The sequence below is a fragment of the Festucalex cinctus genome, chromosome 18 (assembly GCF_051991245.1).
Source record: "Festucalex cinctus isolate MCC-2025b chromosome 18, RoL_Fcin_1.0, whole genome shotgun sequence".
NCBI classification, from domain to species: domain Eukaryota; kingdom Metazoa; phylum Chordata; class Actinopteri; order Syngnathiformes; family Syngnathidae; genus Festucalex; species Festucalex cinctus.
In genome coordinates, this window is record NC_135428.1 from 9,041,710 (window position 1) to 9,177,459 (window position 135,750).

Genomic DNA, 135,750 nt, shown 5'->3' on the forward strand with positions numbered 1-135,750 from the left:
TTTTTTGTTAGAGAAAAAAAAGCCTTACTATACATGGTCATTTTTTTTTTTGTTAGCGAAAAAAAAAGCCTTACTATACATGGTCATTTTTTTTTTGTTAGAGAAAAAAAAAGCCTTACTATACATGGTCTTTTTTTTTTTTGTTAGAGTAAAAAAAAAAGCCTTACTATACATGGTCATTCTTTGTTAGAAAAAAAAGCCTTACTATACATGGTCATTTTTTTTTTTTTTTTTTTGTTAGGGAAAAAAAAGCCTTACTATACATGGTCATTTTTTTTTTGTCAGCGAAAAAAAAAGCCTTACTATACATGGTCATTTTTTTTTTGTTAGAGTAAAAAAAAAGCCTTACTATACATGGTCATTTTTTGTTAGAAAAAAAAGCCTTACTATACATGGTCATTTTTTTTTTTTTTTTTTGTTAGGGAAAAAAAAGCCTTACTATACATGGTCATTTTTTTTTTGTTAGAGAAAAAAAAAGCCTTACTATACATGGTCATTTTTTTTTGTTAGAGGAAAAAAAAAGCCTTACAATACATGGTCATTTTTTTTTTGTTAGAGAAAAAAAGCCTTACTATACATGGTCATTTTTTTTTTGTTAGAGAAAAAAAAAAGCCTTACTATACATGGTCATTTTTTGCTAGAAAAAAAAAAAGCCTTACTATACATGGTCTTTTTTTTTTTTTTGTTAGAGAAAAAAAAAGCCTTACTATACATGGTCATTTTTTTTTGTTAGAGGAAAATAAAAGCCTTACTATACATAGTCATTTTTTTTTGTTAGAGAAAAAAAAGCCTTACTATACATGGTCATTTTTTTTTTTTTTAGAGAAAAAAAAAAGCCTTACTATACTTGGTCATTTTTTGTTAGGGAAAAAAAAAGCCTTACTATACATGGTCATTTTTTTTTTGTCAGCGAAAAAAAAAGCCTTACTATACATGGTCATTTTTTGCTAGACAAAAAAAGCCTTACTATACATGGTCTTCTTTTTTTTTTTGTTAGAGAAAAAAAAATACTTACAATACATGGTCATTTTTTGTTAGAAAAAAAAGCCTTACTATACATGGTCATTTTTTGTTAGAAAAAAAAAGCCTTACTATACATGGTCTTTTTTTTGTAAAAAAAAAAAAAGCCTTACTATACATGGTCATTTTTTTTTTGTTAGAGAAAAAAAAAGCCTTACTATACATGGTCTTTTTTTTTTTTTGTTAGAGTAAAAAAAAACACCTTACTATACATGGTCATTTTTTGTTAGAAAAAAAAGCCTTACTATACATGGTCATTTTTTTTTTTTTTTTTTTTTAGGGAAAAAAAAGCATTCCTATACATGGTCATTTTTTTTTTGTCAGCGAAAAAAAAAGCCTTACTATACATGGTCATTTTTTTTTTGTTAGAGTAAAAAAAAAGCCTTACTATACATGGTCATTTTTTGTTAGAAAAAAAAGCCTTACTATACATGGTCATTTGTTTTTTTTTTTTTTGTTAGGGAAAAAAAAGCCTTACTATACATGGTCATTTTTTTTTTGTCAGCGAAAAAAAAAGCCTTACTATACATGGTCATTTTTTTTTTGTTAGAGTAAAAAAAAAGCCTTACTATACATGGTCATTTTTTGTTAGAAAAAAAAGCCTTACTAAACATGGTCATTTTTTTTTTTTTTTTTTTTGTTAGGGAAAAAAAGCCTTACTATACATGGTCATTTTTTTTTTGTTAGAGAAAAAAAAAAGCCTTACTATACATGGTCATTTTTTTTTGTTAGAGGAAAAAAAAAGCCTTACAATACATGGTCATTTTTTTTTTTGTTAGAGAAAAAAAAGCCTTACTATACATGGTCATTTTTTTTTTGTTATAGAAAAAAAAAAGCCTTACTATACATGGTCATTTTTTGCTAGACAAAAAAAGCCTTACTATACATGGTCATTTTTAAAAAAAAAAAATTTTGTTAGGGAAAAAAAAAGCCTTAATATACATGGTCATTTTTTTTTGTTAGAGAAAAAAAAAGCCTTACTATACATGGTCATTTTTTGTTAGAAAAAAAAAAGCCTTACTAGGTCTTTTTTTTTTTTTTTTTGTTAGAGAAAAAAAAAGCCTTACTATATACATGGTCATTTTTTTTTTGTCAGCGAAAAAAAAAGCCTTACTATACATGGTCATTTTTTGCTAGACAAAAAAAGCCTTACTATACATGGTCATTTTTTTTTTTTTTTTTTTTTAGGGAAAAAAAAGCATTCCTATACATGGTCTTTTTTTTTTTGTCAGCGAAAAAAAAAGCCTTACTATACATGGTCATTTTTTTTTTGTTAGAGAAAAAAAAAAGCCTTACTATACATGGTCATTTTTTGCTAGACAAAAAAAGCCTTACTATACATGGTCATTTTTTTTAACAAATTTTTTTGTTAGGGAAAAAAAAGCCTTAATATACATGGTCATTTTTTTTTGTTAGAGAAAAAAAAAGCCTTACTATACATGGTCATTTTTTGTTAGAAAAAAAAAAGCCTTACTAGGTCTTTTTTTTTTTTTTTTTGTTAGAGAAAAAAAATCCTTACTATACATGGTCATTTTTTGTTAGAAAAAAAAGCCTTACTATACATGGTCATTTTTTGTTAGAAAAAAAAAGCCTTACTATACATGGTCATTTTTTTTTTTTTTTTTTGTTAGGGAAAAAAAAGCCTTACTATACATGGTCATTTTTTTTTTGTCAGCGAAAAAAAAAGCCTTACTATACATGGTCATTTTTTGCTAGACAAAAAAGCCTTACTATACATGGTCTTCTTTTTTTTTTGTTAGAGAAAAAAAAATCCTTACTATACATGGTCATTTTTTGTTAGAAAAAAAAGCCTTACTATACATGGTTATTTTTTGTTAGAAAAAAAAAGCCTTACTATACATGGTCTTTTTTTTTGTTAAAAAAAAAAAGCCTTACTATACATGGTCATTTTTTTTTTGTTAGAGAAAAAAAAAGCCTTACTATACATGGTCTTTTTTTTTTTGTTAGAGTAAAAAAAAAAAGCCTTACTATACATGGTCATTTTTTGTTAGAAAAAAAAAGCCTTACTATACATGGTCATTTTTTTTTTTTTTTTTTTGTTAGGGAAAAAAAAGCCTTACTATACATGGTAATTTTTTTTTTGTCAGCGAAAAAAAAAGCCTTACTATACATGGTCATTTTTCTTTTGTTAGAGTAAAAAAAAAGCCTTACTATACATGGTAATTTTTTTTTTTTTTTTTGTTAGGGAAAAAAAAGCCTTACTATACATGGTCATTTTTTTTTTTGTCAGCGAAAAAAAAAGCCTTACTATACATGGTCATTTTTTTTTTGTTAGAGTAAAAAAAAAGCCTTACTATACATGGTCATTTTTTGTTAGAAAAAAAAGCCTTACTATACATGGTCATTTTTTTTTTTTTTTTTTGTTAGGGAAAAAAAAGCCTTACTATACATGGTCATTTTTTTTTTGTTAGAGAAAAAAAAAAGCCTTACTATACATGGTCATTTTTTGTTAGAAAAAAAAGCCTTACTATACATGGTCATTTTTTTGTTTTGTTTTTTTTAGGGAAAAAAAAGCCTTACTATACATGGTCATTTTTTTTTTGTCAGCGAAAAAAAAAGCCTTACTATACATGGTCATTTTTTGCTAGACAAAAAAAGCCTTACTATACATGGTCATTTTTTGTTAGAAAAAAAAGCCTTACTATACATGGTCATTTTTTTTTTTTTTTTTTTAGGGAAAAAAAAGCCTTACTATACATGGTCATTTTTTTTTGTCAGCGAAAAAAAAGCCTTACTATACATGGTCATTTTTTGCTAGACAAAAAAAGCCTTACTATACATGGTCTTCTTTTTTTTTTGTTAGAGAAAAAAAAATCCTTACTATACATGGTCATTTTTTGTTAGAAAAAAAAGCCTTACTATACATGGTCATTTTTTGTTAGAAAAAAAAAGCCTTACTATATATGGTCTTTTTTTTGTTAAAAAAAAAAAGCCTTACTATACATGGTCATTTTTATTTTGTTAGAGAAAAAAAAAGCCTTACTATACATGGTCTTTTTTTTTTTTGTTAGAGTAAAAAAAAAAGCATTACTATACATGGTCATTTTTTGTTAGAAAAAAAAGCCTTACTATACATGGTCTTTTTTTTTTTTTTTTTTTTTAGGGAAAAAAAAGCCTTACTATACATGGTCATTTTTTTTTTGTCAGCGAAAAAAAAAGCCTTACTATACATGGTCATTTTTTTTTTGTTAGAGTAAAAAAAAAGCCTTACTATACATGGTCATTTTTTGTTAGAAAAAAAAGCCTTACTATATACATGGTCATTTTTTTTCTTTTTTTTTTTTGTTAGGGAAAAAAAAGCCTTACTATACATGGTCATTTTTTTTTTGTCAGCGGAAAAAAAAGCCTTACTATACATGGTCATTTTTTTTTTGTTAGAGTAAAAAAAAAGCCTTACTATACATGGTCATTTTTTGTTAGAAAAAAAAGCCTTACTATACATGGTCATTTTTTTTTTTTGTTTTTTGTTAGGGAAAAAAAAGCCTTACTATACATGGTCATTTTTTTTTTGTTAGAGAAAAAAAAAAGCCTTACTATACATGGTCATTTTTTTTGTTAGAGGAAAAAAAAAGCCTTACTATACATGGTCATTTTTTTTTTGTTAGAGAAAAAAAAAAAGCCTTACTATACATGGTCATTTTTTGCTAGAAAAAAAAAAGCCTTACTATACATGGTCTTTTTTTTTTTTGTTAGAGAAAAAAAAAGCCTTACTATACATGGTCATTTTTTTTTGTTAGAGGAAAAAAAAAGCCTTACTATATATGTTTTTTTGTTTGTTTTTTTGTTAGAGAAAAAAAAAGCCTTACTATACATAGTCATTTTTTTTTGTTAGAGAAAAAAAAGCCTTACTATACATGGTCATTTTTTTTTTTTTTTAGAGAAAAAAAACCGTCTTACTATACATGGTCGTTTTTTTTTTTTTTTTTTTTTTTAAAACGCCATACTAAACATGGTCGTTTTTTGTTTTTGTTTTGTTTTGTTTTTTAAAAAACGCCTTACTATACATGGTCTTTTTTTTTTTGTTAGAGAAAAAAAAATCCTGACTATACATGGTCATTTTTTGTTAGAAAAAAAAAAGCCTTACTATACTTGGTCATTTTTTGTTAGAAAAAAAAAAGCCTTACTATACAGGGTCTTTTTTTTTTGTTAGAAAAAAAAGCCTTACTATACATGGTCCTTTTTTTTTTTTTTTTGTTTGTTAGGGAAAAAATAGCCTTACTATACATGGTCATTTTTTTTTTGTTAGAGAAAAAAAAAGCCTCACTATACATGGTCATTTTTTGTTAGAAAAAAAAAAGCCTTACAAGGTCATTTTTTTTCCCTTTTGGTAGAGAAAAAAAAAGCCTTACTATACATGGTCATTTTTTTTTAGAGAAAAAAAATGCCTTACTATACATGGTCATTTTTTTTTTGTTAGAGGGAAAAAAAAGCCTTACAATACATGGTCTTTTTTTTTTTTTGTTAGAGAAAAAAAAGCCTTACTATACATGGTTATTTTTTTTTGGTTAGAGAAAAAAAAAGCCTTACTATACATGGTCATTTTTTTTTTTGTTAGAGAAAAAAAAGCCTTACTATACATGGTCATTTTTTTTTTTTTTTTTTTTTTTTTTTTAGAGAAAAAAAAGCCTTACTATACATGGTCATTTTTTTTTTGTTAGAGAGAAAAAAAAAGCCTTACTATACATGGTCATTTTTTTTTTGTTAGAGAAAAAAAAAGCCTTACTATACATGGTCATTTTTTGTTAGAAAAAAAAAAGCCTTACTATACATGGTCTTTTTTTTTTTTGTTAGAGGAAAAAAAAAGCCTTACTATATATGTTTTTTGTTTTGTTTTTTTGTTCGAGAAAAAAAAAAAGCCTTACTATACATAGTCATTTTTTTTTGTTAGAGAAAAAAAAGCCTTACTATACATGGTCAATTTTTTTTTTTTTAGAGAAAAAAAAAAGTCTTACTATACATGTTCATTTTTTTTTTTTGTTAGAGAAAAAAAAAAGCCTTACTACACATGGTCATTTTTTTTTTGTTAGCGAAAAAAAAAGCCTTACTATACATGGTCATTTTTTGTTAGAAAAAAAAAAAGCCTTACAAGGTCTTTTTTTTTTTTGTAAGAGGGAAAAAAAGCCTTACAATACATGGTCTTTTTTTTTTTGTTAGAGAAAAAAAAAAGCCTTACTATACATGGTCATTTTGTTTTTGTTAGAGAAAAAAAATCCTTACTATACATGGTCTTTTTTTTTTTTTTTTTGTTAGAGAAAAAAAAAGCCTTACTATACAATACATGGTCATTTTTTTTTTGTTAGAGAAAAAAAAGCCTTACTATACATGGTCATTTTTTTTTTGTTAGAAAAAAAAAGCCTTACAAGGTCTTTTTTTTTTTTTTTGGTAGAGGAAAAAAAAAGCCTAACTATACATGGTCATTTTTTTTTTAGAGAAAAAAAAAGCCTTACTATATATGTTTTTTGTTTTGTTTTTTTTGTTAGAGAAAAAAAAAAGCCTTACTATACATGGTCATTTTTTGTTAGAAGAAAAAAAAGCCTTACTATACAAGGTCATTTATTTATTTTTTTGGTAGAGAAAAAAAAAGCCTTACTATACATGGTCATTTTTTTTTTTTTTTGTTAGAGAAAAAAAAAGCCTTACTATACATGGTCATTTTTTTTTTGTTAGAAAAAAAAAGCCTGACAATACATGGTCTTTTTTTTTTTTTTTGTTAGAGAAAAAAAAAAGCCTTACTATACATGGTCATTTTTTGCTAGACAAAAAAAGCCTTACTATACATGGTCTTCTTTTTTTTTTGTTAGAGAAAAAAAAATCCTTACTATACATGGTCATTTTTTGTTAGAAAAAAAAAGCCTTACTATACATGGTCATTTTTTGTTAGAAAAAAAAAGCCTTACTATATATGTTTTTTGTTTTGTTTTTTTGTTAGAGAAAAAAAAAAGCCTTACTATACATGATCTTTTTTTTTTTTTTTGTTAGAGAAAAAAAAAGCCTTACTATACATGGTCATTTTTTTTTGTTGGAGAAAAAAAAAGCCTTACTATACATGGTCTTTTTTTTTTTTTTGTTAGAGAAAAAAAGCCTTACTATACATGGTCATTTTTTTTTTGTTAGAGAAAAAAAAAAGCCTTACTATACATGGTCGTTTAAAAAAAAAAAAAAAAAAGCCTTAGTATACATGGTCATTTTAAAAAAAAAACGCCTTACTATACATGGTCGTTTTTTTTTTTTCGTTTTTAAAAAAAAAACGGCATACTAAACATGGTCGTTTTTTTTTTTTTTTTTTTTTTTTTTAAACGCCATAGTATACATGGTCGTTTAAAAAAAAAAAAAAAAACGCCTTAGTATGCATGGTCATTTTTTGTTAGAAAAAAAAAAAAGCCTTACTATACATGGTCTTTTTTTTTTTTTTTTTTTTTGTTAGAGAAAAAAAAGCCTTACAATACATGGTCATTTTATTTTTTTGTTAGAGAAAAAAAAGCCTTACTATACATGGTCATTTTTTTTTTTTAGAGAAAAAAAAAAAACCTTACTATACATGGTCTTTTTTTTTTTTTTTTTTTTAGAGTAAAAAAAAAAGCCTTACTATACATGGTCATTTTTTATTTTTTTTGTTAGAGAAAAAAAAAGCCTTACTATACATGGTAATTTTTTTTTTGTTAGAGGAAAAAAAAAGGCTTACAATACATGGTCATTTTTTTTTTTTGTTAGAGAAAAAAAAAGCCTTACTATACATGGTCATTTTTTGCTAGACAAAAAAAGCCTTACTATACATGGTCTTCTTTTTTTTTGTTAGAGAAAAAAAAATCCTTACTATACATGGTCTTTTTTTTTTAATTTTTTTTTGTTAGGGAAAAAAAAGCCTTACTATACATGGTCATTTTTTTTTTGTCAGCGAAAAAAAAAGCCTTACTATACATGGTCATTTTTTGCTAGACAAAAAAAGCCTTACTATACATGGTTATTTTTTGTTAGAAAAAAAAGCCTTACTATACATGGTCTTTTTTTTTGTTAAAAAAAAAGCCTTACTATACATGGTCATTTTTTTTTTGTTAGAGAAAAAAAAAGCCTTACTATACATGGTCTTTTTTTTTTTTTTGTTAGAGTAAAAAAAAAAGCCTTACTATACATGGTCATTTTTTGTTAGAAAAAAAAGCCTTACTATACATGGTCATTTTTTTTTTTTTTTTTTTGTTAGGGAAAAAAAAGCCTTACTATACATGGTCATTTTTTTTTGTCAGCGAAAAAAAAAAGCCTTACTATACATGGTCCTTTTTTTTTTGTTAGAGTAAAAAAAAAGCCTTACTATACATGGTCATTTTTTGTTAGAAAAAAAAGCCTTACTATACATGGTCATTTTTTTTTTTTTTTTTGTTAGGGAAAAAAAAGCCTTACTATACATGGTCATTTTTTTTTTGTTAGAGAAAAAAAAAAGCCTTACTATACATGGTCATTTTTTTTTGTTAGAGGAAAAAAAAAGCCTTACAATACATGGTCATTTTTTTTTTTTTGTTAGAGAAAAAAAAGCCTTACTATACATGGTCATTTTTTTTTTGTTAGAGAAAAAAAAAAGCCTTACTATACATGGTCATTTTTTGCTAGACAAAAAAAGCCTTACTATAAATGGTCATTTTTTTTTTTTTTTTTTTTTTGTTAGGGAAAAAAAAGCCTTAATATACATGGTCATTTTTTTTTGTTAGAGAAAAAAAAAGCCTTACTATACATGGTCATTTTTTGTTAGAAAAAAAAAAAGCCTTACTAGGTCTTTTTTTTTTTTTTTTTTTGGTAGAGAAAAAAAAAAGCCTTACTATACATGGTCATTTTTTTTTTTGTTAGAGAAAAAAAAGCCTTACTATACATGGTCATTTTTTTTTTTTTTGCTAGAGAAAAAAAAAGCCTTACTATACATGGTCATTTTTTTTTATTAGAGAAAAAAAAAGCCTTAATATATATGTTTTTTTTTGTTTTTTTTTTGTTAGAGAAAAAAAAGCCTTACTATACATGGTCATTTTTTTTTTTGTTAGAGGGAAAAAAAAGCCTTACAATACATGGTCATTTTTTTTTTGTTAGAGAAAAAAAAGCCTTACTATACATGGTCATTTTTTATTTTTATTGTTAGAGAAAAAAAAAGCCTTACTATATATGTTTTTTTTTTGTTTTTTTGTTAGAGAAAAAATAAGCCTTACCATACATGGTCATTTTTTTTTTTTAGAGAAAAAAAAAAAAGCCTTACTATACATGGTCATTTTTTTTTTTTTTAGAGGGAAAAAAAAGCCTTACAATACATGGTCATTTTTTTTTTCTTAGAGAAAAAAAAAGCCTTACTATACATGGTCATTTTTTTTTTGTTAGAGAAAAAAAAAGCCTTACTATACATGGTCTTTTTTTTTTTTGTTAGAGAAAAAAAAAAGCCTTACTATACATGGTCTTTTTTTTTTTTTGTTAGAGAAAAAAAAAGCCTTACTATATATGTTTTTGTTTTTGTTTTTTTTTGTTAGAGAAAAAAAAAGCCTTACTATACATGGTCATTCTTTTTTTGTTAGAGAAAAAAAGCCTTACTATACATCAGGGGTGTCAAACATAAGGCCCGCGGGCCGGATCAGGCCCGCAAATGGGTTTAATCCGGCCCGCGAGATGATTTTGTAAATAAAAAAAACAAAAATTGTAATGTTTAACTAATTAATCAGCCGACCACAATCAAAACATAGAGATTTGCAATTTCACAAGCAGTTCTCAGATGAGCAATGCAACTTGTACGGGGAATCGTCGTCCTGGATGTGATTATTTTACACGCAACTTAAACTATGGTTTGTTTAATTATTATTATTATTATTATTATTATTATTATCATATTTTTGTTGTCATTATACACCAACATAAACATGTTAAATCCGACACAAATTCAATTACTGGTAACACAAATAGATATAACGTCCTTATAACATCAATTAACTGCGCCACGCAATGCATTCTGGGAACAATATATATGTAAAAAAAAGGTCGATTTAACACATCCGGAATGTATACCGGCAAAGTGTTGCCTAGTTCCATTTGCATTCGTGTTACTTTTCGGAACAATACGATTACAGTTGAGCTCCGTAATTTACTGCTGGTCCACGAAAATCTGCGTTTAAATGACGGCAATTGTTTTTACGTTATATACGGTTATTTTTCCCAATGCGGCCCACTTGATAATATATTTTCCTCCATGCGGCCCCTGAGCTAACATGAGTTTGACACCCCTGCTATACATGGTCATTTTTTTTTTTTTGTTAGAGAAAAAAAAGCCTGACTATATATACATGGTCATTTTTTTTTTGTTCGAGAAAAAAAGCCTTACTATACATGGTCATTTTTTTTTTTTTTTTGTTAGAGAAAAAAAAAGCCTTACTATACATGGTCATTTTTTTTTTTGTTAGAGAAAAAAAAAAAGCCTTACTACACATGGTCATTTTTTTTTTTGTTAGCGAAAAAAAAAAAGCCTTACTATACATGGTCATTTTTTTTTTTGTTAGAGAAAAAAAAAAGCCTTACTATATATGTTTTTTGTTTTGTTTTTTTTGTTAGAGAAAAAAAAAAGCCTTACTATACATGGTCATTTTTTTTTTTTATTAGAGAAAAAAAAGCCTTCCTATACATGGTCATTTTTTTTCTTTTGTTAGAGGAAAAAAAGCCTTACTATACATGGTCATTTAAAAAAAAAAAAAAAAAAAATGCCTTAGTATACATGGTCGTTTTTAAAAAAAAAAAAAACGCCTTACTATATATGGTCGTTTTTTTTTGTTTTTTTTTTTTTAAACAGCATACTAAACATGTTTGTTTTAAAAAAAGCAACAAAAAAAAAACGCCTGAGTATACATGGTCGTTTAAAAAAAAACCCGCCTTACTATACATGGTCATTTTTTTTTGTTAGAGAAAAAAAAGCCTTACTATACATGGTCATTTTTTTTTTTGTTAGAGAAAAAAAAAACCTTACCATACATGGTCGTTTAAAAAAAACACAAAAAAACCCCCGCCTAAGTATACATGGTCGTTTTAAAAAAAAAAACGCCTTACTATACATGGTCGTTTTTGTTGTTGTTTTTTTTAAACGCCATACTATACATGGTCGTTTGAATAAAAAACAAAAAACAAAAAAACAAAACAAAAAAAAAACACTTTACATGGTCGTTTTTAAAAAAAAAAACACCTTACTATACATGGTCGTTTTTTTTGTTTTTTTTTTAAACAAAAAAAAACCGCCATACTATACATGGTCGTTTGAATAAAAAAACAAAACAAAAAAAAACGCCTTACTATACATGGTCTTTTTTTTTTTGTTAGAGAAATAAAAAGCCTTACTATACATGGTGTTATTTTTTTTTTTCTTATTTATTTATTTTTTTACATAATAAAAGCATTTCTATGCATAGTCATTTTTAATTAAAAAAAAAGCCTTGCTAACCATGCTCATTTTTTTTTTAAATTATTGATTTTATTTTTAAATATTTATTTTTCAAAATAAAAGCTTTTTTTGATAAGAAAAAAGCCTTAAAATACGTTCAACATTATAAAAGCCTTACCATACATGGTTATTTTTTGATTAAGAAGAAGAAAGAAAAAAAAAAAAAAAGACTTACTATACGTGGTCATTTCTTGAGAAAAAAAACCCTTACTAGACATGGTCTTTTTTTTAAACAGCTTTAATTAAGTGTTTTTTTTAATTATTATTTTGTTTTTGTGTTTGTATTTTGTTTGTTTTTTATTTTAAGATTGTTATTGTATGTTCTTTTTAGTAGATTTTGTAACCTATTTTCATTTATTTTTCTTCCTCTGAATGTTAACTACTGTTCTTGATGCTTATGTGTTGTCTTTCCTTGTGTAAAACACATTGAGTTGCCTTGTGTATAAAATGTGATATACAAATAAACTTGCCTTGCCTATACATGGTCTTTCATTATTTGTCAATATAATAAAAGCCTTTCTATACATTGTAATTTTTTCCATTAAAAAAAACAAAAAACTTACTATACTTGTCACACGTTTCCTCCCTCAAAGTAATTATTGGTAGTCTTTTGTGGTAGCACTTATGCCATTTTCAGAGTTCACATGTTACTTTTAGAAGCTTATTTTTCCCTAAACATGCCAGTTTATTTTTAAGCTATTTAGGGTGTTTGAATTTCTTTTTGTATCCACTGACAAATAAAACTTCTCACACAATGAATATTTATGAGCATTTTTTTTATTTATGAATACTGAATACAAATTAGCCTACATACACACAGGACAGTAATCAAACATCTTTTTATGTATTATTTCAAAGTGGAGTATTATTGAGACCTTCAATATGAAGACCACATTTCCCACCATCCTTCATAAGGAACGTTTGACACACTTGCGTCGCATCCCCAGCGCTTTGGATGAAGGCTTGTCATGGTTTAGATGAGTATAAAAAAAATATGGCACACTAAGCGCCGGTTTGATTTACACTGATTGAAGTCTTAAGTCCACTCTCTATTGATTATAGAAGTGCAGTCATAAAATGGCCGCACACTTCCTGCACCTCATTTCGACGGCTTCTAGTTAATCAGCGAGGGTTAATTGCGCCCCAATCTTCTTAAAGCCACCGAAAATGATCCCAGATGATAGAAAAGCCATTTTTAAGCTCCTGTGAGCTTACAATCTGCCCCATCAGGTACAGCGAGGAAGGTGGGGGGCGGGTTCCACACTCTGCATTACCTCACTTATCTTCAGTGGTGCAAATTAAAATCTAAAATGCCAACTAAAGAAAAAAAAAAAAAAATGATTCTGTGTCTTATGGGCCAGAGAACGAGCCACATAGTAAGAAGTGGTGCGCCTTTTCGTATCCGACATGGCTGTTTGGTAGGATGCTTTCCCCACATGCACTGCAGGGCTGTCAGCCTCCTGGGGGACGTTATGCAAACTAATTGCCGTAAATGCCAGAAAGAGCGGCTTTACCCTTTAAAAAGATGCAAAATCTTGGGAGTTAAAAAAAAAACACGAATTACAGTCTCTTCTTTACCAAGCGCTACAAGGGAGTGGGGGGTGCTAATCAAACAGCAGCTCTGTGCTGTTATTAGCATTCCATTCTGAAACCAGGGGATTCGACACACTGGGTGCATTATTTGTCATCGGAGTCTTTAAGAAGACTTTTTGTACAGCTTGAGGCTAAAACAGAAACAATTTGTGAAAAGATTAAAAAAATGTCATAAAAATACAGTTGCTGTACATTTAAATGAAGAAAAATATGATGTCATCAAGAATGGCACTGGAAGATAATGAACATGACAAAAGCAGGGACGTTTTGATGTTCAAGTTTCCATAAAATCATGCTGTCGAAAATGTTCGTCAACGGACATTAGAATTCCCTCTCAAGTGCCGTCGTTCTTTTTCCTCCTCTGCCAGACGGAGGAGGATGAGAGGAGTTATGATGACAAGCGTTTACATACACGCCACACCTGAGTAAAGAGAGGTCACGTTGAAATCAAATGAATAAAAAAAAAAAAAAGAAAGAAAAGAAAAATCCGACAGAGTTCAAGTGTTGGATTGTTGATACGAAAGCTGTGATCCAGATGGAAGCGGACGTGTGTGAGTGGTCCTTGTGTGTATTAACACAACACTGAGACCTTTTCATTGGCCTTTAGCTTCTTTGCCGCATTTGACGGGCAGCTGCTTTTCATCACCGAGTTCTTTATTCTTCTCTCCAGCTCGACACTTGAAATGGGGGGGGGGGTGTCCTTCGACACATGAGCGCGGCCCACTGCGCCATCTTTCTGCACGTGTCGTCGTCGTCTGTGATGATTGCGCTCCAGGCAACTGGCATTGATTCTCGCTTTTCCGGGTGAGTACTAATAAATTGTGCCAATGTGTCCAAAGTAGGTCACCGGAGAGGATCCGCAGCGCTCCGGGTTGAAATTTCGGACATCTTTGTTCAAGGCGAGCTAGAAGGTCACAGGTGCTGTGCTCTTGTTCTGGAAGTTCATGGTCTGGATGCTGGCGAGGATTTTCCTCTGATGGCCGGCCAAAGTCACACCCATGTGTAGTAGGTCTCTGGAAAAAAAACATGTAATTAAGCATCAAATCAGCAACTGATTGTGTTCAAGAAAAATGCTGAAAAGCTTATTAACTCATTCACTCCCAGCCATTTTCACTGAAGTATTTTCCTGGATTTTGACCGATTTTGCAAGGCCCGCGGAATATTATGTTCTATTGCTATAAAAATATGAAACCTACCAAAAGAGAGATTACAGTTTCGTCTTTTATCAGGAATTAAAAAAAAGTATGTTACTATCCGTTTCCACTCTGCAGCAATTAGCAATAGAACATAGCTAAGTTTCATCATTATTCACAAATCTGCTTAGAATTGTGGGGAAATCAGCTCGTTTTAATATGGCCTGGTTGATCTCTTATACTCTGCTGCCACTCAACCATTTTCTGCAGTAGAGACTGCATCAAAGCCTTCTCTATGCTCTGGCATAAAACAAACAATCAAAAAAATGTATAAATACGTCTTTGGTACACTTAAGACGTTTGAAATATGACGTATTTATACGTTTTTTTTTGGAGCTAATGCGTTAAATGCTGGGAGATGATGTCATCGAGACAAAATGGGCAAGGACTGTCCATCCATCCATCCATCCATCCATTTTCTTGACCGCTTATTCCTCACAAGGCTCGCGGGGGGTGCTGGCGCCTATCTCAGCTGGCTTTGGGCAGTAGGCGGGGGACACCCTGGACTGGTTGCCAGCCAATCGCAAGGCACCCAGAGACGAACAACCATCCACACGCACAAGCACACCTCGGGACAATTCGGAGTGCCCAATTAACTCATTCACTGCCAATGACGACTATAGACGTCAAAAATAAAATTAAATAAAATTAAATAAAAATTTTAATTAAAAAAAAAAGAAATTTCAATTTAGTTTTAGTTATAGTCTTCTGACTAAATATAATTAAAGCCTTAGTCATAACTTAGTCACCTGATTGTATTTGAGTTTTAATCCAACTTTAGTAAAAAAAAATAAAGAGCAATTTTAGTCGACTAAATTGACTTCTGGAGGTCGAGACCCAGTTTGTGGTCTCAGTAAGACCAAGACCAATCACTATGCACGATGGTAGCACTTAGTAATGAAATTGTTGTCATTGTTGTTATTCATAACAATTGGGATTAATAACTCTGAATGAAAACAATGTATAACTAAAACTAAATTCAAATTTCTTGTCAAAATTTGCACTGGCTGTTTGCTTGGATTTTTGACGTCTATAGTCGTCATTGGCAGTGAATGAGTTAACCTGCCATGCATGTCTTTGGAATGTGGGAGGAGACCGGAGTACCCGGAGAAGACCCACGCGGAGAACATGCAAACTCCACCCATGAAGGCCCGACTCCTTTTTTGGGGGCACGGTGACTAACCAAACGCAATAAAAAAACACTTAAATAACCAAACTGCAAAGAAGCGAGAGTCTGGTGTATAAATATGTATTGTAAATGAGAACTAACTGTGTTGTGATCTGTCCCAGTTGCTCCACAGTCGCCAGTCCGGCTTGCAGGAAGCTGTCCTCGTAGCGTTCCATTTTGATGGCCCTCAGCCATTCCCCCACCGAGGCACAGGACGAGAGGGCCAACGGCGACCGCTGGCCGAGCAGGGGGTAGGACGGCCTGGGGGAGGAAGCGGGAGAGGAAACAAAGGAAGAGTGTCACCAAACAAAAACAAGACGAAGAAGCTTACATACTTGTCCCGCAGCCGCATTCCTGTCGACATGCGGAGAAATAATGCGAGGCCGTGTGATTGACAGGGACGAACAATGAGATTTGTCAGGGGCGGAGCGTCTTTTACTGTATACGAACTCGAATGTGTACGGAGGGAAACGTGCACAGCAAGCTGCCGACAGGTCACAGCGGGATTTGAGGCCGCTACGTAAGACGAACAGCAGGATGGGGGGATGCCTGTCACGTGACTGGCACCACCGAGGAATCGGCACGAAAGGAACCGTCAGTCGACCGGGCGCACGTTCGTCCAACTCACCCCGCTCCCTCCTGAGCGACTATTTTCAGCGACGCCGGGTTTCGGATCAGCTTGTCCAAGGCGCTGACGAGTTCGGCGAAGCGGGGCCGGGCGGAGCGATCCTTCTGCCAGCAGTCCAGCATCAGCTGGTGGAGGTGGGTGGGGCAGTCGGGCGGAGGGGGCAGCCGGTAGTCCTGCTCAATAGCATTGATGACCTGGACGCAATTAATATGGAAGATAGTGGATATTCTACGGTGCAGGCTCATTATGTGAGGTTGGACTATTTCTTGACTTTAACATTTAAAAAAAAAAAAACAAAAAAACAAAAAAAAACAAAAAAAAACATACCTACAATATATACATATATATTAGGGGTGTAACAAAAACCGGTTTGAACTGAATAATCCTTTTTTGATTTAAAAGATGCAAGTGTGTTGAATTGAACCGAATCAATCTACTTAATATATATATTGATATACATATTAAAATCGTCTTTCATCGGAAAGTTATATCTTAGAAGGAAATGGCACAAAAACAGGACTAACAAAGTCATTCAGATGTATGTAAACAAAAAAAAAAGTCATTGCATGATGCCCTCTTGAAAGGAGTCACACCATATCGAATCGAATCTCAATCCCTCTGAGTCGAACGGAATCGAATGAAATCAAATCGTTTTTGGTACACACCCCTAATATACATACATCCTCTATTTGCAGAATGACCAGTAAGCTTGACTTTTACTAATCGCCACTCATTAGAGCAAAACCAAACACATGGGGTAAACATGCTCCCCCTAACAACCTGGACTAAATTTGGCTCCTCCTCAACATACAAAGATCTTATCTCTCCATCAATATGCATTGCTTCAACATACTTCCTTGACACCAATTACTATTTTACTATTAACAAGGGATTTTGTGGCATTTTAGGGCATTACAAAAAGACCACAAAAATACACAGAGCGCCGCGAATAGTCGAGCTTTCAGCAAATAGCTTGGGCTACATTCCATAGGAAGCAACAAATGTGAATATGTGAATGTTCCATTTGATTTCAGTACAAGAACTAAATCCAAAATATTATTATTGTGTTTGTGTTGTTATTAATATTATGCATAACGGAATTTAGCTAATCAATTGTGGCAAAGAATTACAGTTCAGCACTAATTAGGATTTCCTTACTCAAGGCAGACATTTTGAAACGGCTCTTGTAGCATAAGCCAGTAAGCGACTGCGCTACATCTTGGATAAGAATATCCTGACACGGATTTTGTCGTCAACTTACATCTTGGTTGCTCATGTCCCAGTAGGGCCTCTCTCCAAAGGACATGACCTCCCACATGACGATCCCGTAGCTCCACACATCTGAGGCCGATGTGAACTTTCTGAAGGCGATCGCCTCCGGCGCTGTCCAGCGGATTGGGATCTTCCCTCCCTGCGCGAGTGGAAAAGAAAAAGTGAAGCTTTCATACAGAGCTTTAGCGCTACAACATTCACCATGTGAAATATTGTTATGTATTCGGTTCAACCAAGGTTGCGTGACGCTGAATGCTACATACTGATTCGGCTGGGCGTGAGCTTACCAGGGAGCTGGTGTAGGTCGGGTCGGACGAGTTCTCCTGGAGGAAGCGTGACAAGCCAAAATCGGACACCTTGCACACCAGGTTGCTGTTGATCAGGATGTTGCGGGCCGCCAGGTCTCGGTGGACGTAGCTCATCTCCGCGAGGTATTTCATGCCTGAGGCGATGCCGCGGAGCATCCCCACCAGCTGGATGGGCGTGAACTGGCTGTCGTTAAGCTACATGGAGGACGGAGGAAAAAAAGTTGCAGTTTCATGCCAACTTACCAATCAAGCAGATTTGGATTTCAATGAAACTTGGTGAACTTGTTTATAGTGATGGCACAACACTAAATCTCAAATTTTAGGTCAATCGGAGCAGCGGTTTGGGAGCTACGGCCTGCCAAATTTGGATAGTTTTAGCAAAAAGGGGTGTGGCCTGCTTCCTTTAAACCCTTGTATCCTTGTATACTGGGTCAAGTTTCACAAAATATGTATTGTTGGGAAGGGATTATACAAGGATTGACTTTGATGTTGACCTTGTGCATCATGTGACCTGAACAAGCTAATTTGACAGGCTGTAGCTCCAAAACCCCTGCTCCGACTGACCTAAAAATTAAGAAGGTCAACTTCAAGGTCAATTAAAAGGTCAAAAGGTTACTAAGACGAATTTGGAATCCTTGTAGAATTCCCTTTCCAACAATACATATTTTGTGACGCTTCACCCAGTATTTCCTGAGATATAAGGGTTCAAAGGAAGGAGGCCACGCCCCTTTTTGCCAAAAATACACAAATTTGGCAGGCCATATCTCCCAAACCGCTGATCCGATTGACCTAAAATTTGAGATTTATTGTCGTGCCATCACTATAATCAAGTACACCAAGTTTCATTTAAATCAAAATCAGCTTAGTTAAATACAATTTCAGATTTTTTGCAGCGGCGATTTGGCATGGAACGATCCAATGCGCATGCTGCCAATTTTGCTAGCAAACTAACCCGTAGGAAAGAATCCAGGGCCCCGTTCTCCATAAACTCGGTGAGGATCATGACTGGGCAGCTGGCCGTGATGATGCCCTCCAGATGGATAATGTTGGGGTGCTGGAACTGGCCCATGATGGACGCCTCGGACAGGAAGTCGCGCCGCTGCTTGTCGGTGTAGCCGCCTTTTAGCGTCTTTATCGCGACGTAGTTTTCTTTCTTTCCGGGCACCCTCAGCCGCCCTCGGCACACCTCCCCAAACTCTCCTATCACGACACGTAAACACGTTTAGACATTTTACAAAGGAGCTTACATCATGAGGACGACGGGTTAATGTAAAGCTTGCTCGCAGCTAGCGTTGCCCTTTGCTTTGAATAGGAGCTGTTAATATAGCTAACATGTTTATCAGTTAATAGCTTTGTGCCGCAATATTGAATTCAGCTTGATAAAGACCAACAGAAATTGCTTTAAAATGTCACCGAATCCATTTAACTCAGTAAATTAGATATACTCTAAATAATGACATTTCAAAAGAAGATAATCTGCATCTAAAAAAAACATCAGCACAACGTTTTGTATGCAACGTTGGACGTATACAGCTGGCGGCTTACCGGCTCCGATAACCTCCTCAATCTTTACAAAGGAAACATCGATTTCCTTGGCAAATTCGCGCACTGCCTCATTGGGGTCCTCGTAGGTGAAGGGGTCGATATAAACCTTGACCCCTATGGGAGTAAAGCAAACAAAGTCGTGGGAAAGGAAGAGAAAACAAAAGGTTAGAGAAGTATGAGCCGTGACAAGCGGCGTCAAGATTAAAGGAGGATTTTTCATGATGTTAGCACATTGTAGTGTGAGCGCCTTACCTTGGCCTACTAAGTACTGGCTGTTTTTGTCGCTCATTTCGGGATCCTTTATGCGGCTGTGCCGGCTGCAGGTAGACAGTGACAAAATAAGATTAGAGGAGATAAGAGATGCACGTTTAGCTTTGTTGTTTTGTTTTTTTTAATGACAAAGACTGTCACGCTCCATTGGCCAAATGCGAGGCAAATTATATTGATGCAAATGATCAGATTTAGAAGATGAAGAAACAATAACAAAATCACACAATTACTGAAAAAATAATACAATGTGCAGAGGAAAAAAAACTTGATTATTTACAGTTTTAAAATAAGGCATATTACTACCTATAGCTACTCTTCACTGAAAATGACTTTTCAAGGTAAACCCGAAAATTGTCTTTACAATATCTTGTATGCACACCCACTTGTCTAAACATGGCATTCTGATTAATATTGCATTTGCAGAATGTGAATTAAGCAGCAAAATTCTCCTGTTTTTATCCATCTCAAGAGGCGGCCATTTTGTTACTCGCCTCAGTCAACTGAAAATGAGGCTCGGGTTTCGACCAATCCCGGCTCACCTGCTTTCTTAGTTTGGTCATGTAACATTTGCAAGCTGAACCATGATTGGTCGTTACCTGAGCCCTGTGAAACTGAGATGTCATTTTCAGTTGACAGTAAGTGGCAAAATGGCTGCCCCCTGAGGTGGCTAAAAACAGGTGGATTTTGTGTCTTTATTCATATTCCATAAATGCAATATTAACCAGAATACTGTGTTTAGAGTAGATTTTACGTAAATGTATTCACTAGCAGCCGGCGTATTTGTGCGAAAATTCATATAATTGGTGATTGATAAAGGCTACGTTGCACAGTAAGTTTCTAATTGCGACGAGACGGGCCTTTTTTGGAAAAAGATGCCTCGCCGTACCTGAAGTTTCCATCAAGTTTTGGAATTTGTTGAAAAGAATCACCCAGAAAAAGTGTTCACCAGTCGGGCGATCGCTCACTATGACGATGTTTGCAAACATTCTTGGATCCGTTCTTTGCAAAACACCAGGCAAAAAACACTTCTGATAGAGAACATGAACCAAAGAGGGCAAAAAACGATGAGGACAGCAGTTAAAAAGGTAAATGACCATCATTTTTATTCTTTACATTAAGCACAACTCTCATTTATTGTGCAATAATCTAAGTGTAACATGTATTTGTTACATGTTTTGATGCATTTTTATGCTTTATAAAACATTTATGTCTGAATTTTGGGAGGCTTGGAACGGATTAGGGCATTTACATAGAAAATGCATCTCTAACTTACAAAATTTTCTACTTAAAAACTTTCTTCCAGAACCAATTAATCTCGCAAGTAGAGGTCACACTGTAGTAGTAGTAGTTATTGTAAAGTAAATTTTTGGGTTGACTTACCATTTCAGCATTGTAAACAGATGTATCAAATATGATACAAATCAAAATTCATATGTGAATATTCCATTTTATCCGAATTTTCAAAAACAATAAAATTGATCGTTTATTCAAAAGCACCAATAAAGGTTCCATTTTCAAAGAATTGTTATTTTCTGCCAAGTATTTCATGCTTCACACATTATAGTGTTAAAACAACACTAGTGGAGATTAGTTCAGCAACAACCTTCTCATCAAACATATCATAATAATCATATTTCCCGCCACGTTTTGTATTTTCACCGAGACCCCTCATTTTTTAATAACAAAAATAGCACGCATTTGACACATTATTAATTACCATACAGTAAAACTGTATCAGCCAAGTAGCTGCTGGAGCCCAGCCGTCCTCCATTTCTAGTCCCTCACCCACCTCATAAGCCGAAAATAGCATTAATGCACCACCCTTCGAAGCAGATCTGGGCCTCTGCCACCAGTTTGTAAGTGTGCATGTGTGTGTGTGTCACAAGGTCACTGCTATTGTTCTCCTGTCCTGTGGAAACTGGGCTGGGACGCCTGCATCCTGTCTCTCCTTGCCTGCTACCTCTACCGTCATTGCAACCTCTCTCACCCGCATAAACGTATAGAAACACACACTTTCCCTACTTGAGATGGCATCGCACACAGCCGACTCAAACAATGAAGCCCGAGGAACGTGTCCTAATGAACAGGACAGGTTTTAGCTGCGCAAGCAAAACAGGCTTCGCAAAGGCGCAAAGCGGAGTGCAAGACAACAAATGACTCGCGTAAACAACAGAACAAAGTGGCGCTAGACAGTCAAACGTCACATTCCCCCCATTTTTCCATTTCCTGTTATTCTTGCAGCGTGCGTCTCCCCCCCCTCGCATCCTCACCGTATGCAGTAAGCAGCCACAAAGATGAAAGTGACGAGCAGAAGCATCCCGATGGCGATAAGGATGCCCGGCACCAAGAACTGGGAGGAAGAGTCAATTCCTGGCAGAGTAGAACAGAGCAGAGAATTAAAGCCGCCACAGAAGTCAAGGGCGGAGATTCACATCAACGGAGAACAAAAGTACGAGAAGAGCAGGAAATGAAGAGAAGCAGAAAAAGAACTGGAATGCATTAGAAGACAAGGACGACATTAATTTCATTTAAAGAGATTACGCAAGAACATATTTGGAACTGGCAATGTGGAGTAAACATTTTTGACTGTCAAGTACGCTCAAATTTGTGTACGTTTGAACATATACGTTTGAAAGTATACACAAATAAACATCCAAACATACTTGCAAATACGTTCAAGAGTGCTCGCTAATACGTTCGAACATACTTGTAGGCTAAATGCTACAAAATAGCATATTTTCCCATAATCTTTTTTAAGCATTTCGTTCGAAAATACGTTCGAAACTTAAATTAAAAAAACAAACAAAAAAACACTATTTATTTGATTTATTATTGTCTACAGTGCATTATTTAGGTATGCCATTTTTTTCCCCAGAATGCAATGGGATACTATGTTGTAGCATGTAGCCTACAAGTACGTTCCAACTAACCTGCGAGTATGTTCGAACGTACTTGCGAGTTTGTTCGAATGTATTTGTCTGAACGTGCTTGTGAAGCATGTTTGAACAAATGTGCGAGTATGTTCGAAAATATTTGCAAGTGTATTTGGACATATTTGCCAGTATTTGCCAACATACGAATATGTTCGAACATATTTCTGACTATGTTCAAACGTACTTGCGAGTATGTTTGAACGTATTTTGAGTATGTTCGAAAGTACTCGCGAGTATGTTTGAACATATTTGCGAGTATGTACAACATACTCGTGAGCAGGTTCAAACGCATTTACAAGTACCGTATTTTCCGCACTATAAGGCGCATCTAAAAGCCTTCAATTTTTTCAAAAGCTGACCATGCGCCTTATAATCCAGTGCGCCTTATATATGGATCAATATTGAGCCGCAACAGGTCTCGCTGTCAAGACGCTATCGGTGACCCTGCACGATCGGTGACGCGCATGCGCAGAAGATCCCGCCATCTTGGATCGCTAGCTAATACTAATACTTTACCTCAGAGAAAATAATAAATCAGCTGTCAATTCATTTTGGGAGTGAATGGAGTTGTCAGAAAGCTGATTTGTAATCTATTAATAAAGTTTGACTGACCTATCTGACTGTTTTGTTGACATTCCCTTTAGCGCAGCACCATCTAATGGATGCATAACGTAACCCCAGCCTCTACTGTAGCACCATATATATGAAAAAAGTGACAATATGTCATACATTGTAGGTGCGCCTTATAATGAGGTGCGCCTTATAGTGCGGAAAATACGGTATGTTAGAACGTGTTTGCGTGCACGTTCGACACTATTTAAATACGTTCGAACATGTTTGCGAGTACGTTCGAACATCAAAAATGTTTTCACCACATTGTTCCGTGCTTCCGTATATCGTTCAACCAAGTGAGAGAAACAAAGTTTTTCTTTATAACCTCCTTGGAGGAGGTTATGGTTTCATAACATTTAGTATTTAGTGAGTGCGAATACACACAATGTAAACTCTGGAAGGTTGGCGCACAAACCGCGGCAGAACCCATTAAATCTTGGTGCAGACTGTGGAAGGTTTTGTACTTGTGTTAACATTGCAAGATGTGAGGTTTTCACCATGAATAATGCATACATTTAATGACACAAGGAGGAGGTGAACAGGGTCGTGTTCCCCGTTCGCGGTTCCTATATATATTTTATTTGTTTTTGTATTACCGTCAGGCAGGGTGCGGAAGACTGCTGCAGGACTGAAGCTGCCATAACCGGCCATGGTACGCGCCCGGACCTGCACTTCATACTGAGTGGCCCTGCGGAGGTCCGTCAGCACGGCCTGGTTTCTGTTACTCTCCGTGTAGTGGCACGGATCCTCGCTGCGCCGCTCCTATACGTGGAATGAAAACACAGTTTGGCAGGGATGGAGGTGCGAGTGAAACAGCAACGAGTGAGGAGACGACGGACACGTCAAACAAGGGCGCCAGACGGCAACAATGCAGCATTTGTGCTTGGAAAAACACTTGCAACTCTGGTGCTTTCTGCCCAAATTTAATCAAGACTTGTTGAATTTGATTACAGAACAAATAAGTTATGGAGATAACAAAATGAATATTGCTCTTGTAGTATTACGGCTGAAGGATTATGACAAATAATTTCTCCCCCCTCTAAATATTGAGATTATTTTTTCAAAGTCCTCGTTGCATGGATTTATTTTTATTTTTTTTTAATTAACAAACAGTGTATAACTTAATCTGTATTACATTAAACAATATTAGATTTAGGCTCTGTTTATATTAAACTAAAGGCAAATGATCAATTCATATGAAAGACAATTTAATTACTTAAATTAGTTATTGACTTACTAAACACTTAAGTGTTCTAGGACAACTTCACAAAATTCTACCAAACAAGTATGGCATAAACACACAGTAATTCACAAGTCATATGACAACAATAATGCTAAAAAAAAATGTGGCTTTATAACTTGTTTCATGAAACAATAGAAAGTACTTTTTCTTCTGATATAAAAGTTGACAAAAGTAGTAGTAGGAAAGGAATACATGAAGTTGCCCTAAAGTGGTTAACTAGTTATATTAATAACTGAGCAATTTGTTTATTTGAATGGTGTTTCATGAAACAAATCTAAAATCCATCCAGTCTGGGGTACCCCAGGGGTCGATCTTGGGCCCTTTATTGTTTTTAATTTTCATTAACTCATTCACTCCCAGCCATTTTCACTGAAGTAACCCCTTTCGCTCCCGGCTGTTTTACTGGATTTTGACTGATTTTGCAAGGCCCACAGAATATTGTGGTCTATTCCTATAAAAACATTCAACCTACCAAAAGAAAGATTAGAGTCTCTTCTTTCATCAGGAAAAAAATATTTCCGTTTTACAGCAATTAGCATTAGAATATAGCTAAGTTTCTTCATTATTCCCAAATATGTATAAAACAGTGGGAAAGAGGTTGTTTCAACATGACCCTGGTTGATCTCTTATACTCTGTTGCCACCTGCTGGTCGTTTTTGTAATAACTACCATTGCTTCAAGCATTCTCTTCAGTTCTGTATGCTCTAGCATAAAAAACAAACAAACCCATAAAATAACGTATAAATACGTCTTTGGGAGCATGGTAATATTTATAAGAGAACGTACTTATATGTTTTGGGGAGTAAATGAGTTAATGACTTGCAATGATCTGCTACCTTTATTATTTGCGGATAATAGCAGATTTCTAGCTGTTGGTGATATCAAATTGCAGCCTTTGCAGTTTGAAAATTGCATTCTACTGCATTGCGATGTCGATTTGAATTCAATAATTGATCAGCTTTATGAAGTCCACTGTATTCTAATTTCTAAGATTCTATTGACACAGTTTTTGTATTGGATGTGTGCGGCGAATCTCGTGGCCGTTCGTATGCTCCTACCTTCTCACAGTAGCGCAGCTGATACTGCAGAATGGTGTAATGTGGCTGCACAGGGACGGACCAGTGAAGAGTTAAGCTGCTCTCCGTGGAGTCACTCTTCCGAATCACAGACACCAGAGACGGCACTGCGCAGAAGAGAATTAAAAACCGTCCAAATGACCGCATACTTTCCCCAGCTGCTTCTTACCGTCGTAGCTGGTGGTGATATTGACACCCTCGCTGGAGGGATCCTTGCCGCTGAGCTGAGACACCCCGTTGAGAGCCTGGACGGCGAATGTGTACGTGGTGTGAGGCAGCAGGCCCCACACCTCCACCCTGCGACTCGTCAGACCGCGCTGAGCCGGCCGGTAGCTGACGCTGTCGCCGCAGGAGACGCACGAGCCCCTCGCCGCTCTGCACATGAGGCACCTGATGCTGTAGCTCAGGTCCGCTCTGCCGCCATTGTCCAGAGGCTCGTTCCACTCCAATCGCAGCGACGTGCCGTTAATCTGCGAGGCGATGCTGCGTGGAGCTGAGGGAGGTCCTGTGGGCAAAGATTTAATAATAAACAAACTACTAGAACATTTTGGTTATTGGCCAAGTTGGAATGAATGCATATACTAAACACTTTCAAGATTCATTTTTATGCTCCTTTAGCACACTACATCTGTTCAAAATTACATATTCAACTATATACTAAGGTATTTTACATTAAAAGACACATTAGAGCACATTATTATTCAACAAACAAACCAAATTAGTTTTTGTAATAGCGAAGGGGGTAGGGGGGGTGTAATTTATGGAAATAATAATCTAACAAGCATTTTATGTACATTTTTTACCCTTCAGTGTTTCTTCTAGGTCTTCTTCTAAATTGTAGGTATCAAAAGTAGTGGTATCAGAACTCTGTATCGGTATCGACTACAAAAGAGTTGGAGTATTGGCATTTCTAATGAGTGAAAATGTAATCCCAGCTTAATTTCTGGGCATGCTTTTAAACCTGATGCAATCAAGGCATACCAATTTTTTCCCTCTGTTTTTACGCCGTGTCACCTTTCCATGACCTACACAGTATTTGTTTATCATATAGGAGTCGGACATATTATTCAGTCTTTACATGTAGCCAGGAAGCAGAACAATGATCCTCCGGAGCCCTTTACGTCACAGCGAATGTGTGGCAGAATTGAACTGGTGGCAATTAAGCCGCACCGAAACGTGGACGATAATGATCGTCGTGCGAAAATGCTGAGAAGATGGCTGTCGCCCGGAGCCAAGCAGGAGCACTCCGCCGCTGAGACGGAGAGCTTCTGCCGCTGCCAAGGAGACGCAGCTTTGTCACAGAGCCTCCAGCTGTCTTGCGTGCAAATAGTTTTCTCACTGGAAGCCCAAGTGGGCCAACATCACAGACGCAGAGAGGGTGATGTATGAATTCCGCACTCATCACCTGGGGGTAGCTAGTTTAGAGGTGATTCATTTTCCCACTTAACAATCAGATTACACTTTATCACAATAATCAAGCCTGCATACGTCTGGTAATTTTGGCCCAATTGAAAAAGCAAGTTGAGAAGAAGAGCCTGCTTGAGTCCAAAGTAAGAACAAACTAATTTACTAAGATCCCAAACAGCGGGAGTTAAAATACGTCTTTGGGCTCGGTAATGTTTTCACCATGGAAAGTTTAAGCACAAACTGAAGCTTGATGTGATGGAAGACAAACAAATATTACTGAGCTACAGAAAACTGCTGTGATAATTTTGGTGAAGCCGGCAACTGTGTAAAAGCCATGTTTTGTTTTTGCATTTAGGACTTGTCACAGAATGTAGAGCCAAAATCTGCTCTGGTGGGAGAGGCCAGCACCAGACAATTGTAGCAGTATACCGAAACGACCCAGGCGCAAGGAAGTATGGAGATAGACTGATATGGTTATTTAGGGCCGATACCGATTATTAGTATTCAAGGAACAAATAACTACATAATGCCATTTTTCTTTTCAGTGCAAAGAACAATCTTGTATAAATATTATCATTTATGGATGGCACAAAACTGCTTAACAGCAAAACAACAAGTGCAATAACTCATTTGGTGCATTTCTTTTTTTTTTCATGAAAATCAACTCAGTGAAAATTTTAATATTATAAATCTGCAAAAAAAAAAAATATTAGGCCAACTCAGGTTGTAGTGTAGGGTGTCTGCCATCTAGTGGTGAATGGCGATATTACACCATAAAACTATATCTTCTTTTTTTCCCTCAATATTTTTGTTATTTTGGGCGGGTGTGGGGGTGCAAAATGTATATTGAATATTGTATATATTTATTTTAGTTTAATTTTTAAAAACTTTTTTAATTGTACTTTTTTTTGAAAATTAATCAAAGGGCCACTCAGTGTGGGCGCGAGTTGCTCATCATTGCCTTTGATTGTTGCCTTAGAAGCTAAAAAAATTGTGTCACTGAATAGATGACACTTTTTCACAAAAAAAAAAAAAAAAGAAATTGGGGGGGGAGGGTACATTTTTTTTTTGTTTACAAACAGAATAAGATGTGCTCTCCCAATCACCTCTCATTGTGCTTGCGTCTCCTCGCCATGGTTACGCACAGCGGTGCCGTATGGCCCTGCGGTAGGTACTTAAAGATGCAAAATCAGTCATTTGCAATTGTTCTGAGATTTGATAAATCACATTGCATGTGCTCAATTAATCAATTTGCACACGCACAATGAACTGAATGACCACTTTTTGTGTTTAGCAGGTGCAATTCTGGTTTGTTCCTATTTGTGATTATTTTTTTTTAAGGCCCGTTAGCGATTAATAATCAATGTATGGCAGGATTAGAACGTCAGCCTCATAGTCGCAATGGTGCAGGTTCGAATCTCTTATGTGACTTTTCCCCAATTTTACTCTGCCTTCTCCTCCATAGCAAACATGCATGTGTGAAATGAAGTTAAAACTGTGATGAGTGATAAATGTTTCACATCCTCTTGATTGCTAATCCGACAAAGTGCAGCTAAACTTTCGAGCCAGTTCCTTTCACACCTCAAACATGAGCTTGCATGAAGGTGTCACTTAAGACCATCAATGGCTACTTGACTTTTGAGTGGAAGCCCTTCCCCCACTACAATCTGTCACTAATGACATACATCTCAATGGCCAGCTGTGGCACAAAAAGCAGATTAAAGAAGGGGGTAAAATTAGCACCAGAAGCCGTCAAGACTCGTAGTGAGCGTGTAGCTTCGCACCTTCATATTTACAAGCATAAATAAAAGCCATTTTTGTGTTCACTCACTGGTGCATGGAGTGTCAGGGGTGTCGGATTGTGCTCGGAAGTATCCGGGGCGACACGCGCATACAGATTCCCCCCTGACGGAGGCGTGGCTTGCTCCCGGACAGACTGTGCACTGTCCCTCCGCGCCGGACTTGAAGTGACCCACGGGACAAGCTGCAGAGGACAAATGAAGGAAAAGCATTATGAGCTCTTACATTGGATATGACCTGTAGCTCCTACATGCATGTTAAGTGTGCTCAGGTGCCAGATGGCTGCAGATGGGCTGAGGGAAGAATGTAATGAGAGCTAAGTAATAAATCAGATAGCCGAGTCATTTATATGGGGGTTTGAACCAAAACATGATAGTCCTTAGAGAGATAAGGAAAAAAACAAGCAGATTTCCTGTCCCTGTACAAAAAACAGGGGAATCGTCTTTAAGTGGAGCAATTTCAAGTCAAGGCTTCAGCATGTTGCTTAGATCACTCGGCTACAGGAAGTTCCTTCATCGCATTGTTTGTTTCAAAGATGAACTTGAGTTCACCAAGAGCTACAAATCAGTGTTGTCTTGAGTAAAAAAAAAAAAAAAATAGCACCTATCCGGCCTTCAGGGAAATAAACTAGTCGACTTAATGGTCAGCAAGAGCTTTGTTTCAATGTTACCGCCCAAATAATCAAGCACATCCATCAAACTGAATCAACTTGACAAGCATGCAGACGTTGTACATTTTGGTGGCTGGCCCAGTAAATATATATATTGTCTATATGCAAGATAATGGGATTAGAGCCGACTCAATTTCATTTTCCAAAGCGGTCAGCCTATGAAGCTAATTAACTGTTCAATCTTCTTATAAAGGCAATTTCCTTTAATGGTCTGGTGGCTGTTTTTTGTTTTTTTTTCTCTCTCTCTCTCGCAGCTCTCGGTAATGACAGAAAGCTGGGAATGCAAAGTGCTACTTTCCAACATGCAAAGAAGTCAGAATTGTTTTTTGTTTTGTTTTTTGGCGTTGTAACAAATCACTGGGGAACACAGTTTTTGTTGAGGTACATCTGATAGCTAATTTTGACTAATTTTGGCATGCAGGATCCAAAACTGATCTCAGTTTTTCTCCATCCCATCAAATTTTTGAAATATAGATCCCCGTTTACTTACAAAATATGTAAAATGCTGTACTTGACAAATTGACAAAATATATGGCTCTTATAAAATATTTTTCCCCCTGAGCCAACTCTCCTGACAGAGATAAAAACATCCTCTAATTATAAATGAATAAATAAATTAGAGTTTTTAAACGATTACATTTTTTAATCAGATTAATCACATCTTAAAATTTTGATTCGTCACGAGTAATCTCTTAATTAAAAGGCTTTTTACTCAACATTTTTTGCCCGCCAAATTTAAAGAGCACCTGTTAAGTACAAATTTTTTCGACAATTAATGTTATGAGGACGTCTTCAATATATTTTGATCCACTGCACACGCTCATCCTCCTCTTTTTCTAATCAGTCAACTACTTGCATAATTTAAAAAAACAAACAAAAAAAAAACAATATTTTGACATGAAGGAATATTCTGAATGTCATACGCAAACATTTATTCAACGCTTTTGGATTTATGTTTATTACTCAAACACAACCTGTGCTACCTTGAACGCAACCATCCTCTGTCAGCTAAAGGATCATCTGCGGTCAAAATTAATAGTGTGATTAATCTGCATTAATACATGATTAGTGCCATATTTTTTCATGATTAATTAATTAGTTAACGCTTTAACTTTGACAGCACTAAAATAAATAAATAAATAAATAAATAAAGATTTTTTAAATGTTTTTTTTAATTTTTTGATTTGGAGGGTGCTGGGGGAGGTGCCCTGGGGTGCTCCGGCTCAATGTTTGTTAATTGGACTCATTAGTCAGAAGTCCGACCATTTCTTCTGCCGTCTTTTTGGCGCCTTTGATATGATGTGCTCAAAGTGATATAGTCGTCATGTGCCCCCCCCCCCCCCCCCCCCCCGCCTCCCCCCTTCTATCGCACTCAACCATAAGTCGTCCCAGCAGTGAGCCTTTGACCCTTCTCTTCCCCTCTGAGATAAGTGCCGCTCTACCTGACCTCTCCCCCCGTCCTCTCTCTGTCACCGCTTCCCGTCCTCATTATATGCAACGGTCTCCCAAAGCATCCACCCACAGCTCACCATTGTTTTCCCGTTTGGCCATGCGAGTAGGCGTCGCCTGCATTTACTCGCAGTATGCAAGCGAACCTCATCTCATTCCTTACCTGTACATCTCGTGTGTCCCTCGGCGGCCTCATATCCCGGCACGCAGGCGCAGGAGGTGGTCGGTTGGCCCACCCACTGGCCGTCTTCGCCGCAGAAAAGCTTGGGAGAGCGAGCTCGGGGGCCCTGCTGCGCGGCGTGCTCCACGCACACACCCTGCGCCTCCTGCACCAGAGTGCGAGGAACGGTCTCGGGGAAGGAGGACAGCGCGCTGACGAGGGGGGGGCACTTCTTGAAGAAAACTCTGACGGAGAGCAAGGCCATGCAGGAGCCCTGAGCCTGGAAGGCCAAGTAGAAGCCTCGCTTGGATAAAGGGCCGAGTCTGATGGTCTTCACGTTGAATTTCCGCTCGCCGCCCTTCCTGAGGAGAAAGTCTGCTGCCACTGTATCCACCTTGGACGGGAAGAAACAAGTTTACGTCTTACTATGGCCAGATTCCAACACACGGGATCAACAAGCTTTTGCAGCATTCGACAGATTTAGAAAACATTAACAACACATCACATATGCTTTACATTATTGAAACTTTTCCAAACACCCTATTAGGGGTTTACGTTGATTTACTACCTTCCTGGCAACATTTTTTCCCACTACTATAAACATTTTATCGTGCAAAGATGTGAAACATGCTCTGGTATGTTGCGACTTGAGCATTTTATAACTTAAAAAACAAAACAAATCAGTCATAGTAAATTTAGAGGGGTGCACGATTTGAAAAGTCCCTCCGTGCGTTCAAGAGCAACAAAAAAAAAGAAAGAAAAAAAAGTGGAATATTTCAGAAATGACTGGGGAAAATTTTAGGAAAAATTGCATCGATAGTTTAAGTTTGGAGAATTCAACAAAGTGAACTTTTGATAAAAATTTTGATTTTTGAAATTTTGATGAACATTTTCCCAAAAACCCAATGACAGATTATTTTAAATAAGGAACTATATATTCCAGTATAGCTTTTTTCCTTAAAATTGTTAAAATTGTATGAAATTAAAGCCATTTTTCTATTCTTCTAAGTTCATTTATTTATTTATTTATTTATTAAAAAAAAATTGTAACAAGCAGGCCAATAACCAATATTTGGAGATTCATTTTCACAAATAGGAAAAATATTGTCGTTAAAATTTTAAAAATACAAACGCCGACTCTTAACTTTTATGCTTTTTTTTAAGCATATGCTTATTGGACAACTTAATATTTTCAAAATATAGATTTTTTTTTTTTTTTTTTTTTTTAGTCAATAGATCCCTTTGTTTAAAAATTCTAACAAAAAGTTCAGGGAGCTACTTGGGTCATTAACATGTCTTTAAAAGTTAAATACAACTTCAAGCTAGCTCATTGTTTTCTATAGTAAATGAAGTTTTCCAAAATTTCAAAATATCAGAAATTTTTACTCGTCTTAGTTTTAATTTCAAACAAAAACAGAAGGTGCAGAGAGTCAGCAGTATCTGTTATAAAGTTAGTTGAAAATTGAAACAAATACTTCCCTATAATTAACACAGTTTTAAATTGATTTATAATCGGTTGCATAATTTTTCAAGAAGGCCGATGCCACATTCCGACAATATTGTTATGATTCTGCATCCACACCTGAGGACAGCACTGCCTTTACCTTCGTGTACGGATTCTCCATCCACGGCGGGTACGTGTCGGTGGCCTCGTTGGAGTCGGCCTGGTAGTAGTAGAGGTTAAAGGTCTCCTTGCAGCTGCGGTGGTGGCCGTTCCCGGAGGAGCACTCCATCATGGTGAAGCGCAGCTCCACGTAAACTTGCGAGGCTCCTCGCCGCTGGATGAAGCCGCTGCGCAGCCAGTGGCTGAATGAGCTGTCAGTCTGACAGATCTGGTAGATCCTCACGCTGTTGTTCTCCTCGTCTAAACCGCTCACTTCCTCCCACTGAGAGCAAAGACACGTTTGAGAACGCCACTTGAAAAGGAATCTGACCCAGAAAGCCAAACAGTAGAACATTTCTATTTAGCCCGGCTGCTTTTAATTGTCCAGTAAAAACTGGAGTCTTTTAGAGGCCACCGCATTAAAAGTCTCCCCTACAAATAATGTTCTATTCTTTATTGGTCCCTCTCCGAGGCTTGTACTGAGAATTCGGCTCGATCGCAACTTGGATTCTGGCTTTTTAAATCATTCCACACGTTGAGCTGCAGTGCAGCTTGTGGGATTTTTTAAGTCCCACTTGTTAAGCAGAGCACATTGCAGGCAGCAAGCTAGACTGTCTTTTCGTTAGAATAAGAGACAGAAGTACAGACGTTATGGAAGAAATTGATTGACTGATTGATTTATTGACTGATTGATTGATTTTTATTCAATTATAGACAAAAAGACAATATAAAAACAATTGTGACATTAAAGTGTGCAGGAGAGATCAAGAAAACTCATATCTGGTTTATAAAAGGATCTCACCTCATACATAACCTTCATATTCAAGTCAAGTCCTCTTTATTTATATATTCGGTATACACATTCAATAATAGAAGCAAATATAAAACAGTACGTATAAAATACATTTAATAAACCACGGACATTAAAAAAGGACTCTATAAAAATTACAATAAGAAAATAAACTACAATATATCTATTACCACAACTCTATTAAGCCAATGTACATTGAAATCTGAAGAAAATAATAATAGTATTATTATTAAAGATAGCAACAACAATAACAATAACAATAATATTATTATTATTATTATTATTATTATTATTATTATTGTCGTTGAAATTTGAAGATGATGATGATAATAATAATAATAATAATAAGAAGAAGAATAATAACTGTTATTATTACTATTATTATTATTAATATTGAAATCTGAAGATAATAATATAATAATAAGAATAATAATATATATTCTTCTCCTTCTTTTTATTATTCAACTGTATATATATTATAATAATGTAATATTGATCTAATTAAAAAAAAACCTCATTTATTTATTAAATTTTTATAATTTTGTTTTATAATCTGTTTTTAATAATATATGATAGTACTATATTATTATTATTATTATTATTATTACTATACTGTATAAATAATAATATAATGTTTCGATAATTTGTTTTTAAATATTTATTTATATAATTTTTATAATTTTTAAAAATAAATTGTGTTTAATAATAATAATAATAATAATAATAATAATAATCATAATTATGATTATGATTATTATTATTACCATTATTATTATTATTACAAATATTTGAATGTACAGCAGTCATGTTTATCATCAAATGTTTTGAAGTGCAGGAAACCCCCTGGACGTGAACATAATCAAGGCTGGATCTCGCAGATGTGCTGAGGAATGTCACTTATGTAAATATGTAAATGTTTACCAAAAAAAATAAATCAGCGCGCAGATGATGTGTTGAAAGAGGCTGCGAGCGAGCACTGACGCAGGTTCATAGCCTTTTTCAGCGAGATTTTCCCTGTTAATCCTAAAATGAAACAATGTGGACTGTGGCAGCTCATATTTTCATAAACAAACACTGCTTGTGTCAAGTACGCGTGACACATTCCACAGGAGTGACAACGAGAATGCGTGCGTTCTTGACTGCACTCCTGTCAAATCATGCAGAATGTGCCAAAACATTTCATCATCTCAAAAGGAGTCATGTTAGAGGGGCTAACAAAATGTTTATCAGTTTATACTTTCACCAGTTAATATGCTGAACTGTTGATCAAGGGCCCACAGCTGAGAACATTTTACACAACTTATCAAAACAACATGTTTTTTTTTCTTGTTTAGAAGACTGTTTAAAGATGACTTTAGAACATTTTCCCATCTAAGACATGAATAGAGGAGAAAATATGGTCGCTGCCGGCAAAAATAACCCAGCAGCCACTCATTGGTTGATCAAATTACAAATCTGCCTGTTTTTGGGGCTGCTGGAATCCCAAATTGTGGGTTGCCAGTGGATTCCACTCCACGGTCGATGGGATGCATCAAAGCATCTGCTTCCAATATACTCTCAAATCGCACATTCACCCTCTCCTAGGTTACCTGCCATATAAGGAGCTCTTTCAGAGCCAATAGAACAACGAGATGGGCCCAAATCTCTCCCATCACCATGAGGTCTGGGTTAGAAATACAGATAAGATGGCGACGCCGTGCTTACATACCTCCGGTCTGGCCCGTGAGAAGATGGTCCATCTCAGATCAGACGTCTCTATCTTAGTATTCATCAGCACTTCTGTGGAAGACATTTGAATGGACGTATTAGATGCGCAAAGCAAAAATATACCAGCCACAACATTCGTTACACCTGCTGCCTCATAGTGGAACGCACCAGGGTTCATTTTCAACCACAAAGTCCACAAAAAGGGATAGGATTACATTTATTAGTGGGGCTGAGGTTTGCAGTTGCGCATCACACTTAACATTTTTAGCTGCCTTAGAAAAATGTCTGAGTATGATGAAGCTAATTTAAAAAGTCAAACTGATACAGCCAAAATACAGCCCAGGGGCCATTTGCGGCCCACTTACTACTTTCTTGAGGCCCGTGGCATAACATATCACTTGGTCACCAATAGTATTGGGTGTGGATGTTAAAATAAGTGACGTGTGTGACACACATAACAACATCTAATAAAATAAATAAATACATACATACATAAAAAAAAAAATATTTTATTTTTAAAGCAAATATGTGTTATTTAAAAAAAAGAAAATACAGTATGATCCTCAAGTAAAAACCGATCTGAAGATTGCCATCTTAAATACAGATTGCTCTTGTTTTGGTCCTCAATGTGGAGATCAGGCAGGTGCAGATTTATTTTTGGCGTGTTTCTCAAATGAGCACCAGAGGTTATTGTTTGGCGCTCATTTTTTCACCTTGACCCACTGACCTCATGGATGAATTTAAAGACTTACAGCACATCTGGGCTAGGTTTATCATTAATAATATGTCATTTTAATTTGACTTAATTTTTTTTTTAAGTTTTTATTTACCAATTACAACAATAGATTTAGACTGGGGCAACACAATGGCAGGTTATGAAAAAAAATACAATTGACGATTTTATAAAAAGGCATTAAATTCATCATATTGAACACAACTGAGTTGATCCCTTTGAAGCAATTGACGCTGGCCTGTTCTGTCCTTTACCTTATTACCTTTAATAGAAAGGTATGATTTTGTTTCTCAAAATAATTATAATACATGATTGCTTGATCGATTGTTTTTAGCGTTTTTAATTAAGCCGAAGAATGTCTGTCGGTTTTCTGTGTGCGACAATTGAAGGAAAATGTTTGGACACCCCTGGAGATCTATAATTATGTCTTGTGAGATATTGTTAATATGCAACATTAATTGAGCATGAAAGAGTTTGGCCAGTTCATTGCAGACCGGAAGATTTCCACCACTGTAAAATCCCATTCTTCCTCATATTTGTTTTCCTTCTCCCACATCTCGCCTGCTTCCTGTGACACGCCACGCTAAAGCGGTTTAACGACCACACTTACACTCAAAAACACACATGGATACTCATATTGTACATCAGGATTTAAACCCTTCCGGTCACGATCTGCACTCACAATTGATTTTTTTCCACCGTTATCTTCCATGGGGCAGGCTGCTAGCCGACAAACAAGCAATAAGGTTGTGCTGCGATTCAAGATCTCACTAAAACCTGAACAGCATGTGAAGTATTTGGTTGAAAATGACTTCTTTTCACGGGAGGACATTTCCCCGCCGGCGCTCAGCTGGATTCGCCGTTCTTCTGCAAGAATTGTGGCTCGGATGAGGTTTTAGAGGCCACCGCGTTCCCTCCAGAAATCTCATCTCCAAGGTCCGGCAGTTTTGTTCGACCAATAAACAGGATTTAATGCAACTCTCTCATGTGCCGCCATCGAGTGTATGAAAATGGATGGAGGAGGAAATTGAGTTTTCAAACTGCATTTATCATCGTGGTTATTAAATTGCTTGGTTGAATTAGGCTGATGTCCCTTAATCTATTGCCGTCCGCTAACTTTTCCCATTACAATTTACCTGCATTGTCAATTACATTTCGAGTTAAAAGCCAGCGAGGTGAAAAAAAAAGAAAAAAAAAAAAAGTTGGAAAGCGACAAAACAATCTTTCAACTGCTCACATCTACACAGGAAAGGAGTTCTATGTCAACTGCAGTTGTAAAATCAACAACCAGAGATCAAACAGTGATCTGAAGCACCACCTTTGGCTGAGCAATCCGACTTCCTCCCTCTGTCGCCATTGCTGGGATTTATGACACCATTGTTGTCGTACACAACCAACCGTTTGAGTTTTGCTGAATGGAAACATGTTTTTATTTTTATTTTTTTAGCTGCTTCTTTGTCAAATTTTTCATCACAGAATTTTTTTTCAGACAAAAATTACCGGTAAACAAAAGCTAAAATAGATGCCATTCATTGAGACGATGACGATAACTAAAATTGACTGTCAATTTTGCTAATGATTAAAACAACGCAGTGACAAAAATTCACACAATCCAATCAGAAGAAGGAATGACGCACGAGTGGGAAAAAAGAACCACTCAAACTGTTCACTTTATTTTTTATTTAGGTCAAAACTCATTTTTAAGACGGCATATTATTATTACAGTTCAACCAGTATCATTGAAATATTGTTGCATTAAGACACCGTTGTGTTAAATGTGTTTGCCTGTTAAACTATTGTTACAAATAGGTGTTATAATTTTCTGTATAAAACTTGAATGTATACTGAAAGAAAACCGAGTAAATTGTCAATTTCATCGACTAAAATTGCTCTTTTAAAATTGGATTTAAACAAATACAATCAGATGACTAAATTATGAATAAAACTTTAATTAATTTGAGTCAAAAGACTATGACAAACTCAACTAGACGTAATGCAATTTTTGGAGAAATTGTGTGGGAATGCTGAAAGCTGAATGCTAAGATTTTAATGCATGTGGAATGCTTATGAAGCAAATTGAGAGATAAATTATGAAATATGACCTCCTGGTTACTGGACAATGCACTTTACCAACTGTGCCACCGAGTAGTATTAGACACCTGGTAATGATGATAAGTTATACGTATGGAAGTGGGCGTGGAAAATGATACTTAGAAAAAGTTCAATGTTTGTCCCATTGAAAATGAATGGGGAAAAGTTGATATAACGTTAAATTGTAAGTAATGTGGAATCAGATGATATATACCCTGGGAGGCGTAAATTTTTTAAGCTAATTGAAATTTGAACAGTGTAAATTAGAAGTATTTTGTGGGAGTTGTTACGCGCAAAAAAGTGTGGAGAATAAAAATCACAATAACATATGTGGGAATGCTTCAGCATTCCCACTATTAACATTTCTTGTCAAAATGAACACTGCTGCTTGCCTATCTTAAATAAAATCAGTTTGTTTCGCACTAAGGTCACGACAAGTCTAAAGAGTGACGTTTCTCGTTTCTACCCAAGACTCGCTTCAACATGCTCAGTTGTCCAGCACAGGCTCACATTACATAGGGTGGCTGTCTCAGATTTACGGATTTCAACAGACACATCATTAGGCACACCTGTACAATCTCATGGGATCCAGTACAGCTCCTTGCTGCATGCCTTACAGTAGTTTTGAATGGCACTAGTTAGTTATTTAGCTGTGCCAGTCATAGATTCGGTTTTGAACCACCACATTAGACACACGCGCAGATTTTCTCAACACTGCATGATGCACTGTGGCAAAAATCCAAATCAGAAATATGCAATTACGTGCACAGTACATTTATCAACCACGATCTCGGGTTATGTTCATGATGACAACTTTACCCACAGCAACAACCGCTGTTCATATTCAAACTTGTCAAAAGTATGAAACAGAATATGACTGGAACCGTTCGTGGCTGCACGCGGAGTCGAAAATTCCTTCCCCAGCTCCCATCAGTTGAAAGACGACTAGCAGCAGTGAGCCAGTCAGCGCCTCCCCGGCGTTCAACACCACTGGCTGTATTTGATTTAATTACACTAAGAACTGCAGTGCCTACACTTATTCATCTCTGTGATCGCGCGTAAAGTGAGACACTTACCGCACCCCAAAGAGCAACACAGAGCCACCTTTTTTTTTCTTCTATGAAAACACAGCAAATAAAATGCACATTATTTGACATCCTCCTCGGTACAGCTGCTTTTCTTTCTTAAGATAACACGTGAACACAAAATAAATAATATCGAGTGTCAGTCGACTCCTCGTGTCCTTGTTTTGCTGCTCACACCCGCAGCCACTCACATCTCGCCTCCAGCTAATTCAATACATTTCTCAGGCAACACGCACACACATATGCACAGCTCATACCAATCCCAACCCGACTCTCGCTGTCACAAAATCAAATTGCTTAAATCTCTCTTACAGTATTCCACCTCAGTGTTGTTTTCTCATTTAGGTGACTGAACACAGCATCCAAATGTGCAACCCACAAAAAACACTTGGCAGTAGTTTTTAATTTGTTTGTTTGCAAGATTACTAAAAAACTACTAAGTACATTTTGTTGTGGATCCAGATGAAGATATACTGTTTTCAGTTTGCATTTCCTGTGGGAATCCGAATGATAAAATACTGTACAGCATATACAGTAGGTGGGTTGGGTGACACTGAATGTGTACAATTTGAATTTAAGGCAACCCAAATTAGGATTGTTTGGCTTGGCCTGAGTCTGCTCTCGCCGGGTGGCATGCTTGATTTTATCAACATTTTCACTCCTCGGAAAATAACAACATGCTTGACATCGATTTTCACTTCAAAAGCAGAGAAGCCCCGCAGCTTCTGTAGGATGTTTACGTGAGGATCTTTTAACTACAAACCCATTAAAAAAAAAAAGAAAAAAAAAAGTCTTGTTTAGGTTGTTTGTTTACGTGATGTCTGCAATTTTGGAGCCAGAAAATGCAAACATTTGGCATTTTGAACTGTAATAGCATAATAGAGAACAGTAACAGTGCTGTTAGTAGCATTTGTGATTATTATTACGTGTCCAACAGAATCACATTAAAGTCCCATTATTACCTATCAAGTGTTTTCTTTGACTGCTAAATTTGTTGTTCCTTGACAAACAATAAATCCACCATTAAAACTCGAGCAAAAATTCACATACAAACACAATAATTAGCTTAAATGAAAATAAAGACATCTTACCAACTTACACTAACTTATTGTAGACACAAAATAAACAAACCTCGTTGGTCTTTTCTTCTATTTATCGCATACAAACTTAACACCATCGTGCTACTTTCTAAGCTCTTCTTCTCCTCATCACATACATCCCACCGCTATAGCGCCCTCTCTGGCTAATGAGGGTGATGACAAACACCAAAAAGCAAAGAAAAGAATCCACACAAAATTGAATGTGGCAGTTACACCAAACTTTTTTTTTTTCACAAATCGATACTTTATATTTTACTAACAATATTTTTACTAGGTCATCACATCTTTCACGATGGTGTGGCACTGCCGTAAAATTACAAACGAGGATAATTGGACGACAAGTTCGGGACGGTATCGTCACATCATTCATCCAAGCATATCCGAGTGCCGCCTATCTTCTTTTCAAGTGCACACCTGCCACACTTTCATATGCTGATTGGATAGAGTAAAAAAAAAGAAGCAGCAACCCCGCAGCTCAAGTATAGTAATCACTGTTTATCTCTCTCTATCATTAAGGTTTATGAGACAGGATGCGTGAGCGTGAGTGTTTTCGATGAGCTGGTGAGCGTTTCTATTATGTGCATGCATGGCCATGCCTTCTCACTGAAGTCGACTCCGAATTAAGTCTCATTAGAGGAAGCCGGCGTTTCCCCTACATTCTTTCGATGTTGGCCACCCACCCGCCGAAAAATTGCCCCCCGCTACTTCACAACACCAGAAAACAGTAGAAACAATAAAGTCTCGTCATCTCGCCATATTTAACCACAAAAACAAACACTTGTACCGTCACTACAGTACAATTGTCCTTATACGCTAAGCTTGAGTGGTCAGCAATAATGGCGCTGCACATTATATATTAAAAAAGAAAGAAACCAGATAGGCTTGCCCATGCTTCTAAGTAAAGAAAATGATAGTCCCAAGTAGGTGGGTTACGTAATACAAATCCTCCGACCATTTCGGTACAACAAACACGGAATGAGAAGGTGTTAAGTTTTCTGTAAGAAAGGGAGACAACAATAGAGGGTGTTTGGATGGATCTCTTTTGAAATGTAAAACCTGACCCTGTATTTTATTTTATTTTTTAAACAAAAGGGGAGGGCAAAACCAACACCGCATCCTCATTTTGTCTGGGTCTGTCTTCAGGCTTGAGATTAACGATGTAATATTAAATTTCAGGACATTTTTGAGCTTTGACATCATTCCACGGTGCTTTCATCATTTTTGCGTTACTTGCCTTTCTGTCGCTATTTGCCGCTTTGGCTGCGGCTCGGGAAGCTAAGAGGAAAATTGCAGGTGTGCTTCCGCTACAATTAGACCTCATTGAATTCAAGCAAAAATAATGTCATGCATCCTCCACACCTGCAATACAAAATTAAGTGGCCATGGGAAAAAAAGGAGCACAATGAGCTAAGAATATGTTAATAAAGACCAATTAATGTTCAAAAGATGTATAAAGTACAGCAAAGGTAATTTGTGCATATCTTGTTTGCTGTTTCATAAATTGGCTCCATATGTTGTTGTTGTTTTTTTTGTCTGTTGTGAGATGGGAAGTAATTGCTTTTATGTGTAATTGCACCCTGGGCGTCACTTGATCCTAACGTGCATTTTTGAAGACTATCGTTAGAAAATTGCTAGTCAATAAACTATAGAATTAAAATAAGTGAACTGCTTTCTTTATATTCTACAACACAAAAAGGTTTTGGCTAAGCCAAAAATGACAGTGAAATCCGAGAAGTGGGCTAAAGGTTTTCAAGCAACATAATATGACCAAGAAGTGGTTAAATTAAAGGTCAGCCAGCATGTGAAGCAAAAAAACATTTTGATCTATGGTTCATGTCAAATTCCTTACTTCTGTTTCTTTAGTATTAGCGCCACAATGAAAAGAAAACATGCTTTAATATGAGAGTGATTAAAAAACATATTTTTCTAATTATTATTATTATTTTTTTGCCCAGTAACCAAACCAACAAATTAAGATTTTTTTTTGAAGTCTTTGCTTGACTGGCCAACTGGATGGCGGCTCTTACATATGTTTTAGATTTTGTCAACGGTATGACTGGTGCCTGAGCAAATTAGGCGCATGCTTCAAAATTACAAATGAAGCTTTTGGAAGAGATTTATTGGCCCAAAGTTAGATTAAGAGATTGATTTGCAATGGCGCTGAACAATTAGCTTAGCATACAAAAGGACAGCTGGCCTGCTTTGGTTTAAGAAAATATCTTTGTCAAAATAATACAATATCTGGACTGTTGGTTTAATTGGAGCTTTATTATCTTTGGACAGAGCCAGGTTGGCTGTTTCCACCTCATTTAATCTTCTGATAAACACACATTGCTGTATTTTTAGAAGTCTGGTTAGGGAAGCAAATGTGCATCTTTTCCAAAAAGCAGTTCACTTCTGTGAACCCCAAACCCATTTAGATTAATTCCTTCTGCCTGCTAACATAACAGTGGGCTAAATTAATGGCTCTCTTTTTTTTTTTAACATTAGTTTGACTATGAACGTCTGGGATTAATTACGGCAGTTTTGTCAGATGAGAATTTCAATAATTGCAGGGGATTATCATACTTGTATGACGGGAATTCCATTCCTCTCGGTAGTGGAGATATATAACAAACATTATTGTTAGCGGCGAGTGCAAAAGATCGGGAATTTTTCATTCCGTGTCAGCTTTCCATTTGTCAGCCTAACTGTTTGGATACAAGCTTGAGTGTGTACGCGGGGCCGTGTTTGTATGTCTTATGGTCGAGTTGTGTCTAGTCAGATTAAACTTCAGCTTCCTGCAATTCCTGTCCCCTTCCTGTGTCCGGGGTCTGGCGGAGGGGTCGCTCGCCGACGTGCAAATCATTCACATTAAGCGAGCCAGACACTGTTTAACTGCTCAACACTGAATAACAAAAGCCCCCTGTGGCCCGCGTGGATGTGCTCAGCGAGTTTGAGTACGTGCGAGCTTGTGAAATTGAGAGTGGAGCGAGTTTGAGATGAAAGAAAGGTGTTAATGTTTGACGCCTCTCCCTCTTTTCTCGTCTGTAGGGATGCATATCAATAAGAGCGAGGGATGAGCTCTGTCCCAGGACAGGATGTGACCTAGATTTGGAGTATTCTCAACACTGGACAGAAACTATAGACAGGACCAGAGAGGATCCGCGCTGCTGTCAATCAGATCCAGAGTTAAAGTACACTTCGTGCAAACATAGCCTGTGAATTTTTTGGCCGAGAGCCACACATTCATCAGAGTGGACAAACATATTACTTTAATAGGCGGTTTCGCAGCACAGGAACTCACCAGGTGGCAAGAACATTGACAGGAAAATCCCCCTAATTGTCCGTGTCTGGCTTTCTGCTTCAATAGTAGCATAAACCGATGAGTTGACAACACTGTTTTCTTATAGCAACAGAAACTATTTCTTGTGTCCTATTTCACATTTGAACAAAATCTCTGGGAACAAAACAAACTCCTGTGTAGAAATCTTCCGCTCCCTTTGCTAATATCAAGCTGTCACTGTTCTGGCAGACCTGGGTTACATTTATACGTCGAGAGTCGAGAATATTGCGACACGCAGGGGTTTTGAAAAGATTCACAAACAAACTAGCATCCATTCCAATGACATATGAACTTTGTACTGTAATTCCTCTGTTTATGTAGGCAAACACTTTCAGCTTTTGGACAGAAACACTAAAAATATATTAATGCCCTTTTACACTTCATACAAGCCTGCCCAAGCCAGGATATATCCTGTTTTCTGGGTCACTCTTCATTACAAAGGACTTGAAATGTTGTTCTGCCAATATTCTGCCTTTGAATGTAGCTAACAGATCTGGGGTGACGCCTGTGTAATAGGTGAATACTGACATTGTTGGACAGAGATGTGGCGCTGATGTTACACATCTAATTGTCTGATTTCAGGATGCCAGCTCACTGTGGGTTCTTTGTAAAATGCAAATGCGGCTTTTTCCTTTTTGGTGACTGATCTGATGTCGGATCTGCGTGTAAAAGAAACTCTAAACCTGCAGTTTGAGGCTCCAAATTGTTGTCATGGACATGAAAAGCTCGGATTACAAAGTTTTGGCTGTGAACGCGTTTTGGGTTGGGTCATTGGGTTATTGTGTTGTTATGGTTCTGTATTTCTTCTCCTGTAATGATAATGATCATGATGATGCAGTTGTCACTTGCTATGTTAGTTGTGATGATGAAGTTGTCAGTTGCTATGCAGTTATGTCCCTTGCTATGGTGAAGTTTTCAGTTGATATGTAGTTACTATGTCCCTTGTGATGATCAAGCTGTTGGTTACTTTGCAGTTACCATGTCCCTTGTGATGATGACGTTGTCAGTTGTGATGCAGTTGCTATTGTCCCTTGCTATGATGAAGTTTTCAGTTGATTTGCAGTTGCTATGTCCATTGTGATAATTAAGTTGTCAGTCACTATGCAGTTGCTATGTCCCTTGCAATGATGAAATTGCCAGTTGCTATGTCCCTTGCAATTAAATTTCCAGTTGATAAGCAGTTGCTGTCCCTTGCAATGATTACATTGCCAGTTGCTATGCAGTTGCTATGTCCCTTGTAATTGTGTACTCTAAGGTCCTATATTTAGAGTCTGTGACTCTTATTTTGTTATATACGCCTTTATTCTGCCATTGCACGAGCAAGAGTTACTGAATGACACTGTTGTCTGTACGTGGAGGTTTCCTATCACTACTCTAAAATGGTTTTGTTTAAATAGCCAACTGACACAGGACTGGAGTTGCAAGAGTCTAGTCTGCACCAATCAGCATCAAACACGACCTTGCATATTTCTAGTGTCGACCGCTTGGTCCATACATGTTTAGGCCCCAAGGTGTCTCTGGTAGATGACCTTAAGGGTCCACAGTATGCACAAGTTGCAGCAGAAACCGCTCAGTGATCTTTCTTCTAAGCCAGAGGTGAGTCTTTCCTAAATTATAGCCATGTCAGATTTTGCACAGGTCAGCGTTTTAAGTGGTAAATGGTTAAGTATTCCTTTTTTTGTCGTACAATCCTGAAATTGCTTCCATTTCTGGCCCTTTTTTCAACCTTAACTTTGTTCTCACCGCCAAGGCAACAGTCTTTGTTTGCCACGTCCTAAATTAAAAAGTTCTGAGTGGTGTGATAACAACCGAAAGCATTCAATAAAAGATTTTGTCTGGGCTGTTTCAGCTCAAAACAAATGTTCACTTCAATTCCAGCTGAATTAATAGTCATTCAGGAGGAAACAAAACATTGCATTTTTCAAAGTCGCGCAAGTTCAAATGGCTGCGTCCATCAGGGTGGTATACAAGTTTTGACCCCGTCGCGAAAAGGGGGGTTACCAGAAGGTAAAAAGGATATGAGACCTCAACTTGGTTCTGCGCCATTTAAATCACCGCCCACAAGTAATGAGTTCTGACCCATGGTGTCAAATGCTGTACTGCGCTTGTGCGTGTTGGACTCAAACAATCTCTTCCTTTGTATAAACAACATTCACACACAGCTCTCTGGACGAAAATATTCCCAAGGAGACCATTGTATGCAATGAAAAATTAACAACTATAACCTACAACTGTTGGAAAATAGATTAGAGTGCTTGTGACTTTCTTGTTTAATTACAAATATGACACAAGGACAAAATCTAAGCTTATAAATTTGACTCCTCGGGTGTACATGCCCATCATTTACAACACATTCTTTCATCGACACATTGGAGCCTTTAATGTGATGCACTCTCCCTTGTTATGATAGATGCAATTGCCTCGCTCCACAGCACATTTCAGCATCTCTGGAATATTGATCGGCCACTAAGTGAGTTCACCTCCCTCGTCTTCCAATTATGGGCACCACTCTCTCAAGCGCTCTTCAAAAATAAACCGGCCATGTGAAAAACTCAAGAGCTTCTTGAAAGCACTGTTGCAGCTCCCCGGTGGTTCGCTGATACGCAATCCTTAGTAAGGAGGAAGGGATTACAAAAGAAAAAGTTGAAAGAGAAACTTTTTTTTTTTTTTGCTCTGGGTTTTTAAATAACGTACAATTGAAATCACAAGGAGAAATCACACTTGAGTGAGAGTACATCCTCTTATCTTCCATATTTACCATCTTCAATCTTCCACCTTCAACAATCTCAACCTTATTCTGGCAAATTCCAAGCTCAGGAAGAAAAAAAAAATACTGGACTCCAAATGAATTTGCACGTCCCCAAGTCTCCAATCCTCCTTGATGCCGGATGGAAGAAAAGTGCCCCAAAAATGTAGGTCACTTGTATTGATTAACGCAGCCAAGAACATTTCTATTCATAATGTAAACTGTCACACCGCAGGAAGCCTGGAGCTGAACTGATGAAATATACCCAAAATATCCCTCCGTAGGATTTAATAGGCCAAAAAGCATGCAGCTGCTCAGAGAACGGATACATGCTGGTCTCTGATGACATCATTGCCAAGACTTTGATGTAACAGTATTTTCAAGTTGTGCGACACAGAATATGAAAGCAGAAGAGAGACAAGTCACAATATTTATATGCTTTGTGCTTACCGTATTTTAGTCAAACAACCAACACAACCAAATTCAATTTATTTAAAGCAGTAAAACTGCCAGCCTGTCTAATCGGCTGCTACTGTTAGCTGCTATTGCTAGCCCGAAAACAGCTAGCCGCATAGCCTCCGGATGCGCCGCCACTTGTTATCAAAGATAGAATTTTATTGATTTGAAATTTTAAATTACATTCGTGGCTAACAACACAGTAACGGTGAAGAACGTTTTTATTTTTTTTTAATAACCACTCCGCATTTGTCATTAAAGTTAGCAGCGCTGAATGAGTGTTCAATGTACTAATATTTACAGGGGTTAACATTATTTTGCACTTAATATTAAATTGCTACTCAGCATGTACTGTACAGTTAATCAAGATTTAATGATGCTGACAGTAGAGGGCAATCACTGTCCCACAACACACGTGTGTGTTCGACTTTTAACGTTCCGCTGTATTTAAATGCTAAAAACTGATATCGGCCTGGGGATCTTTCACGAATATCAAACTACTCTCCACAAAGCAGCTACAGTAGTTCTGAAGCTGCTATCATCTTCACGGACAACAGATTGTGTGTGCCGTCCCAACAAAAGCACCATGGGAAAAGAATTGGCGATGCGCTTTCTTTCTCTTGGAGGAGCATTTTCATCCTCTTGTCCCCTGTCCACAAAGAGGCCCAGGGTTCAGGGGTCAGTGACCTCCTGTGGCTTGGACAATTTGAAGCCATGCAGGGAGAAAATCTGGGATGATCTCCTAAACCAGCGTGAGACTCTCACACCCTCAGATTGGATGGTTCTAACAACCCGAGCTGATCATTTGTCAGTCCTCTACAACAAAGTGGCACGTTATATTTTCATATTCATCCCAACTCAACTTTATTTCCTGAAAATCCATCTTACAACTTTTCTAACTTGTAACATGTAGCCAAAATTACATGATCCTGTTCATGGCTAAGCATACATAAGCCCCAGAAATGTTTGCTGATGTACTTAAGGTTTATTTTTTATTTATTTCTTAAATCAAAGATTTTACCAAAGCAGAATGTAAAATGTATTTTGGGAGGAGAAGAAATACCGCAGTGACTAATCTTCTGTGGAGGTGGGCTGCTCCAAGCAGTGCTGTCTCTGGTGAAATAAACCATCCAAGAACTACAACACTCCCTACCAACCAAAAAAAAAAAAAAAAAAAAAAAAAAAAAAAAAAAAAAAACATCCCAGATTTTACTCGTTCAAAATCACAACAGACACACATAAAGTGAACTCTTTTAATCAGGCCGTGCATTACTCACTTATTAGCCAGCCTGCAAGTTTGTGGCTAAAGATAGACTCGGCTTTGGATGCGAAGCCATCAGAGTACAAAGAGCATTGTTTTTGTTCTTTGGCGCACCAAATTACGGTTTCCAAACTTTTTTTTTGAAACACGAAACCATGACTCTGTCCAATCTCAGAGAGTAATCATCATGATAATACAATCACCAGGCACGCCATTAAGTAAAGCCAGTTAGTAGTGGTCTCTGGAGAGGTGGGAATACTCTAAATTTTGACTTATAGCCAAAATTAAATACTAATTTTCACTTATAGCCCATTTTCTCAAGCAGTCCGGAAAAAAATCATGTACCATGTAAGAAAGATGTATCAATTTGCTCACAATAATAAAAATAAAAATAAAAATATCATGACTTGCTTAAGAGCAGTTATTACTGGTAACACAAGCAGCCCAAATTAATGTAAAATGTATTTATCATGAGGTAAATATACAGTATAAATAATCTTGTAAAACAATATTTAGTGAACTATGAACAAAAATAGTGAAAAACATTTCTTGACAATAATATCTTATATGTGACCTCACTAGTCTAAACATGACATTCTGATCAATATTACATATTTGGAATATGAGTAATGCAGCAAAATCCAGCAGTTTTGATCCATCTCAGTTGAGAGGCTGCATCAAAGCCTTCTGTATGCTCTAGCATTAAAAACAAAACAAAACAAAAAAACGTATAAATACGTCTTTGGGACACTTAGAACATTTAAAAAAAACACACGTATTTATACGTTATTGGGAGTAAATGAGTTAAGCTAGTGTGTAACCGGTAGTGACCACACCAGGGATCGAATTTACACAAGTCTCCTGTATATGAGCTCAAAGCTAAATCTCCGGGTCGCCATCAAACCTCAGAACGCTATTTGAAGGATTATTTTCCTCTGCATGACCCTCCCTAATCTGCCTCTGATTGGCTCATCAGTCATCATGGCTAAAGTTAGCGAATCTAATCAGTGAAGGCAGGTGGTACCAGCCAATTAGAGGCAGAGGAGGGTGGGCTCTGGCTTCACCATCCTTGAGCAAAAAAATGGGTAATGTAGCTCACATATATTACTGAAAGGTGCATGAGTGGTGACTGAAAAAAAGAATCAGAAAAACCTCAGTAGGATTCAAGGCAGTTCTCCACTACTGCAAACCATAACCACAATAAATAAACCCATTAAAGTGTCAGTAATAAATCTCATTTGCGCATTTCAAATAACAATCAGCAAAGACAAAATGTGATGGAACCTGTTGGGTGCAGCACTCCCTAAAAAGAGGAGTCACCCAGCTGCCAAAAAATGGCGTAAAGTGAACTCCCTGACTCGGTTTTAAAACGCGACTCCCTCGCTTAAGCTCTTAACTGCGCGCAGCTGTAGGAGGGCAGCCCGCGCGCAGGAATATCTCTGCTACGCTGCATGAAGCAGAACCCACACAGCGCCGTGCGTGAAAGACAGCCCCTTCGAGACATGCTCAGCCGGTGTGCAGACGTTCAGGGTGCGAGCAAACGTTGCACGGGGACTCTGAGTTAAAAAAAAAAGAAAAAAAAAGTGCGCATGCGACATAAGATGTAGGTCAGGGAGGGAAATATCACAGGCTTGCTTCTTGATGTTATTGTGGTTGCAGATACTGCAGATAACTATAAGCTCATTTTTGAGGAGGAACAAACAACGGTAACAAAAGTAGATTTCCATTTTAATGTACTGGAATGATAGATGAATGAGACTGATAAACAAAACCTAATGAGCAGTTTTCCCTCTAATTAAAGGCCCCTTAATCACTTCATTATGATCGCAAATATGGCCCCAGGTGTGTATCATCACAAAATGCTAATTGCTCATTATGCCGACATACTCCAACTCAGGTCAGTTTTTCCATGAAGAAAAAAAAAAAGAGAGGGGGAGAGAGCCCCCCCCGTCCTCAGGAAAAAGTGGCATTCTCCTTGGTGCTTACAGGCTGATAGGCAGTGGCCTCAATCACACTCTGCTGCAGCCCGTCCTCATTGTGTCCCACTCTCAGGGAGCAGAGTGTGGGTGGAGGACAGACGGGCTCTCCAAAGCGAATGCCTGATGTGGATGTATGAGTAGGGTTGGAGGGGTTGGGGGTTGGGGGGGGGGTCGCATCCTCTCGACTAATATCCACCTGCATTTGCACGAGGGACTACGCATCCCCGCGCCGAGGGTACTTGTGGCACTCGGATGCCTGTTTAACTCTTGAGGAAGCTAATCACGGGATTGAGGTGGCGAGGATGATGGGGCGAGCAGCTTTTGGAGAGAGGGAGCAAGGGAAGGGCGGGGGAGGGGGGGGGGGGGACTTGCTTTAAATGCAAATCCCTTTCTTATAAAAATCGGTTCCGTTTAAAAGGATTTCTGGGAAAAGATCCACATTTCTGCGGCAGGGGGAGAGAGTCAGCAAGCGAAATAAATAGCATAGCTGCAGTCGGGCATCAAGGAGACAAGAGGATGTGCAAAAAAGAGCGGCGAAAGGGAAAGGCGACATGTGCGTTGAAGGAAAGGATTGTGGCTCACGTGAGGCCTTGTGGATAGAGGGTACAAAAAAAAAATGCCTTTGAGCGATTAGTGGTTCTGAAGACGATGAGATTTTTAATTTAGCAACATTATGTAAAAGGTGAAAGAAACTATAAAGGTAAATACTATACTGTATGTTATTTATATAAAGTGTGTCATCGGGCTTCCAACCTGCAAGCAGGAATACCTAATAACATACACATTTCATAGTGAATTTGCTGTTTCCCAAGCAGGAAAAGAAATCTACACACTACTCCCACAATAAACATGGCGTCTGGAAAAGATAAAGTAGGTGACGTTTAAAAAGGAAACAGTTTAACATTGACTCAAAAGAGGAAGACAAAAAAAAGTGAAGAATCATCTGAAAGAGGAGAAAGAAGCAATATGTAAAACTATTACAGATGGACAAGTACCGATTTGTTTTGTTCCGATACCGTTTTTTGGCCCCTGATACAGATTCCGATATCCAGCTTTGCAGTATCGGCCGATACCGATACCATACCGATACCTAAGTTTGTTTTTTTTCCTCAACATGAAAAAGCTGTCCTACCATTGGTTCAGAGCATTCAAGGGCCAATAGGATCTCTTCGATCGGCATGCAGTGAGCATGTCACATATCAGTGAATGTCGTGCACGAGCAAGACACAAGATGCTGAATCCAAAATCCTATATTAGCTTTGGAATTAATGGTATCGGCATGTTACTCAACGATACCGATACAACTGTTTTAATGCAGTATCGGCGCCTCTGCCGATACCAGTATCGGTATCGGAACAACACTAGTACCAATACTAGGTATGGAAATCGGGCCGATACCAGATCTTATTTGCAGGCACTCGCAACGGCAGCCAATACATGTACCGCTTGTGGCCATTTTATGATCAGGAACTAGAAATTAAGTGAACAAAATTAATTTCATGCAATTTTGATGAAAAAATATATAGTGGGACATATACCGGTAGGTCTTTCTTAAAAAAAAAAAAAAAAAGTACATATATTTATAAGTACTGTATATACACACTGTACTGCATACTAAAAAAATACATGACAAAGTATTCGGACTGCTCAATTATGAAGAAAACATTAATCACAATTTGGTCATAATTGAAATCATGATTGGGATGATCATTTGTTTTTTTTGGTACCAAACAAGAAAATGTTTAAACGTAAAAAATATTAAGACAAATTTCTTTGAAACACTATAATTTTAAGTTTCTTTTGGACCAAACAAGATTTATTAAATTAGTTATTTTAAAATTAAAATAAAAAAAGTACAAATATATATATTTAAACTACTCTAAATGAGTATTAATTTTTTTTTTTTTTTCACGATTATGTCAATTTTGTAATTGTGGAGTGTAATAATTGAAATTGTAATTGAATTTCGAGTAGTAAGTATAATTATTTATTTGTATCATTATTCATGGCCAGTGACTCACCTGGCCATTGTATACAGTCACGATTTAAAAAAATAAATAAAAAAAATAAAAATAAAAAAAGAGAAGAAGAATGGCTGTTGTAAAAGCCATTCCTAGAGTTGCAGTTGATGAAATAAATATGTAAACAAAACTCAATGGAATGATTTCTGTGAGTGTATGTATGACCTGTGAAAACAGTAATAACTGCAAAAACTACAAATGATGCCATTCTGATTGAGACAAACACGACTGTGTTACAATTTGTGTGTTGGGTGGCGCCTCCTTTTCCCTCCCTATTAGATACCGGCTAAAAGAGTGCTGTCAACGTTTTGGGTCCGCCACAATGAGGCTGCCCCCCCGCTAAACAAACTCCACTGGTGACTTTGCTCTCTTTGCAAAAGCAAACTTTATGAAACTATCAATTGCTGAAGATGAGTGCGGGGCAGTATAAGTCAGCAACAGTCAGCCATTTTCTCAGAAATGATAACACCATAACCTCGCTTCTTTAACGCCAGTGGACAATAGTCACAATGCCCATTCACAAGCATCACTGTCGTCCACGCACCTGAATGGAGCACACTTCTTCTGCTTACCATGACAACCACCGTCGTCAAGCGAATGATTCACAAACTCAAGCTGAGGAAAATACCTTCAAGCCGTGATACCGCAACATAATAGAATACAAACGAATGCTTCAAATGAAAATGGTCACCAGGAAGCATATAAGAAGCATTTACAAATGTCCATATAAACTGCCACATCACAGGGTTTGTGATGCCCCTTAAAAATAATGGTCTGTTTACAGTAGTGTGGTGTTTCTCTTCAAATTGTGGTCATGAACAAAAGCCGCCATCTTCTAAGTGGTTTTTAACGCCACCACAGAAGCTCAGTAATGTAAAGCTTACACTCATATAATTTAATCTCCTACCGTAGTGTGTCGTCTTATAAGAACTGAAAGCTTCTCTTTGTCAATTCGTGGGCCTTGGTTTGTACTTTTGTGTACATAAAGTAATTCCGACATTCGAGCAGGCCAAAGAGCTTTTTTGTTTATTTTTTTTTCCCACTTTCCTACTTGAACCCCCAACCCTCAAAGTTTGTTATAAATTTCCAGCCAAAGTAATTATCCCATTAAGAGGTCTGGGTTTTAATCTTCACAGGGACAGAACGACGAGAGATCCGGCCCCGGAACGATCTCGTAAGTCATTTACGGCCTCGCGAAAATAAAAGAGGAAGGCTTGGCAGCTGCGAGCATCATCTGCCCTCACTTCAGTGCAGAATCAAAAACTTGGTAAAAAGACGACAGATGTGATGCCAACGCAAGGGGGAGGTACTCGGATGACAAAAAACATGATTGAAGTTATTTGACATGGCAAAATTGTACACACGTCTGAAAGAGATTAAAGCGTTGACGATTTGACATCAATCAGGATGAAATGTTGACTGATTACCGTTTCAATTTGTAATTACCGTTAACACTGTATATAGGGTTAATGTGAGTAGTACTGTAGTTGTGGTATTAGGATTGGGCGATATGGTCAAAAAAAAAAAAAACACTATTTTTTTCAGTCGTTCTGGATGATTATGATTTTAATCGAAGTAATAAATCCAACAAACATTAATTTACAGGTTTCATTCATTCAAAAATAAATCCTGTGCAAAATGTTCAGGCAATTAAATAAATATTTACATAAATTTAACATTCTTAGGTTGTGCAAAAAAAATATATTTAATAATCTATACATATATTTGCTTATTAAGATGTATTTTTCGATGTATTATTATTATTTTTATTTTTTTAATTTATAATTGATAATACAATTACAATATTTATATGCAACTCAATTTCACAATGTAGTTAATTTTTAACGATTCTATTTTTAAATCAAATTAATTTGATTTATTGCCCAGCCCTATGTGGTATGTGTTGCAAGATCAAACGAATATGTTAGAAGACAAAAATTGCCGAATAATTTGAGTTTTGTCACACAGTTTTTAGTTTGTTTTTACATGGTTTTAAGAATTTTAAATGTTACTTAAGCCATTGATTGGACTGCTACTAAAAGATTAGACCAGGGGTTCTTAACCTGGGTTCCATCGAACTAAAGTAAACTTAAAAAAAAAAGAAAAGAAAAGCAATATGAATTCACATGCATAACGGAACAACTTGTGGTGTTCCGCAGGGGTCAATTTTGGGGCCTCTGCTGTTTTCATTATATTTGCTGCTGCCCCTCCATCTTAACAAGACAGCAGCGGTTGTTTTAAAGCGCTCTATAAATTGAGTGATGGGAGTCAGCATCCTAACGGCATAATTCGTAATGCCAAGTTGAACAATTCTAGTCCAGCACAACTAGCAAAACTGGGGAAACATTTCCTTCCACAACACAGGAAATCACATTGCGTAACCACCAAACAAACAATTATTATGTATAGGAGGTCAAATAAAAAAAAAAAAAAGAAAGAAAGAAAAATCTGCATGACATTACATCATTTGCACATCTGGAAAGCATCAATAACAGCACAACTTCACTGGTCATCAAGACTTGTATCATGTAGATGCCCACATTTTAATGTTTGACTGCACACAACAAAAGCACGGCTGACCTCATCCGAGCCATATCATTGTGCTCCTATAGGTCGCTTGCACATCGTAATGCATCATGGGAGTTTTTCCTTCGGGCGCCATATTGGGTGTCCGCCGGTTCACAAGGTACACTCGCGAGTTACGGTAGAGCTTATCAACCTGATGTAATTTTCGCAGTATTTTCACGATTTACCGGAAGATCAAAAACAACGATACAGGCAGAAGGTGTCTCTGTGTGGCGGGATTGATCCTAATTACGTCCTGACCAAGGGTGATTTTTTTTTGACGGAGAAAGCTTGCTGGCCAAATGTGACATCTCTGGACATCTTTCCCTACCTCGTGTTGACAACATGCTCCATAACACGCCAACAAATCCCTGGAGGCTTACAATTATTTTGTAAGCGGGTGGATACAGAGTGTAAACTTTAACATCGCATCAGAAGAAACTGTTGCTGTTGCACGTAAGTAAACCACATGGTGTTGGTAATTCTGCACACAAAAATGTTGATTTGTTCTCAGGCTTCCTGTTATCATTGTGTTTACATGCACAGCTAGGTTTACCTGATGTGGTTTTTCTAACAATTTTATAACAGGCAAATATGGCAGAGCGTATAAGAATAAAAAGTAACTATGCACAGCCTCCCCGTGGCTTAATTAAATTTAATGCTACCCTTTCACTAGTTACATGTTACTTAATCAACTTATTCTAAATGGTTAAGGTTAACCACTCTCAGAGGACGTATTTTTAGTTTCAGTTTCCAGTACAATAAAACGTGTTCATGGTAACTACTGAGCATACTGACAGCTTTTCTTATGATCTCACGGTTAAGGAGGCTGTCACAACACCCAATTTCTGTCTGGTGCCGGATGGCAACAATTCCCATCACTTGTCACGACAACACCAATATTATTACCAGGTATGTATGGCTTTACTTTTTGTAGTTTCTTATTTAATTCTATGTTTCATATTTTCATTACAATGTTTGTAATATTTTCAGATTCAGGCACAGATTAGTTTAACTGGACGTACTTCTGCGACTTTGTGGTGTGGACAAAGTGTGATTGAGCGAGTCCACCCAGATCGCTCGTTTTGGCCAGTTGGAAAAGCCAGAGTTTTTTTTTCCCAAAATCCCCTCCTTACCTGAACTGCTCGGGAGAGCATTTACTAGATCAGCAGTGGACTTCCAGTGTTCCTGCTCAGCCGCTGTCACCTACCACTTGCTCATGTACTTCAAAGATGCGGAATAAAGTAGTTTTTTGTGCTGCAGCAGATTGTAAAATCAAATGATATCACTTGAAGTGTGCCAATCTAGACTTCCAAAAGGACAGTGGTTTTGTGACAAGTGTGAAACAAGGATTATTGGGAAAACTGTAACACAGTACTGGTACTTGTCTTACATTAAACAAATTTAAAAGAGAGCAACTTTTTCCTCTGTACATAGCATAATGAAAGTCATTGCGTACCCCATCAACATTACATCATACCGTCATCTCAGGATCGTAGGCACCTGTGCTAAAATAAATACATTAATTAACAGTTCAATTTTATCCCTGAAATTACTACATCTAATCATTATTCACTTCATTTTTTGTGCTTTTAGAAATAATAGAGATTTATGCCATTACTTTAAGAGGGACCATATTGCACATTGAGTCAAATCCTGTCATTTGTATTATGTATAGCTTTGTAAACAAACCCAACAATAGAATTTGTATAAACGCTGCCTTTATTAGCGCCAAACAAACAGTCGCATGTTGTCCTCCTCCAATGCTTTGATGCTCGCCTTCGTTTCCATCATGTCATTGGCAATCAAGTCGGTGTGGCATGAGATCCCTAAAGAAAAAAATAAAGAAAAAATCAAAAAAATACGGTACCAGTAATAGGTTTAATATAGTAAAGTAGTATAGTTTTTTTGTCAGTGTAAAAGAAATGTACACATTTTGTTGCATTTTTTAATGTATGAACATTGCTACAGGCAAATACTTATTTCTATAAACACTTCCAAATGTCTCTAAAATATAAGGTGCGTGTACACACACAAACAAAAACACATACATTCACTCATGCATACAATATATCATGTAATGAATTCTGAGTGGCATACCAGAGTCAATGATGTCAGCAGTACTTGAGGGTACAGGTTACTGGAGCCATCTGGCTGCTTAACTGCAACAATCTCTCTGCCACTTCGAGTCGTCTTTTCTTTGCTTGTCTCTCCTGTGCACGTTCATATCTTGGCACCGACTGGGCTGAGACATAGATGTTGTAACTTGGGACCCAACTTTAATGTTGGAGCCCAGTCGGGATGATTGGACAGAAAAACGGGCGCAGGGCGACCTGTTAAAATAAACAAATATATAAACAAATAAAATATGGAAAGACTGGTTATTTTACCGCAGTAGGGTGGCCGTGAATAAGTTCTTTAGCATGATGTGTAGGCTACCGGGGCTCTGTTTTCTTGCATCAGCCCCTTCTCTCTTTTTTTTCCAAGTTTACATTTTGCCACCAAAAAACATGTTATCGGCATTAAAAGCCCAAGACTAATCAATCCAATTTCAGCAGTAAACACTTTGCACTGGCACTACTTGGGTGAAAATGTTCGATGTTAGCTTTCGGCTAACGTCCGCTAGCCAGCTTGTACTACCGAACTTGCTTGCTCATGAATCCAAAACATAAGCAACTTGCCCATATATGGGCGGTCGAAACGTTATTAATCCTCATGCATTAAATAAAGGTAAACAAGCTTACCGCTCACAAAGTGATGGCTGCACACACGAGCCCAAAGTAACGACTTCCCTCCGGAGTCCGCACTCCTCTGTCTCCAGGCCCTGGTTCCTAATTATTTTCGTAATTCGGAAAAAAGACCGACCATTTTCCCCCTTGGCTTTGTTCGAACAGCCAACGATACAGCAACAATGTACCATTTTAAACGCAGAAAACAAACGTGATAGATACGTGTTAGACCGAATCGCTACGTAAATGGAGGCCACCCAGCATGGCGACTACGAGAAATCCGAGGCGGAAGTGACGACATGTGCAAGCGACCTATAGTACAACAGAAACCGTAAAGACACCCCCCCCCCCCACTCCTCCGCAGACAGATGACAGATTGGAGTTCCTGCCACAGAATAAGTCAAGTCAAGCATGTTCCGCGTGTTCCTGTTGACGAGCAGCATTGATTGAAACTTGGCTTGAGATGCATTTTTTCATGTTCAAAAGTGATGAGCAAATGCTGGAATTGGTTGGGGAATTAGCCAAAGAATTGGCGGAACACAAATGTGAACTCTTCTGTTTGGGTGAAAGTAACTTTTAATGGCACTGGGGCATCCAGCAGATATCAGGAGGGGGTTTAAGGAAGGAACATAACTGTCAGCGGTTGTGTGATGTGTGTAAATATCAATAACTAGAAAAACCTGATGGGGAATCAAAAGTCAGCACACAGTGGTATTATTTGGAATACAAACCAAAACAGCAGCTAAACTGATCATCCAAACACAACTCACTTCCCAAAAAGATTTATATCAAAATACAAAATACTGTTGAGGACTTCATGAGGATGTAGCAAACATTTGAGCGAATAGATTTTCATTTTAATTCACATCTTATAAAGTGTAACATAATTTAATGAAAACTTTAACAAACACAACAAACTGCCACTGCAATATAAACGTCTGAACATGTTGAATTGCCATTGTTGCAAATTGTGGTGAATAGTCCTTTCAAACATCAGCCAAAATAAACATTATTTTCATTATTATTATTTTATAGTTCAATTCAAACCAAAATATTCTTCAAAAAACACAAAATTCAAAAAAATTCCAAAATATGAAATGAAAGGTTTTTTGTGTGTGTTTTTTTTAAATAAATATTTACAGTTGATGAATGATATTCTCGAAAATAATTGACACACATTGAGATGCATAGAGGGTACAATTTGCATTAGACTTTTTTTTTTTTTTTTTTTTTTTTTTAAATCGGCCGATTAATCTGTAATTTTTTTTTCTGTCAAAAATCTACAACGGTCGGAATCTTGTGTTGAATAATTGAAACTGGATCCCGACCAGATTAAACAATTGATATATTTTTCTCATTATAACTGAATGTAATGTGAACCTACCTATCATAAGAAATAAAAAAAAACTTAAATGACAGGAACATTTACACACACTCCTATTAGGATTCAAAAGCATGTCTGCTCCGTGGTATCTATGGTAACTGCCATTAAATGTTACTTAAGCGATGTTTGCAGTATAGCTTCATTGAAAATTCCTTGTGGTTTGGTATCCATGCACTTTCTTACGGACTATTACAAAGGGCAACTCACCTCCCACCACAAAAAAACTAAACAAAAACAAAGTATGTGTGACTCACCTTCCTCAGCAGAAGTCAGAGGAGCCCAGTCCAGGAAGACACATCCCAGCAGGCCAATGATCCTGTATGTCAGCTCCATAGTGATGGCGATTGGTGCACAATGGACTTGTGTCCTCTGTTTAGCCTTGAATGAACAATCAGATGGCACCGGCGTCTCGGCTGTGTTCTCGCTGACCACAGACCAGTCTGCATTTAAAAGTGGACTACTGAGAGCCAAAACACTCTGGCTGGAGTGCGCTTTTAAAAAAGATAGGACGTCATACGTGTGATGATGAAAAAATAAAAATAAAATAAAATTGGGGGTTCGTCCAACTTGATAAAGTCCTGATTGCAAAATCACAAGTTTTCAGTCATGACGACAACTTGTTGTTTACGATGAGCTTTTCCAACAGTCTCCAATTTTCATAGGGACCACCCAAAAAGTCAAAATCTCCACATGAACACTTTACATTTTCACGAGTCCTTTCATGCTCATTTTTTGTCAAACAGCACAAAAAAAAGGAGCCAACGTGCTCAAGTCGTTCAGCCGCAAATGCACCACACTAGTTGGGTCGCGGGTGCAAAAGAGAGGAATCCCAAATAGGGTAACGACAGGTCTTACCTGGCGAAAATTGTCAAGATGGTGAAAAACGACTATAAACGAGACGAAGCACTTGATGAAAGTTATGTCGCCCGAAGCTGCGTGCAGTGAAACTGGCCACCCACGGGAGACTTCTCCTCATCCTCGCCGCAGCGTCCAGCGGCAGGCAGGAGGCAGCACCAGCGAGCTCCGCCCACTCCTGTCACCAGGAAAGCGGATATCACGCGTGTGACATCACGAACTACTTCCGGAAATTACCGTCAAATTAAAAGAGAGCCCACACACTATTATTTTATTTAAAATAATTTAAAATAAAACGACTGATGTCCATAAAGAAAGCATTTACGTCATAATTTAATGTATGTGTACTGATGATAATAAATCCGCAAGGCTTTCTCTGTTGGACTCAGTAGGACATATGAAACTGAATAAGTGATTAATTTTGTTTTGGATTTTATTAACTTCCATCTTTCACAATCGGCACATATTAATAAATTTAAAAATCTTAATCTCTGTTGATTGGGATATATTTCTTGTTTTTGTTTGTTTTACGTTCCAAAATTATATATGTTAAGTGCAGTAAAGGGCCTAGCATTAGCAACCACTCTTTGTAGCCAGTCTGCTAGCCGAATGGATGTATATAGATGTATATAATTATTTTGATTTTTTTTTGCACAAACCATCTACTTGTAGCAACTTCTTCTTGACAGATTTCAGAATTCCATGGTAATGACAACTTTTAATAAGGATGGCAAAAAATGAAAAAGGTGTGTACACATTTGCTGACAGAAACAGAAAGGCAACGCAAAATTATTAAAGCATTTATGTCAGTCACACAGGACAGTTTGAAACTAGCTCTTGGTATTTCACACTTTTACCTTTCACACCGATGGAGCAAGGCCTCAGTTTTATTTGACTATAATGGGAGTCAATCGTACCTAGGTGATACTCCTAAATTGCTCTTTGCATCCTTTCAATTCATGGGTGTGTCAGTGTCTACCTCATTGTGTCATTTGTTTATTCCCGCACAGAGAACGGTGCCTTGAAAGAAACCAACAGTTTTACTTTGAAGTAAAATTCTTCTCATTTCCGTTTTTAGTTTCTCTTGACAATGTAACGAGCAAGCCAGTGCATGATGTTAAATTGTGCAAGATGAAACCTGGTGGTCGACGCGGGTACTATCACTCTATCCCAATTTAGTTGGCCCGATTCTGTCCTGAATTTGGCCCTCATCTTGGTTCTGCTGCCGGTGGGGGGGTGATCTGATTTTCTAGGCCACAACACATGCTCAGGCCTGAAGAATACAGCTTTCAAGGACAATCCCTTAGGCCAGATAACCTTTAACCTGGGATTTAAATGGCGGGAGTCTGTGAAATGTAGATACTGGACTTAGTGTATTTCCATTCTGCCAAATATAGACATTGCAGCTTCTGCAATATTCACAAGCTCGAGTCTGCTGAAAAAGTCTGTTGAGATAATATTGAAGTTGCATAATTAAACCCTGCCAGCATTCGAAATTAGCTTTCATGCATTTGTACTAACTCGGTGGTTGCTTTGATACTTGTACGTCTAATGACATCTCTCTGGAATGTGCAATGTTTTTCTAACAAGCTATCTGAACATAGCATTTTTTAATGAGAATCATAACATTACACATTCATTACATCAGTGATGCAGAATAGGCTCTTTTTTTTAAATCTAATTAATGAGTCCTTTTCTCAAGGGGGAATGAATTGAATAACTTTTTTGTGGGGGGAAAAAATACAGTGAAAGACAGCTGCATTAATAATCGCAAATGCAAATTTCAAGTCTAAATGACAAAATATAAATAAGACATTAGAAATTCAGCTGACTAACAAGGCCAGGCAGGGTTTAATCTTGGCAAGGCGGGACCCGTCTTTCTTGTTTTGGGGGGTTCAACTTGTGTATGTTTTTGGCAGAAGCTGAATTAGTGAGAAACTCAATACATTTCAATGGCTCTGTCGTATTGACATCACCTCGAGCTCGTTTCTGTGAAAGAGTTCAAGCTATTGTCGATTAAAGCTGTCATATGTGGGCCAAGCAGGCCTTGTGGGGACACTGCAAACAACAAACCCAAGAAGAAAAAAAAAAGAGCACAGACTTATCTCCTGCAGTGCTTTGAAAGGACTCTACTCTCTCTCTATGGAGAACGTATCATCCCACTTCAAGATATTTTTCCATTCAAGGAGGAATTCTGAAAAGTGATCATCTGTCAGCCTCTTCTCAAAAGAAGAAGGCAGGTCAAGAGCTGACTTTGTCACCCTAAATCAGATTAAAGAAACTGTTTAAATGCGTTTCCACTTCATTGAAGCCAATCAATATGGGTGCTTGTGGGAAGACGGCATGCAGGGAGGATTTTACTTCAGGGAGAAGACAGGTAGCTTGCTGGACAGATGTCTTTTGTCTCAGTCGAAAATGAATAGGATTAGATTGCTGCATTTAGGGGGCGGTGGCTGGCTAATTCCAGCCACTTAAATATGGGGCCAGAGGGGCCAGCTAACGCTACGCTCAGAGCTGTATTCTTTACACAAGTCCAATCCTGTTATAGATAGATAGATAGATAGATAGATAGATAGATAGATAGATAGCTTTAGCTCGCTAGCTAGCTTTAGCTAGCTTTAGCTATAGCGGCACTGAAAATAAGTGAATTCCACGGATGTTATAAATTATAGAACAGCTTGTGTCAATATTTCTATTCACAATTGACATTACGGAAGAGTACGCCACCCACCCGCCGACCAAAGAGAGCCTGTTAGCTCGCGAGCTAGCCGCGAGCTAGCGCCTCGCGATGATATGCGTTATGTAGGCCTAGGCATCAACAAGTTGCTCAACAAAGTGTCATCTATTTTCCAGTAGGGCTTGGTTTAGTGCTTGAATGTAAGTGAATAGTAAGAACAATTTGATTTTTCATGATTTTGAAGCCTAATTAAACAGAGAGATAATTAATTGTGCGCGTGTGACGTATACAGTATCAGTCAGCTAGTGACAATTGCGTTCAACACAAAGTGGCAGTGGCAAGTGTTGAGTGTTAAACTTCACACATATTTAAGCATTCACTGCTCCACCTCCGATACTGCCTTTATCTTCCTATCCCGGGCCGGTCACTTTCAAAAAAACAGCTACACAAGGGGGTAAAAATGGGGGACAGGGTGGTTTAGGTGGTATTAGTGTGAAAATGGCTGAATGATCTTGACTTCTGTTAAGAAACTTTTTCTATTCACTGAGAAAATCTTTATGCCGTCATCCATTTCTGTTGGCTGACAGAAAAGCAATCCTATTGGAAAAACAATGCAAACCCGATTCGTCAGGTGTGTTCCTCATCTGCAAACAAAAAAATGGAGCCCTTCTCAAATATGATAAAGTGTCAGGTATGAATTAACTGATGTCTGTTACCTCCCCATGGTACGCAGATATAGAGCTGTACATGACAAAAACCAGATTGACCAACACGTTACAAATGAATGCACAGTTCGAAGCAGCCAGCTGGGGCCTCATGGGCCAAATAGGCCTAAAAAATGGTTGGGGGCGGTCGACGCAAAGAATGAGTGAGTAAAAGCAGCTCAGGGGCTGAAGTAAATAATAGAATATGACAATTGAAGGCAGCTGTTTGAGCCTCGACTCCCTACTGGAGCTGTCACGTTGCAATGGAGGTAACAAATGACGCTGATAGGCGCCATTTTCCGGAGACTGATGACTAGCAGCTGAATTTTTTGAATTTGTAAGCTAACCATGCAATGCTGGTTATAAAATCTGCACAGTATTAAAAAGTCACGCATCAAATATCTCATGCAATGGAAACATTGGTAATTAATTAAACCTCATTTTTGGACTGAATGCTTTGCGCCACTCAAGGAAGGAGACTGCAGAAGCGGCACATGACAACTGTCGTGCCTTTTGGTTTGGTGATGATGACACCGTCTTTGATCGTTTGTGTAACGCCGCACGGCTTCCATGGTTTCAGACAGAAGTCAACCACTTTTAAGTCGCCTCGGAAATCCTCTTTTCCAATTCTTCAGCTCGGATTTCCACTACACGGCGGGATGCTCATATATCAGCTGCAATTTCATCCAAGTTTGTCCTCTTTTCAGTGATGCACTGCAGACTTAGAGTGATGGAATCAGCCTCTTTTGAAAATAGAAAAAAAAATGAATAATTTCTCCTGGTAATGTACCAAGATGACTTGAAAAGAATTCTACCTTGATACTGCATCGTTAACCAAATCATCACGCTAATTTCACTTTGCGAGCTTCCACGCTCGCTTACGTGGGAACTGAAATTGTATCCTAATCACCGGCTTGATTTAATGATACAATTTGGAAGCATTCCTTTAGCTTCTTCTGTAAGATTTATTTGGCTTGCTGGCAGCAATAACAGGATGCTTGCACTAAATTAGCGCAGCATATCTGACTTGGAACAGCTTGAAATTTTCCAAATTAAAGAGAAAACACATGACCGCACGACCACGGGTAACTTTAAAGACATATATTACCAACATAGTTTCAGCCTTTTGTTCATATGGAAAATATGATCAGGTCAATAAGAAACAGATTGTTTGAAAAAAACAACAACAGTTAGAGTAAAGTTTTTGAACATTTTCTAATGATTTTATTTTTCTGAGGTGAGATTGTTGGGAATATGAAGATACTGATGAGAACTAGACTCAGTGCAATTTCTGGAGAAATTGTGTGGGAATGCTGAATGCTAAGATTTGAATGCATGTGGAATGCTTATGAAGTAAATTGAGAGATAAATTATGAAATTATAACCTGTGCCACAGAGCAGTATCAGACACCTGGTAATGATGATAAGTTATATGTATGGAAGTGGGCGTGGAAACAGTGATACTTAGAAAAAGTTCAATGTCTGTCCCATTGAAAATGAATGGGGAAAAGTTGATATTAAAATGTTAAATTGTGCAAATACTGTAAGTAATGTGGAATCACACGATATATATACCCCGGGAGGTGTGAATTTTTGAAGCTAGTTGAAATTTGAACAATGTAAATAGGAAGTATTAAGTGGGAGTTGTTACGCGGCAAAAAAAAAAAAAAAAAAAAATGTGGAAAAAAAAAAATCACAATAACATATGTGGGAATGGTTCAGCATTCCCACAATTAAACCCACAAACTCCCATTTGGGAGACCACCACTCTACCCTTGAGCCGTGCCGCCTCCGTTACAGTAATTTAGAGAAGAACCAGAAGCAGAATTTTATTCCGATTGGCCACCACCTGTATTTGTAATAATATTTGATCACACACAGCAAAATATCAATCTCTTATATAGCCATGAGTGGCTTCAATTGAGGACATCTTAAAATGAGAACTCATTTAGACGATTTTCTAGTCATCCATCTGTCTTGCAAAGAACAGAAGTGTGCATGTCAAAGCAGCCGGCACGATGCATTCCGTGGCGGTCTGTTTGCTGTGGACACCTGCTCATGGCTGATAGGAGGATATCAGCCATACTTGTTCTTGACCTTTGATGGACACTCAACCATCTTTCTGCCTTATCGGCTGTTAGCAAGTAATTGATGCTTCTTTTTGCAAGAGAAGACTTCCTCCCAGAATAAATAAAGGAGAAAGTGGATGAATGGCTTTGCTTTACGTTGTTTACAATGTCTGCTCGTCATTTCAGATTTCAATTGTGCGTTTTTCTTCTTTTTCACATATCTTACATCATTTTCAAATTAGAGGCTCGCCACCCTCAGTTCAAATTTACTGTCAAACTAAACAAAGAATTATGTGTTGTGTATTTAAAACAACCACAAACACCTTGGCTTTTACTCTGCTAGCATATAATGGGAAATGCCTAGACCAGGGGTGTCCAAACTACGGCCAGGGGGCCAATTGCGACCAGCCGGCCATTTTTCAGAGGCCCGCGACATATGCTAAAAATGGCATTTGACTCAGTTCAAATAAAACAAAAATGTTTGCAGATGGTCAAAGTAAGAAGGGCGGGTATCGAAAAACAGATGCCATTAAAGGTTATTTTAGTTAACTAAAACTAATGAAAAAAATAAAATTCAAAAAACAATTTTGTTACCAAAATAAAATAAAAACGAAAATGCCTTTAAAAAAAAATGAAACTAACTGAAACTACATTTTATGTTTACAAAACTAACTAAAACTAACTATAATTATAGCAAACATGCCCTTCATTTTAGTCTTTGGTAATTTATTTCATGCATAAGCTTTGCGGATGATTTGAAATCTGATTTTTAGTAGATTCATTTTGATATAAACTGGAATAATGACGTTTGAAAGTACGTCACACAGAAGTGACGTCATCTAGGAGCAGCCAATAGAAAAGCACCTTCAGATGACGTTGGTGGTTTTTAAATATTGCGCACAAGTAATACACATTAAAAAAGAACAAAAAACCAAAACAAAAATACTAACAATGAAACTAACAAACTAAACTAAAACTAAGCATTTTTTAAAGAATTAAACTAATAAAAACTAATTAAAATGAAAATTTCCAAAACTATAATAACCCAACTGCCATATTATAAATAAATTGGTCAATATACTGTAGCAGTTTTCTAAATATGCAAAAGCACAAATAAATTATTTGTACAATTTTTAGTACTAAAAACACAATTTCACTTCATAACATTTTGTGGCCCTTGCACCTTGATTTTCTGTATTGTGGCCCTCAAATGAAAAAGTTTGGACACCCCTGGCATAGACGGTATAATGAAAAGCATCTATAGTATGTAACTCTGAGCAACGCATATTTGAACTCAAATATAACAATATTTTGGCATAATGCTCCAGAAGGATGTTTTAAGTCTGTAAATTATATATCACATTTTCATATACATTTTTTAGAATTTTAGAAAGACTAGATAGAAAAGCCAAATATTAATATATTACAAAATGTAATTGAGTATGCGAGAGCAGTGCAAATGTTCTCTCTCACAAACGCACGCTGTTGTTTTACGCATTCAAAACGGTCCTTTGCTGTGTGCTTTTGTCAGGATAAAAATGGTTGCTGAGATGAGGAGGTGGGAGGCAAGAGATCAGCGTGAGTTTACAAACGGAGAAGGAGCGCCCTCCACTGGTCGCAGCGACAAACCACCAACACAGATTACGCAACACATTTCTATCAGACGTCCATCAAATAAACAAGGCTCCGGAGTCCATTTTCAAAAGCATTTTAAATTAATTTTATTATTTCATAGCTAATTTACAACAAGCGCTTCACTGAACTGGAACATTTTAATTTGCTCGATATTGTCATTGTTAAATATAGTTTTCTGCATCAGTCAACTTTGTTATAATCAAGTCTTTTCTGTAAAAATTAATATACTTTCTTTTAATAAGGAATATCACACTATGATATGGATGGCTGAGAGAGATATTAAGAAATACACGGAACCCTCAAATAAACAAACTGAAAACATTCTATTTATGGATGTGACTGGATGCTTGCTTTATGTATTTGTGTGTGTGCGTGTGTGCAGATGTGTGTCTGTTAAAGTGGGCTCTAGTTCTGTTGGATCCGATAATCTGCATCATTCCTGCAGTGTCCACAGCTAAATCTAAAGCCAGACGGCGTCATATTTACAGCAAAAACTCTCTCCGTGTGGAAAATAATATAAAAATATACAGACAATTATAAATAAATAAACAAAACATAAATTGATATCCGTCAACAAGCTTCAGCTATCTCACCGTGAGCTGAAGGAAATCAGTGTGCAAAAAAAATATTAATAAAATAAATCAACAATAAATAATGTCAATACTTTACCTGCACTCTTAGAATTCAGTAAAATGAAAAAACAACTCAACACAAACACATGCTCGTAAAATCTTAAAATCCTTTTGCTTTTTCACCTTTGTACCTGTGGCATAAAATGCTGTCAGTGCAATAAATAATTTGAAATCTGGACACACATATATAACCTTCTTCTTTGCATAACATCATAACCATATTGCACTACAGTCTCCCTGGCACACGTACGCACACCACCCATTTATCTATAATACATTAGAAGCCATTTTGGGTGTTATAAAAGAGATCAATTCTCTTATAGTATCATTTATATTTCATATTTGATAGACTTGCGCACTCACACGTATTTGCATTGTATACAAGTTTCCATTGGTTTCGAACATAAGACTAACATGTCAAATATACTCGTGAGGTCTCCTTTACATCAACATGGAACTTTTTTGCCGAGTGAGCAAATTCCACAAACCAAACTGCAAATTTAAACAAAGAAATCAATGAAACATGTTTTGTGATTTTTTTTTTTTTTTTACAGACTATAGCCTTGTTAGAAATTGTCATAAAAAAGATATATGTGTATATATATATTTATATTTGTATTTATATATATGTATAGACCATTTATTTGTGACTTAGCTTTAATGTGTATGGTCACAAGAGGGAGAAAGCAGAGTAGAACTGGAAGCAAGAGAGTAAAAGAAGACGTGTACCTCCCACGCAAACGCACGCACACGCACACGATGGCTTTTAGTACGGCCACCGGAAAAATCAGCGTCAACGTCTTGTGGCCGAGGGATTGGCTCGTAAGAGTGATGGGTGCGTTCAAGCTCTGCTGTTTTGTGCCCAGAGAGTTGATAACATTCATCCAGGTTTGTGACCAGACAAAGGTCAGAACAGACAGCCCCCCTCAAAACCCCACCCCCCCTCCCATGAGGGGGCGTGCTTAAGTTACAATTAAACATGTTTTCGGTGCACGAGTGTGTGGACGGGCGTGTGTGCATAAGAGGCTAACATGTATGTCAAGAGTTTCTGCTCTGCTTACAAGTTACCGTGTCGCTCTTCTTCATCATGAGACGTGCTTAACTCATTTGCTCCCAATAACGTATAAATACGTTTTTTTTTAAAATGTTTTAAGTGTCCCAAAGACGTATTTATACGTTTTTTATTTTTTATTTTTTTATTTTTATGCTAGAGCATACAGAAGGCTTTGATACAGCAACTGGAAAGAACGGTTGCAGAAATGGTAGTTATTACACAAACTGCCAGCAGGTGGCAGCAGAGCAAAGGAGATGAACCAGGGCCATGTAGAAAAAAAGCTAAATTACTGACAATTTAAACAGATTTTTGAAAACTGATGAAACTTAGTTCTCTTCTAATGCCTAATTGCTGCAAAACAGAATCAGATAGAAAGATACTTTTTTTTTTTTTTCCTGATGAAAGAAGAAACTTTAATCTTTCTTTTGAAAGGTTCCATGCTTTTATAGCAATAGAGCATAATATTCTGTGGGCCTTGCAAAATCAGTCAAAATCCAGTAAAGCAGCCGGGAGCGAACGGGATTGCTTCTGTGAAAATGGCTGGGAGCGAATGAATTAAAGACTCGCCCACGCTCTACTTAAAGCGGAAGTCAAACCAAACATTTTCTTTAAGATATGTACTATGCAGCCCCACTAGTCGGGACATGGTATTGTGATTAATATTGCATTTGTTGATTATGAGTTAAGCAGCAAAATCCACCTGTTTTTATACATCTTAGGGGGCGGCCATTTTGCCATTTGCTGTTGACTGGAAATGACATCACTGCTCAGGGCTCAGGTAATGACACAGAGGATTAAACACGGCTGGCGGCCATCTTATGTTGCCAATTATAAGCTCACCTAACGTAAATACAAACTTCTCCGCTGCGTTTTCACATTCAACACCTGTTTTTATACATCTCACGGAGCGGCCATTTTATCACTTGTTGTTGAATAAAAATGACAACACAGTTGTTCATGTAACGACACGGACTAACAATGGCGCTTACTCACCATTGGGAAATAAGTGACGACGCTGGCGGCCATCTTACATTGCCACTCACTAAGCTCACCTCACGGTGTTTTCACATTATTCACCACCTGTTTTTATACATATTAGTGGGCAGCCATTTTGTCACTTGCTGTCAACTGAAAATTACATCACAGTTGCTCAGATAATGACACAGACTTATATATGAATGGACTAACCATTGGGAGATTTGAAGCCACGAGCAGCCATCTTACATTGCCACTCACTTAGCTAAACTAACTTGAATAAATTGATTTCTCCGCAGCGTTTTCACGCTATTTTCTCCCTCTATGATGAAAATGCCACCACATATGACGTATGGTTGTACCAATAAATCTGGGAGAAGCGCTACATGTACATTTCATCGCTAATCTTATATCTCCGGGCGCTAACGATTCGGCTGCATCATGTTGTCATAACCATCAACAATCAAGTGACAGTAAAGCAAATTAGGAAAAAAAAAAAAGGTCTTTGAGACACTCTCATTACTCCATTACTTACAGTGATCCTAGCATAAAACATGCACTGATAACAGTGTTTTCAACAACAACAACAAAATTACAGAATACGTCTGTAACGGTGGGAACATAAGATGGCTACCTTTTGGCTTCCACCATAAGGGGCTGATTGATCATTCATTCATATATAAATCCGTAAGTCCGTAGGTAACGACCAATCACGGGCCGGCCCACCAGTTTTCTGAAGCTGCGCGTATTGGTTTTAAGCCCTGTGCATCTGTGATGTCATTTTTAGTCATCAGTAAGTGGCAAAATGGCCGCTGCCAGAGATGAATAAAAACAAGTAAATTTTGCTGCCTAATTTATAATCTACAAACGCAAGATAAATCAGAATGTTTAGACTAGTGGGGGCACCGAAATTTTTTTGGGTTGATTTCCCTTTTAATTTTGAGTGTCTTTCTTTTGTGCCCTGCCCTTCCGTTGTCTTTGAGGATGCATGCACAATGCATATTCATTTTTTCCACATTCTAATCAATCTTACCGCCTTTAAATAATAGTGCCTCGCAATAGACAGGTGATCTCGGGCACTGAGGTTGTATTTTCCGAGTTCACCGCACAACCCAGAAAGAAAGAAAGAAAAAAAAAAAAAAAAAAAAAACACTGATTAGCCCGTAGAAGACTTCTTCCGGTCTTGAGGTCTCAGCAGCACCCACACTCTTTTTCTGTCCTGAAACAAGGCAGAGAGGACAGATAGCCAGCAGATGGTATACAAAAAAATGGGGTGACCAAAGTCTTTTAGTGCACCTTCATCTCAGGTGTAGGCTTCATACTACCTTGGTGGTCCACCCATGTCACCCTGTTCTACCTTTTAATCTCTGCTCAGACGAGATATGCATCAGTTCACACTTGACACCAAAATGAATCTGGAATGAGTCACATTGATTCGACTCCAGTGTATGTGAGGAAAATTCTCGCTCTGCTAGATAACCGAGGAACCAAAAACTGAGGTGGTTCCCGTCATATTCGCATAAAGGCGTCTGACACCAACTCGTTTAAAGACATCTGTGTCCCCAGTTTGGGGCGAAATGGCTTTTTAGTGCCAAGTGTGAACATGGCCTCAGAACTCATGAAAGTGGAATACTAATTAAGTCTTTTTCAGCCTAATTACACATCAGTGTCTGTCAGTCTTTTTCTCACTGTGTCACTTCCTGTGTTTTTGTCTGTCTTCTTCAGTGAAGCACTGACTTTTCTGGAGGACGGCCCAGGAGGCGAGGCTGGCTTGGCGGCGAAGGGTGGCGTGAGTCGGTAGATGATTCGCAGGGTGGAGGGGGGGGGGCATCACAGCCTCTCCCTGGTGGGAATCCAAATGTAAGGCCCTGATTGCTCCTCGATCACTGTCTTTACTTTGTGGTAGACTTCTTCAAAGCTATCCCCTTCCACAACAGCTGCACGACAAGGAAAGAGAAAGGAATCAAAAAAATATGTTCAAGATTTGAAACCAAGTGCAGACACTGTTAGGTTCTTGTAGGTGTGCAGCCTCATTTATATTCCTCCAACTGCTGGTATTTGCCCTGAAAATGTCTCTTAAATGTTAAACCATGCTGATGCCTGTCAAAAGTCGAGCGGCAAAAATGTAAATGCAACATTCATTGTTGCAAAAGGTGCATGTTTTCACATTTGTTGGTAGAGTTTAAAAAACACACATTCCAGCCATCTGGAGTGATCAAATAAGCTTGTGCAATGAACTGGAAATGTGTACTAAAATCTGTATTGAAAATCTCTCTTGCATTAAATGGAACAATTTTATGACTAAAAGTGCAGTGGGGTGCAAATGCAGATGCTTTAGCTCACGTTTACCATCTGGTGTTGCCAGAACCCAAATTCACTGGTAAGCATGAAAGTCATGCACAGAGAGACAACTTTGCACCTTCCTTTCTGTTTTGACAGCGCACACATTATTACCTTGACCAAAGAATTTGTTCAAGGTAAAAACAAAAAAAAACTGTTTGAATCAAATTCCTGACCACAGTTTTTGACATACGTATGAATGTGGATGGGTAGCCATTTTGCCAAGAATGATTTCAATTTGTTTAATGATTATTTATCACAAAAATCCCAAACTTTTATAGTGGACTCAGTTCATCCCACAATGCCTGTAATAATTCTGAAATACATGAAGTTACCACGCCATGCTATATATACCGAATGCATACATAGTTGGGAACATTGATGGTATTATATATATTCGTGTCAGCTATGATTCAAGTGTGAAACCACCTGTTCCTGTTGACTGCCAATAAGTATTTTCGGAAGCAATGCTTTATCACATATTTGCTATCTGCTTGACAACTCGTACATAAGAGTTCCCCACAGTCACGCATGATCATTACTGCCAAAACCCGTTTTTTTTTTTCTTTTGTGGAAAAAAAAATGGGTTGTGTTTTCTTTTGTGCAAAAAAAAATAAAATGGGTTTCTGTGTACAAAATAGTCAGTCAGTCCAATTTGTTATTTCATTATATTTGAATTTACCAAAATTGGTTTATTTTTGACTCAGCACTCTTAGAACTGCTGGGTCAAAAATAACCCAAGTAGTGGGCTGGGCCATTTCCATTTTTTATTTTTTTTATTTTTATTTTTTTACCGAATTTGGGTTATTTTTGACACAGCACTCTTACACAAACACAATTTATGGGTTGTCGTACAAAACAATCCACATTTTTGTTTTCTTTTGTGCAAAAAAACTGGGTTTTTGGGTACAAAACAACTCAGAAATGGTGTCAAATTGACCCAAGTAGTGGGTCGGTCCAATTTTTGACCAAAAAATTGGTTATTTGTGCAGAGTCAATTTAACCAAATTTGGGTCCGACCCCTTCTTAGCTCATATTTTGGTCCTTTTTTTTTTACTTTTGACTCAACAGTTTTGTTTTTAGAGTTTAAAATAGCTGGCTCAAAAAGTTGGGTTGAGCCAAGTTAGTAGGTCAGTCCCATTTTCGACCCAGGAATTTTTAAGGGCGTAGTAATGGATAAAACCTTACTTTCTTTTGGCAATTAAATATCCACACATGTTCAAGATTTAGTGTAAAAGTATTCTGGTCTTACCGGAGAAACACTCGAGGAAGTCTTGTTCTAGTTTGAGGGCTCGGTCCATTCCTTTCCTGGCCTGCTCCTCTGTTAGGCGAGTGTTAATCTCTCTGTTCACGCAAGCAAAATGACCTGTTTCAGCAATTTATTTTGACACGCGTTTAATTGAATACATTTTTCAACAAAGATTAAATGCACTTACAGAACATTCTCCAGTGACTTAGGCCGGACGAAGATGGCAATAGGATGAAGCTGAGCAGCTTGTAGTCGCCGTACAGCATTGGCAGACACGTCCAGAATACAGTGTTTCCCTTGCTGCATGCAAAATATCAACCATTATATTTCTCAGACAATTCAATACATGACTAGACTACCCTTTATATTCAAAACAATTTTGTAGGAGTGCATTCAAATAACTTTTAGTATGCGTTTCTTGCACACCTGTTCAGCCACCTCGCGGACACTCTGGACGCTGGTGCCGTACAGATGACTGTTGTACTGGCCCGCTTCGATGAAGCGATGGCTCTGGATGTCTTTCTCCATCTGTTCCCTTGACGACACAAAGTGGTAGTCCCGCCCATCCACTTCATACTCTCGTTTGGGGCGTGTGGTGTCTGTTAACAAAGCAAAAACATTCAACGTGGCCCGGCACCTTTTTCAATCGCAAAATGACACCAAATGCATCTCCCGCGGGAAAGACTTGTGCAGATATTACCCGAAAATGGCGGCGCAGCGATGTCAGTGACTGACAGCGCAATTACTTACGTGGGACACACGAGCCGAACTTATCAGGGAACTCAGACAACAGGTCGTCATTTATCCTGTCCTTCACAGGACCCAGAATGATGATGGGCCTCGCATAGTGAACTAATGAAGAGAGACGAGAGCATGGACATTCAGCATTCATACGAAATGATAATAAAAATCCAATTTTATTGCTCAAGGTAATGGACTTTACATATTACTTTACGGCTTTACCTTCCACTTGGGTGACGGTCTCATAACTGTGCGATGTTTTATCTCTCCCTGGTGACAGATCGGGGAGGCAATCAGCCAGATTTCTTTTTGCCATCATCATATGACATTCAGGTTTGCGTTGGCATGTGTGAGCTCATTTGCGTAGAAGTGTGTGATGGATGTTAGAGAATTAGATTATTAATAGAGGAAAGACAGAGGAGGCAAATATGATTGTGGAGTCAACATTTTCTTACAGGAATTATGTACTTAATCGTACATAATGTAAGCATAAGAGAGACTCCGCAGAATTGCAGCAACCTTGGTTCTAATCCGGGTCACGGCACCTTTTATCTTTAATACTCACAATATTAATACTGTATATTCTCAGTTGTACTCTTAAATGGATGCCAGAAAGGTTGAGAAATGGCCATGGTGCCTTTTTCTGCCAGATGCGGAAGAAGGTCTAATCTGTCCAAAATGGTTCCTATTCTTATACTGCCCTGGCCTCCAACGCACAGGAGGGCAGCTATGTGACAATGTGTGACTCGATGGTCTTAATTATATTAGTTAATAGTAGAATATTGTTGTCAATATTCGACGCCCCAAATCCTGCTCCCGTGTTGCAAATTTATAGAATAGGATGCTTGCTAATTACCTTGCGTCCCCATGGTGTCCCGACCATGATCCTATAAGGATAGCAGTGAAGATTTACACACTCGAAACCGATTCAAATGAGCCAGTCTCGATTGATGAGCTTAATGAACCTACCCTCTCTTTGGTGTTGACACGCGACCACTCTTTTCTTTCCACCCTGGAACAACATATTAAAATAAGTAGCAGGAATTGAGGAGTGAGTTGTATAGGTTGTGTGATTAACACATTATGAATAACAAATATAAAGTAACAAATGTGATTCATTTATTATTAACAGCCCTATTAACCGAGGCTAAATGTCAACGGGCACTAAAGCTATTTTATCACTGCCCGGCCAAGTGCGTGTCTGACCTGTGTTTGCTGGGAATGAAGCCAACCTCCTCAGCCTCGTTCTGGGGGCTGACCTTCCGCGCCTGCCACCATTCCTCGTCCCCGCAGTCCAACACATGGAGAACGTCGCCGAACCTGAAGCCGAGCGCCTGACTGAGGAAGCCACAATCCGCCGTCTTGTCGTAGTCAAACAGAGCCCTGTAAAATACGAGAATGTCATTTAGTCCCCATCACATTTTCAATCTAAATCTTTGGTGAGTATTGTAGGGATGTTGAGCATTTCATTCATGGTTAGAAATGAAGGTGCAATGTTTGATTTCAATTAAAAAAAATGTTGTTTATGTTGTCTTAAGATCAGTGTTAATGTTTAAACCAGGTGTCCAAACTACGGCCCGGGGGCCATTTGCGGCCCACCGTCCATTTTCAGTGGCCTGCGGCATATGCTAAAAATGGCATTTGACTCAGTTCAAATATTTATAATACATTTAATTTTAATACAAGTGCTATTAAAGGTTATGTTAGTTAACAAACAGAAAGACAGACAGACAAAAGAAAGAAAAGTAGGGAACGATGAGACGAGAGGCCAGACAGGAACGACAACAACAGATCGACAAGAACTGACAGGAAACAAGAGACACACACACACACACACACTAACTGACACAACGATTGACACCTGGATAAGACACACATGGCTGAGGGCACTGATTGGCTGACATAAGAGGAAGAGAGACACAAGGATAACAAAGCACAGATCACAACAGAAAAGGAAGTAAACATTTCCGTGCTGATGTGATTCCTTGTGCTACAATGAACATGCAGTTTTGCATTACTGGACACTTTATGGGTCTCTCATCACAATAACAAGTTGAAATTATACATTTTTATCCCAAGACACAACCATACCTTGAATGCCATTTATTTCCGCACATTTTAGCCCACTTAATTACAATCCCATCTTGGGGTTTTTAAGGCTTATGATAATGACCTGCATTCCACTGATAAAATTGGTTCTTCCCAGAGGCAATCAAATGATCAGAATCAGCATATGATTATACTACCCACACACTATTGTCAATCTAAGAAGAAAACGACATAATCCACCAGAATTCATTATTATTCTAAACTCTACAAGACATCGGTTTAAGTTTTTGCCTTGTAATGTGGTAGAACGTGGGACTGTTTTTGGGAGGTTGATGTATCTCAATCGTGACTAACTGAAATCAATTGTATCCATTCTGTATGTCTAGCAAGTGTATTGTGACATGGATAGGCCATTTTCTTCTTGGATGGTTTCACACATATCCACAATTTTTACCATTTCCGCCTCGCCAGTGTCGAGGTTTTCTTTTTAGTCAAGTGCATTGGAATGTGACTTGACTTGGTCTCAACTCTGGACTCTTGTGCCTCCTTTCCAACTCAACCAGCAGTTCCGTACCTGATGTAGAATCCCCTCTTCGGGTTGCTTCTTAGCGTGGTGGTCCCAGAGCCCATGCTGCTGTTCATCAACTGTTCCCTCAAGTCGTGGATCTTAGCCTCAAAACGACTGTACTCTGATGGAGGGGAAATCGGAACTCTTATTTTCCATCCTTGAAAGAAACATTTCATTTTAGACGTACTGGGGTTCGGGCTTTACCGTCTGGTCTATACTGCGCAATGATGGTCACCGTCTGGCCAGCGTTCTTCAGCGCGGCGGCCGCCTGCTCATGCGTGGCCATTCGCAGGTCCACACCGTTCACCTGACAAACATATATCATGGATGAATGTTAACAGCTATCACACTAAAAAGCCCATGTAGTATTTGTCGGAGAGCCGTCTTTACACTGAGGATCTGATCGCCCTTGTGTAGCTCTCCACTAAGGTCAGCTGGCCCTCCTGCCAGGATGAAAGAGATAAAAATCCCCTCTCCGTCTTCTCCGCCAACGATATTGAATCCGAGACCCGTGGAGCCTCGGTGAATCAGAACCCTACGAGGTTCTCTGGAAAAGGAGAGGAAAATGAACAGGAATACGACAAACCCGTGAGCTCATTTACTGCTAGTCCTGTTAAAATGGCTTTTTGACGTCTATAACCGTCAATGGCACCGAATGAGTGAAAGACGCTCAAGTGTGGTTCCTCACCTGGGGATGTCATCGTCTCCCATCAGGCCATGCAGAACAGGCGAAAACCGACTAGGTGAGGTGGGGGTGAGGGCTTGTGGGTAATCGGAGCCAAGGTAGTTGGGGTGGCTGAGTTCAGTATCCATGTGGGAATATGCTAGGAAATAGACATTATTACGTTTTACAGCGTTTAAAACTAATTCATTTATTCACAACACAAAGAAGAGATACACTAATACACCGATTCAGTCTAAGTACACAAGGATTAGCTCATTAAATCAACGGTTCCTGTGATCACTCTGTCTTTACTTGGATAACTGTGGCAACTAGAAGTGATACATAAAACTCTTCATGAAAAAACAACCTGACCCTCACTTTTTAAAAACAGTACATAGGAAAGAGAAGTAAGCGATTGTGTGATGGATCGCTTCAGTTGTCCTGCCAGTTTTATCCTAGAACTAAAATATCCCGTGTTACAGGCTACATTTCAGCGAAATGTTTGGCAAGACTGGAAAACAAGCAGTTGGATGTGAAAATGTCAGGAACAACAAGTTGTTACTCAAAAAGTGATATATTTGAGTGAAACAAAACCATGTTCAATGTAAGTATTTTTTATTCATTTATATTGGTGCATTGCTAATACAAAGCCTTGAACCTTTAGACCTCGTCTTTGAATTCTCACACAGCGCCCACATTCGTCTCCAGTAATTTAGAAAGATCTTATGTCCTTGCTCCTCTATTTTTAACTGATATTCTAAATTTGGTCCTTTCAGTGGGTGGAAGCAAATTCAGCCAAGGCTTGGACATTTTAGGAATAAGACGTGCAGACATCCTATCCTACCCCTTTTGAGTCGGACTTACTGTTGGTGAGATCTGGAGGGTTATAGGAGTTGGTCAGAAACAGGTTGTTGGGCTTGGCCACCCTGAGGTAGACCACCTCGGCGGTGTTCTTCAGTGCCCCCACCGCATCTTCGTGCATGACATCTTCCAGACAAACGTTATTTACCTGAGTAGTGACCGTAAATAAACAGGAGAATGCAATGAACGAAGCCACAGGAGATCATGTGAACGAGACAATCCCAGTGAGCAGAACAACATAATTACAAATTAAGTGCTGGATAATTAAAAGTCAGAAATCACACGAGGATTTTTCTTTCCCTCTTTAATTGGGTGACTGTGAGAGTATGCTTGAGCTGCTCTCCAGCAGGTGGCAGTAACGTTCTGACATTACTACCGTTCAACATGGAGCACATCCCACTCGATTAACATAATTGTGAATGTACTATCACTTCAGGCAGTTAAAATGACAGCTGTACTCTCGCGCTTCTCACTTTATGCGTGAGTCGAACATGTATGAGCATATATGTGTGAGGTTGGAAAAATGTTTTTTATTTTATGGCATTGAAGTGGTGGGTGCCAATATAATAAACAACTCACTGACCGCCAAGATCTTATCCCCGATCTGCAGACGTCCATCTTTATGCGCCGCTCCACCTTCTATGATTTTGGTGACATAGATGCTGTTATCTCCTGGTATGTGCTGGTTTCCCACCCCTCCAGCAATACTGAAACCTAGCCCTTAGAATGGAACATCCAACCAAAGAAGAATGGGTAAACACCTCAAAGATGTTCAAAATCCAGAGATTACATTTTAGCTTTTATGAGAGCACTGAAAAAGGTAAACAAACATCTTCAGTGCACATTTTTCATATACCTTTAGGCCCTTTGATAAGTTTGAGCTCGGTGATTTTCTCCGCCGCGGGTTTCCGACGGAGAACGTAAAGCCGGACGATAGCACCAGCTTCTTTCAGAGCCTCCACAGCCTGGCTGTGTGTCACCTCTCTCACGTCGACATCGTTCACAAAGAGGATGCAGTCGTTCACACTATCAGAGGGAAGAGAAATGTGACATGTTGTCAGTGGGACCACAGGCGGAGTCAGTCGATCCCAAAATGGTAGAAGTCATCGAACGTAGGTCACATCAGATCTTTCTTACAAATTCATTTGTAAATCTCACATCACCGCACTGTACCTTTTCCAACTTTCAATATCCACATAGGAATGTCAGTTTAGGTAATGAGTGTTATCAAGGGGTTTTCCTATCTGCACTTGGTTTTAATTCATTGTTATTTCAGAATGTTCACAGTCGGTTTTTTCCCCAGGAGACTAAATACTTAACTTATCCCGATTCCATTTGCATGTGCTTGAAATTGATTTCATTTCAATTATAGTGCACTCAATTTGCTGAGGGCCGCAGAAAGTTTCGGACATGGCTCTCAAGGGAAACTGTGGTTGTTATGCTGCATTCCGTAAAACTGAGAAGTTTAAAATTTCTCAGCTTCCACTCGTAAAAGTGCTTTGGATCACTATGTTTATAGTTTTGCAAATTGATGTATCCCATTTGAACAAAATGAATGACTTGACATCTAACTACTAACTCATATTTCGGTTATGCTGTATCTCGAATACATTTATGCCCCCGTGTGTTACCTCAGGCGTCCGTCCTGAGCCGCCGCTCCTCCAGGTATGATTTTTGTGATAAAGATGCTGGGGTCGTCGCCCACATGGGGATTGTCAGTTCCCCCTGCTATGCTGAAGCCCAGGCCCGAGTTCCCCTGCAGTTGCAATTACAAGTTAAAACACACAGTGAATAATTCATCGCATCAGGGGCATTTGAGTGGTGCTTTATGGAATGAAGATGGTAAGGATGCTGTATCTACAAGGGACATAGCAACTGCATAGCAACAGATAGCAACAGACTTCATATCTACACGGGGTACGGTAACTGCGTAGCTACTATCTTCATCATCACGTGACATAGCACCTGCATAGCAACAGTCAACTTCATCACAAGTGACATAGCGACTGCATAGCAACCGACAAATTCATCACAAGTTAAAAAGCAACTGCATAGCAACTGACATCAATCATTATCATCATCTTCATCTTCATCAGCATCGTCACAAGGGACAAAAATAGAACCCTAAGAATTCAATGACTCAAATATCATAATCACAAGGGACATATAAACTGCATATGAACTGGCAACTTCATCATCACAAGGGTCAAAGCAACTGCATAGAAGTTGGCAACATTTTTAGGGACATAACTACATAGCAACTGCAAAGGTCATCATCACGAGGGACATAGCAGCTGCATAGCAACTGACAACTTCATCATCACAAGGGCCATAGAAACTGATAACTTCATCATCACAAGGGACATAGCAACTGCATAGCAGCTGACAACATCATAAGGGACAAATCAACTGCATAGCAACTGACAATGTAATCATTATGAAGGACATAGCAACTGCATAGCAACTGACAATGTCATCATCATGAGGGACATAGCAACTGAAAAACAACTGACAATGTCATCATTACGAGGGACATAGCAACTGACAACTTCATCACAACGGATATAGAAACTGTATAGCAACTGACATCATCATCATCATCATCACAAGGGACATAGCAACTGACAACTTCATCATCACAGCGGACGTAGCAACTGAAAACTTCATCATCACAAGAGACATAGCAACTGACATCATCATCATCATCATCATCACAAGGGAAAAAAAATAGAACAATAACTATTCAATAATGCCATCATTGACCCAACCCAAAACCCAGTCACTCATACAGAGTCAGATTCAGCTTGATGAGAAAATGAATTTGTTGTTGGGACTTACTCTCTCCAGTGTGATTTCCTCATATTCGATTTCTCCTTCTGTTCCATTCACCTGCCAGAATAAAAGTGAGTTAATTGACATGCAAGAGAGAGTAAGATCCAAAATCATTTCTAAAATTCGCTAATTATTATTATTATTCTTTAATTGTTTAAATTTTGGTCATCAATGACATTGACATGGACACTGTCATGTCTGTCTGCTATATTTATTACCCATTGGTTTTTGGAAGCATTGTTATAATTGGGCCAGTAAGGTACTCGATTGATGAATAGCCACATTGTGCTTTTGGTCTAATTTACCTTTTGGCTGAGGAGCATAACAACTCATCAGTATTACCTTGGCAATTAAGGGCGTCCCAATGGAAACCCAAATTTAAGGAACTGATGTCTGACCTAGAAAACAGCTTTTTTTTCCCCCAGCGTTATAGTGGGACAAAAGCCTCATTTATGTTGACCCTGAAAATGCTTTTTCTGTATTTCATTGCATCCATACATTCAGTATGGCGACCGTCAATCATGGCCCATGTAAAAGGAACTTCTGGTGATATTTGTCAGAGATTAGAGATGCTCCTTACATATGGCGATCCATCTAGTGTGTCCGTGTTCACCACCACAGGAGGACTATTTCCCTGGAGGGAGAGAGAGCGAAAAGAATCACGTCAGAAACTCAAAAAACTCTCATCAGAATAACCGTGAAATCTTCCGTCACAGCAACAACAAATTTCAGCTCTGAGCACCACTTTTACCACTTTGGTATGGTTAAAAGATAAGAATATCTATTATGTTTTCATGACAGTCACTTACTCAGTTACAGTTATTCCCTTCCCTCATATTATCACCATACCTCCACCATATCTGCCATCGATTGATAATCATGACTCCAGAAAATCTTCACCTTAAAGTGCTTAACTATTTGTACTACGAGCACACCGGGCCTAGCGCTAGCTCTAATTAAGGTTATTTTTCACAGCCATGTATTTGCAGCATTTACATGTCAGAAGGAGCTGTAAAAAGCCGATGCAACCCAATCTGAAATCATTACCTTGAGGATTGCCGTTATCCTCACGTTGCTATTCTAATCTAGCAACGCCAAATAGTCCTGCATAAACGATAAATACAAGTCTCCCGCCGCCTCTGTATAAAGCTCACTCGACCATTTCAACAGTGCGTTAGCGTGGATGTGTAGTTCGAGTCCGGCGAGCCGTGCTGTTGGACATCACGTCAAATTCAAATCATGATTATCGCCAGTAGAAATGTAAACCAGGGTGGAGGCAGTTTTCTTGCAGGGATTTTGACACTCGCGGATTTAAATATTAATATGTGCATACAAATATGCACATCCTGTCATTCCTGTAACAAATAATTTTCCCGAGGTATAATCAGCATCAATCAATCACCTAACGGGCGTTGAACCTCTCACCTCAATTTGTAAAACTCAAATGATGCATCAGAGAGGTGAGTTAAGACATAACTGCACACTTCACAGCTGGAAGGCCTATTAAACAGTCAACAAGTTTAATGTTTTCCTTTCAAATACTCAATAAATTACTGCAACAATTAAGCATACAAGCATCGTGGGAAACACAAAACGTTTCGACGTCTTGCATTAAGACTATAATGAGAAGCACTGTGAGTTGTTTTTGTTTTGTTTACTAATGGTACTATTTGTGCCAGGCCAGCTAATAACTAAAGCTACGTTTGCGGATTTTAGCGCAAACGTTAATTTGGATGTCAAAATGACTGGCTCACTATTGCAAAGTAAATCTTGTGAGCGGAGCGTTGGAAAATCGTGACATCGTTCATTAATGTGCACGCAGATGGTCGCCACCTCCGTGCTTGCTGGAATATGACGAACGCACAACCAGAAAGTTTTGACTTAAATAGAAGTTGAGTCACAAATAAGCAGTGAGTAGGGTTGAAAACCAGTCGCTAAAATAGCTCGCCAGTGATGGGACATTGTGATTTCCTAGTGATTATTCGAAAATTGACAGATTTCTTAAAAAAAAAACTGTTGTACATTGATATGTATTTATTTCTGTTTTGCAATTATTGTGAAAAATCAAGATAATATATATATAATTTTTTTTTTTTATCAGAAGTGTGATGTCACTAGTTCGTCATAATAATTACCTTTAATATAAGTGATACCGGGTATTAGATATTACAACAATGCATAACACCTGCACAGTTGATATGACATTTGTAAAGCCAAAATTTAGACAGACAGCTGGCTCTATTTTCATAACCAGCACATCTGAAAAAATGTTTATTTAAAATCTTAAGTTTGCTCAGACCATGTCTATGTGCTGGCGCAGGGTAGAAAGCTTGTCTAATGGGACATATTTGTTTTCATAAATAAGTGAAAAGCAGGCATCAGATCCACTGAATCAGTGTAGAGAACAATTGACTGAACTTGTGATTATTATTATTATTATTATTATTATTATTATTATTAAATTATTAAAGATTTTAAATTATGCCACTGCACGGGAATCATTACACAGAGCAGGTGTGCTTCCTCAATGTCGAGACTCTCGTGCAGGGATGGGCAACTCCTGTCCTTGAGGGGCCAGAGTCCTGCATGTTTTCGTGTTTCCCACAGCTGATTGAAATGATCAGCTCATCAGCAAGCACTGCAGAATCCTGATAATGATACTGATCAATTGATTCAGATGTAATGGAAGAGGGAAACCTCTAAAACATGAAGGACTGCAGCCCTCGAGGACCTGTATCTATGTGCTAGTAGCTAGTAGACTAGCCCAGCGTATTAAAAATAATGGCAGGAGCTGCTTTGATCAGCTACGATTTATGTCGACTGTGACCACTACAACTGCGGCACAGTGCTCCCTCATTCAAATCTGCCAGCCTGGGGTCAGATGTGAAATGACCAACATTAGGTCTAACCTGCCTCTGCGCAGTTATTCTGCGCACCGCCCAGGATTTACGCCCCAAATAAGCTACCAAATATTTTAACACTCACCCTAAAAGAGTTTGAGATTGAGATTGGAACAAAACTAAACCATTTTAGAGCGAAATATTTGTCCTAGCTCTTTGACTGCCAAAGACGTTTCATGATGATTAGTTAAATTCCAATGGATGGAATGCGATCTTTCATGGAGTAGCCACATTGTATATGTAGTAAAGGCAAACAATATTCTTTTTGCCTTGAAAGATGAGTTAAAATGCTCAAAAGCGGCTGGCACTGTGGATTTTTTTATTTTGTTTTTATAACGCCTGGCAGTCAAAGAGTTAAGGACGAAACAAAAATATTAAAATGTGACAGATTCTGTAGTAGAATATTATGCCTACAAATTTAACTCATTCCCTCCCAGCCATTTTCACAGAAGCAATCCCGTTGGCTCCCGGCTGTTTTACTGGAGTTTGACTGATTTTGCAAGGCCCACAGAATATTGTGTTCAATTGCTATAAAAACATGGAACCTACCAAAAGAAAGATTAAAGTCTCTTCTTTCATCAGGAAAAAAAAAAAAAGTATGTTTCTATCGGTTTCAGTTTTGCAGCAATTAGCATTAGAAGAGAGCTAAATTTTATCAGTTTTCACAAATCTATTTAAAATTCAAAGTAATTTAGCTTTTTTTTCTAGATGGCAATGGTTGATCTCCTTTGCTCTGCTGCCACCTGCTGGACGTTTGTGTAATAACTACCATTTCTGCAACTGTTCTTTGCAGGTGAGAGGCTGCATCAAAGCCTTCTGTATGCTCTAGCATAAAAAAAAAAAAGCAAACACAAAAACGTATAAATACGTCTTTGGGACACTTAAAACATAAAAAACCGTATTTACACGTTATTGGGAGCAAATGAGTTAAGAGCCTGAGAAATGTATAATACAATATTCTGATGTCACTATACAATCAGTAGACAAATGATGAACTGAAAATAAACCTACCCTTCTATGTCGTGGTCGTTTCTTGGAATTCCGCACATTGCTGAGGAGCTCACAACCCATTTTTTTAGCATACCACACGCTCATAAACATTTTTACGTTAGCAGGTCTAAATGCTGGTTTAGTTAGGGAGTAAACCCTGCCCACAATTCAAAAACAACACAGCCACTCAGGAGTGTATGTTGAGAGGAGTTCTAGTGCACGTTTAACACTGTGTAAGTGTTAATGCAAAGTGATCGGATTCCATACCATTGGAAGTACAGTACAGTATTTCCACTGAACACCTGCTCATCCACAACATCGATGAACCACTTGAGTGGATTGTACAGAGCTTTGGGCAGAACTTGCACATCAGTGAGCATGACCCAATTAGTGTCTTCCTCTTTCTTGTTTTCTCAGAACTGTATAGAGCTCATCTCCATCCCTCAAAACAACAGCTTGAGCTTCGCAAATTCCACATCCCTGATATGGCTCGTGGCTATTATCCGAGTCCTCGTCGTCCCGTCTTAAGAAGTCACCCATCCACATTTAGAAAAAAAAAAAAAAAAGAAGACTAATCCCTGACGTCCTCCATCATCCATATCAGCCGACTGTGATAGCGACGTCGTTCTGCTGCCGGTCTGTGCTCGGTGAAAAATGCAGTTCATGTTTTCTGCTGCTATACTGTACTTTACTCCTCCCCTCCTGCGGCGCTGAGGCAAAGAGGAGCAAGCAGGGAATTTTGATGGCAATTACTTGGCTGTCTTTCTGTGTAATGGCCACGGTGGTGGTGATGCGAGAGGGGGAGGAATTATGCTGTGGTGGAACTTTGAAGGGCAAGCAGCTCAAACCGGCCTGATAACACAAGCATGTCTACAAGTCACGAGGGATTGTCAATAACCGCTGTTTTTGTTTTTTTTCAGACTGACACTAGTACGCATAGTTCGCAACTCTTGAGTGGTCACCGATACCAAGTACTGATACTAGTACTTTTGAAACAAAAGTTCCCCACAACAGAAAACAATGACAGATAATTTTAAAGAAATACCTATTTATCCAAATATAGCATTTTCCCCTTAAAATTGCATTAATGACACTTTTCTGTTCTTCTAATGTTTCGTTCCTGTTCATAAAACAGCCACAAGAGGGCATCCAATACTGGTAAGGGCCCCCCGTCAGGGTATAGGCCTGATAACAATCGCTGGTGTCTCAAAAACTTTTGATATATTTCACTCTCAAAATAAATAAATAAATAAATAAATAAACAAACAACAATTAATCAGTGACTCCATTGTAGTAGTATTAATAATGATAATGATGATGGCGATGATGATGATGATGATGATGATGATACTGCACTTGTAATCTCAATCAAAGACTGGTATAATATTTAATAATAATAATAATAATAATAATAATAATAATAATAATAATAATAATATCCATCCATTTTCTTGACTGCTTATTCATGCAAACTAGGGTTGCGGGGGGTGCTGGAACCTATCTCAGCTGGCTTTGGGCAATAGGTGGGGTACACCCTGAACTGGTTGCCAGCCAATCGCAGGGCACACAGAGACGAACAACCATCCACATGCACAAGCACAACTATAGGGATAATTCGGAACGCCCAATAATAATAATAATAATAATAATAATAATAATGATAATAATAATTATTATTATTATTATCATCATCTTTAGGGACCACATGTACTTGGACAATAACAAATTTTTATTTTTTAAATACTGAGATGAAAATAATTTGCAGCAAATTACTGTAGATCGAGACTGTACACTTTTTCTTTACTGACTGACTTAAATAATAATAAATAATAATAATCATAAATCACAAGAGTCAACAGCCTCACATAGTACGGTAATGCCCGATATGTTCCATAATTACAGCATAATCAGTGACTTGAGCACAGCTTTTTGTTTTACTGGACCGGCTCAAGATATAATGAATAATGCTAAGTAAACACTTTAGCATAAAATAAAAAAACATTATCTTCCTTTTAAATAGCATTTTTGCTCTTATATTGTAAAGTTTTGTTTTTAGCTGTTACTTGCTTTAAAAAAAAAAAAAAAAGTTGGCGAACCGCTGTAGTAGATCAAATCGAATTAGCTCTCTTTTACTGAAAGACAAATTGGTTGACACTGACAGGCATGAAATGCAGTATACAGTACAGTGCACTCATACAGCCGACATAGCCATTGATCACACTTTATGTAAGGACATGCGGAAGGACAAGCTGTCAGCTGACGTTCTCATTTTGTTTGCGAACACTCCTCCAGCTTCCCTTTCCGATGATGTCACCTTTCAAAGTGTCTTCTGTCATTCATACAGTGTGAGCAGCTCTCCCCCCCTCCTTTTCCATGCATAGTTATGCCCTTCCCTTCCCAGCGGACGTGGACTTGCTGCCGCACAGTAATTACACTGAAGCTGCAGGGACATCTTGAAACATTTATTAAAGAAAAGTATACGGAGGACGAGGAAAATGAAGATAGACAGCAGATACAAGACGACAAAAGTGCAGAGCAGAGAGGGGACGGTATAATAGAGCTCCCTTGGGGAAATGCGACTGTATGGAAGCCAGGAATTAAAGATGTATGTCAGAAAGATCTGTAAGGGGTTGACAGTCTTTGAGGATGATTTGCGCGAAAAAACAAGACTTATTTTTTTTTCTGAGCAAAAAGTGATTTTCATCTCTTTTACATTAGAAAAAAAACAGTGTTTCTCTCAGCTAGCTCTGAAGGTGTGGTACTCGCGTGTGTAGTCTTTGTGATTTCAAATATGTGCTCATTGCCTACCAACATTTGGTTTACAAGTGTTGTAGGTTTGATACATGAAATCCCCCCCCAAACAACAATGACAGATCATTTTAAAGGAAGGGCCTATACATACCAAAATATATATATATATATATATATATATATATATTTCCCTGAAAATTAAATTGAAAATTAAATTAAATGAAATACCACTGTCAGACACATATGTGTACGTGTATTTAAGAATACTTTGGACTCTCATATTTGCAAATTCACTTATTTTGGGGAATCCCTCTTCTGTTATGTATGGGAAAATCTCACCGATTTGTGATTTTCTTTCATGGTTACAAAAAAGGCAGAACATATCATTTTTTTAAATGTATTATAGGAACTACTTTCTGCAGTACATATGATATTTATTGCATTGTGTTGCTAATTGAGACAATGAATGGTTACGGTTGGTTGTATATGAAGTGAAAAACTTTTTCGACTCGCTCATCCAATCACAATCAGTAATTGCTGACAGTCGAGTTTAGGAAGTTTTTTTTCTTCTTTAGTTTTTGTTTAAGTTTTTTTTTTTTTTTTATATATATATATATATATATATATATATATTTTTATTTATTTATATATGTTTGTCATTCTTCTGTATCAACATGCAACAATACTGAAAAAGAAAAATACAACTGAAATCTCATTTATGATATTGGCAAAGGCAAAGTAACATTTTCATAATTTTTGTTAGTTTTTATTAATAAAAATATTTTTCGTTTTTCATTTATTTGGTAAATGAAAATATTTATAAAATCTTTACATTTTTGTTAGTCATTGTTAACTATAATAACCTTGCTTTCATCTGATAACATAAAAATAAAATAAAATGGATGGTTAATAATAATAATAATAATAATAATAATAATAATAATAATAATATTGTGGTGTCTTCTCCGGGTACTCCGGTCTCCTCCCACATTCCAAAGACATGCATGGCAGGTTAATTGGGCGCTCCGAATTGTCCCGAGGTGTGCTTGTGAGTGTGGATGGTTGTTCGTCTCTGTGTGCCATGCGATTGGCTGGCAACCAGTCCAGGGTGTACCCCGCCTCCTGCCCATAGCCAGCTGAGATAGGCTCCAGCACCCCCCGCGACCCTTGTGAGGAATAAGCGGTCAAGATAATGGATGGATGGACATTGTGGTCCCATATTGAACACCAACTGCAACTAAAGCAGCTTTCTGAAGCGAAATCAGCTGTTTGCAGGATTGTTCACATCACCCCGAGTCCTTCCCTCTTACTTACTTTGCCAAAGTATTGCAGTGTTTACTGAGAGCCTCCTACCTGTAAATCAATGAGGCCTGGAGTGCTGGCGAGCCCCGCGCCATTAATGCAATAAAGCGACAGACTGACGACACCACCTCCACACTAACACGACCACGCGAGTACTACACCGGCTGCAACGGTGCCCACGCACATACTGCAATGCATCACAGAGGCAGCGCCTCACTTGCGCTAAGCCATTGTGAGAAAAATAGAAGTAAGCATGTGTGATATTCACAATAGTCGTTTGAAATGTATCCATGTTGTAGTCGTCGTTTTGGTTTTCAAACGTTGATGAGAGCAATCAGCAAAATGATGGCGTGTTCAAGGTCAGGAACTTTGCATGGTCAAACACTGACACCTACAGGTTAATGTGTGAGCTGCAATAAAATTTACTGACGTTTTCAGTGAGAGATGTTTGAAATATGACCAGTAATGTGCTCATTAAAATGATTTATGATAACTTTGTGAGTGTGAAGTTACCCTGAGGAAACCTGAAAACATGACCACTATTGTAGCTTGATGGAAGTACAAATGCTCACGGAACAAGACCATTTTTTTTTTTTTTTAAATGAATGAATGAGTGAGTATGGGCACAACCAAGAAAAAGATGACCTCATCCTTGTTACAGATGAATATCATGGCATGATGGAGGATGATCTCATTTTAATCTGTAATGGACCAGGCCAAAACCAAACCGAGGAAAATGACAGGAAACGAGACTGGGCAGCGACTGACAAAGGAAATATTAGCGCTCTTACCAGCGTCGAAACAGCAGAGGTGTACATTGGAGTGTGTCCTGTAGACATCAACACTGGCTGCAAAACAACAAAAGGGAGAGGGTAATTGTGTAGGACACGCAGGTGGGCTCGGGGGGGAGAACAAAGGCTTGTTTTATGTTTTCATTTTAACAGCGCGAACGTCGACAGCTTCACGTCACAATTTGTGCTCGTCAGAAAACGTTGGAAAGCGGGTCACCAGATCAGCTACTATAAATATTGATGAAGGCTATAATTAAAATCCGGGAAATATTCTATTGCTCCCGACTTGCTAGGTCGGACCACGCCCATTTCAATCTTCAAGTATTCGCTATATATGCACACTCATTTTCATAACACACTGTAGTCCTTGTACTGATCGTTGTTCAATTCTTAGAAAACACCTTAGATTGAAACCTTTAAAGCGGAAGTCAACCTCCAAAAAAGTGCTATGTAAGTTGTATGCAGCCCCACTAGTCTAAATATGGTATTCTGGCTAATATTGCGTTAATAGAATAGGAGTTAAGCAGCAAAATCCAGCAGTTTTTACTCAATATCAGAAGGCGGCCATTTTCACTGTCGCGTGAAAATGACATCACAGTTGCTCAGGTTTTAGGTAACAGCCAATCACAGCTCAGCTTCAGAAAACAGGTGAGGTGTGATTGGTTGTTGCCTGAGCACTTGAACAACTGTGATGTCATCTTTAGTCGACAACAAGTTGTAAAATGGCCACCCCCTGAAATGGATAAAAATGGCTGGATTTTGCTTCATAAACTCTTATTCCACAACATTAACCAGAATGCCATGTTCAGACTAGCGAGGTCACATTATTGTCAAGAAATGTTTAAAGAGATACTTGACTCATCGAGCCATTTTCAGCAGTAAAAAGTTAATATTTTGTTTCAATTAATACCTGTAAAACGTAATTTTTTTTACTTGCTGTCGACTGATGATGACATCACCTGAGGAAGTAGGTCACGACCAATCATGGCTCAGTTTACTGACCAAACCCAGAAAACAGGTGAGCCATGATTGGCCGTTACCTGCTTCCTCAGCACAAGTGATGTCATCATCAGTGGACAGCAAGTAGAAAAAATACTTTTTAAACGTATTAATTGTACATAAAAAATAATGAAGTTATCAAATTCATTCTGGACAAAATATTACTTTTCACTGCTGAAAATCGTTCAATGAGTCAAGTGTCTCTTTAAGCAGTAAAATTGGCCCGTTTTTATCCATTTCTGGGGCGGCCATTTTCCAAGCCGTGTTCATTTGCTATAAAACCATGGATCCTACCAAAAGAAAGATTAAAATCTCTTCTTTCATCAGGAAAAAAAAGTATGTTTCTATCTGTTTCCGTTTTGCAGCAATTAGCATTAGAAGTTTCATCAGTTTTCACAAAGCTATTTAAAATTCCAAGTAATTTAGCTTTTTTTTCAAGATGGCCCTGGTTGATCTCCTTTGCCCTGCTGCCACCTGCTGGCCGTTTGTGTAATAACTACCATTTCTGCAACTGTTTTTTGCAGTTGAGAGGCTGCATCAAAGCCTTCTGTATGCTCTAGCATAAAAAAACAAAACAAAAAAAAACGTATAAATGCGTCTTTGGGACACTTAAAACAAAAAAAAACGTATTTACACGTTATTGGGAGCAGAGTTAAGACTCAGGTCCACCAATCACAGATTCAACCTTTTGTTTCCTTGCGTTTGGAATCATAATGACAACAAAATTATTGTGGTTAAGCAAGTTTGTTTGAAGTATCACGCGGACCTGTCAGGTAGATTAATGCTGTAAACAAAACACAATCTGTACAAAGCTCCTATTCTACTACGAGCAGAGCCTACTGAATAACAGTTCTGATGAAGCACATCCCACTAGTTGTGAAAATAGCAGCGAGTTCAAGCATTTAATTTAACCCCCAGAGACTTGCATTTTCTCAATTGGCTTCCCACTACGACCTCTCGTCTTCTGACAAATGCGAGGACACCAATTTTCCCAGGCCTTGCTTATTTATGTCTTTGCCCTTAATGTTTCCAAGTTGTCATCAACACCTCATTAAAAACACTCCACTGTTCAACTTTAAAGCCCGATAGTCTGGACGGGCTCTATGAAGCTGATTTATTGACTTTTAATGACACCAATGACGTTTCATTACACATATTAACTGTGCTTTTAATTTTTAGGGTTAGAACTTGGATTGTCATTTGCATTTTTATTGTTTTACTCAGCTGCCAAGAAGAAAAGGGAGGGATGTAGGCAACATGTGACCTCACAAATTTAATAGGAAGTCATTCATAAGAATATGCGAATTTCATGCGTTGCTTTTTGTATGATATTCTGCTAAATAGGAGGGCGCAGTTGGGCGCAGTGCGAAGTGGGAGGAGACGCTTACAAATCAATAGGTTGTGTAAAAACTATAATATGGAAATAGAGAGAAACCAGTTGTCTACAAACTAACTCACTGCAACATAGTAATATATATATATTATTCCCTAAAACACTTAAATTAATCACTTTTGATTATTCCGGGAAAAAAAAAAAATGATATTACACCAGGCTAGCAGAGTTTAAAAAAATAATAATAATAACAAAAATAAAAAATGAAAAAAAAAAGCTATTTACATGTTTTTCTTTTTGATTATTCTTTATGAAATTAACGAGAAAAACCACAACAAAAACGATGCATCAGCTAACATTATCCATCAAGTATGCTGAAATAAAGTGTCAGCAGGTGCATATTATACGCATACATGCCCTATAGTTAATCAATTTTGCATCCGTGCTTTATTTTGTGCCATTAAATGCCTGATTATTGCACTGCATTGAAGACAGTTTTAATGGATTGTAATAAATGCATCAGAACAGGCATGTTGGGAAATTAGATGGATGATGACGGTACGTTGTATGTGTCTAATGTCTGCTCATCCACGGATATATTATTACAACATTTCGTCAACGTTTAGTACAGGTTTATTGTTTAACGTGTGGTAATTAAAAGGAAAAGCACAGACACTGCTATATTATTTATCATTCCATTAAAAGACCGAAATCAACAACTATTTTTTTGCTGGCCTCTCAAAATCGTCAGCTTCCTTTTCTTTCGGCTCTCCGGCATGAAGTTCTTGCTTCCTGCTGACCGCACACAAATACTTCTATCATCAACTTCGCTCGCGTTCTACTTCAGTTTATTATTTTGCCCTGCATCCTGTTTTATATCCGGCGCGGCACCTCTGCTACTATGTTGTCAAAAAACAAAACAAAAACAAAAAAAACCCAGCAAAGTAGCTCTCAATCACATTGAGTGTAAAACAACGCTTGCATTTCCGAAACATGCGGAGGGAAGAAATATATTTTTGCTAGCAAGGGAAGAATGAATGACTCATGTAATGGATTTGAAATACTCCGCGGCACACGCCAGAGTAAAAAAAAAAAAAAAAAAAGAAAAAAAAAGAAAGAAATTAAATAGACTTTGATTATCCGGTAATGGTAGATTTTAGGGAAAGAAGCACGTCTCCCCACATGTCGCCGTTCTAAATGGCGCACCTCTCATCTCGGAATAATTACTGATTCCACAGCTCGCTGCTGGATGACAACTTCCCCTAAGATTAGGGGAATTAATCAAGCCGCCAAGAAAGATTGGTAAGGGACATTGCATTTCCTACATTTTTTAATGACTAAAATCAGGCAAGAAGATCTTTTTGGACACATTTTTGCTACAGCAGAACAGTGGTTGGTGGGACTGAACTCAGCCAGTTTCAAATCAAAATCCTTCTTTATTGAAAAATAAAATGTTTTGTTAAGATGGAACCCAGTGGCAGCACATACAAGGAAAACAGCAGAGGCCCCAGAATTGAGCCCTGTGGAACACCGTACGCTCCGTTATACATGTGAATGTATCCCAGCCACAAGGAGTCTGCAACCCACGGCTCCAGAGCCACATGTGGCTCTTTAGTCCCTGTGAATCTCTATAAAAAAATAATAATAAAAAAAAATGGCAGAAATATTTTTTTTACATATTTATTTTATAGTTAAAATATTCTTTAAATTAATTATTTAGATAAAAATGATTAATAATTATTCAAAAGTTCAATTTTTGAAGTTCTCAAAAAAAAAAAAAAAAAAAAGAGCCATGATGGTAGATGAAAAAGTTTTAAGAATTACCAAAAAACGTCCAAACAGGAAGAAGAAAAGCAAAAAATTACAATTAAAAAAAATTATGATTTTATTAAATCATAAAATGTACACAAAGTTGCCAAAAAGTCATTTATTTTCAAAAAGTCAGAAAAGAAAATGTTCAAAATGTATCTATCAAATATCCAAAAACAAAAGAAGAAATCCCGAAAACGACCATAAAATAAAATTGCCAAAAAAATCAGAATATTGATAGCAAAAAAGGCAAAAAAAAAAAAAATGGCCATAAAATGTCCAAAAAAGTAAGAGATGCAGATAAATATAAAATATAAAATTACCAATTATGTCAGACATTTGACAAAAAGGTCAGAAAAGTACATTAAAAAAAACAAAAACAAAAAAAACATCCAAAACCGCAAGACAAAAGGTAGAAGATAATGAATATCTACGTATATAGCATATTTTTGTGTTATGGTGCAGCTCTAATTAGCTCTTGAGCCCTCAGTACATTAGACCAACACAAACACACAATTTTTAAACCTTTTGCAGTCCACACAAATTTTTATTTATTTATTTGGCCTAAAATGTCTCTTTTGACAGGAAAGGTCGCTGACCCCTGGATTAGGTTAACCCTAACCCGATGGAACCCAGTTTAAAAACCACTACAGTCGAGTTTCCGCCCCATTTTAAACAATTCTCCAGCAGCATCATTTTCCCCATCTCCTCCTAATCTATGCTAGCATGCAGATGTGATGCTCATTAAAATACCATTAAAAGCATGCTGTCGTCTGACATCCAGTGTCCGCTAATGAGCCGCTCACTTGCCACTGCCCGTTTATTCACATTGCTGCCATTTTGACAGCTCTTCCCCAAATACCTCACAGCACCCCGCAGGACAACGCTCCATGACCACCGTGGCTCAAACCGAGCGGGACACGATTTAAATTGGAGGGGCAGAGCTCAGTGTCTCGCTCCGTTCCCTCTGCTCATTAAAAAATAAAAAAAATAAAAATAAAAGACCGCAATTGAGCTGCTGTTAATAGTGTTGGGTATTGATCAACAACAGCCTTGTGGTGCGTGTTGTCCTCACCTTGACGGGAGAGATATGCGTGTGCGGCGTGTAGCCATGTATGGCCTCCATGGCGGCGAGGTTCTTGTCGCTCATGTGCAGCATTTCGGCACTTTTCCCTGGAGCCAGATGTGCTGGACTGTGCTCCAAGGGGGGCGTCTCCTCATCCTGGTACCTGTACTTCTGCAGAGACAACAAACAAAACGTAGGCCTGTCACAAGCAAATATTTTTCATTATTCCATCGATTAATCAGATAGAATTTTATTTTGTATTAAAGTGTGATCCAAAACATTTTTTGTTGTTTATTTAGTATTATTTAGCGATTTAGTATTATTATACTCACCAACCTTTTTGATTTGTTCACGATTCAATCGTTTTCCACAGTAAAAGCAAGTGTTCGCAAATCTCATTTTGACTAAAAGATAATCAGTGTTGGATGAGTTGGACAATTTTAAGTTCAACAATAGCTCTAAACGATTATTAAAATTCCAAAAGTCCAGCCCTGGTATGCACCGATTAATTCAGTCAGTCAGTCAGGTGGATTCTAATTGGCCAATATTAATTATTTACATAACACATTAAACATTAGACAAAGAGACATTTACATCCAAGTTATTTTACTCATAATAAAGCTTTAAAATTAATCTGCCGATTAATCGGTTATCAGAATTTTATCCTGCCAAATATCGGAATCTGCTGCAAAAACAAAAAAAACAAGGATAAAAGAGACACTCAATTAAAAGAAGCTTCAATTGGTATGGGTTATAAAAAATATATATATTGCTATCCGATTAATCGGCAAGCCAATATTAGCAATCTCACACCAAAATTACCACTTTTTTTTTTTTTTTTTCAAAATTTTTTTAAAAAAAAGAATATCAGCAAAATATTGGCAGATTTTTCCAATTTTATTTTCTCTATTGTAAAATTGAACATTAAGGACAAAGTAACGTAAAACAGTCAATATCTTTATTGTTCTTAATAAAGTGTTAAGGAACCAAAAATGAAGTTACTTTACTCTTTATATATTTTTCTAATTAGTCTGCTAATTAATCAGTTATCAGAATTATATCCTGCCAAATATCGGAATCTGCCGTGGCTTTAATAAAATAAATACAAAATAAAAAAATCGTGCACTCAAAAAGTATATTTTTATATCCGAGGTATTATATTATATTATTCAATGCAGGGGTCAGGCTTTTTCTAAAAATAGCTCACCAGTGATGGGACATTGTGATTTCCAAGGAGAGTTGTAGAAGTGAGCTTTTGAAAATGTAAACACTTGCAGCATTTTTATAAAAAATAAAGCAACTATTTAAATAAAGTCACCTAATAATTTTTGGGCGACTTTAGCACAATGTGAAGTCATTCGATCTGGCACGGCGACGGCGGCGTCCTCCGCAACCTCAGCGCCGTGTGACTCACGCAGCACTTGGGCGGAGATCATGCATGATCTTCCCCCCGTAACCTTAACCCCCCACCACCACACCACACCCTGCTGGTAGCTAACCCACACGCGGGCATCCGGCCAGCGGCCCACCGCGTTCACCACACACGCGAGTTTTTGTTGCGGAGGTGCGAAGACAGAAAATCTCGCACGCAGCATTTTCCATCATGTGCGCGTCAAGAGTCGTCCTAAAAAGACGTCATTAAAAAAAAAAAAAATTGTCTGATGGCTAGCCTACTCATTGTTTCATTTTTTTGGGGGGGGTGGGGGGACTAGGAGGGAGTTACACGAGCGAGGCTGCCTAGCAACAGAGATTGCAGTGCCACAGTCGGGGGGGGGGGTTGCCAGCATCGGGCCTGGATCGCATTTCACTGAGACAGCAAGTAAGGCAAGGAGGCGAAAGGCGGGGGGTGCTTGTAAATGACAATTGACAAATTGAAGCAGAAAACAACAGCGCAGCGACCCCAAAGATAATTGTTTGTTGTTGGCGCTGCCATAATTCAAAGCTGATTTTTCATTAACTACAAACATTATTTTACTATATGTCAGTTTATTTATTTATTACCACCAGCTCCTTCCTATCTCGCTAAATTCACTTTATTGGGTGGAGAAAACGAAACAAAACAAACATAAACAAAGCAAATCAATGAGACAAGGAGCGCCAGAAAATGTCCGGAAGCTCTTTGGTGCTCGCCGTTTCCTGCATGACCAAACCATCACGCTGCCATGTTGCCTTCTGTTCCACTGGTGGGGGGAGGTGCATGGCAGTTGATGCTTCGCTTCTCTCTACAATCTACCTTGGCTTGGGAGCTTGAGGTGCGTTTATTGTGACCAGTAAATTCAATTCTGCTTTGTGCACCTTTGGCAAACGCACAACATCGAAAACGTCTTAAATGATCCCTTTTTATGTACAGTATTTTTAATTTGGTAAGCTCAATTTTTAAATGTATATAGCACCGCTACTATTTGCACATTTGGTGCTTCTGGGTAATTATTTTTTTAATTATTTTATTTTTTTTACCAATATTTAGGGGGTAAAAATTAAAAAAAATAAAAATAACCGAATTTTCCCACCAATTTTGACTATGTTCCACCATTTTGAATTTCTTGAAATTGAGACATTTATCGTGAAGATTCCACCACATAAAACAATTAGTGCATCACTCGCGAATATTTTTAGAATAGATTAATCTATCGATTAGTCAATTGATTAACCGACTAATCGGATTCATTTTAATTGTTGTATTAAAAAAAAACATGTTTTTCCCTGATTACTGTTTATTTCGTACCTCATATTTGTATGGTGATTTAAAAAAAAAAAAAAAAAAAAGTACAACAGATGCTTGCAAATGTCTTATATTGATTAAACACAGAAGATAATCAGTCTTTTTCATGAAGGACTACAGAAACCAGTGAACAATTGCTGATAATATTCTGAAATCAGAAGATTTGGACAATTTTAAATAGGAAAATGGCGTCGATTAATTTGAACCTCAATTACTTGTCAATTAATTTTGACAGCTCTAAAAACAATATTTGTTGGCATTTTTCCCACACGAATGAACCCTAGCTGGTTGTATTTCTCTTTGCTATACACTCTCAAACTATTTTTGATATATTTTATAGATTATTTGAATTCTTGACTGGCTCCAAAGTCAGATAACGCACAGAAATGTACAAATATTCCATTGACATTTCACAGTTTTCAGAAATTTCAAAATGGCGGAACATGATTGAAAATGGCGGGAAAATTCTGAAATTTTTTTTTTTTTTTTTTCCATCTACTCCATTAAAATGACAAACAAATGCCTCGTTAGAAATTCAAACTTTTTCCAAAACATGCTAGACGAGTGGCAAACGTGCGTTTCTTAAAAGAATAATCAGTTGTAAAGGTGACTGTAACAGTCTCTTTGCATGTATTGTGATGATAATCCCACGCGGAGCGGCCGAATAAGCCGTTCCCGTAATGGTTGGACGAGTTAACGTAATGTAGAGCAAATGTCAAACGCGATCTTCCATCATGCGGGTTTGTAATTCAAGGAGCCGGCTTGAGCTTTTCGATGACTGCGCGTTAGGTGAAGGGAGGAAATTCAACCTTGCCCTCTCAGGCAAGTAATTTGTCCAAGAACCTTCAGACGGCAAATGTTAAAAGAACTGTGAGAAGCTCCTCATTTATGCATTACTTTGTGAAAAAAAAAAAAAAAAAATCCACACTGAGACTTGATAAAATAACCATTATTAATTTAAACAGCTGCTCCTAAGATGAGTGTTTTTTTCTGCTCAATTTCCATGTCGTGACGACTAATTATTGTGTCGTGTACAATAAGATAATAGAGCTTGACAGAGAAATGTGAATAAAACTCCAAAGTTGATACCAAAAAAAAAATTAATTAAAACTAACAAAATTTTCTAAACAAAATTATTTTTGTTTAATTTGTACTACACAATGCTTACTGTGGTGTTTTTTTAAAAAATCATAAGATAATAATAATAATAATAATAATAATAATAATAATAATAATAATAATACTAAAATTAAGCATGGAAGGAAACTAAAACTGAATAAAAACTATGTAAGTTGCCCTGAAAATGAATTAAAACCAAATTTTATAAACAAAACGAAAAAAATATATATATCTCATTTGTCTTTCAATTGGCTTATGCAAATAATTTAATTCTTCTGATTTTTTTTTTTTTATATCACAATAAAACCCTGGCATTTGAGCAGGGGTGTGTAGACTTTTTATATTCATTATAGTTTTTTATTGTGATGCCTCCTTCTATTTTCACTACTGGAAAAAAAAAAAAAAAGCTATTAATTTCAATACAAGGCGCTGTTCACTGTTTCAATACACAATGATACTTTCTTATTGTTTCCACTTCAGGTCATCATACTAAAAAAAAAATAAAAATAATCTCTTCTCAGTTCAATTGTCAGTGTCTTCTCCCAGCACGATAACAATTTAAGTTGCCAACGAGACACCTTGCCAGCCAACAGTACACTTTTCATCGATTTATTTATTTATTTTTATTATGCATCCGTGTGCCTCACGAGGACAGGCGATCCACTCATCCTCTGCCAGTGCTACCTTCTGACTATCCTCCAAGGTGTTTCAGCCCAACACTTTGACAAGTGTTAGTCTTCCTGTAGCTGTGTGTGGTACAACAACACACTTTGTGGGCCGGAATATTTAAAAGTCCTGCCAGGCAGGATATTGTAGCAATCTATTCTGTTTCGAATCAAAGTTGGCATGCTAACACACTCGCCTTCATTTAGGACTACTGGTGGATTTAGAAACCAACAGCAATATTACATTATATGCACTACTGAAACCACTTCTAGGTAAATGACTTTTAACTCATTTGCTCCCAATAACGTGTAAATATGTTTTTTTTAAGGTTCTAAGTGTCCCAAAGACGTATTTATACGTTTTTTTTTTTATGCTAAAGCATACAGAAGGCTTTGATTCAGCCTCTCAACTGCAAAGAACGGTTGCAGAAATGGTAGTTATTACACAAACGGCCAGCAGGTGGCAGCAGAGCAAAGGAGATCAACCAGGGCCATGTAGAAAAAAAGCTCAATTACAATTTTAAATAGATTTGTGAAAACTGATGAAACTTATCTCTCTTCTAATGCTAATTGCTGCAAAACGGAAACAGATAGAAACACTTTTTTTTTCCTGATGAAAGAAGAGACTTTAATCTTTCTTTTGATAGGTTCCATGCTTTTATAGCTATAAAACACAATATTCTGTGGGCCTTGCAAAATCAGTCAAAATCCAGTAAAACAGCCGGGAGCGAACGGGACTACTTCTGTGAAAATGGCTGGGAGTGAATGAGTTAAGAGTGCCAAATGATATCAAGATAAAAGATTCGAATATACTCATTATTGTAATGCAAATTTAAAGCAACAACATACAAATGTTTTAATTAAAATAATGCAGTGTTTTGGTCATTTACAGTCTTTGGAAATGACCTGTAAAATATACTCTCAGTGATACAGCGTAACAATCTAAAAATATGTATTCCCACTGCAGCCTACTCGGTTTGCATTACAACAGTGAGGCGGAGAGGGAAGCATAAAAAATACATAAAGAAAACAACTTTTCTTCTACCCCCTTTCAATTTGGCATTTTCTCCACTCGTGTCCTCGCCCTAGTATATTTCCACTTCATTCGTTTTCTTGAATTAATGAGCTTCTTCTTTTTGTGAGAGGATTCATCTGCAACATTGATGGCGCAAATGTATCGTCATATTTTCAAATCTGATCTGACATTTACCTGTGTTGGCATCCTCGCGTCCTTATCTCAAAAACAGGAAATGGAGAAAGAAGAAAAAAAACAAAGATGAAGGTACATTTCCCAGAAGGGACACCTATCTGCTAAATAGAGCAGAATATAATTCTATTGTTAAAAAATAAAAAAATAAAAAATACCAAAGGCAATTAATGGCACCCAGTACATGACATGTATCAAGAAATCTGCTTTTAGGTATGGGGTGATCAGAAAGGTAATGTTTATGATGCGTATAATTTTGTTTGTGAAAATGGTTCCAATTTTTTCTTACCAACTTATTTGCTACACTACACTTTCAAACAACACCTCAGTATCATCCATCGTCTTTAAAAAGTTGTTTTTTGTATGCAAATGATGATGATTATTATTATTATTATTAATATTATCATTGTTTTAGTTAATAAAAACTAACAAAATAAAACCAAAATTGAAAAAAAATATTTTCATCAACGAAAAAAATTTTGTTTTTTGTATACATTTTTATTTGTACTTATTTTATTTATATGTTGTTTTTATTTCCATTTATATTATTTTTATGTATTTAATTTTTGAATTATGTTTTTATATCCATTCATATTTTCACTTTATGTATTTATTTATGCATTTATGTATTATTTATATATTTACTATTTTGGCAGTATTGGTCCTGTTCCATACTTTTTTTAAAAAAATATTCCTGGTTGGTTCATATATGAAAGAAAAATGTGTATACAGTATTTAAAAAAAAAATAGTACACTGTACAACCATTTATTATACTTCTCAACAGGAATTCAAGTGACAAATCTACTTGTTTATTTTTTAAAAGGCTTTAAAATTATTTTGATTATATTTTACTCTACAATGCTTATTTTGGTGTGTTTTTTTAATCTTTAAACAATAATAATAATAAAAAAAAAACTAACACTAAAACTAAACTAAAACTAAGCATTAGGGGAGGAAATCTAAAACTAATAAAAACGATGTAAGCTGCCTTGACAATTATTTAAAACTATATTTTATAAACGAATGTCAAAACGAAACAAAAACTAACTCCATCCATCCATCACCTAGCAGGGGAGCCCAGACTTCTCTCTCCCAAAACAAACTATAAGGAACATTCCAAAAGTATACGAACTCTGATTCAAACAAATGTAGCTTATTAGCTGTAATACCATTTCATACTGAGCACATAACAAGGCATATATTTAAACAAATGAACATTTTCTACAGAATGATTCAACTCCGAGCAAATAAACGTTTATATTTTACTAATGTAATCAATGTTGGTGTTCACCTTCCAGCACCCTCAAACATGCGTGACGGGGATTTTTTTTAATTTTTAAACAGTGTCCTGCTTAATGGTTTCACTGGGAACAAACATGCCCTTCCATGCAAGTCCGCTGGTCTCCGGTTGCATGATAAGAAGCAACGCTTTTGATGCAGCCGGCTAATTATTCCCCGTCAGCACGTTGCACTCTAATAAGGTGCACGTCTCTTATTGGCTGCCTATGCACAAACGCGAACAAGTCAGGAGTTCACCTCGAGCGTCAGTGAGAATGCAGCTTAATAGATAATCGCTTTGCACATTAGGATGCAAAGTGAGCGCACACGGATGTACGCGGCCTACTGTACAAGCATGCTGTGAACGAGGGAAGCGTAATTGGTTTTAGTGGTGCGTTGGTGTTTCTCTGAAAAGTGTTTTTTTTAATAAGTTAGATAATGGATTACAGGATGTTAGATTGGAAAATGCAAAATAAGGTATGGGCTACTACAGTACGCTGATATTTTTCTTCCATTGGACTCAATAACATTGCCACTTGTGAAACAGAGTTTATATAAATACGTAGGGATGTAACGATAAGGGCAATATCATGATATAAAAACCACAATATCGTCGTCGTCATGTTCACGATATTTAAAAGCAGCACATCAGTTAAAAAAAAAAAAAAAAGTCAGGTTGATTTCCATTTGTGCAGTTCTAGCACCCTCTGGTGGCTTGCTTTTTTTTAGTGCAATTTAGTTTTCAATAGGGATGTTTTGGCCCTTCTATGTTAAAAATCTACACAAATTGTCAGATGAAGGGGAACGTAATATGTGAAGGAACTCAATGTGGGCGTGCATTAACTCATTCACTCCCAGTCATTTTCACAGAAGCAATCTAGTTCGCTGTTTTACTGGATTTTGACTGATTTTGCAAGACCCACAGAATATTGAGTTCTATTGATATAACAACAAGAGTATTTCTATCAGTTTCAATTTTCCAGCAATTAGTATTAGAATATAGCTAAGTTTCATCATTATTCACAAGTTATATTGAGCTTTTTTCAACATGGCTCTTCTGCCACCTACTGGCCGTTTGTGTAATAATTTCTTCGACCGTTCTTTGCAGTTGAGAGGCTGCATCAAAGCCTTTTGTATGCTTGAGCATAAAAAAAACCCAAAAATATATAAAAACGTATAAATACGCCCTTGGGACATTTAAACATTTAAAATAGAACGTATTTATACGTTTTTGGGAGCAAAGGAGTTAACAAGTAAGCGCCTCAATATTATTAGAGATCGTAGGTGGTTTATATGCATTGCTGTTATGTACAAAAGCACAGTGTTGTGCTTTTTTTTTACATTTTTTTTAGTATGAGCTCTTTTTTTATAATATTGTGACCTTTTTTAAATTTCGCCAACCTCCCCACAATATCGTGGTAATTGTCCTGTCATGAGCTTCATACCCTGATAATATCGTATTGTGACGTTGTCGTGATGATATTGTTACACCCTAGAAATAAGTGAGAGTTAGCCGTTAGCCTTGAGCATCGGACAGTTCCTGGCGAAGAAGAACCACATTTGAATGTGATCAATTTGTTTTACCTTTCTATTGCTCTTATTTTTTTCTTTACCGCTTTCTATTTTAAAAACAAAGCAGAATTTATTTCCGACGCTCTAAGACCCCGTGAGTGTGACTTGCTCCTACAATCTGCAAGGAACAGCTGTAGTGTTTGATATCAGATGAAGTGGAAAGAACAAGTTAAGGAGGTAGCGGTGACCCCGCCCGGTTCAGACTTAGACATGAGGTGCATCGGTAAACATGTGCTGCCACTCATTCCTCTTTGCTGCTTCTCAGACTGTCACAGTTGAAGCGTACAGTGCTCGATTTGAAATAGGTCGAAGCCGTAAAGTGATGATGCGATTCCAGTGATTCACATGTACATCACAGCCATCTTGTGATACTTAAATCCCCCGTGACTCTTGCTTCGTCTGACATGAGGTCACCGCTTTGCCCATTTTCCAGTAAAGCTATACCCGAATCGATCCCGCGAGCGAGGCTATCATTGATCTGGATCTAGACGATGACGGTGCACTGATCCCAGCCTTCAATCGTTAAACGCATTAATACCCCGTTTAAACTCGATCCTCGACGTAGCGCCGCGCGGTATTGTATCTTTAAAGATGCACTTGAGCAGGACAGTCCGTCTTCATTAAGCCTTGTGCAGCCACCAGTGTGCATTAAGCATAGGAGAGGCCATTAAAGCGCTCATGAATGCTTCCAGACACATGAAAGACCCTTTTAATTAAGATCCTGAATATAAGATGACCGAGAGGCGCCATCCCAAAACGATTGTTATGTAAGCAACGGTAGATCACCTTGGAAAAGATGATCCTTTTGCACCAAATGTATACAAGCTGCAATATATTGTTGGTACATGATGGCCCAAAAGACTGGCTCAAGTAATGTAGCACCAATAACAACCCACCGTGGGACCACTCGGGCTGCTGGGTGCATAATGAGTAGAGTGGAACCTCGAAATACAAACGCCCCCGACGTCGGACAACTTCAAAGTCTGAAGCGTCGAGCACAAGATGGCAGTTCAGGATTTCATTGACAGGTGTTGCCTTTTGTGACACTCCAAAATGTTTAGTAAACACACATTATCAAAGAATAATTTTAAACATAAATGTTTATGTTCTTGTATAATGTGTTTATTTTATAGTACAGTGACTAAATAAAGAAAAAAAGTCTACACACCCTTATTCAAATGACAGGTTTTGTGTTCAAACCTACTATTAAAATGATTATTTTTTTAGTTCTTTTCAAAAGGGGGCGTGATAAACACTTGAAACAATGTGGTTACACGCCCTTTTATGAGAAGGTTCGGAATTAACTAGTCATGTTCAAACTTGTTCAGTGGGATCAGCACACACTTGCCGTACACCAGCCACCAATTTAGGTGCCTCTTTTTAAGCCACTCCTCCTCAAATTAGGGGGGCGGGGCCCCTTGGGGTGCATGTGTGACTCCAATGAATGTATTTATTTATTCATTTATTTATTTATTCATTTATTTATTGCCATACGAGAATAAAGTGTAATTGCACATCCACTACAGTAGGTGGCACCCTTATTGACAGAGAGTCAAGTCCATGCTCCTCTGCAGGGGCGTATTTAAAGCAATTTTATAGACAAATGCTATTATTTATAGAGCGTAACAAAAAAAAAAAAAAAAAAAAAAAAAAAAAAAAAAAAAGATCAACCACAAATAATGTCGAGCTAAAAATAAACATACCCACCATGCTTCACTGTAATGTGTTTGTGACCAAACGTGCATTCTGGTCTGCTGAGCTTTATTTGGGGTTAACGAGAGGCACTAAAATGGTGGCAGGTGTGTTCTCAATCCCATTTTATATTAGCTTGAATGTGATTGGTTAATTTTAAACATTGAGTTCTACAGGTTACAAGCTACTGTAATGGAAGAATTTAATTTCCATTATTTTTCATCCCACAAAAACCTGGCATTAGAACAGTCTTGTGCATCACTGCAGCTACTTTCCGAGGCAACTACAATTGAATTGAGGTTGATGTGTTTACGGCCATGTTGCTCACACAACAAAGCAAATGTTTGTTTGAGATTTCGATGTCACCCGTCGGTAATGAGGACTGTAGGGGCAACTTCAATCTGCGGGAGGCTAATGGTTGCCAGAAGGGAGGCGTGGCATCTCACAAGGAGGTAAGCAAAAACTCATGAAAGGGGGAGTGAGGCACTAATTCATGTGATTACTGTGTTTTTGCTAAAGCAACTGTGTTGGTTGACAGTAGGAACACTCATTGGTCACTGTATTAGATGCGAGTAGGCGGTAACCACTTTTAACTTTGACCAAAAGACCTTCTATTAATTTATGTTGTTTTGTGTAGTGTTTCCATGAGATGTGAAAAAAAAAAAAATTCTTTCACTGGTTATGCAGGCGTACTTAAGAGGCGTTAGTTGGCCTTTCATTATCCGAAGTAGCCTGTCACTCTACGCTTATGTTGCTTAATAGAAAAGAAGCTGGCCTTCAGACAGAAGGAGTTTGGGCCCATGAATTTTTATTCTAATCAAAGCAACCCGTTTTCAGTGTCATTAAACAACACGATGGTGTATTATTATTATTATTAGGGATGTTCGATAGCACTTTTGTTCAGACCGATACCGATACTCAGACCCTCAGTACTCACCGATACCAACTGCCGATACCAGTAGTACATTTTGACAAATAAAAAATAAAAAAATCGCTAAAAGATATTTTTAAACAAATATATTTCCTTTAATTTTGACCCAAAAAAAAAACAACAACAAAAAACAGCACAGTCACTCTTCAATAGTCTTAACGCTCAAAATAAAACACAAAAATGCTCTTTTAGTTTAAGATTCACAATTTTGAAGTATTTCCAAACCGGTGAAGTTTTGGTGAAAAACTGCTGCAAGCTAGCGCCACTTACAGGCAAGGAGGACTCACTTAACGTCTTCCCCCTCTGCCATCGGTCGCTTGTACTCGTCTGCGTCACGAGTACTCGAGTACTTGAAAAAAGGCTGGTATCGGCCCGATACCGATACCTGGTATCGGTACTCGCCCATACCCAATTATTATTATTGTTCTTATTTTCTTATATTTAATACTCCTTAAAAAATGCAACACGAAGGTGTATTATTTTAACACTACTGTAGTGTAAAATCAACACTCGACAAGTGTTACATTTCAACTACCATTAGAGTTGTTTAACTCACTCACTTAAAACAAAATAAACACTTTTAAAGTGCTATTGTAACTATATTTAGTGTAAATTTTACTATATGTAGGTGTTAAATTAACACTGCTGATTCTGCTGTGTACTAATGTACCATAATTCCGTGTTGTAGAATTGCATTCACAAAGTCCAATGCGTTACTGCCAAGGTGTGCAACCCGGAATTTATGACCAAACAATAAATAAAAAATAAAAAAGGTAAACGTAAACAACGATATAAGATAGGTTGTTATTCATTGTTGCAGATAGAAAGCAGCTGCTTCAGATTCCTCCTTGGGCCATATGAGAAAAGAAGAGCAGCGTTCCAGTTATCTGATTCCAAGGAGGACTAAAGCCTCTCATAGGCTCTCCCTGGTGATGAAGGATATTGAAGTGGCTCTGGGCTTGACAAAATGCATTTCCCAAGGTCAAATATCATGCAGTGCAGTTCCCCTCTGTTATGATGCCAACCTAAATGTGGACCAGTCAGCATGAATAGCTCCGCTTAGCCCTGAAGGACCTGGCCTACTGTGGCGATAGTGATTTCATTCATTGCAGGAAACTAGTGAAGCCGCAACTGCTACGTGCCGGACTTAAATCCCGCTCAGCCGTGAACATTCGCTGCAAGCTAGTATCCAGGATATGAGACGGCAATCACGTTCGTAAAACCGCCACATTGTTAACGACGTTGCTGCAAGCCAGCGTCCGGCACCGCATGCACCCTCCCCCGGGGCTCACCTTACCTTACACCCGAACATGAGCGACAGGGTCCGGTTGCTGCAGATGACCTTACACTGGCACATGACCGGCGAGAGACACTTTAGATTCCTGATATTAGGCAGAGACATCAGTCCGACGCCTCACATCCACACCGCTGCTCTGTCCGCCGCCACCGCGACACGATCGCCGGAGAGCCGCGGAAGTGGGGAGGGGGGTGCGGTGGGGGTGGTCCCTGCTGGGTAATAACCGACGGGAATGGGAACCAACGAACCACGTTTTAAATCAATTTTGTGAATGTCGGTCACATTTAATGTGGTCTACTCTATACGGTACGGATTGTGGTTAAGGGGGGGGGGGGGGGGGGGGGGGCGCGTTAATGATATACATCCCACCCCCATCTCCCATTTCTCTTTCTCGCTCTTTCTTGAAAGTTTACGCACAGCTGGAATCAAACGAGCAAAATAGTGACTCCCGGTAAAAACCACAAATAGCACACTCATCAAACTGATGTTGGTCATTTTGAAATCATTTTAAAATCACACCGCTGTTAAGTTACACCGTTTCTGTAGCCGTGTGGAATGGGACGAATGCGCCCCCTGTCGGCCCAGAAAGAGACAGCCTAAGTGAAGCTGTCCATGGTGCTGAAAGACAAAATGCCTTCGTGTGGTGTGTCTACTTTAGTGATTGAGGTGAACCCCGCTGCCATTCATTAGCATGCTCGCTCAAGGTGGCTTCCACCGAGCCTTTAATAAATGAGCCCAAGAGTGTCAGTAACACACACACACCCACACAACCACAAAGGTGATGCATTAAGCTACTTTCACGTTTGCCCTCACCGCAGTGGCGTGTCGGATAGGTGAAAGGTAATGCGGGCATTTAAATTGCTTAACATGTAAATAGTAATTAGTGTAGGCTAGTATTTGTTCTTATTCACGCCATCATGGAGGTCTGCATGTTCTCCTTGTGTTTACATTACTATCTCCCTCAGCCCAAAAGCATGCATGTTAAGTTATTTGAAGTCATTAATTTCAGAAATTGTTTGTTTCAGATAAAAAAATAAATAAAATTAAAAAAAAATTCCATATATAATTTAACAGAATAACAGTACAATGTGTCTTGTGCAGGACTGTGTTGACATGAAGAGCCCACAGGGTGGAGTGAGAGAACCGGCTGGGTTACATTTAAATATTGTGCATTCATCTCAGGACCGACTGCGGTGCTGGGCTCGATGTTCCCAGGTGACGTCAGCGGTTAAAAAAAAAAAAAAAAAATCCAATACACTGGCGACTTCATTGCTCACTACACTCTCGTGAGGGATATCCTGAGAAGCATGCAAAAAAAGAAAAAAAAAGAAAAAAAAAAGCATGTAAGCAGATCCATATCAGCCCAAAGGGGTTACAGTATTATAAAATGTGCTTTACTGTTAAATCTCTTAACCAAGTAGTCCGTCTATTTGAGCATATATAGGCCCTAATTAAGCTCGTAGTAAAATTATGTATAAAAATGAAGATGAATGAATGATGGCGTGTTCTGCCTCCAAAGTCAAATGACGTATATTCCTCATTATCATTCTGTGCTTTTCTCAGATGACCTAAGAGCCCCCGAGATGACTTTTTAAATGGGCATCATCACGGTTTCCATGGATATTGCTTCGTTCAAGACAACAGACAGACGTCCTTGATTGCAGCAGTTAATGCATACTAAAGCTCTGGCCGCGAGTGTTCGCTGTGAGCTTGCCATGATGAGTAATCGGCCCTTTCTTCTAAATCACACGCTGGTGCTTCCACTTATTTCCCACAGGTTCCCTTTATATGAGATCTACACTATTTTCACATCCCCGACATCAAACTCTCGTAATTAACAAGTTCCTAAGGAGATGGAGAGGACTGACAACGGTTTGAAACTATTGGATAGTCATCCTGTTAACGTACAGTAACTTCAGAGATGCTTTTATCTGACTTTTGTTACTGCCAAGACTTTCTCTGATATACACTTTCCATAAATGCGCACTCCCACATGAACATGAAAATGCAAACGATTGGACAAGCTCCAAAAGTATGGAGGTGATGTGGGATGATAAAAATGGAGTAGGAAATGGATGAGGAGCTTACTGGGAAATAATAGCGTATCCCACAGCTCAGCACAAATGAGCAAAATAATTAATTAGGTGTCAACTGCTGTACATACACAGATTATTTATGAATTAACTCATTCACTCCCAGCCATTTTCACAGAAGCAATCCCGTTCACTCCCGGCTGTTTTACTGAATTTTGACTGATTTTGCAAGGCCCACAGAAAATTGTGTTCAATTGCTATAAAAGCATGGAACCTATCAAAAGAAAGATTAAAGTCTCTTCTTTCATCAGGAAAAAAAAAAGTAGGTTTCTATCTGTTTCCGTTTTGCAGCAATTAGCATTAGAAGAGAGCTAAGTTTCATCAGTTTTCACAAATCTATTTAAAACTAAGTAATTTAGCTTTTTTTCTAGATGGCCCTGGTTGATCTCCTTTGCTCTGCTGCCACCACCTGCTGGCCGTTTGTGTAATAACTACCATTTGCGCAACAGTTCTTTGCAGTTGAGAGGCTGCATCAAAGCCTTCTGTATGCTTTAGCATAAAAAACAAAACAAAAAAACGTATAAATACGTCTTTGGGACACTTAAAACAAAAAAACATATTTACACGTTATTGGGAGCAAATGAGTTAAGTACATCAATATCTATAAAACCTTACTTGGTGATCATATCAATGTGTCTGCTGGGCAGCCTCAAAGGGAGTACAGTAAATATTTATTTTTGTTTTTAGTTTTACTTGGGTTAGATAAAGTTAATTTTTAGAATTCAACTACATAACACAGTACTTTGAATGTAAAAAAAAAAAAAGCACATTTATCATGTATTTGACCTGATTGTTTGTGCATATTTGATTAAAAATATCCATGTTTCCATTAAGGCACATTTCTGTCAGTCATGTTTCGACATTAGAATATGAGACTATATAGAGTGCTCGGTTAACTGAAGTTGACCTGCTACCTCGATGTTATGTAAGGCATGACAGTCACAGTTGAGCCGTGGTATTCCACTGTGTAGGTTTTAACATCGTAATACTGCATTGTGTGTGAGTGTGAGAGTGTGAGAGTGAGAGAGTGAGAGAGAGAGAGAGAGAGAACCCCCAAAAGAGCTGGAGAGTTTCCATGACAACGTGTGCAAGGGGGTGGCAGACGTCTAACAAACGGTCCGGTTGCCAACAGTGTTCACATCACCATATTTATGGAACGACTGCTTCCGTCAAAACTGGTTGCGCACTCAAAAAAATAAATAAAACAGGTGCAACACCAGTGAGACGCACCGGAATTTTCCTCGGGATATGCTGCAAGCGATTTGGCTGACAGGATTCGCCATGATATCATCTCACTCGTGCTCTGAAGTTACTTTATTTGACCCGGGTGTAACTTACTTGACTTTTGCTTGAGTTGCATCATACTAGTAGAGGGTCGACATAACAGAACATTATTTTGTCTGGATAATTTTGTCATTGAGTTGCATGTTTCAGTCTTTGAACATTTAACGACAGTCACAAGCAGAGTCCGATGAGAGCAAATAAAAACGCAACAGATTTAAAAGAGGCAAGGTCTAATCTACTCTCGTAAAACTGCTGGGGGAAAACAAAATAACCCAAATTGGGTCAAATAGCTACTCAAGAGAGTCCAAAAGAGACCGAGCCAATGCTGGGTTATTTATACCACCAGCACACTGGGTTGAAGATTTGACCCAGCACAAGATCAAGATTTTGATCCAACATGGGTGGGTGGGGGGTTGGCGGGGCCTGGGTTGTGGCGGGTGGCGGGTTTGGGTGGGGTGCGGGGGGGTCGTGGGGGGATGGGGGCCCGCCGGGCCTCGTTCTGCGGCCTTGGGCTCGGGGGTGTGGGCCGGGGGTGTTCCGGGCGTCTGGGTCGGCTCGCCGACCGGTGTCCGCTCGGGTGGCTTGGGGGTGGCCTTGGGGCTGCCGCGGCCTGGGGATTCCGGGGGGGGGGGGGGGGGGGGCGGTGCTCGCTTTGCTGGACCGCGGTTGACGGCTTCTTTCTTTGGTGGTGGTCCTTATGCATGCCAGATCCATCGCACCAGCATCTACTGAAACTCAAAGAGAATTTGCCTCTCCCTCCCACAGCCCCTTGAATCAGTGGGTGCTGGTGTCTGTGGATCTCACTTTGCTTTATCTATCCTTCCCTCCTTCCTCTCTTTAGTTTTTCCTCTGGTCACTTGAGATCTCAATTTATTGGAAGTTTGAGGTTTCTGGGGTTGGCATAAGACTCTGGTTTTGTAACCACGCAGGAGTGGTTTGGTTGGTGCTGGATTTCACTTTGATGGATTGGATGTACTGGCTTCTATGGATCTCACTCTGCCTCATCGATCCTTCCCTCCTTCCTCTCTTTAGTTTTTCCTCTGTTCTCTTGAGATCTCGCTAATTTGTTGGAATTTAGAGGCTTCCGGGGTTGGCGTAAGACTTTGATTTTGTAACCATGGGGAAGGCAGGAAGTGTTTGGTCGGTGCTGGATTTCACTTTGACTTATCTTTCTTTTCTCTTTATTTTTTCTGACCTTTTCCTCTGGTCTCCTGACCATTTGAACCTCACGACTCTGGCAAGATTCTGAAGTACCTGGTTAAGGCGAAGGGTAATGGGATATTTATAAGGTTTTAGGTGAATTCATGAGTATAAATTTATACGTATTTGCACGCACACGCACGCACGCAAACGCACACAAAAAAACCAAAACAAAACAAAAAAAAAAGAGCGTCCTTTAAGTTCGTAACTGGGGTCAATTATACCCAATTGGGTTGTTTTGTACAGAATAACAAAATGTATTTATTTATGTATTTATTCATAAAAAAAAAATAAAAAAATAAAATAAAAAATAAAATAAAAATAATAATAATAATAATAATAATAATAAAAAGGGTTATTTTGTCCAAAACAACTACAAAAAAAGGGTCAAATTGACCCAACTATGGGCTAGTGAATTTAACATTTAGTTAATTTACCCAAGTTAGATTGGTTTTGAATCAGCATTTTTAGAAGCGTACTCATACTGCTGATTTTAAGCTATACAACCTTAAAAGTAAAAAATGGGTGCAACCCACTAACTGCTGTCAATTTGATACATTATTATTATTATTTTTTTTAAGTTGAAATTAACCTTTTTTTTGTACAAAAATTGTACCCCCACCACCCCACCAAAACAAACAAAATATAACAAACAAACAAAAAAATGCACAAAACAACCCAGAAAGTTGTGTAAAATTGACCTAATCTAGCAGGTAGGTCAATTCATTTTATTTTATTTTATTTCCCAAATTGGCTTGTTTTTGACTCAGCACTTTCAAGAGTGTACCAAGAAGTGTGCTACCAGGTAGTATAGTTGTGGTGGAATTTTTTAAAAAAAGTAAATAAATACATTAAAAAAAAAATAAAATAAAATAAAAGTTTTTTTTTTTTTTTATTACTAACAGTAGAAGAAGTAATTTTGACTTGTATACTTTCTATACATTTTATTCTTCTTATACTTTCTCCAATTTCAGTAACTGTCCAAAATTACGGTCTGCTCTTCAGGCTGCCCAAATTCAAAAGCCAACCCAATCAGCTGGGTGAAAATAATTAACCCAACCTTGGGTAGTAGTAACCCAATTTGCCGAAAAAACCCACAGCGACCCAGCGAGTGGGCAGGGAAAACATTTCAGCACAAACACATCAGCATTTTTTTTAGTGCAGTGTTTCTCTTATAAACCATCCCAAATGTTGCAATTAAATGAGAAAACAACAACCATCTTGCATGCCGTTGCTTTCGCTCAGCCCTCACATAAACAGCAGGAGCACTTAAAGCTCACTCTGCCGCTCTCGCGCGCAAACCATACTAGTCCACATCACATATTCTTGCTTGTGTGTCTTGCAGAAGCACCCAGCTGTGTAAATTTGACATGCCAGAATGGAGTCATCACCAATAGTGATGACCCGAAGAGCTGCATTATGCATGAGGTATGGTGTGCATGTTATAGTTCAAAAATACTTTTTAAAAGCCCCCCTTACAAATTGCAACACATTTACTGGACTCATTTATTCAACTTCTCCTTCTAGTTGCCGAGGGGTTTTAAAATAGATAATGTCGCCTATTAAGGGGTGAAATGGTTAAATCTGAGCGTCAACCTTGAATAACACCTCCACTATAATCACGAAGGGCTAATGCATGATCTTCCAGTGACAAACTAAGAACGTGACACAGCAACCGCCCCTCTCATTTCATAAAGCCATCACCTCACTTTCTCCAGCACGGCGCCGGCCTCTGCTGCCCCTCCTCCTCAGCTAAAGTCGACAGCCGCGCGCCGTCCAAGTACGTGGACCGTCCTGTGGCAGCTGTTTCCTGTCTGGAGGGTTTAAATGATGACGAAAATATGGATGGAAGGTAGCTGCTGACTGTCAGCTCATGCTTCATCCCGTTTCCAACGCGGTCCGTTGTTAAACGACCACCAGCTGACAAGCCTCCTGTCAGTCTCTCGATGCTGTAACGCAGCCTCGATTCTGACTCGTGTCGATGTGTTAAATAGTCCCCACAAGATGTACTGTACATTCTTGGGTCCATTAGGCACACATGCACAAGCTAATTAATTTATTCAAACTCAAAAACATGTAAATGTTTTCTAATACTTTGTCCTTCACTCCAAAAAACATTTACACTTTTTTTTTGTTTTGTTTCTGATGCAGCTTCTGATATTAAGAGGTGGCTTAAAGCAATGATAGTTATGACAAAAAAAAACGTCCAGCAGGTGGCAACAGAGTATAAGAAATCAACCAGGGCCATGTTGCAACAAGCTCTTTTTGACCGTTTTCACCAAGAATGTGAATATTGATGAAACTTAGCTATATTCTAATGTTAATTGCTGCAAAATGGAAACAGTTACAAATATACACATTTTTCCTGATGAAAGAAGAGACTAATCTTTCTTTTGGTAGGGTCCATGTTTTTATAGCAGTGGAACACAATATTATATGGGTCTTGCAAAATTAGTCAAAGTCCAGTAAAACAGCCAGAGTGAAATGTACAATAAAAATATAATTACTTGTCAATGGTATTTTTTTTCGGTGGGGAAGCATCTGGTTCCACTGTAAATTTCACGCTTTTAGAGATGATATCAACAGAGTTTGAGAGTCCATGGGAGAAATGGCTGCATTTTATGCAACCTTCATTTTTTTTTCTACTGTTGATTATAAAATAATGGACAAAGACAGAAAAGAGAAAGACTATTCTGTCATTTGGTACATTCGGTGTATATCTAATAATTGAACACATCATGTGGGCATCGAAATTTTTTTAAATGTTCTAAAATGGCTGGCAGTGAATGAGTTAACTCCCCTCTATTTGCTATTCATGAAATAACATGTTCACGTTCAGTATTTGCAATTTCTGCGTGAAAACTGTAAGATGCAACAAGATGGGCCAAAGCACTGATGAATATGAAAGTAGTAATTGGTGTCAAGAAAGTACAAGGTGTGTCAGACAAATTCCAGGAGCTCGGGAATGAGAGCTCCAGCACACCAATCTTCTTGGCAAGGAACTGCCAGATGCTTAATTAGCCTCAAACTGTCCTAGCAGAAGTCTCACTTCTTCTCACGTACTTCACTTCATCCATCCCATCATGAGATTGTTGATTGCAGGAGATGGTGGTTAAAGTAACGCAGTATATCTGCCCGGGGGCGTCATTCCAGCTCAGCGTACACATTCAGATATGAGATTTGCATTGTGTAAGTTTTCTAACATGACTGCTCATTCGCCTTAGTGGGCAGCACATTGCTAATCATTACATAATACCCCACACCCACCTACTCCCTCTGGTTTTAACTTTTCTGCAAGGACGGATATGATCAACCAGTATGTGGCCTTACAAATTTGCTACATCGTTAAAAACTTACAGAAGAAGTTTAAAAAAAAAAAAAGAAAAAAAAAAGTGATATTTCTCTGTAAGAATGTCTGGATGGATAATGTGGTAAACTTGTTCCTCACTGTATGTGCCATGAGATTTTTTTTTTTGAATCCCAATTTAAACTGTCCGTGTGAAGCTTTTTGGAAGGCATCGCTGATGAAATGCAACAAAGAGGCCCAGGCCACCGCTGATAGCTTTAGCTTGGCACAGAGCGAGCACAGCGTGTTACCAGACTGGTCATCCATGGCCGTGCTTTTCTGGCCAAAAAGATAAACACAAAGCCACCAGGTGTCTACAAGATGAATTTTACTGTATGCTGCAGCTGACACAAAACTGACAGCTGAAAAACAAGTATACTGTGTTTTCCATTTAATGGCTTGGGGAATTTAGTTACGTAACTGCAGGAATGTAAAAATGCAAATATTACATGATAAGACATATACCATGTTATTTTTTTCTCAGAGGCACAAAATGAAATGCCTACATACCCTGCATTAATTGTGTCGCGGCATCGATTCAAGACAAGGCCACTATTTGAGAAATTGTGTTTATATGCACACATGGAACCAAGCCCAGTGCTCTCGTCTTTGTGGGCGGATCACATGTGCCATGAGAAAGTCAGCTTCACGGGAATCGAACAATATAACAGCAAGATGCTGAAACATCACATGCAATCATTTTGGATGAGAGAAAGGAGAGACGTAAAACCATTGTGTGCGAATGACACGCAATCGTGGCATCGTCAATTTACAGCACAGTGTTGTGACACTGCGCTTGACAAAAACAAATGCTTCTGAGTTACTTTGTGATAATGTGAACTGTGCATAATAGGAAGCCGTTTCACGTTTTGACTATGATCAGACTAGTACTGGATTTTCAAAACTTTGTCAAACTGATGACAACAGATGGGAATTTATTACAACCATGTATCTAAACGCTATTTTAGCAGTGCTTGCTTCAATACAATTGAAGATATTGTTTTTAAATATCACACATATTGTGGTTAGGTTAAAATCTCAGCTCAAGTGTCCTATGTGGGGGGGGAGCTAGATAGATAGGTAGCTAGATAGATAAATAGCTAGATAGATAAATAGCTAGATAAATAGCTAAACAGCTAGATAACTAGATAAATAGCTAGATAGATAAATAGCTAGGTAGCTAGATAGATAAATAGCTAGGTAGCTAGATAGATAAATAGCTAGGTAGCTAGATAGATAAATAGCTAGGTAGCTAGATAGATAAATAGCTAGGTAGCTAGATAGATAAATAGCTAGGTAGCTAGATAGATAAATAGCTAGGTAGCTAGATAGATAAATAGCTAGATAGATAAATAGCTAGGTAGCTAGATAGCTAGATAGCTAGATAAATAGCTAGATAACTAGATAGCTAAATAGCTAGATAGCTAAATAGCTAGGTAGCTAGATAGATAAATAGCTAGATAGATAAATAGCTAGATAGATAAATAGCTAGATAGCTTTATTGTCTGTTCCAGATAAAAACAAGTTTTTCACGGCTGTTAAAAAAAAATAAAAATAAAAAAATAAAAAAATAAAAAAAAGTTGAAAAACCTCACATTCAAACATTACACACATCCCACACATTTAAAAACAAATAACAGATAAAATACAACAATCCCCCCCCCCCCCCCCCCCATGTTTGTATGGGTTTTCTCAAATTATCAAATTGTTCATTGTGGTGGCTTGAATGACAAATTGCTGCCAGTGAGTTCAGCCTTGGCTGTGTTGCGGCCATGGGCGAGATGTCCTTGTCATATCCCCCGTCAGGGTTTCATGAAATAAAATGCACACATCCTGTATCCTGAACATTGCCCAAAGGCAACTTTAAACTGAGCTTAATTTACTATTTTATTATAATTTTTTGCTTTTGTCATGAACTGATTTGCTAACAACCAATCAGAGTGTCCGACGCCATGCTGCTCTGGGCAGACCAGAGCAACAGACCAGAATCCCAAACTAGTGAAGAAAACCGGTACATCAAGTGAAATATGCATTACCCTCTAACTAATTAATGGCAAAATATAGACATTTTCAACTTATCAATGCAAAATCTGGAAAAGTTTGCAAGTGTGTGATCATTTATCATTGTGCTGCAGCTTTCTTTGTGGCTCTGGGGCTTTGCGCCCACACACAGGCACGATGACGCATGCTCCAACTAGTCCGGTGCTTTACTTTTGTGGTCGATTTCCTTCTAAATTCTCATGAGAACGCGTTGCCGATAATCATGCTGGCCTGTGCTTAGACTGAAAGAAATAAGTGGATGGTTCCTCCTGGGCTGAAAAGGGAACGGAATGGAGTTCATTAAAGTTTGGCAGGTTGTGGGTAATTCTGCCAGCGTTTCTCATAGTGTAGCAGTTTTTCACCTGCACCTTATGTCAGTTCTAATTTTTGTCATAATTGTAACATAACTTCAGTGGTACTTAGATATGAGTTGAATTTTTAACTTACAGCACTTGTATTTTTCAAATAATTTTCCCCAAATGCACAGAAATGCCAAATCAATTTTTAAAGAGTAAAATCTTGTATAGCACTCATGACATTATTTGATAGAATTAAAATAATTAAACCATTTTTGTCACACTTACAAGGTATGAAAATAAATAGTTATATTAGCTTACGACAACCATTTGTTGATTTAAAAAGGTGAACACCACCTTAAAGATGCTAATTGTTAGCATGTGTGCTCAACGTGTTTCCTGTTGTATGCTAACATTAAGCTAGCAGTGGCTGTATAGTTGTTTAACAGTTTTAAGCGTCTTTTTTTTTTTTTTTTTTTTTTTTAAAGAAGAAGAAGATTGACAAATGTCTTCCAAACGGCTACTTGTGAAGTGAGTCGAGTCACCTGCCACAATTCAATGCTGTCATTCAGTAAAAGTGCTAACAGCTAGGCTATCCTCCAAAAGTATTGGAACAGTAAAAGCAAATATCTCTTCTTTCTTTTTTTCCTCTTCATTTGTTTTTGCTGTAAACTGAAATTATTTGGTTTTCGATATGACAATATCAAAGTCAACATTTCAGCATTTTTTTTCTCGTATTTCCAACTGGATATGACAGCATTATTATTACAGAACCATTGTTTTGAGTAGAGCTATTGGTACAGGCAAACTTAGATTAAAGGGAAGACAGAGAAAATTACAAGATCAAGCCTGTGATTGACGTCGCTAAACTTTTGGGATTCCAGACTTTCAAGGACACATCTTTCTTCTTCTGTTATGTAATTGTTTTGTCCTGTGTATCGTGATGCATAGATTTGGATCTCAGTGGTCAAAATAGACTTGCATATTCAATCTACTGTTGTGGTCAAATGACTCGCCACTGTTGCTGTTTCTGTCACTGCCGTAGGCCTTCCTTGTCCCCTTGTGGCTGTAATCTAAGCTCTTGGAGAGTTTGTCATCTTGTGGTGAGTCCATTGAGGATTTATTGGTGTACACGATGGTCCTTACCCACGTGTTTACTGGCACGTGTGTTTGTAATTAGCTCTGACTGTAGTACTATCATTAAGTCGGCTCGGGTTAAAAACAAAAACACAAGCCTAACATTGCATATAAACTAGGGATGTTAGATACCACTTTTTTTTTTGAGTAGTCACCGTTACCAAGCGCCGATACCACTAGTACTTTTGATACATATCCCCCCCCCCCAGACAAAAAAAAAGGGGTTATTTTATAGACCTATGTATCCCAATATAGCATTTCTTCCTTAAAAATGCATGAAATGAATACCAATTTTCTGTTCTTCTGATTCCTCATTTCTACTTCCTGATTGTAAAACATCCACGAGAGAAAGTTAGGTTACTTAGAAACATGTCAACGTACTCATTATTGACCATATACTGTGATAAATCTGAATAGTAATACAGTATAGAATCCTGAGCAGCAAAAAAAAAAAAAAAAAAGTGTGGATTTTTGTAGTTTTTAAGTTTATTAAACACAAAAACATTAAGTTGATCCAGCATGAACTCAATATTTTCCAGCTGGATTAACAAATACAATTTTGTATTCCTATTCTCTTTTGTATTCAATGTGTTCTTAAGAGTCTTATAGAAAACATGCTAACAACATTTAAAGCATAAATTTGTTCAATAAAAAGTGCTATACACATACTTTTCCTCTTCCCTAAAAAGTGCTTGCAATGAGGGAAGCCATTTTCTTTTATGATGCAATCCATGGTAGCAAAGCCCCACCCCTACACATTTGGTATCATTGGAAAGCTCTGAATGTCCCCTATAGAGCACAAAAGGAGTTAATTCAAATCGTATGCACCAGGTGGGAGATATTCAGGTTTATAAAGGTCCACTACAGAGGACAGATTTGAATTGCTGGTAGTCAGGAGGATACTACTATTAATGCTACCATTAATGTTATTACATACCTCATTTTTTTATATGCCCTACCTAATATAAAAGTATAAGGTACCCTAAACCATGACACCATTTTGTTCAATTTTATAGTCATAGTCTCAGCTAATCATGCATGCATGTCCTCACAAAAGGTACATGCACACCAATCTGGATTGTATTTGCATACATTGTCCCAAAATACACAATAAAGTATCATTTTTTAATTCCCTAATCAACAAGTCGGCTTGAGTTGCACTCCCTTTGCATGTCTGAGCGTGCCCAGTGGCACATGCCCTCCCACGTCAGGCCACGCTCATACCTAACATACCCAGCGCATGAATAAACACACACGGAGATGGCTCATCTCTCATACGTACTCGCCTGATTCATCTATGACTCCGGAATCACATTCGATGCACAAACAGAGAACCCCCACCACCACCACCAATCACCACACGCCTCCCCCAATCTCTGCCAGCCAGAACGACTAGCTGGCATTGAGCTAACATGCAAAGCAGAAGAAGACGTCAGCAAGTGAGATGGAGGCAGAGGACGACACGAACACAGAGGTGAATTTACCTACCACACATGGGCAGAGGGAAGGCAGCTTAGTGCGGCCCTTCATGAGCGAGAGACAGAGGAAAAACAGCCTCCCAGACACCCGCAGCGAAGGAGGAGGAGGAGGAGGAGGAGGAGGAGGATGGGGAGACAAGCTACAGAGACTGGGGAAGGGTAAGGGGAGAGACTCGAAAGAAGGGGTGGGGGAGAGAGGGAAGGGGAAGGGGGGGGGGGGGGGGTGTCGTAGTAGACGAGAAGAGAGAGTTTTCCTGGAAGCCCGAGTTGTTGGTGTTGGACATATGGGTGTGAATGTAGTGGAATGGCAGCCTGCTCCAGCTGTGACTCATAATATAATGTTTGTCACTGCCTCACAGTGAGGGAGGGCAACCAATCAGACATGGAGACACACTAAAGCCGATCTATTCTTTCATTTCATTCTTTTCCGTGTGCGTGTGTGCGCCCATGGAATAACTTTCTGAAGAGTACAAAACATTTTCATCATTAACAATAAAACGTCTCATTAGAAATAATCCATCCACCGTGACCTTTCAGGTGTGGCATATCAAGATGCAGATTGCACAGGTGTGTCTTTGGCTGCCCACAATATAAAAAGCCCCTAAAATGTGCATTGTGCACTTTTTCTTTCTTGGATTTGAGCAGTCCAATGCAGTAAACTTCACATTTTAAACTGGACAACCTAATCAACATGCATATGTCACGTCTGTGAGGTGCATGGACTGTTCTGGCAAAGGAGAAGTGCTCATCAACACAGAATGTGGATTTTGGATGTGAGTGCGCTCTAACATGGCGCCGGGCCAAAACCTTGTACCTCCAAAATCATCACTTTTCAGGAGACACCAAAAATGACATCATGGAGAACAAGCCATTTGCAACACTTTATATTGGTGAATAATTTGTAATATAGATTTTTTGAAAAAATAAATAAAATAAAATTGCCAAATTATGACTTACGAGGTTATGGCCTGATGGAAGCGATATGTACTTTATAGGTGGTGCGCCGGTGCGCATGAGCACTGAAGATCGAGTATTGTGAACCAGTTCAAGTCTGTTATTGCAAGACTTGATACCAATCTGATTGGCTGGATCGGGATCGGATCATATTTTGCATTTAATGCAAAATTGGTGATCGGCTGTAATGTCTAAATTTGCCCGATCGATCAATGATGTTATTGATCGGCTCGACGAAATAAGAAATTACATGTTATATTTAATGTTTATCAGTGTTATGGAAGAATTTTTTTCCCCCATACATTTCCATTGGCGTCAATTATACATGGGTTTGTGCTATTTGTCCCTAAACCAGTCCCTAATCCTCGCAAATGGCGTCGGTCGACTGTATAGTAAATAAAAAAATATTTAATTGATATATTGCTGAATAATTGTTTTCAAACTCCTTGATTGCTGAGCTGTGATTGGCCCCCCAAAAAAATCCCTATTGTGCTTTTATCACACTTGTGCACACTAATAATAGGTCAGTCCAGCCTCAATTTAGTCAGCTGCCATCATTTTTTTTTTGTTCCCCTCTATACCTATAGAATCTAAAGTGCCAATGGTATCTTTTGCAGGCTGGCTTTGTGTGCTCCCTTGCATGAGAATGGTCAGACCGCAGAAGGCGCAGTTGTTTTGATACCGTGACAGGAAATGGCCAGGGGGAAACGCCACCGTTTTCGAAGAGGTCATTTTCAACACTTCAGTCACTCTATAGAGGCCTACGATCTTACTTCCTATTATTCCAGCCCAAACCATCACTCCACCATCTTCTCGGTGATGTCGCAGCCTCGTCATGATGGCCATCCCCTAACCGAACAGAACTTCATCTATCAGCACTATCCGAAGTCGCTCAGGTTCTGTCAGTGAATCCAACGGTTTGAAAATGAGTCTGTCTGAAATGAACTCGCATAACAAAAAGCCTTTGGAGAATCCTGCATGGAGAGGTTTTTGGGACTGGAGAGACACCAGCAGCTTCAAATACCTGCTTGCTGCTCATCAGAGGCTTTTTAACAGCTGTTCTGTGAATGCAATGTGAATGTTCCTCAATACGCTGTTGTTATCAGAACAAACCTGTTTGCTCTCTGAATAACACACAAATTGTTTACAAGTGTAATTATTTATTTTCTAAGGCACTGGAGATGATAGAAGCAGAAAAAAAAAAGAAATATATATATTATAGGTAAAACTCATATAGGTAGGTCTATGTAATATAGGTAGGTATATATAATATAGATATATAATAAAGTAAAATTCAAACAGTTATATTTTATATTTTATAAATAATAAAAAAAAATAGAAATATATATCATTATAATCTGCAGATTGAACACCTTAACACGCTCATGTCCATTTTCACAGACTACCCAACAAAGAAACAATTTTCATAAACAACCAATTTGAGACCCCTCAAATGTTTCGAATTCCCAACCTGCCATTGTAATGTTAGCCAATGGCCATAATGAGAGTTTTCAACCATATTAAATTAATATCTGTTTTGTGTAAAGGGCCCTAAGCCTCACACAAGTGTCTGTTCAATAAAAGATTGGACTATGCTTGCATGTTGATAAGAAATTAAGTGGTAACGTAAATATTGCGAAATAATGTGGAACGTGTCAGTAATTATTGTCACACCCACATCTCTTTCAGATCAAATGTTATGAGCATTTTAATACACTATATATGTTAAAGACAAAAGCGGAAACTGTGACGTTGCTATGGAAGTGTGAATTATAGCCCTTATGCTAATATAGCTTTGTTACCAAACTTGCTAGCTGCAGTGTTTTAATGCTAAAACACAAACCCAATCCTCAGTTTTTGCTCTGAATTTGCACTTTATTTTTTTTTTTAACTCTAACATCACAAGTACTGACTTTTTGTATTGATTGTTGCCATTGGACATTGAATGATCTGACTTCTTATACTTTACTGTAATTGAGCCTTACCTCAACCAGAGTTTGACAGTTTAGTTATTGAATTCTTTGGCAACTATGAAGAGGAGCAGTCGAATGTGAGAGGATCATCATTTTCTTATAAAAGTTGACTGGACCTGAACCCCGCAACTAAAATATTTGCTACGCCCCTGCATCACAGCAGCATGATGTGCTATGAGTGATGAACTACCAGCATTTTGTATTCTCTCTTCTTGGCATCATCCATCAATACCCGTTGTTACATGAAAGTGACATTTTCCTGTCAACCAATCAATGGCCTGCAGTGTGTCTAGCTCCACCTGTTAGGTACCGCTCGGCTTCACCACAATATTGGCAGGTGTCAAAAGTGTGAACACACACATATATTTTTAATTACTATTATGGAGCGACGTGACCTATATAATACAGCCTTACTGTAGACCAGTGGTGTCCAAACTACGGCCCGGGGGCCATTTGCGGCCCGCCGTCCATTTTTTAGTGGCCCGCGACATATGCTAAAAATGGCATTTGACTCAGTTCAAATAAAATAAAAACAAAAATGTTTGGAGATGGTCAAAGTAAGAAAGGAGGGTGTCAAAAAACATAGGTGCTATTAAAGGTTATTTTAGTTAACTAAAACTAACGAAAAAACTAAAATTCAAAAAACTATTTCGTTCACGAAATAAAATAAAAACGAAGATGCTTTTTAAAAAAGAAAACTAACTGAAACTACATTTTATGTTCACAAAACTAACTAAAATAAAACTAACTATAATTATAGCAAACATCGTCCTTCGTTTTAGTCTTTGGTAATTAATTTAATGCATGAGCCTTTGGGAATGATTTTAATTGTGATATTTAGTAGCTTTATTTTGATATAAACCGGAATAATGACGTCGCGCCCATGGTGTTTTTTAAATATTGGGCACAATACTACACATAAAAAAAACCTAAAACTAATATTGAAACAAACTAAACTAAAACTAAGCATTTATTAAAGAACTAAAACTAATAAAAAAAACCCTAACAGAACCACCCTGAAAACCAATTAAAACTAACTAAATTTAAAAAAACAAAACTCATAACAAAATAAAAACTAAAATGAGAAATTCCAAAGCTATAATAACCCTACTGCTATATTACAAATAAATTGGTTTATATAGTGTAGCATTTTTCTAAATATGCAAAAGCACAAATTAATTATTTGTACAGTTTTTAGGACTAAACAATTTCTCTTCATAACATTATGTGGCCCTTGCGAGAAAAAAAAAAAAAGAAAAGAAAAAAGAAAAAAAAGAGGGGACTCCTTCAGAAGCACAGACCGTGAATGGTAAAACACTACTCGAGTATAAAACTAGATAGCTTTCTTCATTCATAAATATTCGACATAACTCCACATAACAACACAACGTACATAACAGTATGCCGCTATCTCCCTGCATGAAATTATACGGTGAACTACTGAACTGGATGGAATGCTTATGAAATACGATAAAAACAATAAATGAAGCAAAATTGCGAGAAGGCAAGTTTGCTGGAGGTCAAAATGAGTTTTGAGGACCAGAATAAAAAAAACAATTTATCACTCTCCGCCATTTTAGTTCAGGTCAGGAACTTGGAAAAACCAACTCGGATGTTTCCAACTTCCAAACATCCTCGAATGCAGCATTAACCCACGCTGTTTTGCCTCCCTCCTTGTAACTGGCGACAAATTACTTATGTTTTTACATACTTGTCCATTAACTCTGATTGTAATATAATTCTGTAAATGACCAATTTATAAAGGGACTTTTTTTTTTTTTTTCCTCAGACGCCATCACTGTGCATCATGTGTATTAAACAGAAAACAGGGTTGAATAAACAGAATAAATACACCATGACCTATTGGACCGCTTCATAGCACACCAATTACGGGTGATGGATGGGTTATGACACCTGCAGAGGTTCGGCCCAAAGCCCTCAGTGACACGCTTTTGCATCTGTGACTAAAGACAAGTGGAGCACATCGTGACATTTCCATCTGGAAGGAAGCCTGCCTTCTTCTTTGAGGAGAGTCTAACTCTGCGCAACCTGCGTATGCGGCTTCCTCGCACCAAATATGAATTTTTCTCTTCTCTGCATTCATGAGGCCGCCGCCTACACAGAGGTCAGACTCCTACCTGCGCACTGTGGGCTTCATATTATCAACACCCTTCAATGGCAGGCCTCGCTCTGCCTAGCTCGATCGCTCGCTCGCTCTCCTCCCCCCCTCCCTTCCTTCTTTCATCTCTATTCCGTCCGTGATGATACCTTGCCATGTTGTCATGGCAACAATCCGGCCCTGATTGCGTGGTTGCTAGGCAACTGACATCACCTACAAGAGGAGCATGGAGATACAAAGCCAGAGACAAACAAAACACGCCAATATGTGCTCTTGCACATTGTTTTTCGGTTCATGTGTGTCAGGGCATTCAGTATGTCATTAGATTATTCTGTTTTTAATTTATGTGGGATTATTTTACAATCCCATATATGTGGTGATTCAGGAAGTCACGTTTGCTGTTTGTATCCATGGATTGAAATTAGTTAAGAACATTGTGCAGGCCTGCGATAAATTTGCTGACAGGTTCAGAAGATCATTTACTATTCAAATGAAGTTCTCAAATGTAGCAAAAGATTGACACATGCAGCATAAGTCATCACTTTCCCTGATCCACATTGTCATGGAAACCTGTAATTTACAAATCTACCACTGGGTGTCATTGCACTCCATTTTGAAAACTCCTGCTAATTCATACAGATAATATCCACTACTAAAATTGTACTACAAGGCCCTGATTTGATTTGACTGACCTCAGCCTCCATTTATTATGTACCAGTTCATTATTTTTGAATCATGAACTTGCCTTTAAGTCTTTGTACTATTAACCTTATCATATTCTATTCTCCAAACTGATGATGGATGAAATATGTCACCCTCAAGATGTCAACAAATGATCACCAACCTATGCTACACTACATATGGAAGGATCTCCCAAACATTTATGTGGCGTCAACAATACGAAAACTGCTTCTTCATTAGGCTGAGAAGCCAAACACACTTTCTGACATGCGCGCTGGACAAACTGTTAATAGCCTCCTTGCAAAGTGGGCCTTCCGATGGAGGTGCGGATCATTAAATTAGACGAGGGGCTCATCAGCAACATGCGGTAATAAATAACGACAGACGAGCTCGAATACGAGGTGGACCTTCAAACAGATGAAACAAAAGAGATTGATGTATGCCAGGATGGATACGGTGCAACCGAGGTTGTATGATGCGGAATTGGGCCGTAATTTAAGGTGGGAAATTATCCAGAGTTTTGAATAATGGGATGCAAAATTTCAGCATCTCTCAAAAGTGCTCAGTTCAGTAAACATCAAAGGATTAATCTTGATTTTTCCGAGGCTATTTTTCGATGCTTATTTTATTCCAACCTAGACGAGGGGTGTTCAGAGAAGATTGTGAGAAGACTCTCACTCTTTTTCACTCACATAAACAGGCTAGTTTGACACTTTTGAATGGTTACTTATTGTTATATGCACTTTACTAGTGTCTGGACTCGCTGCCACAATCAGCATTCGCCTTTCTCATTATAATGTTATCAAGCAAGTCTTGAATCTAATTGTACTTTTATACACTGGCACAGTGTACCAACCCATGGATAGATTTTCTTAACTTACTTTAAAGCTACTGAACGCAGAAAATTGAATTTCAAATCATTACTGTCACCTGTGGTCGAAAAATGAAACTGCATTTTTCCTTCACGTACACAATGCGCACATGACCTTACATCAGTGTTCATTTCGTCAACGAAAACTAAACAAAAATAATTTCAACGCACATTTTTCACTGGACTAAAACTAGACTCAAACCCTTATTAATAACAATTTAGACTAAATCAGTATGCATTTTCAGCGACTATTGAACATGAGACGAAAATGTACTTCACGTAATAAAAACTGGACTAAAATCTACAAAAATGAGACAAAAATTATATGATTTTGTAAAATCTTGTCTCTGCTAATCTGTCACTGTGACACTATCATGTGACACAGAGACACCCCCCTTTCAAATATGCAGCTAACGAGTGCAAAACGCACAAACACATGGGACAGACAGGAGGAGAATTCACGGTGAAAGGTTAAAAAAAATACAAAATAAAAAAATTAAAAAAGCAAATTATAGATATAATAGAACATTAATCCAACAGCTATAACGTTCCAACAATAATGTCAACAGGACCGCAAATTAATGCTGGCTAACTTACTACGTAGTAGGGAGCCAATAGTAGCCACATGTTGATATATTGTGATTGCGCGTCAATTTCTTTTTCCTCAAAAAGAAAGAGAAAATTTTATGCAAAATAGTTTTAGATCCGAAATGTTCAACATCATCTGTTGACCCAAAAAATATATGTTCAGGGGTAAAATGATTGTCCTGACTAAAACTAAACTAAAATGTTGACAGTTTTTGTTGACTAAAACTAGACAAAATTATTTTTTTCTTGGACTAAAATTAAGACTAAAATGCTAGATTTATAGTCGACTAAAAATTAACTAAACAAAAAAGGGATGAGAATGACTAACTGCGATGAAAACTAACAAGCACAATTGAAACTGGACTAAAACTGCGACTAAAATTAAAAATGACGGAGAAAATTAACACTACCTTAAATCCACAGACAGAGGGCGGAAATTCAAACCCAAATCAAGTCTAGGCTTGTAGGACTTCCCATTATGAACAGGTAAGCCGCTAAGGTGTTAATCTGCTAATTAAAAAATGCTTCAGTCATTGGTCAAATAAAAACAATATTGTAAAGATATTTTAGGGCAAAGTCCAAAGTCCAGCTTTATAACTATTTTCAACTATTTAAATGTCAGTTTAAGTCTTGAATAGTTTTATCATAGATTATCGTGGATTTATGACCTGACCAATGTATCGATAATCGCGGTATCGTCATATCGTGAGCCTTGTATCGCATATCGTATCGTGAGGCACCCCTAGTGGCGACCACGACAATGGTGATGAGTAAAGTGACAGAAATTTGGTGAAGTACACTTCTTTACTGCTTTTTATCAAACAATGTCATGCCATCTTTTTCTCTGGCATCCTCGCGAAACAATGGAATGTTCTCTGAGCGCTCCGCGATGAGGGAGACTCTAAAGTATTGTCAGGCTCCAAACCAAATATAGGGGTTTGGGTGGGGTGCGGGGGTGGGGTGCGGGGGGGTCGTGGGGGGATGGGGGCTGGGGACCGGTGGGGCGCTGTGGGGGCCCGCTGGGCCTCGTTCTGCGGCCTTGGGCTCGGGGATGTGGGCCGGGGCTGGGGCGGGGGTGTTCCGGGTGTCTGGGTCGGCTCGCCGACCGGTGTCCGCTCGGGTGGCTTGGGGGTGGCCTTGGTGCTGCCGCGGCCTGGGGATTCCGGGGTGGGGGGGGTGCTCGCTTTGCTGGACCGCGGTTGACGGCTTCTTTCTTTGGTGGTGGTCCTTATGCATGCCAGATCCGTCGCACCAGCATCTACTGAAACTCAACAGAAGTACCCTCTCCCTCCCACAGCCCCTTGAATCAGTTGGTGCTGGTGTCTGTGGTTCTCACTTTGCTTTATCTATCCTTCCCTCCTTCCTCTCTTTAGTTTTTCCTCTGGTCACTTGAGATCTTAATTTATTAGAAGTATGAGGTTTCTGGGGTTGGCATAAGACTCTGGTTTTGTAACCACGCAGGAGGGGTCTTGTTGGTGCTGGACTTCACTTTGATGGATTGGATGTACTGGCTTCTATTGATCTCACTCTGCCCTATCGATCCTTCCCTCCTTCCTCTCTTTAGTTTTTCCTCTGGGCTCTTGAGATCTCGCTAAATTTGCTGGAATTTAGAGGCTTCCGGGGTTGGCGTAAGACTTTGATTTTGTAATCATGGGGAAGGCAGGAAGTGTTTGGTCGGTGCTGGATGTCACTTTGATTTACCTTTCTTTTCTCTTTATTTCTTTTTTTTTCTGACCTTTTCTCTGGTCTCCTGACCATTTAAATCTCATGACTCTGGCAAGATTCTGAAGTACCTGGTTAAGGCGAAGGGTAATGGGATATTTATAAGGTTTTAGGTGAATGAATGAGTATAAATTTATACGTATTTGCACGCACGCACACGCACGCACGCAGGCGCGCACACGCACGCACACATACACACACAAAAAAAAAAAAAAAAAAAGAGCAATGATGACAAGACGTTGAATCGGTAAGACTACCGAATGAACAATTCTGAGCTCTTCAAAAAAAATAAAAAAAAATAAATAAAAAAAAGAAAACACACCTGGATAATATAAGCCACATGTATGGGAGCTTTTTGGCAACTACGGGTAACACTAGTATTTAAGTAATTCGGCTAGCTCAAATTAAAAAAAAAAAATAAAAATAAAAAACGTTTTTCTGCGCCATCAGAAAGACTAGTCAAGGAAAAGTTAACCCAATTAAATGAAATGAAAATGCAATAGCTTTAGTTGTCTTTTATTTTGAGGTTAGCCCTCATAGCGTGTGATGCTAGCTTGACTTGTATAATGACATTTCAGCTTGCCGTTTGTATTGCCATCACATCGTTGCTACCAACATGAATACAACGCTACCCCTAAATCATATTCAATTGTTAATTAAGGACGCTAAGAAACTGCTAATTAATTACGCCGCCATTGTATGATCAGGCGTAAGTGTTCGGCGTTAGCGGCTAGCAGCTATGCGCTAGTAGCGAGTGACTGGCTACTTTTAAAGTAGTCCGACGGCTGTGGCTTTGCTTTCTTTATTTACTTCTTTTTCAATTAATGTGGACATAGGCTAGTTTGTAATTCTTCTCTCCATATTTAAAGGGAGAGGATGTGCCTTAAATTGCTTTTTGTGGTCTTTTTCCATTCATGGCCCATGTATAAAATGAGAAAAAAAAATTGTGTTCTAATCTAAAATCTAAACACAAACAGCAATAGGGCTGCTCGATTATGGAAAAAATACTAACCACTATTATTTTGGCAACAATTGAAATCCTGATTATCCCAAAAAAAAAATTTTTTTTTGGTAAAAAAACAAAAAATGTTCAAGCATTTAAAAATATTAAGACCAATTTAAAAAAATATATAAACCATATAAGTATGTAAGTTCCTTTTGGACCAAACAGAATGTGTTCTAATATATATTTATAATAATATTTATTTATTTATTTATATTGGCAAAAACTTGAAGTTGGAGTGCAGCATGCATACTGTGCAGTAGGATGATTTTTCTTTTGGGTACAAAACAAGAAAATGTTTAAACGTAAAAAAAAAACCAAGACAAATAAAATTCTATGAAACTATTTATGCACGTTCCTTTGGAATGAAACAAATTTTATTAAATTAGTTATTTTAAAATAAAATAAAAAAGGTGCAAATATATACATTTAAGTAACTCAAAACTAATCTTTTTATGATCATGCTGATTTTGTAATTGTGGAGAGTAATAATGAAATTGTAATTGAATTTTGATTAATTGCACAGCCCAAGGCCATATTTGTATATTTGACATTTTTAGTTATTTTTTATCTTATTTTTTTAATGGACCGAAGTGTTTTATCAAATAAATGAAGGCGAAGTTGTATTTAGCTTTTTTTTTTTTTTTTTTTTTGCTGTTCCGAAAAACGATCCAATCTGTGACTGAAATCCGTGATCTGATCTGAGTTGTGAGTTCTTATATCTCTTGCACCACAACTCCCTACTAAACACGTTAGGATGTAAGTTGCATCAACATCTTCATCAACTATAATAAGTGCTTTTTATTCATTGTCATCTAGCGAGTCTTTTTTAATGATAGGCCGATACTTGATTGACCCCTGATCAAAGAAGTGTTGAAAAAAAGTACTCAAAATCATATGGTAATAATACTGGCTTTCTCCTGATGAGTGGCTCTGAGTGCTCTTCATATTTCACCCTTCTGTTAAATGAAGCTTACTGTGTTCTGCCATCAAATTTCTTTTATGCTTTTGTACATTTGTGCATTTCATTGAAGTTAAAAAAAAAAAAAAAAAAAAAAAAAAAAAAGAAAAAAAATATTACTCACGACAGCAGCTAAACTGAGTTTCAGTGACATCATGCCGCCAATCTTCCAACTAAAAGCAGCAGCGGGAAGCGTTTTAAGAGGCCGCCGTGTTCTGATGTCACTCGTCGAGTGGCTGTGGCGTCGCCCCCGCACGGCAAAAACCTTGTGCGCGTTATGTGTTCGTTCGCAAGCACGTGGGTGTTATGATACAGCTCGCCCGTCGTCTGGTTCATGATGGCACGGCTCACCTGCAATGCAGCCAGTTGCCATGAAAGTTTAATAAGCTCGCATTTGAAGGGATCTTCTGCTTTTTCTGGCACGAATCTGTCACATGAGTTATCTCTGATTGAGTAGCTGCAGCCACACAATCAAACAATTCACATTCTCTGCATATCCAAAGTAGCTTTGATGAAGTTCCAAAGGCTCTAAGACAAACTATGTATGTCACTTTTAGAGCCAAATTAAGGTCCCCTGCCGGGCCCCGGCAGTGGGCGTCAGAGGACATATTTAGGCTATACTGACACTCAATCCTAGTGAGCAAACTAATGCTACACAGTAGATTCTGTAGAGTAAATTTGAGTCTATTTAGAGTGGAACCACACAAACTCAGTTTTAGAGTAATATGTACACTTGGAAGAGAGTAAAATAAAGAATTGGGGAAAAAAAAAGAATAAGTCGCTCAAGGTTGAGAAACGAACTCACAACCTTCAGCTAGGGAGACAATCTACAGCCAATCTACTCCAAGAGGAGACCAAAAACAAAATAAGCAAACAGTAGGAGGGGCATAGCTCAGGTGGTAGTGTGGTAGTCTTCCAAGCTGAAGGTCGTGAGTTAGTTCTCAACTCTTGAGTGACTTTTATTTTTTTTCAATTCTTTATTTTACTCTCTTCAAGTGTAAATATTATCCTACTCTAAAACGGAGTCTATTTGGTCCCCCTCTAAGTAGTCAAATTTACTCAAAATAGAGTCAAATTTACTCTACAGAATTCACTGTGTCACTTCTGTCAAGGAATAATCCACTCACTCACATTCATTCATCGATCCATTTTCTTAACCACTTATCCTCATGAGTGTCGCGGGCGTGCTGGAGCCTATTCCAGCTGTGTTCGGGCAGTAGGCGGGTTACACCCTGAACTGGTTGCTTGCCAATGGCAGCGCTCATATTCAACACTCAGCTTTATAAACAGTAATGCCACAGCGGACATTGTAAGTAAATTAAACACACAGCTTAGCTTTGGAAGAGTTGTAGGTGGTGAGCGCGAAATGCCAGGAAAAATAATTTCCCTACGATTCCCACCACTCTACAGACTCGTGACTGCCGTGGCCAACTTCACGACAATTTAAAGATCTCACTGGCCGTCCCGGATCCCGTGTTTTCTTACGGCCATCCGGTTTTGGCCACAGTGGTTTGAAACGCGAACATATTGTAAACGTAGCTTTATCTGGCTAGCAGTGTAAAATTTCAGATATGGTGACTTTACTACTTTTTTAGTTTAAGTTATTAATAGATTTTCTGATGTATATACGCACAAATCCAGTTCACATTTTTATCCCATTCATTGGTGAACCCCTCAGATGAACTGGGTTTATACTATTGTTTTCTATCCACATATTTATTCCCATAGACTTTGTTTACATGTAGGCAATGTTCGAGTTAAGGTCAAAATTCCTTTTTCCGAAATATGTGTGAGAGGACAGAAGTTACTCCCGTATGCATATTTCGATCGAAACCGCGACGCAAGGACGTTAAGCAAATTGACGCTCATTTCCACTTCTAACTTTCTACGTTCAATATAGGAAATCATACTTATGTCACTCACCACGCTAAATAAAGTAGTCACTTTTGTCCTCATCTCCAAAAGTGTGGTTCTGTCCTGCGTCACCGTGTTTCGACATTTTTGTTTACTTCTGCTTGGGTATTTCCAGTGGGCTGCACGCCAGACACGCACTTATTTACACGCATGTTTGCCAGCATTCTTGCCATAAAGATAGAAATTAATGTGAAAAAAAAAAAAACACCACTGAGAAATCTGAGTGGCAACATAAGATGGCCGCCTCACATAGTTCAGACCATGTCAATAGAGCATGCACAGAAAACACATCAAAGTTACGTTCAAAGAAGGTAAACCGATCACATTTATATGACCGGACGGTTTAAAAAAGGGGTAACCCAGGGGTATAATTTGTTTTGTTTTTTTAAATCTAAATAATTCCGTTATTGATTGCATGTAAATATAGTCAAAGATTCAATACCATTCCAGTGGAAGTTAACAGTTTTTGAGTTGACCCAGTTACTAAAACCTGATAACTTTGATTTAGTGTATCATAAATAACCGAAACTAACTAACTAAAAAAAAAAATCAATCATAATGATGTGAAGCGACCTGTACCGGTTGGTGTAAAACAGAGCTTTTGCTTTGCAAACTTTCCCCTTTTTTTAAAGTGACCATCTGTCTCACAAGGCTTCTCTTTGCCAGCTTTACACTAAGTCTTTTCTCACTTTGATCGCAAATCTGGAGAAATATCTTTGCTTACCAACTGTGGTCTTTCGCTTAATAAGATGTTTTGCTTTCCAGTGAGTCACTCACAAAGCCAGTTCATGCTTGCAGAGATAAAGCCACATTTTTGTTTTATCTGTCGTGACATTAGCTTGGTAGTTTCCATTCTTACTGACCGTACAATTAGACAAAAAATGTGGATAATATCCTTTTACATAAGAGTTCTACTTTGTCAAATACAGTACAGCCTCGCTGCGTGACTGCACCTACTTATCTATGTTTAGGTGACCAACAATCCCTGTTGCCAAGGAAACTGTGAGACAAATGAATTTAAGCGCAAATTTATGTAATCCATCCGAAAGGTTCCGTTGCTCGACTGTGAGCATTCCCAAACCAGCTGCTCTGTCCGTGTTGTCGTCACTTCCGGTCGGAAAGTGCATGCAGGTGCCTCTCACTTTTGAGCCAACTCGCACTGACACACACCTGCTTCTTTTTTTCCTTTTTTTTTTTGGGGGGGGGGGGGGGGGGGGGTCATTTCAGGTTATTTTGGGGTCTGCCTCTCACCATGACAAGACGGCGAGCACGTGTGTCGCGGACAGGTAAGAGACGGGGCGGCTGGATGCTTGCGATTAGCATGCAGAGCGGAGTAGCCTTCAATGTGGACTCTCGCTGACTTGCTGCAGTTCCAGTGTGACACAAAGCAAAGCCCCCCACCCACCCACCCAACACTTTTACTATATCCACGCAAGGATGGCAGCTCACAAAGCATGACACAGAGCGTGGGAGATGTGAGTGAGGGTCATCCAGAGTGAGAGAAATGCAAAGCATCACTCCCTTTATATATAAAAAAAAAAAAAAAAAAGACAAAAAAAAAATGTGAAGTGTTGTATAATTGAGGAACCGTGGAAAAATGAACACTTCCCTCTCTTGTGTGTACAATACAAATACAGCTGTGGCTTACACACACATGCATACACACACTGGGCCATGAGTACCATGAAGAAGCTTACCTTTGTAGTCACAATGCAGAGGCAGTCCATGGTATTTAGTACGAAATATCGGGGTGTGTTTCAACCCCCCCAACCCCCCACGACAGAGGGCTGAGACCCCCGCACCCCGCTCCCCAGCCTGCCCCACTCCTGCACTCTCGTCCTGCCGTTCCCCCCCCTTTTTTTCCCCTCCTTCTGTGGATCTCTTCTTTGACTAACCGAACCAGAGAGGGAAAGAGAGGATGGAGGGAGGGGGGAACATGAAAAGGGAGGGGGAGGGCCACAGGGAAACGGAGAGAGCGAGCGGAGAAAGACAGAGGAGAGAGGGTGGTCTCGGAATTTTGTATGAGAGAGAAAGTGGAGGCGAGGCGGCAAGGTGAGGGCACATCCGCTCTTCTTGAGAGAGAGAAAGGGGGGGGGGAGGACGGTGTGAAGATGGAAAGAGATGGAGTGATGGCGAGTACGAAAAAATGAGAGGGGGAGTCACACTGTGGAAAGGAAAGGGGGAAACGAGAAACAGAATAAGACAGCGGAGCGGGATGGAGGAGGAAGAAGCGAGGGAGGGGACAGCTAAGGAGAGAGAGCTGGCGAGTGGGTGTGCGTGCGCGGCTGCGCGCGTGTCATATATATTTATATATATTTATACGCGTGCGTTTGAAGACAGAAGGAATTAGACCGCGAGAAAATGTGTTGAGGAGGAGAGTGTGAATTACATATGCATCGGAGAAGAAAAGCAAACATGAAGCAGAGCCACCTATAGAAGACTCCAAAAGACAAAATGGACAACATAATGAGACCGAAATGGCTTTTTTTTCTCCTTCTGCTTGTTTCAACACTCGGCAGCTGTTGCCTTAGCGATGGTGCATTTGTTGCCATGGTAATAGGAAGGCTTGGTGTAGTAATGTATAGTATGTGATACATTTTTGTGTTGAGAGCTCCACACCTGTCCGACGTGTTTGTTAGCCCTTTCTGCTTCATTTGAAATACCCTCATCAAGGTTCAAAACATGTCTGATGAGTGTATTTAAATAAATAATCATAAGTCCTACTCGAGCTGGACATGTACATGTACTCAGCTGTACATGCACTCTGCCTTTAAGATGTTGGACTGTACCACGCGGGCCCGTGTAAAAGGGGAACGTTTGCTCCACTGTCTTTGCATCATCAGTTCTATAATTAAGTCCAAAACCCACCCCACACCTCACCGAACGCCCCCTTTCCACACACTCCCCGCAAGAGCAGTTGTACAGCAATCAAGCAATTCCGGATGATGAACACACATTTGACTCCCCCGGGGTGAAGCGTCACGGGGGCATTGGTTTGAAATGTGCAACCCAACAATGAGCGACTCCTCCGTCTGCAGATGGCCACATTCTACAGATGGCCGCTGTTATAAATACACTCACGCGTCGAGAAACTTCCATGAATGCCAAGCACGTTAAAGACATATAAGATCATCCATTTAAAGTTCGCACCTGATGGCTGTGACATGTTGGCGTCACCCTTTTTTGACTTTGTGCTCGACTGATTAAAGCGAAATGTTTGTGGAGTGGCATGAGCGAGTCTCACTGAGGTCATTAAAGTGATATTTTACTGCCACATAACATTTAATAAGTCTCTCCAACCTTTAATGCCATCCGACATCTCAATTTATTATGCATAGAATATGCAATCCAA

General features: G+C 38.0%; 2 protein-coding genes and 1 long non-coding RNA gene across 3 annotated transcripts; all 3 read right to left on the reverse strand.

Moving 5' to 3' along the window:
* Positions 1-12,240: 12,240 nt before the first annotated feature.
* ephb4a (eph receptor B4a) lies at positions 12,241-59,464 on the reverse strand. The gene is made up of 18 exons (XM_077504774.1): positions 59,264-59,464; positions 58,663-58,848; positions 34,935-35,005; positions 32,417-32,698; positions 30,816-31,206; positions 28,565-28,717; positions 25,496-25,831; positions 25,309-25,433; positions 23,604-23,769; positions 21,733-21,832; positions 19,445-19,509; positions 19,193-19,306; positions 18,600-18,847; positions 17,627-17,842; positions 17,329-17,478; positions 16,068-16,261; positions 15,542-15,700; positions 12,241-14,091 (listed from the first exon to the last, which is right to left on the reverse strand). Exons 2-18 carry the CDS (start codon positions 58,739-58,741, stop codon positions 13,983-13,985), a joined length of 2,958 nt encoding a protein of 985 aa, XP_077360900.1. The 5' UTR covers positions 58,742-58,848; positions 59,264-59,464; the 3' UTR covers positions 12,241-13,982.
* LOC144006438 (uncharacterized) lies at positions 55,800-57,334 on the reverse strand. The gene is made up of 3 exons (XR_013279826.1): positions 57,040-57,334; positions 56,396-56,628; positions 55,800-56,124 (listed from the first exon to the last, which is right to left on the reverse strand). It is a non-coding gene; the product is annotated as an uncharacterized LOC144006438 (long non-coding RNA).
* A 10,076-nt stretch (positions 59,465-69,540) lies between the features above and the next one.
* On the reverse strand, positions 69,541-106,926 carry dlg4a (discs, large homolog 4a (Drosophila)). Its single transcript, XM_077504942.1, has 22 exons — positions 106,739-106,926; positions 94,264-94,425; positions 89,048-89,104; positions 80,894-80,947; positions 80,320-80,370; positions 79,113-79,237; positions 78,338-78,507; positions 78,065-78,201; positions 77,485-77,629; positions 76,645-76,780; positions 76,347-76,503; positions 76,161-76,263; positions 75,963-76,077; positions 74,546-74,722; positions 74,309-74,351; positions 74,196-74,226; positions 73,562-73,609; positions 73,349-73,450; positions 73,025-73,197; positions 72,786-72,898; positions 72,602-72,693; positions 69,541-70,946 (listed from the first exon to the last, which is right to left on the reverse strand). Exons 1-22 carry the CDS (start codon positions 106,841-106,843, stop codon positions 70,840-70,842), a joined length of 2,403 nt encoding a protein of 800 aa, XP_077361068.1. The 5' UTR covers positions 106,844-106,926; the 3' UTR covers positions 69,541-70,839.
* Between the last annotated feature and the right edge of the window lie 28,824 nt (positions 106,927-135,750).

Coding starts and splice junctions, on each gene's coding strand:
- dlg4a (XM_077504942.1), bottom strand. CDS start 106,843: ATGTCTCTGCCTAATATCAGGAATCTAAAGTGTCTCTCGCCGGTCATG. Junction 80,371..80,893: donor CACTAGATGGATCGCCATAT/GTAAGGAGCATC, acceptor TTATTCTGGCAG/GTGAATGGAACAGAAGGAGA. Junction 77,630..78,064: donor TCGGGGATAAGATCTTGGCG/GTCAGTGAGTTG, acceptor GTCACTACTCAG/GTAAATAACGTTTGTCTGGA.
- ephb4a (XM_077504774.1), bottom strand. CDS start 58,741: ATGGAGCTGACATACAGGATCATTGGCCTGCTGGGATGTGTCTTCCTG. Junction 28,718..30,815: donor GGGACACACGAGATGTACAG/GTAAGGAATGAG, acceptor TGTCCTCTGCAG/CTTGTCCCGTGGGTCACTTC. Junction 14,092..15,541: donor CTGGGACAGATCACAACACA/GTTAGTTCTCAT, acceptor TTTTTTTTCCAG/AGACCTACTACACATGGGTG.